At 38.4% G+C, this 114,498-nt stretch overlaps 7 protein-coding genes across 15 annotated transcripts; 2 read left to right on the top strand and 5 right to left on the bottom strand.

Moving 5' to 3' along the window:
* Positions 1-4,027: 4,027 nt before the first annotated feature.
* Positions 4,028-5,556, top strand: tnni1b (troponin I type 1b (skeletal, slow)). The gene is made up of 5 exons (XM_063473528.1): positions 4,028-4,078; positions 4,169-4,300; positions 4,432-4,521; positions 4,697-4,873; positions 5,320-5,556. The coding sequence occupies exons 1-5, from the start codon at positions 4,070-4,072 to the stop codon at positions 5,422-5,424; spliced, it is 513 nt and encodes a 170-aa protein (XP_063329598.1). The 5' UTR covers positions 4,028-4,069; the 3' UTR covers positions 5,425-5,556.
* An 8,597-nt stretch (positions 5,557-14,153) lies between these two features.
* On the top strand, positions 14,154-19,532 carry LOC134626952 (troponin T, cardiac muscle isoforms-like). The gene is made up of 10 exons (XM_063472855.1): positions 14,154-14,190; positions 14,317-14,338; positions 14,434-14,497; positions 14,599-14,715; positions 14,803-14,880; positions 15,059-15,160; positions 15,245-15,354; positions 15,496-15,586; positions 16,871-16,911; positions 19,257-19,532. The coding sequence occupies exons 4-10, from the start codon at positions 14,617-14,619 to the stop codon at positions 19,294-19,296; spliced, it is 561 nt and encodes a 186-aa protein (XP_063328925.1). The 5' UTR covers positions 14,154-14,190; positions 14,317-14,338; positions 14,434-14,497; positions 14,599-14,616; the 3' UTR covers positions 19,297-19,532.
* Positions 19,533-20,449: 917 nt separating this feature from the next.
* On the bottom strand, positions 20,450-32,029 carry pkp1b (plakophilin 1b). Its single transcript, XM_063472854.1, has 13 exons — positions 31,762-32,029; positions 29,764-29,855; positions 28,485-28,900; positions 28,227-28,374; positions 27,469-27,676; positions 26,885-27,053; positions 24,606-24,723; positions 23,909-24,085; positions 22,376-22,546; positions 22,083-22,236; positions 21,679-21,865; positions 21,399-21,483; positions 20,450-21,032 (listed from the first exon to the last, which is right to left on the bottom strand). Exons 1-13 carry the CDS (start codon positions 31,952-31,954, stop codon positions 20,958-20,960), a joined length of 2,193 nt encoding a protein of 730 aa, XP_063328924.1. The 5' UTR covers positions 31,955-32,029; the 3' UTR covers positions 20,450-20,957.
* A 1,377-nt stretch (positions 32,030-33,406) lies between these two features.
* On the bottom strand, positions 33,407-42,257 carry smpd2b (sphingomyelin phosphodiesterase 2b). Its single transcript, XM_063473524.1, has 11 exons — positions 42,019-42,257; positions 39,450-39,563; positions 39,260-39,356; positions 37,915-37,991; positions 37,388-37,481; positions 36,697-36,786; positions 36,523-36,605; positions 36,231-36,363; positions 35,688-35,792; positions 35,428-35,605; positions 33,407-35,029 (listed from the first exon to the last, which is right to left on the bottom strand). Exons 2-11 carry the CDS (start codon positions 39,497-39,499, stop codon positions 34,605-34,607), a joined length of 1,332 nt encoding a protein of 443 aa, XP_063329594.1. The 5' UTR covers positions 39,500-39,563; positions 42,019-42,257; the 3' UTR covers positions 33,407-34,604.
* Positions 42,258-47,533: 5,276 nt separating this feature from the next.
* On the bottom strand, positions 47,534-76,114 carry LOC134627446 (transcriptional enhancer factor TEF-5-like). Of its 9 annotated transcripts, XM_063473515.1 has the most exons (16): positions 75,943-76,114; positions 75,448-75,593; positions 63,263-63,517; positions 55,975-56,039; positions 55,341-55,403; positions 55,144-55,206; positions 53,103-53,114; positions 52,104-52,229; positions 51,952-51,995; positions 51,710-51,766; positions 51,229-51,293; positions 50,996-51,132; positions 50,565-50,738; positions 50,115-50,258; positions 49,867-50,019; positions 47,534-49,699 (listed from the first exon to the last, which is right to left on the bottom strand). In XM_063473515.1, the coding sequence occupies exons 3-16, from the start codon at positions 63,384-63,386 to the stop codon at positions 49,586-49,588; spliced, it is 1,341 nt and encodes a 446-aa protein (XP_063329585.1). In that variant the 5' UTR covers positions 63,387-63,517; positions 75,448-75,593; positions 75,943-76,114; the 3' UTR covers positions 47,534-49,585. The 9 variants fall into 9 exon arrangements, with proteins under 9 accessions (XP_063329585.1, XP_063329586.1, XP_063329588.1 ...); XM_063473516.1 differs by lacking the exon at positions 75,448-75,593; XM_063473518.1 differs by lacking the exon at positions 51,710-51,766 and having other exon boundaries at positions 75,943-76,113.
* Positions 76,115-78,889: 2,775 nt separating this feature from the next.
* Positions 78,890-89,281, bottom strand: LOC134627445 (tubby-related protein 1-like). The gene is made up of 13 exons (XM_063473513.1): positions 89,128-89,281; positions 86,925-87,057; positions 86,731-86,835; positions 86,452-86,580; positions 83,534-83,653; positions 83,258-83,392; positions 83,102-83,184; positions 82,818-82,982; positions 82,536-82,648; positions 82,324-82,432; positions 82,132-82,230; positions 80,975-81,146; positions 78,890-79,929 (listed from the first exon to the last, which is right to left on the bottom strand). Exons 1-13 carry the CDS (start codon positions 89,140-89,142, stop codon positions 79,796-79,798), a joined length of 1,512 nt encoding a protein of 503 aa, XP_063329583.1. The 5' UTR covers positions 89,143-89,281; the 3' UTR covers positions 78,890-79,795.
* A 14,447-nt stretch (positions 89,282-103,728) lies between these two features.
* On the bottom strand, positions 103,729-105,927 carry LOC134626950 (adenosine receptor A1-like). The gene is made up of 2 exons (XM_063472853.1): positions 105,443-105,927; positions 103,729-105,312 (listed from the first exon to the last, which is right to left on the bottom strand). Exons 1-2 carry the CDS (start codon positions 105,769-105,771, stop codon positions 104,682-104,684), a joined length of 960 nt encoding a protein of 319 aa, XP_063328923.1. The 5' UTR covers positions 105,772-105,927; the 3' UTR covers positions 103,729-104,681.
* Between the last annotated feature and the right edge of the window lie 8,571 nt (positions 105,928-114,498).

Genomic DNA, 114,498 nt, shown 5'->3' with positions numbered 1-114,498 from the left:
TGGTGTCTGCTATGGACTGAACTTATTCTCTCAATCCTTCATTCTTTCTTTGCAGATTATTTGTGGATCTAGCCTGGGTGGCAGTTACAGTCCCGTTTCGTAAAACCAGTGTTTTGTTATTTGTTGTTTGGGAGTGCCATTGCCATAGGGATTTGTGCTGTTTTGGAACAATGTTTATGTGGTGGTAACATAAGCGTCAGTACTGAAGCTTTTTAAATCGACTGTTGCATTTTTAACAGCATTATCAATCACACATCCCCCGTCAGTGATTTTAATGGTGCAGCAGTTTGTGTTAAATGGGAAAACACCACAGATCCCCTTAAGCTAGTTTCTGTAGAAAGCAACAGAGTAGCACTCCATCACAATAAGATGCATTTTTCAATTATCAATAGGTCTGTCTTTAAATTTCTCCATATATTGAAGTAATGTTGGTGTACTTGTTATACACTACCATATCACATTAAAAATCCAAGAGCAGAGAAGGGAATATGCTGTCATGTGACCACTCAGTGAAAGGCCACTCAGTTCTATGTCATATCAGACTTTACAGAACAAGTACTGGTACTTTTAAAGCACTACAGTTTATCCACATACACAATAATAAAACCTGAATCATTCGGTTCACATTTTAAAGTTTTTTTTCTTAGAAAAAAAAAAACAAAAAAAAACAAAACAGAAAACACCCAGAGACTAGTGCGATGTACACCACATAATCCCTTTTCATCTGTGTGTATCCTTCCTGGAAACAGTGCTACAAACACTCAGAGGACTGCCGATTCTGCCATATATGCTGTGGAATTAGAATCAGCTGCCATGAGCTAGGAGGGCAACTCAAATCAGATGCAGGGATTGAGTCCTGACTTAGTGAGAGCAAAAATAATTTCCTGAATGGTCTATTTTACATCCTTGCTTCAAAAATAATAAATAAATAATAATAAGACACAGCTTACATTATAACTGAAAGAGTACAAACACAATGTACTCTTGCTATAGTTTTGAAAACTAAATGTTTTCCTAGCTTTCAGTCATCACTGGGTGACAGGCCTGGGCTGTCCCAAGTCCCAGTCTTGCCTTTTAATCTGCCCCTTTATAAAAGCAACACATAAAACAAATACAACCATCTATTTGAGAGTCTTCTGATTACAGAAAACTTTTGGTGTCCCATACTTGACAGAGCTTCAACATAGTTACTTTGTCAAACTTCTCTTTATATATTAAAAAAAAAACTGCATAAATAACTCTGTTTGTGTTCCAGCATTCAGGATGTCCACTGGACAGGTGGGTAGCTATTTGATTGACCTCTGTCAGCAGAAGACTGACTATACTGCAAACTCATGGCAGTCACCCTCTATCCTTTCTAACTGCTGCAGTTCCTGATATTGACAGCATATATGGAAACAATATAGTGCCCCACTTCTGGTCACATGCGACCAACAGGTGGTGCCCGTTATCCAGCAGATCTAGGCTTTTGCAAATTTACAGCCACATGTTTTAGGCTCTGTGGATGGTTATGTCTGGCTGTCTGTGTCTGTGGGAAAACTAGATCAAAGCTGCTGTATCAAATCAGGACTTGTTAGGCTATTATGTACATGACTGACTTTCATGTTTGCTGTACTAAGTGGAGAGTATGTCAGTAACACAAACATCGCCCAGACACAAATAATTTCATGGATTACTTTAAGGACTTACTGTCCTTGTGAGTGTGAACTGAGCACACAAATGTGTGTTCACAAAGACAGCCATATTCATCTGTGTTTTTATTTTGCTTGGAGCACACAAACCCCCAAATACAAAGCATGCACACAATTGCAGACTGAGACCCAGTATCAAAGAGTGGCAGCATCACATGGTGTTGCAATTTGTCTATGTTTAGTTGTGAGGCCGTGGCCAAATGAACACTGGAAACTGCATTCCTGTCTTAAAACCAAGGGCTTAATGTTGTCTGCAGCCATTATCCTAATCAGACCAATGGGGCCCTTCAGTCTCAAAGGGGACATGGCAAGTCTCCAGTATCTCTTTCAATAGCCACAGAAAACCTCAGAAAATCATCTATACTAACAAGACAGACTGTGGGCTGCTTTATAGTTGATTTAACTGAGGTGATGAGGAGGTATACACAAAACTCTGACCAAATGTCAGAAGAAAACAAGAACTGATCCTGCCTAGAATTTTAAATAATTTACTTTTGTAAAAACAGACTAAAGATGAAAAATTTATTCCAAACTGCTGAGGTGAAACATCAGAATGATGTTTATGCCACTTTGCCACACATTAAAGTTCACACATATTATTATGAAGAATAGAAGAGCGGTGATCTGTCAACACAACACAAGCAGCACAGGCACGATTATCTTGAGACCACCCCCTCTTATGGTGTGTGTGTGTTTTTCTATTTAAGTCTTATTGTGGTAGAGAGAAGGGCCAAAAGGGAGCTGGAGATAAATGTTTCACTGTTCTTCTCCCCATCACTTCGTCTTTGTCCGCATCCACAACATCAGCAAAGAAAGGTAAGGGCATAGTCTTCCTGCTACACCGAATACTAGCCAGTGTAGTTTTCCCTGTCCTTTTTCACTTTGTAATATATTAATTTTCAATATATAATTTTATTGCCAATATATAAACTGCTGGTATTTAAGAAAAGATCAAATAATATTTTTCGTGTTTTCCAGATAATACTTTGGTCTGTTTCAGCAAATGGCAAAAAGTAATAATAATAATTTAAAAAAAAAAAGACATCTATTACAGGTTACCTGAACCGAAGGTGACAACTCCTTTTTTTGGTTTAGTTTGATCAGCAAACCATGATAGTTCTTTTTTTGTGCAAGAATTTAAAATTGTTTTTCATAAACCATAAAAGTAACAAATATGTCAAACAATAAATAACCTGAATAGCAGGAAATGTATTGCTCTTTTTAAAGCATTACAACAAAGCACTCCCAGTTGTTGATTTGTTGATCTGCTAACACTGTTCAGTAGCTCAATAGAAATCTGTAATCTGCAACTAGATTCCGTTCACTCTCTTGAGCAGTAAAGGCCTAACTGCTTACTTCAAGACAATAAATTATGAAGGGTGTCTGCTTGTTTTGTCTAATGTGGCTATAAGCTAAATATCTGCATGGCTATAAATTAAAACAACAAAGTACTGTAACACGACATGTTACACCATCGATGGAGAAAAAAAGAATATCATATGTGTCATATAACTTGGTGAACATCAGTTATGCAGTTTAAGTCTGGGATGTTCTAAGATTTACAGAGCCAGTCTATATTTGTGTGTTTATCCCACAAAGCGGTGAGGGTGAAAGTGGGAAATAAATGCTATCAGGAGTGGCTGCCATGTCGAGGGCCTGGCATGCTTTTCCATGTCTGCCATCACTTTCCTTTCAGTGTTATCAGCACTGAGAGGCAACTAGATGATTTTATCCAGGAGGCTCAATGAGCACAAAGTAACAATGTCTGATAAATTTAATAAAAAAATATTGCTAGAAAAAATAAAGTTTTGTCATCCGTTATCAATTTCATGAATAACCGACCTCACTCGTCGTAAAGAATCTGGTATAACAGGCCTTAGAATATCTCTAATGTATACTTTAAGTCTTTTAACACTATACCATTGAGTCACCCATTGTGTCTTTAAGTGGTTCCCACTGTCAAGCACTTCAGAAACAAAAGGTTTTATTTTTGTCTTCCAGGGGGAATTGAATAATCAAGATGCCTGAGAAAGCGTAAGTATATTGAGTTTCTATTATTATTTTAATTGCCGAATGAGAGGATCAGTTACAAACAGTAAATAGAATTTAATCAGTAGAAACATAATATAAACAGGACAGGAGCAGTCAAGAATTACAATGAATTTAATTTCCTGTCATCAATAATAAAGTTGATGTTGGCCTTCTGTTTCTACCAACAGACCAGAGGTAAGACTGAACTAAATATCTTTACACTTACTAATGCTTCAAAGACAGCCACTTCAATCAGCATTACTGCAGACTAATAAAATGTCACAATATGATTAAAGACACTGTGCTTTTTGCAGAGGAAATCTAAAATCTCAGCCTCTCGCAAGCTCATGCTGAAGGTGAGTTGTCTGCAGCATTTGGCACACAATAATATCTCACTCAGAAGGATCGATCAAATAATTAAATTTACTTGGTGTCTTGTGTTTCAGAGCTTGATGGTAGCCAAGGCCAAGGAGGAACTGGAGCAGGAGATTGTAGAAAAAGACGAGCAAAAGGCAAAGTACCTGGAGGAAAAAGCTCCTCCAATACAGACCGGTGGCCTCTCCTTAGCAGAACTACGGGTACCATTTACCATTCATCATCATTTTGCTGCCACCCACAGACTAAAGCTACGTGTGGTTACAGAAATTACACTGTCAAGAACTCAGTTATTAATCTCAGGACATTATGGGGAAATTATCTAACTTTGCAGACATTATGTGAGGAGCTGCATGCCAGAATAGATGTGGTGGACGAGGAGCGATATGATATTGAAGCCAAGGTCTTGCATAACACCAGAGAGGTAAAAAACACAAAACTGTAGCAAAACTCAAAAAAAAAAAAACCCAAAAAAAACCCTCTAATAAATGTATATATCAACATCAAATAGATACATTTATATCTGTATATCACTTCATAATATCTTATTTTGGCTTCAGATAAAAGGTAAGGGGTTTATGCCAAATTATCACCTCTAGATCAAAGACCTGAACATCAAGGTATTGGACTTGCGAGGGAAGTTCAAGAGACCTAACCTGAGAAGGGTGAGGGTCTCTGCTGATGCCATCCTGCGCTCCCTACTGGGCTCTAAACACAAGGTCTCTTTGGATCTGCGAGCTAACCTAAAATCCGTCAAAAAGGAGGACACTGAAAAGGTGAAGTCATGAGAAAGAAAAGCAAAATATACAGACACAGCTACTGACAGGAGATGCTTTGGGCAAAAAAGGAAATTAATGCAGATAGTCATTTACTCCCCTTGTACACAAGATGTTTCCATATGTGCACATCAGGTCTTCAGCTGATGTTCTGGCCAGTATGAGTGGCAAACTGTGACAAAGATTAATCAACTTCTTTTAATGGAGAGGCTTTAAAGTTGTATGTAAACTTTGTCAAGCATGTGAGGGAATTATTCACAAGCCTGTCTTTCCAATTATAGCTGGGATAGGCTCCAGTAACCCACGCCTGCTCCAGGAAAAAAGAATGGATGATTGATTATATGATTTTATGACTGTGCAAAATATCCCGAGCTAAGCTAGAGACAGTGGTTTTGGGGGGGGATTAATAAACCATATCTCTCATATGTATTCTGTGTATGCTGCAGGAGAAGACAGTGGAGGTGAGTGACTGGAGGAAGAATGTGGAGGCCATGTCAGGCATGGAGGGCCGCAAGAAAATGTTTGATGCTGCAAAAGGCCAAAATCAGTAAAACAGCTGGCGAACAAACAGTTGGTTTTCATCTAATCACCATCACTAGCATACCAACGATTTTTGAGCACAAAGCATAAGGGATGCTTGGTGACTTCACATATTCAAGTCGTTTAAATACTCAGTATCTTTCCTCAACACTGAAATAAACACAGCATCTCTATTCTCATCATCCCTGAGTCATCTTGTTTCGAAGAAGTCTTCAGTGATTTCTCTGTTTCTTGTTTATTTGTTTGTGCATACACACTAAGACACAGAAGCATATCCTTTGTAATAAAATAACCTAAATGAAACTTTACTTCAAAAGCACACAGATTCAGTTTTGCACAGCTGCACACGCGGAACAAAATTACCTGCCAAGAGATAAACGTGCAGATCAACAGCACAGCAACTGGAAATCTGCAGGCTAAGGTAGCATACAAAGCGCACATACTTACTGTAAGTTTGGTAAGTGAATCAGCAAAGAATAAACCCTGCGGGAAGAATCAGTCTGCCATGAAGACTCCAGGACAGGAAACTCCAGTTTTAGCTCACTCGAGGATGAGAAACAGAGAAGAATCACAGAGGCAATGGAAAAACACCACTGTCTTAAAAACGCATCTGTCCAACATGACTGGACTTTTTGTGGACGATGAAAACGCCACACGAACCTGGAACTGGAGCAAACACTGGGTTGGGGACCAGTAGTTTAAACAGACCGCTTCATTGCAGTCTGCGCATGCTCCGTATAGCCAAAAAAAAAAAATGAAAACCGCCGCCGTTTATTGAGCAGTGAATTTTGCATATGTGCCTGCATAGGTCAATAGACTAGACACCACGTTGTCATTTGCCGACACTAGCCAAGTGTGCTTGTAAGTTCTGGGACGTGGATGACTGAGAACCTTCACAGACGAAATACCTTTTTCACGGTATTGCAAAATTCCGTTTAGTCATGGACAACTTCTAACTAAAATGCCCACCAAGCAAGTTTTCACAAGTCAGAAGAATATAGTCTCCTTTCAATCTTACTTCTCTCAGAAAGAAGGAATATGTTTCCAAAATGAAAAGCAGAGAAAATTGTTTCCCCCTGCATGCATCAGGAACAGAAGAAAAGGGGGGTTCATGTGGGTTGTAACCCTGAGGTAATAGGCCTACTTAAAACAGCTTAAGTTGTTGTTGACTCAACCTGTGCACAGAACCTTCCACCTGTAACCTCAGTCTTAACCATCATTTTCATGTGAGCTGGTGCGGTGACCAGTGTGTGACAGTCACTATTATTTCTTTATATTTCCGACATATAAAGAAACATAATATGCGGTAGTTGCTGCTGTTGGATTGGATCTAATAAGGGGGTATTTTGCTAATTTGCCCCCCATTAGTTACTGATGACCAAGGATGCTCAAAATAATTCCGACAGATTACAAACTGATGCTCTGGTCCATATCAGCAAATTTTGATTTTACCACACGGTGGCAGTATTTGCTTGTGACTTCACTTCAAACAACAAGAATAATTGTGGGTTCAGTCTTATGATGAATGCATCGATTAAACGTTCAGCTGAAAAAGCTAACAATTAAGTGAAAGTTGCAGTGAAACCGGTGGTGCAGTAAGAAAAACAAAACGTGCTGGAGCTGAGAGTCCGTGTGTCGTGGAATTAAAGGGAATTTTATAAGTGGAATTATGAGGTATAAGCCTAAAGGCTTATCTGTGTTGTTTTAGTCGTGGACTCAGGTGCCAGAAAGGCGGGGTTTTCAGCAATAAAATCAAGAAGAGAAGGTGTGACTTGACGGCTTTTGATCCATTCCGCTTAACAAATATTTAGAAAGTAATATGACGTCTAAAAGGAGGAAAAACAAGTTTAATTTCGAAAACGAATAAAGCCTAACATGGCTTATGAACATCTGTTTTACATACTATACCGAGGCGATTCTATTTTTTTTTCTTTTCCGCCTGTCCCGTTTGGTTCTTTTGCCATCAGAATTATTGTCTAAAGGCAAAGAAAGATGCCCAACGGATTTACTTTACCAAATGGACCATCCCGGCCTTGGTCTATTTGATTCACCTTTGTTTTTATTGTTTATTTTATTTTATTTTCACTTGCTACACACGGGACAGACATGACTGGGGGAAAGAAAAGGGAGAAAGAAAGAGAGGTAGGGAAAGAAAAACAGCGGGGAAGAGGAACGGTGATAAAGGGCAAAAAAACAACAAAACAAACAGACGAAAAATACATATATCAATCACCTGGATCACCTGTTGAGAAAGAAAAAAGAGAAAACAAGAAAAAAAAGAGCAATATAATAAACAACATCATCGCGATGATCTAATGTGAATATAACAGTAAATACTAAATACTGAATATTATTCTGCAGCACGTAGAATCGACAGCGCACAGTGTGCTTTGAGGTAGGAGCCAAAAAGGGTGTAGTTTGTGTCTGTGAGCACCCGTGTGTACACCTGTGAGTATGAGCGCGCTTGTATTCAAAAGGTTCCTTCATGTAATGATCTGCTAGAGGATGTGGGGGGCCATAGCCCCGTCCTCCAGGGCATGAAGCAGGTATGGAGGAGATCCAGGCTCCAGACATCCAGAGGCCCTCAGAACACAAGAGACCAAGGAAGACCAACGGAGGGGCAACCATGCCACTCTCCTGGAAAGAGCTGAGGAGAGCCCCAGATGAGGGGTCACTCAGCAGCCGCGGAGCAGAAGCCAGGGGGGGTTGCAGTGACGTGCCCGTGAGCTCCACCGGCAGCCAGCTGTGCCAGAGTGACCGAGCCCCAGGCCGAGAAGCCGAAGGCACCCCACCCCCTGAAGGGGCCCGAGCGAGCCCCAGGCTCCAGGCCACGACAAGCAGCCACCAGGAGTGAGCCGGTGCGTACCTGGATGCCCATCCCTGGACACCAAGGACCACCAATGCACCGATGTCTGAGGGTGTCTGCCACTGGCAGGGGGAGTGGTGGGGGGGAGATAGGCCTCATACCTTGGAGGGCCTGAGATGTCCCTAGAGAGGTGGCGTCTGATACCCGACCTGACATATAGACACAGACAAACAGGCACACACAGATACAAACATCCATTCCCACCCTCATGCTCTCATATGCAATTACTCAGCACTCACCCAACGTGGAGACAGACATAAATAGACACTGTACACACAATCACACTCCCCAAGCATACTCTATACCCCAGGTCTAGGTACCCTTGCCCCTAGAGGGGGAAACTGCACCCAGACCCAGGTAGTGTTACCCTCTTCCCTGGGGTGGAGAGAAGCAGACCGCCCCGACTCCGCAGCAGCAGGGAGGCCCTACATTCCAGACCCCAATCGGACGGCCAACTCCTCCTCCCAGCCCCCCTGCCCCAACAGGCAACAGAGAACGGGGGTGTGTGAAGACTCCAAACCTCCCTCCGCCTGCTCATATGTAGTGTTGATGCATGTGTGTTCTAAGGTGCGTTTAAAACCCAGGAGGGCATGGAGCTACCTGCCAGAGAGCAGCAGGTAAGCACATAGCCCCTCCTGATAGCCCTCAATGTATACGTGTATTTAAAATTGAGAGGTGGGCAACGGCGCCAGGGGTGAGGTTGTACACCCTGATGGTCTTCTGGATGCCGTGTAGCGTGCCCACCCCCAAGATCCTATATGTATGTGTTATGAGAGTGTGAGTAATGTGAAAGTCTACGTTGTGGGATAAAATTGAGGCACAGGCAGCCAGAAAGGGACAGAGGGGGGGGGGGTGCCTCCCCTGCACCCCACCGAGGCGATTCTAGGTTCAAACCTAGGGGGGCTCAGCTCTCAATCATAATGACAGCAGTGCCTTGCAATTAATATTAATGGAATATGCTGTTTGCATATGTAATTAACCCTTTTCACATTCCCAAACCTCAGTTCAGTTGGATACACATTACAATGTTGGATGAGCGATTGTAGTGTCTAGGAAGGATTCAGAGTGAATAATCACAGATTTCAATCTAATCCACCAGTTTTCTCTCATTTCGCTTCCTTCTTCTTCCTCTTCTGTATATTTAGCCACCCTGATGTTTCTGATTGTGTTTTTAGTTCAGATATTGTCATCATTGTGCCTCTCTTTGGTAGATACTGTAAATGTGTAGTACGTGTGTGCCACATATGTGTTATAGACACAGTTAATGCTAGCATGAACAGATAATTCTTGCTAGCTTGGAAGTTGTGGTGGCTTGAACTAATCCTCTTCCCTACTGTTTGCATTTGGTTGTAGGGGCTGGAGTGGGCAAGTTAATGACTTGGAGGTCTTTGTTTCTTTTACCTTTCATTGTCAGACATAACGCAGGAACACACCGGTTACACAGACACTTCATAAGTCACAGCGTTGTCCCTGCATTATCAGAACAGTTTGAACTTTACAGTTTGAACATCTTCTTTCTGCCACAGGAACGAAAGTCTTATTTAGTCTTTTAATGACAAAGCAACAACGCCTCTGTGTGCGTGCACTATAACATCATGACATCAACAACACATAAAACTTGTTTTCAACCTGATGTAAACATACAAGTTTGGAAAATATAACACTGAAGATAATTCCAGAAAATAATTCTAAAATATGCTATTATTAGTGCTATTAATATAGCTATTTTTAGGGGTGCTCTGATGAAATTTGGGGGTGCTTGAGAACCTATGTACTATACCAATGTTAGAGATCTCTCCATAGAACATATCTTTATTAACATGATAGTGTTGTAACCTGTGGTTTGCATCACATTTGTATTACATGGAAAGCAGAGGAATAGATGCTTTTACTTTGTAAAAAGCAAACTTTCTAAAAAAAAAAATAATGAATGATACAAAAAAAGGTCAACATCCACCTTCGTATTTGTGAGCTTTAGCCTCGTTCTTTATGTGTATGGCAAAATAGTTTTTAAATCAAAGAAAATCAAAATCATTAAAAAAAATAATATTACTGTATTTTAAATTTTCCTGAAGTTTAGGTATAAATATTTAAAACAATATACATATATGACACAACATGTGTTTTTATGGGGAAAAACTTACACGTACAAGCCAAAATTTGAAAATGTGACCAGCTTTTTTTTTGTATGCTTATTTTTTAGTGGACAAATCTTTAACAAACGTTCATCTCAAATGAGACTGAAGCAAGACAGCATGTTATTTATCCTGGTCCACGCAGTGCTTATGGGTACACAGGGTTGCATCATTCAGCCTGTTAGGAAATCACATCGACAATAAATCACCCACCAAACTGATTCTGACTTTGTGAATGAGTAACACAAACACAACAATGTGCATGCACACAAAAATACAAAAAGAGAAAATATAAGCATAAAATTATCTGATCTACGATGTCACTCAGTGTAAATAGTTCACATAAAAAAGCAATAAAGAAAGAAAAAGAAAATTATGATAAAATGCCATAATTCATCGGGCATCAGTTTCATATTAGAAACATGTCAAGAAGTTCACTCGGTGCTGTAAAGGAATAGTTTTTACAATTTCCGGCAAAGAGTAATGTTCTTTTTCAGTGGTCCTATATGAGCTCATAGTGAATGAGCTGTGAAATTATTAATAAATAATGATACATATAGATGAATAGAATATTTGCATAAAATGTAACTGACTGTACTTTTGACAAGACTTGTGACTGACATGTGAGAAAACAGAGCCAACCTGAAAAGAGTTAGGGTGGAGGAGGAACTCCCATTGAACCTTTGCAAAGAAAGTTTTGGCTTCAGCTCTCAAGACTGATCTCCTGATTGTGGGGTCGAATACATTACCGAAAACACCGGGAGTATCAAAAGACTTGGCATGGTCATAAATGATGTTGTTGGTAGCATGTTTTTGCATGTAAGGACTGAGGGCAGAGTTTATGATCAAAGACAATGAACAGAAGCTGGAGTCTGAAAAAGGGTGTGAATTTTATGTGAGTATTGTTTTTGGTATTCTGCTGTGGGAAAAATGCACAGTTACTTCACTGTATAACAAAACTGCAGGCAAACCTCGTAGAAATGTCATACTCATCTTCAGAATCCTAATAGGAAGTGACAGCAAATATCAGGAGAGCTTGAGCCATGCAAGAATGTATTTGTGTGCAGACAGAAATATTTTTATAAGTATTATAGGTAACCTAACTCATGAGAAACTGAAACCTTCAGAGAGCAATAATCCTGTGCAGTTTGGCTGAGGTTTTACAGAGTAAAAATAGTCAAGGCAAGTCCATAGAGAATACATGTTTTCCCATTCTAGTAGATGTTATCTGCCATCTGTTTGCAGGTATGTGCCCACCCATTGTAGACATGGGCAGCTTGCCGCCATGTGATCCACTACTGGGTTTAAAAGCTTATAGCCCACAGTGAAGGACACAGTATACAATTCCCCATTGAGCCACATTGCACGAGCTGGGTAAGTCTGCATGCTCCTGTTCTGTCTTTTTAAACAATCAAAGAAAATCTGTAACTATTTTATACTTTTTTTTTGTTAGATTTTGGATTTCTCTCAGTCTGTAGAAGCCAAATTATTAACTTTGCTTCTATGTATATTTGCATTTACAGGAACTGCATCCTAAACATGTCAGACACAGAGGATGACGCATATGAGTAAGTACTGAATTATTTGACGACAAGATTGACGTTCGCAAAGTTATGCCAGCGCAAATGGAATTAAAAAGTGAAACAAAATAAATTTTGGTCTGTTTTTTTCTTTTTTCAGAGGACAACGTGAGTCATTTTGTCAGTTCACCTAACCCATGCATGGGCTAGATAAGTTTTTGACTGTTTCTGTTTGCACTCTAGTTTACAAGCTGCAGATTCATGCAGCTGCATGTCTGCATGCATTACATAGATCCAGCTACAGTAGAAATGCCTCACCCATGTTTAATTTGCCAAAGTTCATTGCTTTTCGCTGACCTCTGCTCTTTACATTGTGAAAGAGATGAATATATTATTGTTTGTTTATACAAACAATATCTATGACAACAATGCAAGATTTTGCTTTTTTTTCTTTTGTCTGCCACTTTGTTGCTTTCCACTCTTCCATTTAAACATTCATCATTACTTAACACAGTGCATCTGCTAAGCTGCTGGCTTCACTGCACAGCCCACTGTATTTTTGGCATCTTGTTGCCACTGTAGAGACGGCTGCTATTCTGTAGCTTTTCTGCCAGATTGACCTTTGTCCTCTGAGTCAGTCCTCTCAGTCTGAGATGTGAGATAGTTCACCTTTTATAAACATCCCAGTGGATCTGTCCTTTCCAGTCAAATGGTGCAGTGGGTCACCATTGCAGAGACAAAGGATCATACCTCTATTTCTGTCTCCTTTGTGGGGCTGTCCAACCAAGCCCATGTGAAGCTTGGCTGAAACCAAGCAGCACCTGTCTCCCTCTATGGAGAAAACAGTAGCTGTTAGTGAGTAATGTAGGTCAGGCTATGTTCTCAGTAGAAGCCCTTGGGGAAGGTAGCAGCAGGAGCACAATACACACGTTCGGTTTTATTCCTGTTAGAGGACCTCCCGAATGCTGGTTTGACTTACCTTCTTTTCAGGAGGCTGAGTTTCCATTTGTGCCCACAAATGTTTGATGGAATGATTCTCCCTACAGAGGTGCGGTGAGGATAGGGAAAAAAAATCCCCCAAAACAAAACAAAACAAAACAAAACAAAACAAAACAAAAAAGCAGAATTTAAAGTACTCTGAAAACAGGGAAGCTGGTCAAAAAAGCCAAAAAGTAATTTCCCTACTTTATTGATATTTTTTGTCTTTGGTTTAAAAGGAATTTTTAAATACAGGAGAGTGTTATGGCTAAAGCCACTTGTATTGTCTGGAACACTAGTATTTTAATTTTAATATTAACATAATACAGTCAAGCAAAAATAAAAATATAACACAACTATAAGACAAAAGACCATTATAAAAAGAACTTTAACTCTATTAAAAAATGAAGTGGTTTAAAATAATCAGATTTTCTTCTTACATTTTCTGGTAAGGTATTACAAAGCCATGGGACCATTATTGCAAAGTCGTGTCACTTTTAGATTCAAGCCTAGACTTAGGAACAGAAGGGCTCCATCTAAGGAATAAAGTCTGCAAACTAGCTTATAACATTTCTGTTATGTAGCTTGGAGGGGTTATCCAGATGGGCTCTAAATAACAAACTTTTCATCTATGATGGAAAAGAAGGAATTCTAAAAGTCAGGTAAAAGGAAAATAATGTGTAAAAACATTAAATGTTATTATTATTATTTTTTTTTACAATTTTCACTAAAGTGAGTTCCATAGTTGAGAATGCACCTGAACCACGGAAAATACGTTTATTTTCTTTAGGTCTATATTTTAGTTATAAGAGTAAGTAGTTTGTAAGTAAAGTTATAAATTTTAAGTGTTAACTCAAAATGTTGCATTGATAGATAAACATTCTTTGTATGGACAGAGACTCTAGTAGAGACATGAAGTTGTCTTTCAAGATAATCTGAAGCAGCCTGTTCTAAACTGGACAAGAAAAGCTTGTATGACTGCATGGCCCTTTATATCTATCATCTCTTTTGGAGATGTTCCTCTTAACGGACTCATATACTAAGTGCTTTACAAGCCTTAGGGTCATTCCAACGCCATCATCACTGACAGCCACTTAGCAACTAAAGTGACAGTGACTAATGGTTTTGTTGCGTGAAGATTTTGTGTAGGTTGCGTCTCATTATTAGGATTTCTACTTCCATAGCTTTAAGCTTTAAGCTGTGAGCTTTTTGTCCCTTTAATCGGTATTGACATTGCATCTCATCTTTCAGAAGATGCCACAGAGGAAAATGAAGGAGGTATGGAAGGGTTATTTACAAAACACAGGAACTACTGTGTGTCAAAGGATAAGTGTTCTAATATTTCTCAATGCTTTAATTTAATTTACTAAATGCTTTGATTTTTTTTTTATTGTGGATACACAGATGACGCAAAGCCCAAGCAAAGGTAAGAAAAGTTTTAAAATATTTGTATAAGTCAAACACAATACAATTTCCAATAAAATACATACTTAGGTACATTTTTATTCTTGTTTTCCTTAGGCCAAATTTTGTGCCTGGCTTGGCAGCTCCCAAGATCCCAGATGGAGAAAAAGTGGACTTTGACGTAAGTTAATTTTAGGGCCAACTAAAATGAACAAATAATCCAAACACTCGTAAACTTTAGTCCTTTGTTGTTTAAATAAAATATGAGCTTGATGTTTTCAGGACATTCAAAGGAAACGAATGGAAAAAGACCTGACTGAGCTCCAGACTTTGATTGAAGCTCACTTTGAGAAGCGTAAGAAGGAGGAAGAAGAGCTTATTGGCCTCACACAGCGTATTGTATGTTATTTTTTTCTTTTTATAGTTTCAACAACCATTTGATTGTGTTACGTTTCAACTAAAAATGTCCTTCCTTTTCAATATCAGGAGAAACGCAGGTCTGAGAGAGCAGAGCAGATGAAGATCAGAGCAGAGAGAGAAAGAGAACGGCAGAACAAACTAGCAGTAAGTGTAGTTACTATAGAGTAACATTTTCAGAACATAACAGATATTTCCTACATGTTTAAGTTGTCTAAGAAACCACAGTTGTACCTATGAATTGTATTCAATTTGTGCAAATTCAGACACTTCCAGCAGTCAAAATAGTGTGAACAATCAAAGGTACTCTACATCATTTCAACAGGAAGAGAAAGCCAGAAAAGAAGAAGAAGAAGCCAAGAAGAGAGCAGATGACGATGCAAGGAAGAAGATGATTCTGTCCAACCTGACTTTCACTGGATACAGGGTAACAATCTAGTTTACCATTAAAGCATCTAACTATAAAGTCCATATTAAAGTGCATTTCCGCTTGTGCTTGTTTTCTTTCCAGCAAACACAGAGTGGGACAAAAAAACCAACAGAAAGAGAAAAGAAGAGAAAGATCCTGAATGATCGACGCAAAGAATTAAATATTGATCATTTGAAAGAGGACAAACTCAGGTAAAAGGACACTGTAGCATAAATTACTGAAACACTTTACTTTCTCTTGATTTATTCAAAATATCTGTCATGTACATAAAAATCATCTCTATTCATCATCTGATCACTATACAGTAAACTGTCATAACATTTTCTCTACAGAGAAAAGGCTAAGGATCTTTGGGACTGGTTGCGCCAGCTAGAGGCCGAGAAATTTGAACTTCAGCAAAAATGCACAAAGCAGAAGTATGAGGTAAAATGTCAACAGATTCTTGCTGTTGCAGCCACTTGTACCTAAGAAAGATTTCCTCTGAGTGGACAGATTCTAGGATACAGGCCAAGATGAAAACAAAACATGAAAGTGCGGTGCCTGGGAACACCCATTGCAATGAGTCACAACCGTTTTCTTAGATATTATGAGTGGAACTCAGCCAAAGATCCAAAATAGAAGGGATAATATAGTACTCATCTAGCCAAGGTTTCGGTGATTGTGACCCACACCTGTTTTCACACCTTGGCTCGTGGATTAGGCAGAGGAACAATAGGGGGGTCCACAACCCTCTTTGGGACACTCCCAATAAGACTTAAAAATCTGAGATTCTCCACCAATTGCTCTTAGAACTGAAGAAGCTTCTTAGATGAGAGGTGAAACGTCTTCAATAAACTTAAAGAAGTCCAGATGTTTTAATGCTTGTCTATCATTCTGTGTTAGCCCTGCAAGAGATTCCCGGGGTATATCTGCCCTCTAGTAGCTGGGACAGGCTTTAGCCCTCGCCCCATGACGCTGATAAGCGTAAGTGAATAGATGGAGATGACTGGGTCAGAGCAAGTGGTCCAAACAAGGAACAGTGGTGAACCAGTAGCATGGATGGCCAAGGCTCACTGATGCACATAGGGAGAGAAGGCTGACCCTTGTGTTGAGGTCCAACAGATGTGCTACTGTAACTCAAAATGCCAACAAAGTTAATGGTAATTCTTATTGCCCCTACTGGTGCCTTTGCACCACTGAAAGTGCTAAAAATGGGCACATGAGGATCAGAACTGGACCACGGAGCAATGGAAGAATGTGGCCGGGTCGGATGGATCATGTTTCCTTTTACACCTGGCAGCAAGACACCAGTGATACCTGCTTGGAATCCTTGGGTCCTGCTGGATAAACAAGTACAATCCATGGAGGCCCCGCCTTGCAGCTTACAGGGTTTAAAGGATCTGTTTTTAACATCTTGGTGTCAGATACCATAGCACACCTTCAAGGGTCTAGTAGATACCATGCCTCCATGGTTCAGGGCTGTTTTGCCAGCAAAAGGGGGATCCGCAAAACATTAGCTAGGTGGTCATAATGTTATGTCTGACTGGTTTAAATTTAACCTCCACAGTTACTCTTGAAAAAAAATTGTAGTTTGATTTTCTTTCATGTTTTTCTAGTTGCACGGTTTTTATGAAGATGTGATGATTTTTATATAGTAAAGCAAATGCTTTACATGTTGGTTTTTCACAGTATAGATATCAATGAACAGTTAAACTACTGTTTTCTCAGGTCACGGTGCTGAGAAATCGTGTCAGTGATCATCAGAAAATGTAAGTCTATTCTGTTGTGGTTTCTGTTGACATTGAGTAGCAAAGGTAACGTACACAAATTAGGATTTTATTTGGTGCTTTCTAACACATAGCATGGACTAAAGACTGCAAAGCTGGGTAGAAATGTAGAACTACAGCAAAGTAAGAGGAGAAAGTAGTAATGAAACTTATCAATAAAAGGTTTCCACCTCCTCTCATTTCAGCTTCCCCCCTGCTTTCTAACAACAATGGTCTCCATTCTTTTGAAACAGTAGTAGAAGTAACTGTTTGTCTTGGCAACCCCTATAGTAGGGCTAAAATTTCCTGAATACATCCAGTCAAACAGGACTGGGGAAAGTGTATGCTGGCATGTCTGAAGAACATATACACACCCAAACTAAGACCATGCATATTTTTCCAGCTGACGCCATGTAGGCTTTACAATAAATATAGTGAAGGGCTGAATAAAAACTAAAACGTTCTAATACTGGTTTTCATTCAGAATATGCAAACCAGGAACACACCTGAGTCAATAAGAGAAAAACATTAACAGACTGAAATAAATCTGAATTTATAAAAACCTTCATAGGTTATAAAGGTACAGAGGACACGGACTTGTGTAGCAACAACAGATAAACATAGTAGGCAGTTATTGGTTAGCACATCCCATTATACAGCTATTAAAAAGCTTTGAGTCACTCCAGTATCTGAGGGCTGCTTTTGTAGTGTGTTCTCCAACCCGAGTGAGTAGAGTCATGGTAATTCTATATTCAGATCATATGCACAAAAATACGCACACTTTACGCACACAAAAACCTGTCACTAAAGTATTTAAACTCACCATATTCTGAAAATAATTCAAATGATAATGAAAACATAACTCTTGTAAGCTACTGAAATGCACCCAGTGTGGCATCAAGTTTGTAGAAGCCACAGGCACAAACATTTGACATGTGTCTGTAAGTATTTTGACCATTTTTCTTTTTTTTTTTTAGTAATTTTGGAATTTTATCTATGTACATTGAGGTTTAACAAAATATTGCACTGCATTGCAAAAATTACTTTTTCTACAGTCACCCATGTCTAAAGGCTCAAAGGTAATTGAGCAATTTTCTGATAAATGATTTCATGGCTAGATAAGGCCTCTTCCCTTGTTATTCCTTGACATCTTAAACATATAAAAAAGTTTATTCCAAATGTAAAATTTGCATTTGGCATCTATTCACTTTTTTATTTAAAATTAGTTCCAAAGACATGTTCATGCAAGTGAGTGAGGCCATTATTAATCTGAGAGACAGCATCAAAGAGATAGCAAAACCCTTCGGAATGGCCTCATTAACAATCTGGTTCTTAAAAAGAAGGAATGCACTGGCCAGCTCACCAACACTAAAAAGTCTCAATGACCACAGAAGACAACTAAAGAGCATGATGACAGAATTATTTCCATGGTTAAGAGAAAAAATATTTTTCAACATCAGCCCCAGTCAAGAAAACTCTCTAGGAGGTTGTAGTATAATTGTCAAGATATACTTTCAAGAGACAGTGATAAATGGGCATAAAAAGGATTTAAGGTGCAAACCACTGATTACAATCAAGAGCAGGAACAGCAGCCACACAATAGGTATGAGTTCCTAGCTTGGCCGGAAAACATCTAAAAGAGTCTGCACAGTTCTGAAAAAATATTTAGACAGATAAAACCAGTAGTAACTTCTACCAGTATGATGGAGAGGAAAAGTAAGTAGAAGCAGCTCTGTTCTGAAGTATATCACATCGTCTATTAAACACGGTGGAGGCAAAGTTATGGCACAAGTGTGTATGCCTGTTACTGGAACTAGGTCACTAGCTGCAATTGATGTTTTAACTGCTGATAAAGGTAGAAGAATGAATCCTGAAGTGCACAGGGCTACACTCTCTATTCAGATTCAGTGAAATGCTGCAAAACTGATCTTAATGCAATTACTGCTTAACAGTGCAAATGGATATTGACTCGAGTTACTTCAGAAAAAGCAACCCAAGATTTTAGCAAGACAAAGAAATGTGATGTAAAAAGTCAGTGACACGAAGTTCAAATGTTAGAAAAGACACAGGTAAGCCCTAAAACAAAAAATTTACCTAAAATAATTTAAATTTCAAATGCAGCCGCAGTGACTTATTTGCATCAGTAGAATGAAATACATTTCTAAAGATGATTTGAAGGGTCAGCTCACAAGGAATGCAGCCACTCAGCCTTGCATACAGGTTTTCACAGATATACGACCAGTGGGAGTGAATACAAGGTTCAACAAGCACTACAGATGACCACCAAAAAGCTAGTCCGTGTGCTAGCTGATATGATGATTCTCTGCTGACTTTCATTTTATTCTCAGTTCAAAGGGTGGCAGGAGCAAGCGTGGCCTGAGGAAGTAACGTCCGACATCAGCTGGAGAAAAACCAGCAACATCAGCCATCTGTAAACGACTGAGAATAAGAAGCTGGATAATAATATTTTCTTAATACTTGAAAATGCAAGAACAATAAAAAAATAGTACGCTCTTTTAGATGTTGTTAGTGGAATAAAGTGCATGTTAAGTTACTGATAGCAGACGGATCAGATGATGTGGTTTAACTTGTGTTCATCTGACCATGTGTAACACATAACGATTTTTTTTTTAAACTGAATCCAAAAGTTTAGAAAACTGACTGAAAGAAATCAGAGCAACTGAACCTATTCTGGTGTGTAGGATTTTGTGATTGCAAGGAATTTAAATAAACTTGTATCTAACAAAATGGACGTAGCATTTGTATCTGTGGCTCCAGCACTCGTGGGAACTTACAGATGAATACCAACTCTATGATAGTTATAAAAGCCACACCTGCTTTAATGAAGCCAGATTGTAGTTTTTGCCAAACTGGACTTAATAGTTTTATGTGACAGATTCCAGTTAGTTTACTTTTACTTTGCTATCCTGTTTTATTTGTGGCTTTTGACATATGACATCCACATAAGGTTGATGCATTCTCACAGTAATACAAGCTTTTTATTAATGAACACATTCAGACACATAAATCTCCAGTGTACAATGAAGTTATTATTTAAAAAAAGGTCAGCTGTGCCAGAAGTCTAAATCTAAATAATACCCACGGACCCAAAATCCCCTCATGGCTGTTCAGTGGATTATGTGGTCTGAAATGTGGACGACCAAAGTTCAAATCTGGTCAACAGTTATATAATAGAGTGAGTGCAACAACAGCTGCAGTGGCTGGATTAATAAAATAAATCATAGGGGTGGAGTAAACAGAAAGCGAGAGATGAGTTGCTAATCTGCCCTGAAGCATTTCAAACTGCAGCCAAGGGGTGTGACAAGACATGAATGAGATTGGAAACTTCTTCATGCTGAACCAGTGACCGTGAAAAAGGACTCAGAATTACTCAAAATTCTTGGATTCTTGGATTACCTTTGCAGCCAAAAGAATATATTTATTTCAGCTTTATTACCAGTACTGTGTTCAATACAGCTAATTTCAAAATGGCAATCATACATATGAAATAGATGGACATCCCAACAGCAAAAGTTGTATTTACAAATAGAGATACACATCAAATGTCCTACAGCAGCCATGCTAACAGAATATCATTTATTTTTTTATTTGGTCATGTTATGCATTGTCAAAATTTTTACATGTGCATTACATGCTATGACACACATTTTAGTGCAAGATGAAAGCCGAGGCATTGTGTCACTATATATTTATGCAAGCTCATGGTTCCAAAGTGAAGGCTTGGACACAAACTGTATATAAAAACATGACATGACAGCATTAAAAATGAGAAAAGCAAATAAAATTGTGCACTTTCTGCATTTTCGCTCTTATTGTACTAGACTTTCACCCATATTCCAACAAGGAAACAGAATTTTACAGCATATAAAAGATAATGTAGTGATTTGTTCATGGATGCACTATGTAGAGTTTATGGATGAAATGGGAAATGTTGCAACTCTGCTTCTGTGATTTTATGTCCTGTGGGTGTGTAGACACATTGCAGGCGAGTTACTTCACTGAACAACTTTCAGAGGTCTGATAAGCTGTTAATCAACAACTTGAAGTGACCGCTGTACCGCCATGGTGATGTCATTCACAAATAAGGACTTGCTCATCCCTTGCTGCAGGATAAATAGTTAAATATAAATGAGTGTTCTGCATCGGTCAATACACTCGTCTAACAGTAAGTGGTGCATTCAACTCAAACATTAACCTCATTTGCTTTAATGGCAAAGGTAAAAAATGATTTATCTTGACAACGAACATGTGCAAACAAAGTCCCTCAAGTGATTTATCAAACCTGAGCTGCGGGATTCCTCAGTTACATCACTCATGTCTCATTCGTTTTTAAGCTGGCATTTCCTGAGAACACTGTTTAGTCCTTCAATCTTTCTACATGTGATTCTCACAAATACCTGAGGGAGGTGTGGAGTCTAAGGTAAGATAATCGGAGGACACACCCAAACATGACACATCTTGGCACTCACCCGTTTCAGGAAGCTTTGTAAATCTTTGTCTGACCAAAGTTTGCAGAGAAACAGGGCTGATGCTTTGCTGGATTTAGGGAAGTATCTATGAGAGAGGGGAAGGAAGTGTTTAAACTGGATTGAAAGCATGAAATTCACATGTACTTGGCATGTACATTTTACAAAAACAAATTCCAAACAAATCATAGATATTCCTCACAGCTTGAATAAACCTGTTTGTTTATTTATTTAAGTCATATACGAACCATCAACTTCTCTGCAGTTAAACAAAGAATCTTACATGTTTTTGCTGAGATCGTTCAGGGAGCTTATCAGCTTGTTGTTTAATAAGTTCTTGTTCATCTCGGGATCCCTCATAAACAGGCAGGTGGCAGCCTGGCAGGCCATGGCAAGAGTATCATCAGATTCATTACCTCCCGTGGTGCCATTGCTGAGGATAACCAGCAGCTCTGGAAGCCCTTTACGACCTTTAATGATAAGATAAACAAAATCCACTGACTGTTTAACACAAACTAATATTTGTAAAGCTGCAAAGAATTTTTCAGGATGATAAATTTCACGGTAAAGACTATTCTATTGTTTTAAGTCTAGTAAAATTAAGAGTAAAATGCCTTTTGTTTAGATTTAAAATAAAGTACACAATAAAGGCAAATACAAAGATTTTGAATTAAAACCAATTCTTACTGATGGCACTGTGCAGGACAGGGTTCTTTGTCAAGTTGGCTATTAAACCCACTGTGCTCCTCTGCAGGTTGACTTTTTTTGAATTCAAGAGGGGACTGATAACCTGAAGCCCATTCAGTTTCTGTACAATGGTCTGACCAATTGCCCTGGAGACCTGTGAATACAAGAGCCCATATCAGCCTCTGAACTCAGCAAATGACATGACAGCTGTAGATGCAACCAAAATTAAGTTTAAAAGACAAGTGAAAATTTTATCAGTGTTAGATAGCTATTTGTAACATATTTCTCCTTACGAGGCCTTCCTGTGCAGTGAGACTCTGCAATATTCCACAACAGGCTTCCCGTGTTTCTTCTCGCTGGCTAGAGCCAAGCAAAAACAGGTAACTCTCCAGGGTTTTGGAATGAAACAGCCAGCTTGCCCCAGCAGGTTGTGACTCTTCAATAACTGGGAAGTCAAAATGATACTGGACAAGAAAGAGAGCAAGATCTTTATCTATCTCTGGCCTACTAAATTGTCCTCCATAAATGAGTTGAAAAAGCATTTTTTAATCTCTAAATGCAGGTGATTGTTTTTAAGTAGTGGAGACTCACAGTGTGCATAACAATTTTTGCAGGAACATGAAGTAAATCTGGGCAATTCAGAAAAAAGTGATGGTATTGAATGCAATACGGTTGAAACCCATCCTGCGTGCTCTCCTTATTAATGTGCCTATTTGGATTTTTTTTTTTACACCACATTTTATCACAGATGATGTCAATGTACTTTAAGTTAAAGGAAAAATCATGAGTAAAAATGCAAAAAAAAAAGTCATTTCATCACAGGGTCAGTGCACCACACAACAATTCATCCCTCCACGCCCTAAAATCATAGCAACTCTACAAAAAGTTTAATACAATTTTGTTTATTGTTAAAAGATTTATTTTAGAGGTCTGTTTGGGTTATAAGCCAACCGTGAAAGAGAAAGTCAGAGATGTACCAAGGGGACACGCCTTTACGAGATTTGAAGACTATTAAAAGATTTCTCAATCTCTGTTGTGACTATTGGATTAGTCATTCCCGTGCATGTCTAAGAACTGTGGTTTTTTGCTTTTTGAGTAAACATTTTTTTTAATAACTATTGAGATGGTGAGATGGAGCTATAAACCATTTTCTAAGCATCAGTTTCAGATACACTGAAAAAAACATTGATTTTAAGTAATTTTTCAACTTTCCATGTAATTTTGTTGCATGAGTAAAATGTAAAACAATACATTTAATAGAATCTGGTCAAATTAAATTTACTTGATCGGTATGCTAAGTGTATTTCTCTTATTGATTAATTATTTGAATAAATAAACCTTTGCTTTTAGTTCTATTGAGGATGAAAAATTTATGTTCTTTAAGTGCTAATATGCTTTTCAGGTGATGTGACTTTAAAAACTGACACCCAAAATAATGTTTGAAGAAGATTCTGTCTCTTACTTTATTTTGGTTTTTTTTTTACAAGAACATGTCAGTTTTGTTTTGAATCAGCTCTAAAAGTTTTATCAAATGAGCAACAGACTGAAGTATAAGGTTACAACTATCACAGACATTTAGGAGCCAGATCGGAAAGTTTCCCACTGTCACCGTAAGAATTTCAAACACTGGAATTAATAATGACTTCTATAATGTTGGCGCAAGTAATAAATCATTTGTCACCCTTCCAGCAGAGGGGAAAGGCAGGGACAACAGGTTCTGTCTAGACTGACAGGGTACTTGTAGGTACTTTTTAAACTACTTCTGATAGTTCAAAAGTACTGCTTAGGACTTTATCCATTCTAATATGTGCATTTGTCTTTCTCACCTCACGTTCTAGTGATTTGCTCCGAGTGCTGAAACAACCGATGGGACTGATATTGTCCTGGCTGTTGCTGCTGTATATGTTTTTACCCAAAGCATTGATCCTGATGAACAGCTCAGGAGCCTCGGCCTCCAGCTGGAATGTCAGATTGTGCAGGATGCACACACAGTTTTCAACTGCCTGATTTCAACAGGGGAAAACATAGAGATGATAACAGTCAGACATAAGAGTTCATTGAGTTCACTGACATGAAACATGTGCAATGTAAACTAATGAAAAAGATGAATTCAAATGAATTTTTATTGATATAGCACCAAATGAAAACAGTTGCGTCAAGACGCTTTATATTATAACCCTACAATAATAAACATAGAATAATGGAGACAGATTTTCAATAATTATAATAATTACATCATGAGTTATTATGGAAAATTACTGTAAAATGACAGATAGTTCTTTAAGATCATTTGATTACATAACAAAACTTTGTGGCACTAAATGTGAAAGTCAGTTAGAGCAGGTAATTATGCAGAATTAAATGTGATTAGAAAGAATAAGAAACAATTTTTTTAATAAGCACTTTTTGAGAACTTTTTAGGTTCTAAAAAACATATGTACAAGCTGAACACAGCAGTTATCCTGCTTTCGCTATAGTATATTATGCAAAACTTAAATATACAATGCTTTTCACACAGTTTACCTCATCATCTTCTTTTCCTGTTTGCACACACTCTTTGACATAAGCGACCAAACAGTCGATCAGACTCCGACATTTTCTCATTGTCTGTCTGTAGCTTTGCTTAGAACTGCTGAGGTTTCTGTTGAAATTAAAACACAAGATACATGCTAATTAGACACCCCAGAGTAAGAAATATTGTTGGCAAACCCATCTACTTTTTAATATTGGTAAAAATGTGAAAGTACAAGCAAAGTATATAAATACTTTACTCAGTCATTGTATGTACTCCACTGTGTTTATCTGTCAGACTAAAGCAGTTACACAAGGCCTCACAGAAAAGGTCTCAAGAATTCCCTCAAAAGAAATCACATCTAAGAACAATCGAACCTTACCTTAAACGTAAACAATGTTAATCCTGTACAGTCATTATTAAAACAGAAAACAAACAGCTGCAATGTAGAATAATACAGGAAGTCAGGCAGGTGCTTTAGATTGAAGTCATGTTTTTAGCTGATAACCTATCATACTCTACGTTATTAGATTACAATGTATTACCAACAACTACAACAGACCTCTGAAGACAATCCTTCAAAAGCAGCAACCCCAATGAGTCATTGAGCAACCCTGATAAAGAAGCTAGCTTACCTTAAAAAAACCTCATACACATTTTTTAAACACATGTTCAAATTGACTCAAACAGATTTTTGAGTTAATAAACTACCTTGTGTGCATCCATTATAACTTCATTATAATACGAGTTAAATCTCTTAATGTGTTTCTGTAGCTCTACCATGCGCCTGATTGACAGTGTATGACTTAAAGCTTTAGAACAAGTTTTAGTGATTTGCAATATATTGCACTTAGGACATACACTCACTGGCCTCTTTATTAGCTACTCCTTGTTATGGTGGATTGGACCTTCAAAACCGCCTAAATTCTTCTTGGTATAAGTTCAACAAGGTAGAGCAAACATGTCTCAGACATTTTGGTCCATATTGTCATCAAAACATAACAAAGGTGCTGTAAGTTTGCTGGCTGCACATCCATAATGCAAATCTGGTAATCCACCCAAAGGTGCTCTATTGCATTGAGATCTGATGTCAAGGCCAGTTGAGTAATTGCCATTTTCAAGAAACTAGCAAGAGTTCATTTGAGCTTTGTGACATTGTGTGTTACTCTGTTTACAGCAGCCATCAGAAAATGAGTAGACTGTGGTCATAAAAGCATGGACATGGTGAACAACAATACTCAAGAAGGATGTAGTGTTTAAATAATGTTCAGTTGTTACTAAGGGGCCAAAGGCATCCCAAGATGATATCCCACACACCACTACACCCTCAGCAGCCTGAACTGTTCATGCAAGGCAGGCTGGATCCACGTTTTTATGTTGTTTACAGCAAATTCTGACACTACCATTTAAGTGTTGCAGTAGGGATCAAGACAGACCAGAAAACATTTTTTTCCAATGTTCTTTTATCCAATTTCAGTGAGTTTGTCCACACAGTAGCCTCAGTTTCTTATCCGACAGGAGTGGAACCTGGTGTGGACTTCTGCTGTTATAGCCCACGTGCTTTAACATTCGATGTCCTGCGGTTTCAGAGGTGATGTTCTTCAGGCCATGGTTGTATCAAGTGGTTTTTTGAGTTTCTGTTGCTTCACCAGCTGAAAGAAGCCAGGGCATTCGACTCTGTTCTGAGCCATCAAGAAGGCTCACTGGATATTTTCCCTTTCTTGGACCATTCTCTGTAAATCCTAGAGATGGTTGTGTGAGAAAATTCCAGTAGATCAACAGATTATGAAATATTCAGACCAGCCCATCTGCCAACAACCATGCCATACTTGAAGTCATCTTTCCTCTCCAATTCTGATGCTCAGTTTGAGCTTCAGCAGATCCTGTTAATTGTGTCTACAAACCTGAATGCACTTAGTCGCTGCATGTAACTGGCCGATAGGATATTTATGTTAAGTAGTGGAATAGGTGTACTTAAAAAGGTGCCTGGTCAGTGTATAATCTGTAAATCTCACCTCCATAATGATTATTTAAGACCTCTCACATGTGAAGGAAGCCAAATCTTAAACAGTTTTATGCTGCCTTTGGTTTATCACCAACCTTCTCTATCTCATATCATTATAACCCAGTAAAATAAATCAGTAATTAAGGAGAACAATTATAAAAGATTGTTACATAATGCAAACTTTACTGGTTGTTTGATATCTATTCACTGCTCAGAGACACCAAACAGTAAAGCAAAAGCAATGAATTCATTGGTGATGCTCTGCTAGAACATGATTCTTCTTACCTAAGACATCCTGTGGTGTGAAAAAAGATGTCAGGATCTTTACTGTTCCCATTGAGCTGGTTGGGACCTGTTGTGTAAGGAAGAATTACACGCTCCATTAAAACGGGCAGTGCACTCTTCAACAGCTCTGGCTTCAGATGGTCTACAGAAGACAGATTCCACAGAAGACCTGGAAAGATAAGGAAACATGACCGTCAAAACATCAAAATGTCAATCAAATAGTCAATCACTGCCTGTCGCAAAAATATAAAAGAATTCATGCTGATTTTATAGGTTTAGGTTTATATATGTATTTGGCTGTTTTCTCAACTGTTTTACTATTTTATGTGTTATTCAGATGCAATCATAGTGTTAACTGTTCCTTCTTCAACACATTTACAGAATCTTTGTTTAACTTCACCTAAATAAAATCAGTTTGGGTAGTTTCCTCTGAAAAACAGTAAACTTATATAATGTGCCAGAACTTGATGAGTATGTAAACACTGTTATGTAATACTACACACCAGTGGCTCCCTGTCAGACTTGTTTGGTTAGGCGTGTGTCCGTTTGTATAGAGGTGCATATTTCAGTATGATAATATGTACCTGTCAGCTGTTTCTGTAGCTCTAAAGAGTTTGCATTTTTGAGCAGAGCAGCAGCCTGCGTGATGCCACCGCAGCGCTGTATCTCCTCTTTGTTTTTCTCGTTTTTGAAGGACAAGTTACGAAGAGCAGCTGAGACTGTAGAGGTGACTTGCAAACTGGGGCTGCGCAGCAGATTCACCAACGGAGGAATGCCATTAAGCTTTAAGACCTGTGGGAACACATGACTTCAGGATAAGTGCAGCTTGGAATCATTTTTTTGTTAGAAAGAAAAGGATTTATTTCAAGTGATCATTTAGTATTGAATCCATGTGAAGCTTAACATTAAATGACTGCATTATTAAAGAGCATAAAGTACATTTTTAATAATGGTATAACTTAGCAGCTACTCAGCATTTGCTGTAATTGGAAACTGCATTCACTGCCACTACAAATCCAATAAAGCGTCACTGAATAAACTGTGATTGAAATCTGAAGGATTTTAAGTTTAGCTGGTTTGGGTAATATGCCAGTTGCAATTTTTTAGCATATCAAATAAAAGATTATTTGTATAGCACCACATCACAAAAGTCAGCTCAAGGTACTTTTTACTGCAACACAAGTGATTCATATTCAATGTATTTCCTTCACCTTTGTCATTTGCCATGTCTCATAAAAGCAATACTGATCCAGGTTACACTTAGGAGGAAATGATATGTATTCCAGCACCACAGCAAGATAAGATAAAAACATATGAACATATTAAAAATGAGGTAAGCTACCTCCTCTTTAGCTTTGTCGTCAATGAAAGTGTTGTGCTGGATGTAGGAAGCTCCACAGTGCTGATACGTCTCCTCATCGCTGGCTAGATAGTCCACAGCCTCCTTCATAGTAATATCAGCTTTATCAATTTTGGCATTTCCATTGGAGCTATGAAAAAATATTTAGATATTTGTTTTTTTATTAGCAATCTTGTTTAATCATAACATAAACTTTAAATGTGAAATTCAGGAAATGATCAACTGTATTTTCCGCCTCACCCAGAATCCATTTTGCTTTTGAATGCAGGCTCGGTAACGGTCGGCTTTGGGGCTTTAACTGTGTCTATTCGACTGCATATGAACTGATTGTTTGCTTTAGTCTGACCGTTTGCAGCATACTGCGGTGGGGGTACCGTGGTCCTCGTTATAAACTGGCTGGTGGCTCTTTGTGACCTGGCGGCACCAATCTTCATGGTTTGGATTCTCTTTGATGGGCCCGAACGTGATGGTACAGTGCGCTGATGTAATACCAGATTGGGCTCGCTGCGGCTGCTGTTGCTCTGACCGACTCCCATAGGCCCAACAGGGGCATAGTGACTCTTATATTGATAGGCAGAAGATACTGTGTATCTGTTCGCACTGGATCCCTGGGAGATGTTGGCTTTTTGCTGGGTACTGTTTTTCTCATAGCTGAGCTGCAGAGCCACAAAAAAGATACATGTGTTTGCAATCAAATATATTACTGTGTCACAAAGACTTATTTTACCAGCACTGAGACTCGCTTGGAGCAAATCAAACTGTGAAAGAGCATTTTGGTTTGCAACCCTGTGGTGTAATGCCTGGCAGGCTGTTAAATAGATTTTTGTGGGAGGAGCCTCTGGAAGGATCTGAAAACAATTTTTGTGTCTTTACGTTTTATATTTAAACCTTATATTTACAAAGATAGATAGCTACATCTATACATATACATAAAAGAAATAAAATAATAAAATAATGATAAATCAGTACTTCCCAAAAATAGCAATGCAGGTAAGATTTTAGAAGGTTTGGGTGTTGAGCAAAAATTACCCCACAAGACTCATCTCTAAAAATATTCTGACTCTGGAATGATTCCAAAAATACACGTAAAAAAATAAGGAAACAAGATTAAACTTGATGTGTGATTTTGAATCCAACCCTCAAAGGGTTAATGATTGACCATTGTTACAGAATTTTATTCTCAACAAGTCCCACAATGTGTGTCAGTGGAATATTTCATTCACCCACTATCTGATGGTTGATTTAAGAATTCCTTTATTTTTTTAAAATATAAATTAATTTTTGATAATAGTGTCACTAATTAAACAACAAGAACAATAATAATAATACTAATAAAAGAAGATGCTATAATGTAAGTGGTATTTTTTAAATTTAATACTGTCTAAAATAAGGCTCTAATATAAATAATGTCTTTTGGTAGTTTTTTGCCACAATTCCGAAAATGTCAGGAAGCATTCCTAAATGCCACAAAATATTTGTGTTTACAAATAGTGAAAAAAAAAGATATTCATAATCTTACACTTCTAGAGTAGCCATTCTTAAGAAGCATAATTCCATTTGTGCTCTGCGGTGATTTCGGAATTTCTTCAAACACAGAGTCATACGAAGGGCCTGAGGAGAAATGTAGACATTCTTCAGCTGTAAAACAGTACAATAATCACCTGATTTATGATCACTAATTTACGGCATTTGCCTTTAGCAAAAAAAGTTAAACTCATTGTTTCCTGTCGGCATATCTGATGTAGCGTTTATGCATAAATTTATCGTGCTGATAGAAAAAAGAAGGAAATGAAATAAAAGTTAGACAACACTTCAGCCTAGTAGAAAGCAGAGGCCTTAAGTGGAGCATAAATATATCAGCGTCTGTAAGGGTTCTTGTCTTTAAACATGTAATGGTCACACTGGAACTCTCATTTTATGAATCCATATATTAAATTCTGTGAGAAAGTAACACTACACATGTGACATCCACTAACTTTTGGTTTCTTCCTGAAAGAAAGCTTCACCGCGCTCTCTGTTTTAGCTCTATTACGCCTTTCCTCATAACACCCACATAACTGATTGCACTCTGTTTGTTAGTTAGGCTGCTAACTAATGACCTTTGTCAGTAAACAAAGGTCATTTGTTTACTGACCTTTATGTGCACACTCTGCAGACTGTGTTGTGCTGGACTTGCTTTCTGACATTACTCAAATTATTTCTAAAGTGCATCCTATTGTAGCTCTGTAAGGTCAGTTTTGCAGTATTTGCAGTTCATAACAGTCTTACGTTTGTCTTTAAGGCTATACAGGCTTTTATTGTCATTTCTATTGCACTAATACTCTGAATCCTCAGTTTGTGAATTTTATTTAGGTTATGTAGCGTCTCTTATAAAAATCCAATCTTTGTTAAATGTTATATTGTAAATAAATATTATTTCCTCCACACACTTTTTATAGTAAAGGAACATTTGTCATACTTCCTGTGGTATAGCAAAGCTGAGCTATGTCAAAAACAACATCTATAATAACTTAATTAAATAATTTACACCTATCTTTCTTATTTCAAAATGTTTCTTATATTTTAAACACAGGTATGTGATTTGCTTGTGTTGTTTCTTTTTTTTGTAGTAGTAGTAGATATGATTCAAAAGTACACAGTTCAGAGGTGACATTAATATTTCTTTGCAGTTTATGCTGTACATTCAGTTGCACATCTAGTACATTTTTTTTAACAAAAAAGCCTAAATTATGTTTAAATGCCTTCTCAGTACTACTGGGGGAAAAACAGGATGAAAACAAGAATACTGAAGCCTTTAAGCAATTTATCAGTTATTAAAAAAATTTCTATCCTGATGCAAGGGGTCTCCTCTCCTGACCTGACGATGCACCCATGGAACACAAGGGCTCAAAGATCAGATGAATAAGCATGAAAATGCAACAAATCAAATGCTATCTTAATTCAAAGCTGACGTTGAGCTGATGTTGAGTACTCTCCAGCACAATCAAATACTATGCATCAGGTAATCTTTCAGAAAAATATTAGAATCCAGAGACTTGGAGAACCAATAGCAAGGCATTCTAAGACTGATTTTTTGGCAGATAACCATAACAAAAAATCATTTTTTCATTTTGCTTTGATGCATTGTATTATTCAGCTTGAGCCACAGTTTCTCTGTAATTAAAAAGAGAATATTATCAACAAAAACATCAACAAATGATTATCATATTAATATGAAGTTTTGGTTTATGTTGGCTTCATATTCGAACATAAAAAGTTATGAATTTCGTCTTGAGGGACTAAGGAGAGATGGTTTTGTGTTCTGTATAGACCTTAAACGGCGAAACCCGTTTCTTGAATGACTTTCTATACGCTGTAATTAATAATAAGAGTTAGCCTTTGAGTCCTGAAGAAGCCGACAGGGTCAACGTTTTTAACTGCTTTCTTTCACTTTCAGGCTCACAATCTCCAAGATCTCCTTGATACTCCTAAGCGTCCAAAGCTGTATCTGTGCTCTGGGTGTAGTGGCTGATCTTACTTGTTGGAGACAAAGAAGTAGATCCACTCCTGCTGCTGGTGCTGGACTTCGACTTTGTCCGCTTCATACTTTGAACTTGCTCCAGGACACGTTGCTGTGCGCTTCGGTTCTGGTTAACCGACGGCATCGCAAGTGACGTGTCGTCCACATTCCCGATGGAAATGACAGATTTTAACGGGTTTCCTTTCGACATTTTTCTAAATGTCCCGACGGCTCCGCGGGAGATAAGTGAAATTCGACAGCCGCCGAACGTGCAGTCTGAAGAAAGCGCACCTTGCCCTGCCCTGCGCAATAAACCGCGCCCATACGGACACAATAGGACAACAGGACTGCCGTAGCGTGACACTTTTACTTTTTTCTGTTGTTTTAACATATACGTATAAGAAACAGTCTAGCAAAGAACATAACATAGGCACGTTTAAAGTACTGGGAAATAATAACAGTGAAGCAGTCTATTTGTCATCGAATATTTCTACTTTATGTAACTTCATTGTAGTTGCAGTTATGCTGTAATTATTCACCTAGAAATGACTGCCAGGTTTTGTCTTTGTTTAACCAAAACCTATAACAACGAGAGATAATACTAGATTTAAAGCACACATTTCAGCAACATGAACTTGTATACACGTATACACACACACACACTGTTTGAACTGAAAAGGTCAATAGGCACTCACCCAATAGATATCTGCTTAAAAACAATCACAGGAGTAAAAACTGATTGAATAACTGAGTGATTAAATGTTGTGTTGCTTGTGTCATGGAAACAAGACTTTTGTTGCCAACTAAAGTCAAGCAAATAAGGAGAAGGAAAAAGAAAGTGTTAAGTGAGGTTAACCCATGTTTAGACCTGTTCACACGCTCTTTTTTCCTCCTGCAATTTCTACAGCATGCTGCAAAACAAAAAAAAAGTATTAAACAAAACAGTTGACTTTGTTGACTTATATTGTGTGCAATATGTCCCATAACAGGATAATATAACTTGACTAATAATAACGCACAAGAAAAAAGCACAACTGGTAAGGTGCTACTTACTTGTTTGTTAAAATTTACAATACAAGTTCCTTTTGCACAACAGAAGTCTGTAAATAGCCTTTTGAGACTATCATTTACATTACCAGTATCCTTTTCCCATTTTACAAACGCCAGGCTATCACTTTGTTGGAGTGAAAATTTTAAACCAGTTCTGATGAGTTGTATACCTATATATTTATGGAAGGTTATTAATTAGATTTTGGAAAGTGCAACAGAATAACTTCCAAGCATACAGTTTTAATCAAAGTTGCACAGGTGTACAACACCTTACATGTCAGCGCGTCTTAAACATATGCATATGCAGTTGTATATGCCATATTTGTGTTTCGACTTTGAAACTTCTACCTTGTGTGCAGTTAATGTATTATTCATATTTGCAGTGGGGGGGGGGGGGGGGGGGGGGGAGCATTTGAATGCACCACACCCATGTCTGAGCTTGTCTGCTGTGCATACTAAAGGTGTGAGCTGGCATCTAATCTATCATGTTAGTTTGTCGTCTTCTTATGTTCTCACTGGCTTTGTTGTTTTCACAGCCATTGTCTGGTATATTTAATATTGTGAATGCTGCTTTTTTTTTTTTTTTTTTTTTTAAATTCAATGACATACTTAGAGAAAGACCTGTTCTGGCACTGTACTGTACTTTGACTGCTCTCTAGTGGTGAATATGTGAATCTCAGGGAATACAAACTATAGTTTGAAATGTCAGACGCCATCTCGTGACGACTTGTCAGGTCTACATAGAGCCACAGCAGTTCATAAGCATGTGCATAAAGTCTTTATTATTGCTTTCATGATCATGCCCATCACAGTTTCCAGTTGGAATGAACATCAAGTATCTGAAATTCTATAGCCCATAATGAACTTAAGAACTGCGAAGTGCTTCTTCTCCACTGAGGTGACAGTAAACGTTCAAACTCTTGAGTTACAACATGGTATTTTAGCAATGTAACATATTAAGCAATCTCCTAGCAAAACTATAGGGAAGTGGTTTACCAGGTTAATCAACAAAGTGCACTGCACACTAACTGATGTATTCTGTTTTTATTTTCTATGGTATATTGTGCTTTGCAAAAATGTGTCCAAAAGAGGTCAAAGTCAAGAGCAGAACATTTTCAGTATTTTCACTCTATACATATGAGAGGAGTGTAGATTGTCTTTAAGATTAAGACACTATAACAGAGAGCATGACAAATGATACGTGCAGACAGACTTTGTTCCTTTATCTACAGTACAAAGGATCCTGACAAGTGCTGTTGTAGAGGAAAAATATTACTGACTGAAATGTAAACCTTCTACATGTCGAGTGTCTGTGTCTTCTATTGCAATGGAGATCACAGAGCTACTTTCTTCATGTATTTAACACATTAAAGACACGGTCAAACACAACCTGGAACCATAATCTCTGTGCAGTTGATTATTAAACTCAAAAAAGGGAAGAAAAAAATGGTCCCGGTGAATCTACTGGTGGGTGGAATGCAAATCGGACCTGAGGCTAAAAAACACAAATGGTCAGACTTAATGACCTTCAGCATAACAGCACAGAAGCATTACAGTACATTTGTATATTCTAGGTGCATCAAGTGAAATCTAGGTGTAATAAAAGCCTACAGAGCTCTATATAAAAGTATATAATGTCAATGCATATGCCCTGCACTACTTTCAGAGAAGCATTTCACTTATGATTGATTCTGCAATATGAATATAAATCTCCAAATCTAAAATATTCAGGGGAGCAAAGCTCCTCACATGTTCACTATAAAAGTGACTTCAAAGTCGCCTTTTCGACTTTGACATACTTGGCCTCTGCATTACTCCTCTGGCTCAAAGGCACTGGGCTCCTGAACCTCTGGGGGCCTTCCTGAGGGATTATGAAGTTGAGCTAGACAAAAGCCCTTAAGCTTCTCTTGCAGACTACCTATACCCAGCCTCATCTGGTCTTCAGCTCCCTGAAGTGATTTCAGCTCCATTGTGTAAAAGATGTACAACATGGAGGTGGCCAGCAGGATGGCAAAGCACAGCACAGCCAGCAGGTAGAAGGAAGTACGAGGGAAAGGCTGTTCTGCTCCCAGAGCTAAGTAGGGCACCGCGGCGATGACCAGCTCCAGGAACAGCAGAGCCAGCCCCATCACTCCAGTGCGTGCTGCTGTGTAGCGCATCCTCTCAGCACAGTGCAAGCCCACTTTGACTTCAGTGCGGGCCTCAGTCACAATGTCAACCAGTTCAGCCAGTTTCCCTAAGTCCATGAAAGAGAGACAAGAGAAAGAGTGGAGCCTTTATACCAGTACAAAGCTGGAGAGTAAAGCACTGCAGAAAGTGTTGAAGAGTCAAGCTCTATAGTGGACAGGATTATTGTTACAACAGAACATTAAATATTCACTGTGCTCCATGTTATTTAACCCACTGTTCCTGGCACTATTTAACCATGGATGAAATTACAACATGTGGCCTGGAATAGACCTTTTGGAAGAGCAGCCAGAAAAAAAACAAAACACCAGCATATACTTAAAGCTGGCAATACAGCCTGGCTACAGAGCTTCACTAGGGTTTTCCATTGAATAATTTATACCAAAGTAATTGGACAATCAATCACCTTTACATGAGACAACCTGCTGGCATGGAGTGTGCAGATACCTGTAGTAGAGTCCTTATTCTTCAATTTTCTGTCACTTCCTGTTTCAGCCGGAGTGTGCAGCTCCAGCCTCAGTTCAGCAGTGAGAGCTTCATGGTCGGAGTATGGGAAAGGATGGTTGGGAACGGAGCCTTTGGTGGTGGACATGGAATCACAATGGACGTCGGCTTTTGAAGAACCCTGGGAATAACAAGAGGGCAATCATGCTTTAGCGGTTACATGGCTTTATAAAAATCATCAGTGACATGGTGCTTTCACTCACCTTAAATAGTATGTAGTCAATTCGAATCCCCTTCTCAAAGGGTACAAGCTCCTTTTTACTAATAAAAGGGTTGTCTGCTATAAGAGTCATACCATTCTCACATCCCTGCAAGAAAAAAAAAAAACTTACTTAAATTCAATTTACATAAAACCAAAGTGTAACAGAAGGCTGCTTCTACTTTTACAACCCTGGCATTTCTTGAATAATACCATTTTACTTTGCAGCTCAGACCTTAAGATATGAGACCACAATGACACAGTAGCAAAGCTACTTTTGAGCCAATCTGTCGTGTGCAGCTCTAAGAACCACAATGAATAGCCAAGACTTTATGGTCCAACTTCCTTTTGCATCAAAATAAATGTGTTAGAGCCTACATAACTGCATGCATGGCAACTCTATGACTGCCACTGTGCCTCGTATTTCAACTTGAAGTGATGTAAATTTAAATGCACTAAAATCTGCAAGAATCTACATAAATAAAAACAGGTACTTGATTTCATTACTGCACTACCTGTTTGAACACAGATTAATACTTCTACATACATCAAATTTAGCTGTTTCTAAATAAGAGTCTTGCAGTCCAGTGTAAGCCCTCAGTAGTCTGTTCCCAAGGTCCTGAGGGTGCATGTTGAGGTCACCACCAACAATGACCACATCTGCACCAGCAGAGGTGTGGCTAAGAAGCACAGAAAAAAACCCAAAAAAAAAAAAAAAAAAACACCAAACATGTTAGTCATTGTATTCTACAAATTAGATAAATGTTACTTGTAATGTTACTTCAAACATTTTAGTAAATATGTAAACAAATATAAAGAAACAAGCAAAGACACACTACCGAATGAACTGCTGCAGCTCCCAGGCCTGAACCACTCTGTGAGGTAGATAAGAGTCCTTCTCTCGGGAGTACTCTGCATGCAGCTAAAATCAGTACACAAGGACAACAGCACATTGATCAATAATCGAAAATCATGCATAGATAGGGCTGAAAACTGCTGTTATGAAACCTTACATGAGTGACATAGACATTTGCAGTCAGGCTGCCGAGGTTTAGGATAGCCATCCCAACAGCTTTACCACCAAACCAGTCTCCATGGTGAGCCTAATTAATAAGGAAAATAACAACTGTGAATAAACAGTGAAAACGAAGGGTGATATGAGGAGTACAGATAACTTTGCATGAAGCCAATGCAGGGGAAAAAGTTGACACTAATACTGTCGAGCTATCAGGGTTTTGCCAAAAAATTGAATTCTTTGTTACATATACTTAACTACAATCCTAAAAAACCCAGCTATTTTTAGTTTGGTATTTATCTAAAATTTGTTGCTCCTGGTTCTGCTGCATGTTTTATTTATTTCTTAAAGTTGTGCATTCTCACATAGAGTAATAGCAAAAGGAAAACAGCTAAAATTACTGCTAACAAAGAACTATTTTTGAAGTATATAAATACAGTAATTAAAATGAGCTACTCCCCTAATGTCTACTCAAAAAGTCTGTTCACACATTTATACATCAATGACAATTTCACAATATATTTAATACAGTTAAAGCCTTCTAGCATAAACAAGTAATTTTACTATTGTTGACACAGTGTTTTACTTTGGTGAATTTTATAGGTGCATCTCTTACAGAAGATTTTTTATTTGCTGATAAACACGAGTACAAGATACTGTTTTCTCCATCTCTAGCTCTCCAGACTTACCATGTAAGGATAACCATTCAGTGAGTAGCGATAAAGAAATGTGTCGCGGATTCTGTGTTTGGAGAAAATGGCCAGTCCACTGCCTATGACGCCACTGCAACAGAAACATGTGACAAAAAGTTATAAATAATGACTCACATACTTGGTTTCCATGTAGTTCGACATTATCTTACTCCAAGTACAAATCGGTAGTATCTGCAACAGATGTGAGAACTTATCCATTAGAGTTGACATTTTTGTGAGCTACAGAGGGGATTAGAAAGGTAGAACCTTAGCTTAATCACAGTCTTGTTCTTTGGTATGGAGGTCAAGGAAGAATTAAGGAGAAAAAGTTAACCCTTGATAGTTTCAGTGAACTTCTCAAACACATCAATGTCACGCAAGCACATTTTACCGAGATAAAGACATTATGGCCTTTTGAAGATATGACCAATCACGACCTTTAATCTCAGACTGAGATGTTCAAGGTTAAAAATTAGAGAAACTATTTCACAGTGCGCTTTTGTGTGAGATGGCAGAAACATTACCTTCTGAAGTAATGAGAGTGAGGGTGACAAGAAGCAAGTTTCTTTTTCAAGAAGAGATAGTCTTTCTCACTCCACACCTGTAAAAACATTTGCATGTCACTCAGAAAGTTGAATACCACACATTATTATGAGTATTTACCCATGTCTAATTTTAATTTATAACTTAGGGTCAAATTACTTTCATTGCACTGCAGCCTACAATTTGTTAGGGACTGTTTGTAATTTTAAATCAGTCCTTATGAGACTGAAGTGTAGACTTTAACAAAAGTATTGCACGAACTGTTTAAGAATTAGAGTCAATTGTATACACAGTCTCCCATTTCCAGAGGCTCAAAACTGAGTTGGACAATTGACTAAGTAGTTTCATGGCAAGTTGAGGCATGTTCCCTTTTTGATTCACAACAAATGAAGCAGATAAAAAATTTGGAATTGAGTCCAAGCATTGAAATTTAAATCTTGTATGTTTTCATTGGAACTCAAGAGTTTTTAATGCAAGTGAAGGAGGGTGAAACCAAAACAAACCAATGGGTGGGACAGCAAAACATACAGGTGTAGCAAAATCAACAATATGATATCAATTTAAAAAGAAAGAATACACTGGCCAGCTCAGCAGTACCAAAACAAGTCTTGAGGAGGCAGGGGTGTCATTATTAAGGTCCACAATCAAGGTCATGAATAGAAACTAGCTGTACAACGAGCTATTGTTGATTACACAAGATCAGAGAAAGACCAGATTAGACTTTGTCAGAAAATGTCTACAGGAGCCTGCATAATTCTGGAAAAAATTATTTGGACAGATGAACCCAAGATTAACTTGTACCATGATGACTGGAAGTCAAAAGTATGGAGAAGGAAAGGAACAGCTCATGATCCAAAACATAGAACATCTTCTGTCAAACAAGGTGGAGGCAATGCTATGGCATATATGGCTGCCAGTGTTTGATAACGTGACTGCTAAAAGAATTAGCACTCTGAACTCTAAGGTTTATAGGGTTGTATTCTGCTCAGATTCAGACAAAAGCTGTTAAACTGATCACAAAGGATACTGCAAAAGCAAACAAGAGTTTCTGAGGCAAAGAAATTAGATATTCTTCAACAGCCCAGTCAGTCCGAGGCGGTGCCTCTGAAAATGGGAGACTATGTATAAAAACAGGTGTAATTCCTGTACATCAATCACTTATTGAATATTTTATTTTAAATCCATTGTGGCGGTGTACAGATGAGAAATAAAAAAAACAAAAAAACACGTAGTTTCCCAACACATTATGTATGACCTGCAGAGTCACTGTTTTTATCAGAACAGTGAGTCTGCAATCAACCGTTTTGTAAGCTGGCTTCCACCTACCTCTTGCAGTAACACAATATCATGCTGTTCCTTACACAACATTTCACCAATCATGGCATAGCGCTGTGGACAGTATTTGCTTAGATATCGGATCCCCCTGCAAAAATAAAGAGCGTGGAGCATGACTTATTTTTTAAATGGGTGTATCACAGCAATGCATCAAGAATCTCCACAAACCACAGCCACTGACCAGCAGTTCAGAGAAAAGACCCGCACTCTGACAGAGTCCATGTTAGACATGTTGGCGTATCAGTGAAGCTTCAAATCAGGAATGTCGGCTCACGTGAGGTGACTAGGATGGATCCTAAAGTGTCACATAAGAACAGTTGTTAGATATTGCCTGAGCTTCACTGCTGATGTCGTTAGCTGAACATCTGGGTGTGCTAATACACCCTATAAAAACACGGGCAATAAGGAAAAAAAATCTGGATAAGAAGGGGACATGCACACATCCGAACATCACAGAAATAAAGGTTGAAGTGGCAAAAATGAAAATTAATAAAAAACTGCTTGGTAAGCACAAAATGTGAAAACGCAGCACACTGCAGCATGACTGGCAGCTGACACGTTCAGCAAAATTGTTACTGACAACAGTGTAAACAGTTTGAACAGTTCATGTGAAATGCTCAACTGGCTGTTTAATATTACATATTGATAAAATGTGCACATGTGTTTTTGCAGCTGTGTATTATTTATTTTTTTATGTTGTAGATACATATTCTTTCTTCCTGCACTATCATCCATCTGTAGGCTAAAGACAAATTTATAATATAGGGCAAAAGACATGATTAAAAGCTGACCTAGGCAGAACTTACTATGTCACATGTTAGGCAAATTTTGCAGATTTTTTTCTTTTTCTTTTTAAAGGAGACAAAGTTGGAGTACAACTTGCCTGCCGATTGCTGACATAGCTAGAGAGAAAAGGGGGAAGCAGCAATGCAGTGAAAGAATCAAAGGACCAGAAGCATCATTGCTTTAGCACACACAAAACATGATAGTAGAAGCTTATAAACTGCCTGGCCAAAAAAAGTCGCCACCTGGATTTAACTAAGCAAATAGGTAAGAGCCTCCAATTGGACAATTACTGCATGGGCGATTAACTTTCAGCTGGCAACAAGTTATTTAACCCCAACTGGTGCAATGAGTTGCTTCTTATTTCATAAACAACCATGTCGAAAGACATCTTGTGGTCGTGGAAAAGATGTTAGTGTGTTTGAGAAGGGTCAAATCATTTGCATGCATCAAGCAGAGTAAACGTCTAAGAAGATTGCAGAAAATACTAAAATTGGGTGAAGAACTGTCCAACGCATTATTAAAAAGTGGAAGGATAGTGGGAACCTATCATCTTCGAGGAAGAAATGTGGCCGGAAAAAAAATCCTGAATGATCGTAATCGGTGATCACTTACACGTCTGGTGAATTCAAATGGAAGAAAGACAATAGTAGAACTCAGGGCTATGTTTAATAGTGAAAGCAAGAGCATTTTCACACGCACAATGCAGGGGAACTCAAAGGATTGGGACTGAACAGCTGTGCAGCCATAAGAAAACCACTAATTAGTGAGGCAAACCGGAAAATAGGCTTCAATTTGCTAGGAAACATAAAGATTCGGACTCTGGAGCAATGGAAGAAGGTCATGTGGTCTGATGAGTCCAGATTTACCCTGTTCCAGAGCGAGGGGCGTATCAGGGTAAGAAGAGAGGTAGATGAAGTGATGCACTTATCATGCCTAGTGCCTACTGTACAAGCGTACGGGGGCAGTGCTATGATCTGGGGTTGCTGCAGTTGGTCAGGTAAAAAGTATGTGCTTCAAGAATGAGGTCAGCTGAGTACCTTACTATACTGAATGACCAGGTTATTCCATCAATGGGTTTTTTCTTCCCTGATGAAGTGGGCATATTCCAGGATGACAATGCCAGGATTCATCGGGCTCAAATTGTGAAAGAGTGGTTCTGGGAGCATGAGACATCATTTTGACAAAAGGATTTGCCACCACAGAATTCTTACCTTAACCCCACTGAGAATCTTTGGGATGTGCTGGAGAAGGCTTTGCACAGTGGTCAGATTCAATCCAAGATCTTGGTGAAAAATTAATGCAACACTGGATGGAAATAAATCTTCTGACATTGCAGAAGCTTATCAAAACAATGCCACAGGGTGCCTAATCAAAGCTAAACGCGGTCCAACGAAATATTAGACTGTGTGACCTTTTTTTTGGTGGCCAAGCAGTGTAGCATAAATAAAATATACAATGCCCTTGCTTTTTAAAGACTAGCATTAGAAAAAGGGTTGAACAAGGAAGAGGGCAGGGGTTCTACACCAACCACAAAGCAGTAAACTCACAGTAATTACCTATCGTAGCCAGATAACAGCTTAAGTGTTTCTATTAAAACTCAAATGTGCCCAAATCATTCAAAATCGGTTTAATGCAGAATCAGTGAAGAAATGCAGGTTATTCTCGGTGTTATGGCAGGAAAAGCAGAGAATATTCCCGGAACACTCAAGAAGATAAAATTTTAGATACCTCGGTACTTCCACTGCTACACCAGGAATGCTTCATTAGTGGAAATTTGATACTATGTAGTATAAAAGTCAAAGTGTTAATCGCTGGTAGTTAAGCGTGGTTAACTAGTGAGCGTAAATAACTGCTAATAAGTTCCAGATATCCGTTTAGCTAGTCTGTAGAAGTGAAGCTGGGTCTAGTTTCCGTTAACCTGTTGCCGGTTTTTATATTATGATTTATTAATTGGTTTAACTCACCTCGAGAGTCTGTTGACGTCAGCTGAAGTTAACTGGGCCGTTCATGCGGAGATGCGTCGTAAATTTGTACAAAACACTTCCTGCTGCCGTACTAGCTCACTATCACTGTTACCCTAAGTAATAATAATGAAGACAGCACATTGTCGGTCGGTCGGCATCTCACAAAGTGAACAGACTTTAGTGGCATTCAACGGTTTACATTGCTGCGTGGATTTCCTGTCTATGTAAAGTCAGAAGGAAATAAATAACGGTTATGACCTCCGGTTTTATATTTTACCTCAAAATAAAACCGGAACATCAGTATTACTATTTTTAGCGAGAGGAAACATCTCGTTCGTGTGTATTTAAAATAAAATAATTGCTGGTATAAATGCTGTGTTACATGGATTTCATTTTAAATATCCCAAAAATTACATTTTGTAAAAGTACTTTTATTTTGAAAACCATGTTTCCGGACTTAGACTTCCTTGGCCGCGCTCAATTCTGGGACGTGAAGTTCTTTAAGCCAAAAACCATGGAATCAGTTGAAAAAGCGCTCAGATTAAATTAAACCAGTAAAATGAATGTATTTCAACCATTTAAAAACTGCTACAGCAAAAGTGTGTAAGTATTATGACAAAATCAAAATATCTAAGGAGTAAATGCAATGGCACAGCAATAAGTCAGGTAGTAAATAAGTCAAGTGAAACAAAATCTGGAAAAATGGGTGCACTAATGCTCTATAAATACTCGGGCAATAAGGAGAAAATATGGAGAAAGTAAGGGAAATACATACATCCGAATATCACAGAAATAAAGGTTAAAATGACAAAAATTAAAATTAATAAAAACTGCCTGGTAAACACAAAATGTGAAGGCCACAGCAGGCAGCACTCTGCAGCCTGGCAGCTGACACGTTCAGCAAAATTGTTACTGACAACAGTGTAAACAGTCTGAACAGTTCATGTGAAATGCTCAACTGGCTGTTTAATATTACATATTGATAAAATGTGCACATGTGTTTTTGCAGCTGTGTATTATTTATTTTTTTATGTTGTAGATACATATTCTTTCTTCCTGCACTATCATCCATCTGTAGGCTAAAGACAAATTTATAATATAGGGCAAAACACATGATTAAAAGCTGACCTAGGCAGAAGATTCAGCAAAATTGTTACTCACAACAATGTGAACAGTTCATGTGAAATGCTCAATTGCTTGTATAATATTAGATATCAAGTCAAGTCAAAGTCAAAAAGACTTTATTTATCCTCATGGGGCAATTAAGATAGATGATACCTTGCCGACCATACATACAATACACAAACATCACATTGGGGAGACAGGTCAGGCTAGGTAGCACTGGCCGGTCGACCACACGAGCAGCGACCACCGAAACCATGGAAAATGCACAACATGAGGAAAGACGAGGAGAAAAAAAAAAGAACACCCAGACTGAGCTCCAACAGGGAGATCAGTTTGAGAACAGAAATAAAAAACACCTCAGCACATAGCACATGAATCATCACATCTCACAACATAGAAGACTAAGCTTCGAAGGCGTTTGGAAGGGGTGGGGGGTGAGTGTAGGTCTGTGTCAGTGTACATGTGTATGTGTGTGCATGTGTGTGTGTGTTCCGTGTTCAGCCAAGAGAAGGTGTCCCTTCACCCAGTTAGGCAAAAGTCAACAATCTTCGGTCGACGCGGGTGGCCTTGAATGAGGGGGGAAAGAGTCACAACAAACAGTCTTATTATCTAAGGAGAATTTGTTAATCCTGTCAGCTTTTGCCTTGAGCATCCAGCTGGCACCAGGGGGGTGAGATGAGATGAGATGAGATGAAGATGGTAGTTGTTTTGGTTAGTGCGAACAAACTGCTTCCAATTTTACAGTAGGTCTAATGTCCGTCACTGGTCACCAGGTCTCTCAATTCCCATTGTTCTTCTTCAAGATCTTATCCATATAGCAGAGCCATGAGCTTCTCCAAGATTGTATCCATATTGCATTCAAAAAAACACAGTCTTAGTACTCACAGCCCTGCCCATCGTCTATCATGTCGGCCAGCCTTGTGGGATTTTGAACAGCTGTAGCTGCTCCTTGTTCTTCGATAAGCCAGGTCCGAGCCAGCTCCATTCAGCCAGAACTCTGTTATCATGGTTCTGAATTGGTAGATGTCGTTCAATGTCCTCCATCGAGAGTGTCGCCAGACACACGACACAACCGACCATCGAGTATCCGGCAGCAAACGTCTCTGCAGGACAATTGGGCTCTCCCAAGCCCAGGAGGGTGTCAATTCCGTTAAGGGACCAGTTGATCAAATCCATAATTCTTCTTTAGGTGTTTAGAGAACAAGTCTGGGAGACTCTCTTAGGATTAGAGAATAAGCAAGACTATACAAGACATGAGAAGCCAAGCAGGAAAGATAAGGGAGAGGGAGAGGGAGAAAGTGCGACTGCCTCCGTCAAGAGCCAAGAGAATGATAAAATGTGCAAATCTTTTATTGGAGCTGTGTATTATATTTTTTCTATGTTGTAGATACACATTCTTTTTTTTCTGCACTATCATCCATCTGTAGGCAAAAGACAAATTTATATTATAGGGCAAAACACGTGATTAAAAGCTGACCATTGTAGTTAAATGTGTTAACTGTCATAGGCAGCTCCATATTTAATATTCTTTGTCTATTATATTCACTATCCCTACTGTGTAAATGTCCAGTCCATCTCAGCCCTTCTTCTTTAACTTCATCTCCAAATTGCTCAACCTGAACTGTCCCTCTGATGTACTAATTTTTAATCCTGTCCATTGTGGTCACTTCCAATGGAAATATGAGCTGCCTTTCATTCCTCTTCTCTCCAAAGCATGCCTGCATTTCTTCAGGCTCTATTCCACCTGCTCCCACTCTCACTAAAGATCACAGTGTCATACAATGGCTTCATACTTTCTCAGTATGAAGCTGCTTGCTGTCAACTCTTTTCTTAACATAGCTTCAACAACTCTGTGCTTATGTTACAGAGTTCCTTATAGTATTTCTCATCAGCTTTATCTCTCTGCAGATACTACAGTTCTGCATATCACCCTCTGATCTTGAAAGTCAGTACCAGAACACTACTTCTCCATTCATTGGGCCTCCTCTCACTCAGATTGTGTTAAACAATCTGGTTAAAAAGTCCACTGCTCTCTCTTAGACATCTCCTCGTCCACATAGGTCATCTGGACTAACCATCTTTTTGGCTTCAATTCTCTTCATAGCAGCCTTCACTTCCTCCTTACTTACCCTTAGCAATCCCTGATTTCATAACTGTCCACCATCTACCATCATCTCTCATTTTCTTCATTTATCAGTTCCTTAAAGTACTTCTTCCATCTTTGCAGCAAACTCTTTTCACTCATTTGTACATTTCCATGTCTATCTTCAATCACCTTGACCTACTGCACATTATTTCCAGCTAGATCTCTCTGTTTAACCTGTCATTAGTCCTTTTCTCCTTTCTTAGTATCCAGTCTCACATACAACACACTGTAAGCCTTTTCTTTTGTTCTCCAGCTAGCCTTCAGTACTCCTACTGTCTTCATCTCTGACTATATGGAGAGAGGAGAACCTTCCAGATAGACAACCATTTCTACAGCACTCTACCAATCAGACCTGCATGGTAGAGTGGTGAGACAGAAGCCACACCTCAATAAAAGGCACATAACAGCTGGTCTTTGCCAAAAGGTACCTACCTGAAGGACTCTCAGACCATGGGAAACAAATGAGACAAAAATTGAACTCTGAATAACAAGCATCATGCCTGGAGGAAACCAGACAATACTCGTCACCTGGCCAATATCATCCCTACTAGTTATGGATCAAACAATACCAAAGCGCTGTTGTGTGTTTCAAGAACAAAGACCCGAAGCCCTGTATCGGTGCGTGTATCACGTATCACGAAAAATCACCAATACAGCTGCTGTGTCATACAGTGGTGAGGCACCAAATTATGTTTATTGGAAAGTGAAAATTTTGACTCATCTGCATTCACGTTGAGAAGAGAGAAGATTGTCTTTAGTGCAGTTTGTGTGCTTATGTTTTTGGCACATTTATTATCCAGTGAGAAAAGGAACATTTTCTCCAGACTGAGATCATTTTGATCTCCCAGCACCAAATAAGGTAAATGTTTTTCCCTTTCCTTTTTCTACTTTTGCTCAATTGTCATCAGTTATTTGTGTTCCAGTTTTTTTTTTGAAGGACTCATTTAAATTTGTTATTAATTATTTGGTTTATTTATTAATTTGTTTCACATGAATTAACTAATTTTGACCAATTTAACTTTCTCGTCCTTAATAGACATATGTAAACCCTGCCTTCACATACAAGTATACAAGCACTCCCACTATCACAAGCACTTAGATTTTCTAAACTTCACTTTCATTTCATGGTTCTCACTTATAATTCCTTGCAAAAAAAACAACAACAGCATTTGATATAGTGTATTAGTCAATCAATCATATTTGTTTGCTATAATCAATCAATCAATCAATAATAATTGAAATAATTACTTTTATCACACTTTTTGCACAGCATTTTATCATGAACTGGTTAAACAGGACCATTCATCATTCATGTGATGTCTAGATGTCAGAATCAATTAACATAGTTCAGTCTTTCTTTACACGCTTTGTCCAGGTCGTCTGCAATGACTTTTTAAATCCTGCAGATGTTGCTATTGAGCGAGACACCAACAGTGTCACACATGTGTAGACACAATAAGGGCAATATGTAACACACCCCATGAGGTATCATCTACCCATCACTAACCACTACAGTGAAGCATGGTGGTGGCAGTATCATGCTGTGGTGATGTTTTGGGTGGGAAGAACTGGGAGCCTTGTCAGCCTTGAGGGAAAGACTAATGCAGCAATGTTCAGAAACATCTTTGATGATAACCTACTCCAGAGTGCTCTGGACCTTGGACTGGGGTGAAGGTTCATCTTCCAACAGGACAATGGCCCCAAGCACACAGCCAAGATAACAAAGGAGTGGCTTCAGTACTATTCTGTGAATGTCCTTAAGTGGCCTGGCCAGAGCCCAGACTTGAACTCGATTGAGCATCTCTGGAAAGATCTGTTAGTAGCTGTACGTCCCCATACAACCTGATGGAGCTTGAGAAGTTCTGAAAAAAAAAGGGAGAAACTGCCCCAAAATAGGTGTAGCTCAAAAAGACTGAAGGCTGCAATTGTTACTTCAACAAATTTTTGAGCAAAGGCTGTGAATACTTATGTAGATGTTACATTTTTGTATTTTATTTTTAATACATTTGCAAGAATTTCAAGCTAACTTTTGTTAAGGGTATTGCGTGTAAAAGTGAATAATGAATATAATCAATTTTGTAATAAAAATCTAACATGATAAAATGTGGAATAAGTGAAGCATTGAATAGTTTATGGAAGGTTAAAAGACTGAAAAAAGCAACAAATCATAACACACATAACCTTACTGGAAGGCGACAGTGTTAACCACTGCACCCACTGTAAAATGAATCACTATAGACAAAACAAATTTACAAACAGGTTTAATGACTTTTCTGGGGAGGGGGGGAATGGCCCCAAAGGCACCATGCGTCATGTATTGTTAGATACATTTGTTGATTACATAGTCCAACTTCTACTCAAAGTATAAAATTGCAATGCACATTGGTAACAAAGACAATAGTAAACCACCTTAAACCAAAAAACAAACAAAGAAGAAAACTGCCCACACCATTCAGAATATGATACATTAGATATCTCATTATTAATTATCAATATCAGCACAATCACACATTTTTTTTCAGTGAAGCATATGGCAAACACTGAAAGTCAAGACAACTGAATCAAAACAAAATATTAATCTTTATAATGGCAAAAATGTCTGTATAAAAGATAGACTGAGATACCTACTAGAGGAGGAGTGTTATTGTATCTAGCTTGTGAAATATGACATTCAAAGCCAGGTGCAAGTATGCCACCATACAATATTTTAAATTTGAACTTGTCCAGTGAACCTCACAGAGTAGACATTCGTCTAGCAGGACCCATGAGTTGGCAGTAAATTCTATCTCCAATATAAGTCCTACAATACTTTTAACATCTCCATCATGGTGGAAAATGATCATCACCAATACCCCACCCTTCCCTCCTGCCATTTCTTATTCAGCCCTATAAATAACAATCAATGGTCATACTCCACAGCACAGAGACAATAGCTCTCTTTCAAGACAGTTATTCAGATTGATGTAACAATTATTTCATATGTAATGTCAGTAAAAAAAAAATGTCTTAAATATCAAAAAGTGTTTTAATTAATGAATGCAGCTTCTCCACACATTTCAGAGAGGAGTGAAGCAAATGTACCAACTTCACAGCATACAGTCTCTTTTTTAAACAAAAGAAACAGTGGTTAACTTCTCTCTGCTTTAACCATGGTCTCTGTGCTGAGTTTAGCTGATCACAAATATGAAGACCCCCCCTACCCCCCACCCCAAATACTCCTATGTAACACATATTCCTTTAGTATCCACTTACTCACAGTACAGAAACAATTCATTTTATTCAGTAACGCTACATACCTCAAGGCAGAAATAAGCACTGTGTTGCTGCACTCCCCCCTTCTTAATCTTTTAAGTGCAACTGAGCACACGTCTTCAAACAGAGAGAAATAACAGGGCATCTCATAAGTAAGGCAAAGCCCTGGGTTTATGTCAGGAAAGCAAAGGTTCAAGACATCCCTAGTGTCAAAATCAGTTATAGATAGATGCTTGTAAGACCTGATTTTTTTTTTAAATTGTGTAATAATATATGTATAAAAAAAAAGAACCTTAATAACATGGCAACACAATTAACCTTCTCCCTGTACACTTGGACTGTAAAACCTGGGATGTTGTTTTTGTTTTTTTTGTAACATAGGCCTCATCAGAATTAGTTATCCCACTCCTCTGCGTGCCTGAATACAAGAACTGCCCCAAAAGATGTTGATCTGAGGTTTCTTTCCACATTTTCTTTTCAAAATACCTGTATGAATATTTTCTTTTCATTTAAAAACAAGAGGTAGTAAAAATAAGGCAATCCGAAGTGGCAGGCAATCATAATCTTTGGAGAAAAAGGCACTTGGTTTCCTAAACACCTAAACACAACTTGACTCCACTTCCATGGTAATTTTCTCTCTACTTTTTCAATGCTATTTACACTTCTCTTGTTGCTCAGAGGGTGTTCCCTTGGATACTTTAAGAGTCTTTTCAACCCTAAACACGTTCTCATCCCCTCGATAAAACATTTCAGGCTCCATCGATTTTTGCAAAAGTGACCCACTTCATCTAAATCATGTTTAAACACATGGAGAATAACTTGTCCGCAATTCTTCAAAATTTCTTTGCGTGCTGGCATGTTGAGATTCGCTCTTTTTTTTTTTTTTCCTTGGATACTTTTTTAAAGCATATAATGTGTCCATGTTAGTTCGGTCTAGCATTGCTTTGAATGTTTTCATAATTTCTCCTGGATCGTTGAGCTGGTTAAAGAGAGACTGTGTCACACTTTATTGTGTGGCTTTTCCAAAACCTCCCTGAAGAGCTGTTAGTCTTTAACAAGTCTGTAGACGTGATACTGAGCCCCGTGTTCACTCGTGGAAACCTCAAAAACAAATGCTATACAGAGCAAGGTTTCCTGTGTGTCGCGATTCGTCACCACCTGAGGAGAAGAACAGTCCATTTAGAAATAAGCCTATAATGATCAGCTGATTTGTGAATAATTAGAAAATAGCAAATATCAACTGATAAACTGGTCTTAATGGGGACATTAAGCGTAAATGTAAGGTTAAATGTTGAACTAAGCAGCTATAATTCACTGTATTTTACCTGTAGGATAGTGAAGTTTTCAAGAACACTATTCATCATGTATTTTTCAGGTAAGTGTTTCAGTTTGTGGATAAAGTTGATCATGTACTCGCACATAGGAGAGCGGTGGATCCTGTAAACACACTTTCCTCCCTCTAGGCGGGCATACTCTGTCTGCAACACACACAGGCGAGTCAAGAACAGACAACAATGTGCATATAATATTAAACATACTTCTCAGAAAAGACTCAGTTAAAGCACCAGCGTACCTCTACTTTTTCGACAACTTGCTTGCCAAATGAGCAGACTTTGGTTGAAACAGTGATCGTCATGTTCTCAATGCTACTGTATTGACTGCTGACACCATAGAATGAACCTGGACCGTCTGGCATACCACTGCTGTTCAGATCAGCCTGCAGAGTGCACACATGTCATCATGACAAAAGGCCCTCACATGACATCAACTTTAAATTGCAAAAATAAATAAATAAATAAAGATGTGGATGTAAGTTATTCAAAAGAACATTTATTAACTAAAGACAAATGCAGTATAAATTAAGCAACATTCTATGAAATGCATTGCCTCTTATCTTGAAATCATGTAATTTATCACCACATGTAGCGTGGTATTGTAAGAAAAAGAAGCAGTTTGCATAATTTTCAATTGTAGAAAATAGAGGCATGATAATATTAAGTGTCAGATTATAATAACAACATACCCAGAACTTTACAAGGAAGAAAGCATTCTGGGGCCCTTTCTCATAAAGCTCTTTGAGCCCACCCTTCTTCTCAGGGAACTTGTCGTAGATCTGCCGAATGTCCACAGCCTCAAGGAGCGGATCGCTGTAGGAGGGATTGGTTTGTCCAATGTGGACAAACAGGTGTTTGCTGTACTATATTGGACAGAGACAGACCAGATGATAAACGTTGGCTATAGGACTTGATTTAGTACAGGGAGCATGAAAAAACAAACTGAAAAAAACAACTAAAACACAGCCCTCAAACGTCAGCATTTGAGAGAGAGAGTGATGTAAACTATCAGGACAATGAAGATGGGCTCAAATGTATTAATGCCACTACACTTTTAAACAAGTTCTTATTACTCACAAGCTGTTTGGTTGGGATATGGTGCAGACCATATTTAACTCACATTGTCTGGGTCCCTCTGGACCTCCATGAAGGCTGAGTACTCCAGCAGCCTCAGCTTAGAGGAGGCAATGGTCCGATCCTGCCAGACTGGCACTGCAGTAGCGGCTGGAGCAGGAGGTGGCGCCAAGGGCTCATAATCTTCATGTATGCAAACACATATGCATACGTATTAATATATCACACCCATTTTCCTTTTCTGGTTTCCATATAATGATTTATTTTGTTCAAACTTACTTGGTATGGGTTGGTTTACAGAACCTGGTAGGCTCGAGTATGGGGGCTGTGCAAATGGTTTGATACTGAAAAGTAATGAATGAAAGTGAGAAAAAGACTCCAATACCAGATTTTTGTGACACGCGGGTATCTCGGTTATGCAGAATTGTTAGTGTATCAGTGTAAGCATGTGTTGCTGCACCAGCTAGGCGTAAGTCCACCTGCTTCATTGCTTAATAGTGATGCAAAAACAGCATCATTTAATTGTGTTTTTGCTGACAAATTCATAAAAATGCATACATTTTTTTGTGTGTGAACACAAATCATCAAACACTACAAGGATTCATCTACCACATTCCTCTTTTCTTAATAAAATCTGAAGCAGTCTATTGCCTGGTGGTGGTGATGGTGGTTTACATCAGTGCAGAAAACATACAATGCAGTGTAGAAGAGTTAGTACTGCTTTGTGCTCAGAGTTGAACCTTGGCTAGGGGGAACTTACGCATGGCTGGTGCGGCCAAGCCCAGGAGTCCTTCCCGGGTTGAAATCTAGAACCAGCCTGGTGTACAAAAACATTATTCATTAAACATTCCCTGCAATACCCACCTGATATTAAACCTAACCTCATCAGTGATTCATTTACTTATTCATGCTTTTACTTATCTCTATCACCAACGTCTTACTTCAGAAAGAATACCGTGATACCACAAAGTTCCTGTGTGTTCAGTACAGGGGTTTACTTACTCCTGAGAAGGTCCAGGCTGTCCTGGGATTTGAGCAGGCCAGAACTACAGAGTAAAGAAGAAAATAAAAGTCAGTGCCCATTTGAATCACTTCAAACTGCAATGAAAAACATTAATGCCCTTTAATTGCCAAAAACTGAACAGCGGTCTCACTCTGGCTGGTGGATACGGGGCCGGAGGCAGTGGTGGAAGATGTTTATTTATTATACTCGGAGAGACGATCTGTGCAGATGACAGCGCTGCCATGTTCTGCAGGGCTTTGTCCTTAGATGCCTGATCCTGCAGGTTGACAGAGAGAAACAAGAGGAGTCAGCCACAAGGTGGCAGCCTAACCTCGGCATAATCAAATGCAGTATGCTATCCTAATGATAATACAAAACAATGACACTGTTTGTGTATATTTCATAAATGATTAATTAGTCTATTCTAAATAAAGTTAACATTAGTTTAGCTCAACATTAAATCTATTGTAAAGTATAAATACAACATTGTTCTGAAGATGTTTGCTTGAAAGAGCAGCTTTCAGAAGGAAGCAAAGAGAAGTACAGAAAAAAAATCAAGGTCAGTGTGTTATAAGGCTCACCACAGGAAACCAGAATAAAGAGATTCAAGTTGCAAGAGTACACATGGACAATTTAGATTAAAATTTACTATGAGAAACTTGAAACGTAGCATAAAAATGATCCTAATGCAGCCAATTGGTGTCTAAATTACCTGGAGTAATTTTTTGTAAATTATCATTATTTTGAAAGTACACATTGTTTCTCAATTACAAACACGTCAATTCAAATTTTTGAAATGTACTATTTTTCTCTTTTTCTAATGGCAAAAAGCAATTTAGCCACCAAAATGTGACTTTGCAATTTAAAGAAATACGCCTCAGAAGCGAGAACCCAAATCAAAGAACGACACCTTATGCCAAGCAAGCAGGACTCTGACTTTTGGCGGAGGTTGGAGGATATTAAACTATTGTAGCAGGATGTGGAGCAGTACTGTGCTCAAAGCGTGACTGTTTCGAAGCATTGCTTCATTGCGGGATTGCAATGGGTTGGGGCGCCATGCCAGCAGAGGGCCATAGCAAAGGGACAGTGCAGTGTTGCTGCCAAACAAAGGGGAGGAGGGAAGCATATTGCACAAGTCAAATTCACTTACCAAATTCATCGCCTGAATCAAAAAAGAGAGAAACCATTAGTACTGTTCAATTCTCAAAGCTATGTTGAGGTTAATCTATCTTTTTTTGGTGGGCATACGTATAAATCTGAGCGTTCAAATCCAGGTCCATATTTGGCTTTGTTTGTATTGTGAAAATAATGAATAACTAACAATTTCAAGTTGTTGTAAATATGTGGGGAAACACGAAGCCAATTCATTGTTTTATTGAGGAAAGAATGAATTTGATTTTTTTTAAGAGGCTATAAAATCTGAGTACAATTCAAAACATAGGATTTTTTTTTTATTTCGATAACTCAGCAGTTATAAAAACTCAAGGGAATTAAATCTTTATAACTTGTTACTTAATACTTATTGCTGTGCAACATATGAGATGTACAGCGGGTAGACATTTGCAACTGTTACACTTCAGGTGTACACTTCACTTCAAAGAGTGGCTTGGGAAACTTTTTTTTTCTTTTTTTGTTTCTAGAACTTTGAGTTGGATAAACTCAGAGTCCATCATGCCTGCCCTCTACCTCTGGGTGTTAACGTTTCAAAGCCAAGGCAAAAAGTAAAAATGACCTCATCAATCCTTGCACCTATCAAAAATGCACTCATGATGCATTATAAATCCAAACAACCAAACTAAACATATAATCAGTAGTTAATTTACAAGTTAAGTAAATGTTTAATGGGCTTGGTGTAAAGTGTATTAAATCGATTATGATTTTTTTTTTCTTACATGGACACAGAAGGAATGAGACTGAATAGGGTATCTAATGTTTTCGTGTCAAAACAGAAGAAAACAATCTTTATTCTTATAAATTCTAATAAATTATTCCATGTTAACATTTTCAAACAGAAAGTGGGTTCCTTGAACCTTTATGTCTTGTCCAAACAAGACAGTAATTTTAAAAGTGTATTATTTTTTAATTAAAATATTCATGTGAGATAATTGGAAGAACTAATAAAGTGACCTCTGTGAGACCTGTACGGTTATCGGTGAATTTGTAGACAAACAAGGGAGAAACAGGGTGAAGATTTCACCATGAAAAGTCTATGTAATCAGAAAAACACATCTCATTTTAAATGGGGTCTTTGTATTCAACATAACCTAGGAGTTTGTAGACAGCTCAGAAATAAAGTCAAAATTTATGAAAGGTAATGCTTGATGCATCTACTTCTTTTTAATTTAGAATACTAGCCACCGTTGGGTGCACTGCACTGAATATAGGATGTCACCACTGACAAAATGAGACTACACAGTTTTTTTCTTCTGTTTTTTTAAACAAAAAATCCCTGCTATGAATGCCATTTTCCCCCAGATTAGTCTGTGTTAATTCAAGTTTAGGTTTAGGTTAGGATTCAAAAGATCACAGTATCCTTAGTATTAAGTAGTGTCTGGATATAGTTTTTTACTCATATGTGAAAATGCAAAAAACAACAAAAAGCATAAAGAGTTGAAAGAGGATTTACGAAGTTTGAGAAAAGTCAAAAGGAGGCACAAGATTACAATGGAGGATTATTTTTCTATGTTGACTTTTACAAAAGGCATTACAAAGAAGCACACTCTAGGAGCTCAGGATGTCAGAGACAGTTTTAGGGAAAGAAAAAGTCTCAGAAGAGTACAGTGTGATGCAGCAGCATGACTGGCACAAAGGAAAGATACATAGCTGGAGCAACATGCAGATAAATGACCTTTCACTCAAATTTTATAAGCTTGTGCAGCATTCATTTCAAGTAGAGGCTAGAGGATGAGATAGAATAATTCAGAGGATGAGATTGAATGCATTCCTGCAGCTCAAAAATCATAGTAAAAACTCTCTCTGTCAGTGCATTGTATGCATGGCACAGATGCAATATTATGATGATTTCTAAAGCTTAACTGGTAAACAATAATGCGCGTGGCAAGCTTGCATCTACTTATGCAGCCAGAATAAACCTCATGTCAAAGCAAGGACTGATAAATATATTCACAAATTAGCAGGTTAGTGCCAAGCCAAGCATTTACCAGCCCCACAGGCCGCAGTGAAGCGCATACCTTTAGCTTTGACTGGATCTCGCGAGATTTTCTCCGGGCGAGAACCTGCAAGTGGCTAGAAACCTGCACAGAAAAATAGCCAAGAGGAAGAAAGAAGAAAGGAGACAGAGAGAGAAGAGAAGAAAGAGAGAAGCCGTAACCAAAGAGGAAAGAGACGCCCAGTCAGTGTTGCCGGGAGGCAGGCTGGCAGCACCTACCTTTATACCCGCCTGGTATTCACGAACTTTCTTCCTTGCTAACACCTGTATGTGACTAGACACCTAAAGGGGTGTGAAACAGCGTTTGAGCATAAAAATAACATGCATGCAGATCCATGCACACAGGCCACACATCTATGCAAGTGCTGACACACACACACACACACACACACACACACACACACACACACACACACACACACCTTTTACAGGATCATGACACACATTAAGAAATCTACACATAAAATAAGAAAGTGGATTTAAAGGATAAGGCCGTTATTTTTTCATATTAAAGTCTAGACAGTTAATTGAATGAACTAATTAATAAAAATGATAAGTTAAAGGTTTATTTATGAAGACAAAATGTATTTGTTTAATGTTTCAGTTTGATAATTTGTGGTCTATACTAGTTTTGTCCAAAATCAAATCAATCGTTAATAATAATAATAATAATAATAATAATAAAGTAAATTTTAAAACCAGACTTGTCCTCTGAAGAACTCATAATCCACTTTTTTAAGGAAGCCACCAGACTCTATTCAAAAAAAAAAAAGCTGTTTTGATGATGGATTTTTTCTACATCGCCCAGTCAGTAGCTGGACCCAAACATTAAAGTTGTAAAAAACTTGATTACCTGTTTTCTTGTCCGGGTTTTGCCTGTTCTCAGCTTGATGTACCTCGCTATTAATTCATTGCGACCTGTAAAAGAGAGACAAAAAAAATAGTGGGGGCTTATCTTACAGGATGGTAATTGGATTACACTAAGCACAGACAGACAAACAGCAGGTGTCTCCAGAGTCACTTTTAATATGACGACACACAAACTGGCAGACAGATTGAAAAAAAATCATTCAACATTTCCAGATTACTTGCAACATCAAAAATTGGACAGAAGGTGGCACTCTTCTCAAGTCTTGATCTCATGTCAAAAGAAAAGTAGTGTGGCATTTCTCAAAGCTCAGAACATTTGTCAGGAGCCACAGAAACACCTCTGTTTCCTATAGGGAGATTTCTTTAAGCAAATTAGCAAATAGTACATTTATTCGTTTTACCCCTCGGTTTTCACTAGCTTGTTTCACACCTCCTTAAATTCAGCTCACATGGCCCTGAAGCCTAATTACAAAGAGTATTTAAAAACAGAACCGCGTTTTTTTTTTCCATGCCATAACATCTACACTCGACATTCTGCACAAACAGGTTGTGCAGAGAACAGGATTCTATTTCGGGCTTTCACGGTCCTCTATGCACTCAGTGCGGCGCATGTGATTCATCAAGCCATACCTTTTCAACAAACTGCAGCTGTGGTCATGCAAAAATCATCTTTGGAGTATGAGAAGTGCAAAAAGTGTTATTATGTTGTCTCAATGGAAAATCAGTCCATCAGTGCTTTCAGTTATCTTCTCTGCCAAGTCACGCTTATTAGGTTTCTGTGGCTGAAAATCGGGCCAGAGGGAGAGGCTGAACTGCCATATCATTATGAATAATGGCCTTAACTCTGCTAAACTTGCTGACATAAATTTACACCAACAAAATTGGTCAAGATGCGCCTTTATGAACAAACAAAAGACTGTGTGTCTAGATGTTCAACAGCTTTCCAGACACATAATAGCAGCAGAAACAAGTCCTGTTTTTTTCACACACTCTTTAGCACTTGGCCTCCAGAAGGCCATGGTTAGTGCAATTACCATAAAAGTACTGCAGGCCATCTCCAGTAGGCTTGCAGTACTCACCGTACAAGCCAACCAGTCAGCCCGGCAGTCGGCCAGCAGAGCAGAGCTGAACTGTCTGCCGATACTGAGGTAGTCCCTCCCCTTCTGCCCCGGGCCAAGGATGGACACACCCGCTTCAGCGCCTCCGCATTCCTAGCATTCCTCTAAGCCTGTCACATCTGTGCTAGCCAGTCTGATTGGCCTGGGCCCGTGAACACAGCCAGAACTCGGGTGAACACACATATGTTCATATGCACTCCCAGCCCTGGGAGAAGTAGGGGTTAGAGCTGGAATGAAGTCCATCAGGATGGGGTAAGGGGCAAAAGGGCAGCTGAGAAGGGCAGTAACTCTTGCAGGAAACACAAAGCCATAACTGTCTCTGCCAGCAACTGCCACCTGGCAGTAAAGTAGCCCATTTCCCAAAACAACAGCACCGTGTGACCCCGCAGTCAGCAGACAGCCGCACCTGCTGCCGACCATCCCAACAGAGGGTGGCAAAGAAAGAACAATGACATCAACCCCCACCCAACTGTCACTCTCAATCGCTTCAGCTGGGGGAAAAAGCAATGCAGCAACAACAACCCCACAGTTCTGATATGAATATCACCGATATCTCACTGCACATTACTGTGTACTGAAATTAACTTGGTGCTACAGGCTTGACCAAGAAAGATAAGAACTTGAAAGATGTGGATGAGGTGTAACTCGCACACTTTCAGGACTACAAAGAGGTTGAATAAAACTCAACTTTCTGTTATGGTGATGTCAAGATGTTAAGATTTTTGAAACTGCCCGCAGTGATGAGCACAGTAATGGCTCTGAATTGTGTGGTAAATAATAACCTTTCACCTGTTGGACAGTGAAGTTCTTTAGTTGAGGTGCTGAGAACCAAGTCTTCATTTTGTGGACCTTGGAGGTGTAACTTATTTTGTAAAGAGTTTTTCCTTCTTTTTTTCAGATGCACAGCAGTTGATTCATACTGCTAAAGCTTGCAGGGGAAGGCCTGAACAACTAAAGGTAGTACCAGGAATTATGTCAACCATCTGAAATGAAAAGCATGACATCCTTTAAAGATGTTAACTACAGCTCATAAGGAAGTGACTTTGTTTTTTTTTTTCTTTTTTGTTTGTTTGTTTCTTTTATTTTAATTTTATATTGCCAACCTCCTTAAATGGGTACGAACTGCACAAGGCAACATTATAGCCCAGTTGTAACTAGATTACATCTAGACACAAAATAATTCATTCATTAATTACTTAAAAACATCAAAGCAGTAGCAACAGTGTATGCCAGTAGTTGTTTTGTGCTAATTGATACTTCAGCAAGTTCTTCTTTAGAAAGAATACCCAGAAAGACCGGTTAGATTGGTTGATACTTTTTAAGGATACTGCTTCCTTAAAACTGTAAGACATTAAAAAAAAAAAAAAAAAAGCAACAGAGAATTACTGCGTCTTCAATCCGCACCCGTGGTAGCAACATCTGCTCAGATTTGACACGGTCAGGGGGATCAGAGCGGGAGTAGCACGGACTGCAGGGGATCATGACAGGTGCTTACAAAAACACAGACACACTCTTGTACAGTGCTATGCAAAGTCTCATTGTCCTCTATTTTCTCTACATTTGGTCTTTCCATCTCTCTTTCCGCCTTTTGAACTGCTTATGACTTTTTTGTTGATTGCTCAACACCCCCTCAGATCGCTGCAGGCTGCCATTCTTAACCTCTTCATTGACAAGACACGCCTATCTTTTTCTTATACTACATTACTGCTGGAATTTTCCACTTACACACCAAGATAGTGAGCAAAAAGGTACTCTCTCTTCACTCCCCATAACCCCCACCCCCCAGAACCTTTTATACGCCCTTATTATCTTCTCTCCTCCCTTGTCATAACACTGAGGTAATCCAAAATTGCTAACATACTGCTCAGCCATGACTGAAAACATTCCTTACATCTCAGTGAGTAACTGACAGAGAAGCTACATGGCTGCTCAGTCATCATTACAAACCAAAGCTGCCCCCCCCCCCCTTTTCTTTTTCTTAAATATGTCCACATACATGCTGTGTTTTGTCACAGTTGTGCACATGCACTGAACCTGCTGGCAATTCAACATCGGTCCACAAAGGTAGGAACAGACATAAACCCCTGTTTAGCACTCAAATCTTTCTCTACTTTTATTACCCAGAGCGCTCTTTAGTAGTGACAGCTGCAGGTCTAGAAGAGAAAAAGGTGTGTGCTTTGGGTTTGACACACCTGTTGAGGCCAGAAAACGCAGGTGAACAACATGTCAGCACAGCCCCAAGGCCAAACAAGACGGGCAACATTTTTTCCATCTTCTAACGACACTTCCTCTAAATTTACTGTGTGCCGTGAGCCAACCATTTCATTTTATCAAGAATTAAGTTCCTGACTCTTGTCTATGTTTTGTTTTTCGTTAATCTGAAAAGATGCAGACGATAATCTTTACCTGTAACAACTGAGTTCCTTTACTCTGAACAAATGATCTGAAAAAGCAACCAAAAGGTTTGACATTTTGGTAAATATTTACTTACGAATAAGATGAGATGACTGACTCCCCTCACCTGTCTGTTATAAGGTTATTAATATAAGCTTATAAGCTTGCATTGTAGCATTATAGCTTGCATTGAATTTTGTAAACAGGTTGCTTGGTCCTATCCCCAAGTTAAAAAGAAATCCACAAACAAGCAGCTCTAAAACTTGTTAAAGACATTAAGTATATTTAAAAAGTTGGAGCTTTTTAAATATTTTTTTTTTGCTTTTATACGGGCATGAATTAGCTACTTGACTTTGAGACAGTGACCTCTTAGTCTAAAACATAACCAACCTCATTGGTGTTCAATTTTACTGTATTTTAGTGTATTGCATTTTACTTCCTGCATTGAATGCAAGCAGAATCAAGTCAATTAATTAAATAATAGCAACTTAGGGTAATAAAACATTAGTGGCAATGTGTCGTTTTTGAGCAATATTTTTTTCTCTCTCGGACACTGTACTTGGAGAATGACTTTTACGGCGCCCTGCAGCTGCTAAAACACCAGTTTACACAGAAAACCTTAACTCCAAATCAGAACCATTTACTTTTTAATTTAAAGCTTTTAATTTCATGGTTGTGCAAGGGGCAAATTGTGTGTGCCACACCTTCTTTTAAAAATGCCCCTATACATTCTGTTATTAGCATTAATTAATTTCTTTTTACCTCTTACAAACTGCTACAATCACTTCTGTTGCACTACGTATGATCAAAACCAACTTAACAACAATACAATACAATATAGTAAGAAGAGGCTATTTTGAGTAATTTAAAGGTGTACTTTGAACTGGACTCATGTCGGTTGACATTCCTGAGCTGTGACAGATTGTGTATATATATATATATATATATATATATATATATATATATATATATATATATATATATATATATATATATATATATATATATATATATATATATATATATATATATACATATATGTAGAGAGAGAGAGAGAGAGAGAGAGAGAGAGAGAGAGAGAGAGAGAGATTTTTACTTTTTAACATTATGAATCTGATTGTTAGCACATGATTTAATAAAACTTATTGTTGGGATTATTTGAACTTTTTGTCACCCCTGAGCTATGTAAGTGACTGGAAATGGTACTGGGAAGTCTAGACAGGCTTGTGGAGCAGTGAACACATGAGTATAAAGTAGTCTTTTCTTGCTAATGGAAAATTGCAAAGGTTTCCCAGCAAATAAAAATCCTGGAAGAAAAAATGGAATTCCCAATGGGAGGGATGACTTGCCTGCTTTTGGAGGCCATTGGAGTCTGAGACTGCTAGGTAGACAGTCTTACATACAGTGCAATCGTTAACATTCCCCTAACCTCACGTCAGGGCAGCTTTTAGATGTCTGAGGTAATCACCTTGTGAGAAGGCTTCTTCTGGGGGCATTCCTTGGCTCTCCCAGCAGAGCCTCAGATGACTTATTGTAAAAGGAGATGGTGTTTAGTGCTCTTGAAAAAAAAGGGCTTCTAAAAGGGGTCTTGACAGTTTGTTGCTGAGGGGGCAGGTTTGTGCAAAGCCTGCTTCTTTGTTGGTGTTCTCATGACAAATGTATGGAAGGGAAGACACAACACTGCACAGCTAAAGTGGAATAAAACATTACTTGGGTAAATTTGAAAATGCTTCAAAAGTTTATGTGTGCGCAAAAGTCAAAGCATGTTCTAAACTAGCTCTGGCACCTAGTAGAAATATGTCACAATATTTTTCCCATTATATCCCATTATATCATATGTATATGTTTAAGCATGATATTCAAATCTGACAAAATAAAAAGTTGATAGATGTTATTTGATTTACCTCATATAAAATTAAATCACATTGGATAAAACCCAACCAATATTGTTGTCAGCCAGTACTAACCTGTCATAAGTGTATCAGCATAGGTGTATCCTGTGCGCTAGACACCTACATAAAAATTTAGATCTTTGGGATAATTTGTGCCATCACATAGTGAGAGCAAACTGAACTACATTATTTACAGTACATGTATATGTCATTTGTTTGTTAAATCCATGCTAAAATGTTCCTTTTTTTGGGCGGATTAATCTGTGACCCCATTTAATGCCATAAAATGTTAAATTAATCAGCAAAACCATAAAATATTCAATTTAAAATTATCCAAAAGAAAAAACAGTATGTCAGAAATATTTGATAAACAAACTAATTATTAGAAATTCATCTATGCAAACAAAACTTTAAGTAAGTTTTGACTAATCATTTAATCCACCATGCGTTTCATGACTACTTTGTTCCTTAAGGCAGGTTGAGAGTAACAACAGAAGCTGCAGCAGTGGCTGAGTAATCTCAGGTATGTGCTTGTCCTTGAATATCCGAATCTGCTGAACAAATGAGGATAAGATTCCATCTTGGTTGAATCATGCCAAAAGAATCCCATCTGACGTCAAGCAAATAAAAGCCACACAAAAAGCAGCGCTTTAAAAACAAACACCGATGCTTCTAAGATACACAGTCCCTCTGACATTTTGATGGCCATGATTGATGGTTTTTATGGTTGCACTGAAGCTACAATAAGTTTAAACTTTTAGAGCCTTGATGGACATTAATTAAAGGGCAGGAAATTCTTACCAAGCACAAGGCGGCTGAGTTACAATGTTGAAAAAAATATCACTGCAACTTAGCAAAATCAAAAAGAGGGCACAGCAAGTACAAACGTAAAAAAACCCAGCTTGATTTCTCACATTCAACATTTATGGCTCTTCAGCTACATTTCCAAGATAAAATAATAAAATCTCATTAAGAAAACAGTCTCGACATTAGGAATGGGAGAGTACAATCAAAATAATCAAAGACAAGTGTGTTAAATTTCCCACACCTGCATGCGAGTGATTCTACGGAAGGCCTTGCCAACATATCCATCTGGAGCGTTTCAGGACATTAGGGGCTCAACACCTGCAATTTAATGGACACGCTGCAGGAAACAGCGCAACTATTCCGAAACCATATGGATGTTTAAACTCTTCGGCAGAACAGCAGGCCAATGTGATGTTTTTGTTCTGAGTCTCGATTCATGCTGGGCTAATTATTGCTAATTTAACTGAGCCATCCTGGATCAAACGCAACAGTTCTCCTGAAAACCGGCTTTAACCGGTTACCTAAAGGCAAAATTCTCCCAGTGATACCAGTGTGTTTAAGAAAAAAAAAATATATAAGATGTTGTTCAGAGATAAAAAGAAGACAAAGAGGTTGTGTGTCTAACAACATACTGTGGAGAAGGACAGGTTGTGAAATAGTAGGAGGGGAAAAAAATCAAGCCATAAAAACACTCTGAAGAAAAAGACAGGTGTAAATCAATGGGAGAGCAGTCGATTTGCTCTCAGGACAGCAATAACCAGCTCTGAGAGTGCTGGTACGACTGGAAGAACCTGCCCCTGGGTCACAGCACAACAGGTACAGACTTGTTAAAGAGAGCTCTGAGTGGAAAGAAAACATTCTGTAGCAAAGTTTTGAGCGCAAAAAGAAGAAAAGTATTTTTCTCATTTCTTTTCAGGAAAGTATTGCCAGTGTTTGTTTTCTTTTAGCCACAAGTCTCTGTGGAATGAATGTTTTTCTCATTTTCGTGCATTCATTATGGAGTGGATTTCCATGTAATTGTTGTTCTTTTGTTTCTCTGGCAGTTATCCAGTGAACTCACCATACATCTTTCCCTCATCTGACAAGATGATTTTCCTCCTTCCACAGGGAGGGTAGATGGCGAGGGCCTCCTGGAAGCTCTGCTCAATGTCTGGGGACCACACGCCCTCGGCATCCCCGTCCATGGTCTTGTCTTCATTGTCCCCGTCCAGCCCATCTTCTGGGCTACCGTTGGCACTCCACTCGTTGGACGCAATTGTGGCGGCTCCCCCTGGGCCCAACCCTGAGCCCCGGTATCAAAGGATCTGTAGGTGATCTGTTGAATACAGTTGCATAAACATTTTTAAAAGTCCCATACTGATCACAATTTTTATGATCATCACCAGAGCACAACCCAACAAACAGTGTTTTTCACCCAAACAGCAAGTTAAAGGGTCTGAGGAAATGTAGAAACAGTTTATCGTTAGTCCAGCATTATTTGGAAACGCTCATTGAAAAAGTATTGTCTGTTTTGCCAAAGCCATAATTTAACCCTTGTTTGTTGCCAAAAAAGAATATAAAACAAATCAGTGAAGCACAATGTTTCACTTCAGTTCCTATTACTATTATGATTATTATTATTATATATTTTTTCTCCAGTAAAACCTCACCTAGTAGAATTTACAGATGTTGCCATAGTAGAAGTTTGATCTTTTATCAAGATCAAAGGCATTGTTTACACAATGGCATCCATGCTGGTCCCAGCTTTACACTTAAATGTCCAAATTAAGCCAAGGTACAGGCCATGTGACATCATCTGGCAACACACATAAAATGTCCAACATAAAATTGTCTTATTTTTGTGCGGAGGTCGGTTTGTGGAAGTACTGCTTTAACTGGATGGGGGAGTTTCATGAATTTGATGGACACGCTGTGATATGTGCTAAGCAGCAGGCAAATGGGTCAGGAGTGAACAACTGTCTTACATTGTTCTTAGAGTTTATGAAGCAACACTGCTGAGCTTCAAAAAAATAAATTTTGACTTGATGCCTTCTATGAACAGATACCAGATAACCTTGAGGAGATATCTAGTAAAACTCAATCAATTCAGTTATATCTAAGACAACTCAAATTTGACTCAAATCTCAAATTTGTCTTTTTTTCTTAGAAATCCTCACAACTGGAAACATTTGACTTGCTGCAAAGAAGATCTCCTTGAAAAAGGAATGTTGTTCATCTATACAGCCACTACCTTCTTTGACGTTTTTTTTTATTGCAGTCATTAAATTTGCAAGAATAAACAATGCAACCCGTAATCATTATGATAATTTCCTTGATTTTATGTCTCTGAAATGGCCAAATGAATTCAAGATATTCCATAAAACGAAGTTTAAAGACCTCACTAATCAGCGCTGGCCTCAAAGAATTCTTGTGGTCTGGGAACTGTGTTCCAGTGTGGTTGGCTTATGGCTGACTGCAGGCATGGCTCTTAAGTATTTTTCAAGCTGCCTTTTCAGCATTGTATTGTTTCTAAAATGGAAGTCTATGAGGTAACCATTATCCTCCCATGATGCTTATGTTTCTGCTTCAGCATTTCTGCAGATACTGACAAAAATAAAGTATAATGGATAAATACAGACCCAGCCAGTTCTTTTTTTCATTACTGACCATTATTTTACGAGGTTTAGAAATGCAGGATATCATAACAGCATAAAAATCAACCCATAACATTTCTATTCTTAGGTGAAAATATAAATTAGCAACAATAGTGAATAAAGCCCCTGTTTGTAATGGCAGTTTTACAGCCAAGACATTTATAACATCCTCTCTTTATTGCAAGGTAAAGAATCTACAACTTCACAAATGGAAACAACAGTACAACACACTACGAGGAACTTGATGAGACAAGGGAGAATAAACTCCCTTTTAACAAGAAGAAACTTAAATATAAATGTAAAAAAATACTATACATACACTATAATGTATGAAATTCATCATTCATGAGCACAGGAATCTCTCCTAGGCTTTCTTTTTCCATGCTTTTCAACAGTACGTGGAACAACACACACACTTTACAATTACTGTAGCTATAACAAAATGTCTGATGGTGAAAAGCAGAGGCAAAGGATTAGTGATGCTTTCATTCCCTTCCCATCATCATTTAAAAGGAATTACAAAAGATCAAAGGTGAATAGAGTATGGCAATACTGTTCCTGCAGTGAAATTCTACCACAAGCAACATGCAACATTAATTTTATGGATGACACTGAACCAAAGCGAGAGTTTGAGAAATATCCACAAGTCAAGCTGCTAATTTTAGCTGAGAGGGTCCTGGTTACGGTGGACCCTTTGAGACAGGGTCACAGTGTTAAAACTCAACACTGAAACTGAGCACTCATCAACAGCTCAAATGATCTCAGTCCTCACGAATCACTGGGCTGGACTGCTCCCAGTGACTGCTAGAGTTGGGGTTAGTTTAATTATAATCTATCTAGCCAATTTGTGGGGGGAAAAAATTGTGATACTTTACCGATAAATAAGAATCAAAAATGTGTGCAAGTAAACAATTAGAAAGCCCTGCACTGACTTGTGTAAAACCATTTCATAAACTATGAATTGCCATTTAATTACTTATGTAGAAAAGAAAAAAATCTGGTTTTAACTTTTAAAAAGTGATGATTTCTTACATTTTGCACTGTTGAAGAAACAAAACAAGAAGTGGCAAACAAACCAACAATAAAAAAAAGTTTGGGCCTACAATGTAATGTGGGCAGATAAATTAAGACATTGGGAAATGCTCGTTATGGTTTCCAACAGTCAAATATGATGATTTCAAGTGCAATGTTTTATTTCACCAACATCTCAAAACCCTAAAATAATCAATCTACTATAATACATGGCATATTCTAGCATCACATCTTTACATTTTAGAAGCTAAAACCATAAAATGTTTTAGCTTCTAAAACCACCACAAGAGTTTCGCCAGTGTGGTTTTTACTTTGTTGTCACACTGTCCGCATTGGAACAAATTAAAAACTAAACCAGCACAAAAGGTCCACTTCTATAAACAATAATGTAATCTTCAATACACGTCTATCTCATTCTCAAGTATAGCATATGGTGGTCATATAGCTTGGTGCGAAGATGTCTTTCAAAGTATGTCATTAATGAGTGTGCAGGTGCTGCGGGGTAACGGCCTCAGTAAAGCCGAGACCGTAATCATAGGCTGATGGCACAGTTAGGGAGGCGTGGAGGGAGAGGTGGCTGCTCTGTTGTTTATCTCCAATTATAGCAGAGAAAACACTGCGAACCTCCTCTGCACTGTGAGCAGTGAAGAGCCGCAAACAGCGCTCAATGTAACAGCAGATCCGACGACCTCAATGGAGCTCCAAGTGCTCACAAGAGCGTGTTCAAGTGAGGTGCTGCAAAAGAGAGGCTCTTCACTAAGAGAGGGGCCTGAATTCCAGACATGTCCTTATTAAGAAAGGGCTGCGAGTGCTCACTGTTTCTCCTCCTGCCTCCCTTGTGTCAACCCAGCGCCCTCCCCTCCCTCCCCTCCAACGAGCACTCAGAACGTCTTTACCCAAATAAGGACAGGAGACCAGGGGATGCATGTATGGGAGGAGGAGTGGGTGGTGGGTGGGTGGTTTGGATGGTAGGTTTGAGAGCAGAGGGGGAAAAGGGGTGTGTATGGGGGGGGGGACTAGGGGGGACTTTGGAGGGGGGAAGGGGGGTCCAATTTAGGCGTCCACTTTGGAGTCTGGAAAACAGTGGGATTGTTCCAGCTGGAATGCAACATCAGCAGTGAACACGCTCCCACTTTGTGACGCTCAGAGCTCAGACTAGAGGGAGGGCATTGTCTGTGGAGCAATTTTTCAATACATCTCCGAGTGGAGTCACAGGATTTAAGTCAGGACAATGGCCCCGACATCATGATAAAAGTTGGACGGACAGTTTTATGGACTCAAACGCAACAGCTAGTTTCATACTTGTAGAGAGCTCCAATTAAATGAGTCAGGATGAGGAGGTTTGGGATTTAGTTGTCCAACATGATTTACTCCCAAAATACCAGTAAAGCAGTTGTAATTAACATACTGATTAAATTAGAAGATCTCTCACCAATGCACTGTAATGTCCCTTCGAGCCAGTTTGGGTGAGAAACTCCACAGCATAGAAACAACTTGCAATGATTAAAATACAAACAGTCCTCAGTGTTAATAGAAAAAATAAATCAGTTGACTGATGTTGAGTGGCATTAACTGAATGAGCATGTTCAATGAGCAATAAGTACTTGTGAAGCAAAGGTGACAGAAAATCCTCAGTTCCTCATTCTCTACTCGAATAATTTACAGTTCTTTTTCCTGTTACATGAGATTTAAAAAGGAATATCCTTAATGTTATGGGCTTGAAATTAAACACAAAGTAAAGTTAATGACATCATTCTGGTTTTGCACACCAAAACACAGCCTTAACTGAAATGGCACTCCCAACAGCAGCAGCCTCCTCTAGCAGGAGAACGCACCTTGCAGTGTGGCAGGAGCAGCTCAAGGAAAGCAATAAAGTGCTCATGCCTTTTACCAGGCCTCTAAATTCCCAGATCCCAATCCAGTAAGCATCTGCATGTTGCACAAGCCTGATCAATGGAGGTACCACTTGCACCCCACATGTCCTAAAGGATCACCTACTTCTGTCCTAATACCAGTAACTGCAGGACTATCATCAAAAGGTCCTATGCCGATAATAGGTCAGAGCTATTTGGGTGGTAAGCTCGCCATTTTAATATCATGGCCTAATATAACATTTTACTTAAGAATTAATCAATTGTGTTGTGTGAGACAAAAATGAGACGGTGGTCACTTTCATGAGTAAACCATAGTATGAAATATAAATCTTATAAGGGTGATTTCTGTTTCTTTTCCATTCAGCTTAGACAATTGTGACACACTTTGGCTCATTTTAATTTGCTGACATTTCATAGCACAATTGAGAAACTGTTATAGAACTGATACTGATAATAACCAGCAGCTCCCATGTACAAAACTGTGTGTAAGACTTTTAGAGCTTTTGCCAGATGGAAACACTTTTTTTTAATGTGTCCTGGTTGGATGACACACTGCTCTCACATTTTACATAAAAATCAGGGACACACCTCCCCTCCCTCTGTCTGGGAGTCAGGCCATGGGACTCTGAGACCAACATGCTACAGAATTCCAATGTGCAGCAGGAATGTAAATAACACTGCAAAGCTATGTGGCTCGCACAGTCATTGAAACAGCACCATTCATGCACCAGAATCCCTCTACCCATTTTCCCAGTCCTGAACCCAGTGATCACATTACATTCTGTTTTCAGCAATCGGCTTATCTCTGCTCCGGCTCCATCTACGAACTGACCGGAGTTTGTTGGCACTGCTTTGAGTTTACCTTCTTCTGAGACAGGGCTGTGTGTGGTAAAATGTACCAATGAATTCCAGAAATTCTACTGAGTCACTCTCAGCTGGCTTGCTTGAGGAAAGTTGTCAACATAGCCTTAATCAGGAAAGGGAATCCATAAGTCACACAGAATGGAGGAAATCACTTACAAACACCTACAGGCCGGAAAACAGATTCTGTTTCTTTCAGTAAAAGCGAAATAGGTGTCTTGGCATTCAGCAGTTGGTAGGATAACATTTAGTCAAACAGAAAAGGCAGAGCTGACACATTTTTATATGTTGTCTGTTATTCCTCAATTTTATCTTCCACTGAACATGATATCATCTTGGGTCTCTCAAATGGACCAACCAGATGGGTTTCTACTTACGCAGCGGAATTCAAAGACTACAGTGAGGCAAGACCTTGAGTCAAACTTTCTCTGTCATGTCTGATTTTTATGGCCTGACGGCAACATCTCCTCTTGAGTCCAGCGGTGGGAAAAGAACATCTGTCGAACCTCGAAGACGTTTAAGACCAGACAGGATGGATCATAGTAATACATTTTAGCAGAGACTAAACATCCCACCGTGAGAGCCATGTGAGCCCACTGAGCTAGGACAGCAGTGTAAGTACCACAAGGGCACAGTATGTGTCCAATAGCTTACAAGTGTAAAGTTAAGTTTTAAGCTTCTGCTGTATAGCAATAAGGGAAACTATTATTTCAACGCCCAGGTTGCATGTGTCACAAAAAGGCCTCCCAAAAAACAAAACCACAACTTAAAAAAATGAAGCCAACAGCTTCAGTTCTTCTAACGGCCACTTGAGGCTGGCTCCTAAAGATCATCAGACTCCATAGACCCCTATGCTAACATTCAGTCATGGAAATTACTTGTTTATAGCCATATACAAAAAAAAATATTTTGGTCTGACTAGCCAACCCTTCTTCACAGCAGTACAGGAGCCAAATCTTTCTTTTTCCTTTGTTTTCTGCTAAAGTTAGGGATGTGACAGAGGGCTATATGCATCTTTTCTAAACAGCCTAGAGCATTGTGGGTCAGCCTAAGAGTCCTGGGCCCACAAACTTCAACAATGGACCCATCCTGACAGCCCATGATAAGTATTTTACTAGGTTTTATTTTCTATTTTCAAAATAATTATTTCAATAAAAATGAAACTAAATGCCCCCCGACCAATTACAAGTGCCCATTTCACAATGACAGTACTTGTTAAATCCGAGGGAGCATGTCATGGTTTAGCAGAGCAGGAAGAAATTTTCCCTCAACTTTCTGCTGTCGATGTGACGTGCATAATGTTTGACTCCATTTGAATCCGTTTTGGTTCCATTGAACCTGCACGGCTTCTCTGTTTATGAGTTATTTGCACACTCCGTGAAAAAAAAATTGTCATGAGAACTGCTGACAAATTCATCACTTTTAATTAATACATTTGTTTTCCTTGCAGTTTCTGGCTCTGTAGAACGCCAGTAACAAGGCTTAGATGGAGAATGAAGTCAACGCAGCAAATACATTTTCTGTTGAAAATTGAAAAAAGAAAAAAAAAACGTTATAAAAATAAATTCTTAATTTCTTTACTGCTTTTTATTAAGCCGTAAAGATCAGACAGGATGGATCATAGTAATACACTAGAAGCTTTAATAATAAAACCATCAACTACTCTGATTACTCCTACTCTGAATTTAAGGTAGAAAACACAACCTTGTAAATGTAACTCATTTAAAATTTTAAAAACACCTGAAGTAAATATAACATGAATTCTGTGATCTCTAATACGTTGGTACAGAAATCATTCGTTGCCATTGTGGTATTTAAGCCTTTAACAGCAACTATTAAAAAGTTGAACCTGGTCCACAGGACTGAAACAGTAGAAGACACAGTTGGAGCCAAGGTTATAAACAAGATATTTGACACAGCCATTAGGTATATTTGCAATATATCTTTACAGGTGTTTTCCTTTTATTTTTTATTTTTTGAAACAAGAAATTCTATATGCCTTATCAAAATGAAAGTGTATGTAATGCAACACGCGCATTTGCTTTAGGATTTTGTTTCAGTGCGTCAGCCATAATTTTTTATAGAATCAAGTTATTTATAAACCTCACTAGCTGAATACCAGGATGCAAAAACCTATTTTGGCTGTAATGTTAATACATCTGATTTATTTGGCCACTTGGGGTAGTGCATATCGTTTGTATTATTATTGTTTTTTTGGGGGGTTTTTTTCAGATAAAGCACAAACAAAGCACCATGAAAGGATCAGCTTCCTTCATCTGTTCACATCTCTGTACACCCCATGACTCAGTTCTACTGACTCATGTCCCAAAGCAGATTGTTAACAGATTTCCTTCAAATCTGTCTCTTCCACTGTTGATCCATCAAGCCTGTTGTGTTTGCATGTCTCTCTGTCATTGCTCACAGTCGGATTGTATATTCTTCCATCTGTACACTACAAGATTTGTTCCTGTCGTTATAAATGAAGTCTTTGTTTAGTTGCTGTAAGAGTTGGGACACTTGTTGGCAAAGAACAGGCCCCTACTGGCAGACATAAGCCCCCCCGCTTAGCTGGGAGTAAAACACACCTCCACTGAACTTAAAGTCTCGTGTATACACAGTTACAAATCACAGACCCAAACTCCTCCACATTAGAGAAGCACACATCTTGTTAAGGTTGAAGGGTGCTCACAGCTGTAGGGTCAGTGCTCTCGTTCAAAGTGAGACCCCCACCACACACACCAACAGTCTCACAAACACACACATTTAACAGGGGAAACAACAGGTCTTGGCGGCAGAAGGAGCAGCTGCTCTCTAAGGTCAGATTACAGATAAAGAAAACATTTTAGGTTCCGGGCCAGGAAAGCTGCTCTCTGACAAGAGCTAGAAACATGGCCTTATTCCTCCTGACACAGAACACACATATGCACATGTTTAACTGCAGCACTGCTCCTTCATTTAGGAGATAAATCTAAGGTGATGAGCTGGCACAAGTGTCAGGCTGTGTGCTCTCTGCATTTGCTGAAGGCACCACTGCCTTTTTAAGACTCATGAAAGCACGAGCCCCATCTTCCAAAAAAAAGGAAAAAAAAAAAAATCAGAGTCACCACCTTCCCCTCTCCCTTCTGTGTCTGTGTTTGGCCCTAATAAATTCTCTCCAGCTCCTCCAATAACTTCCTCCTACTTCCTATCTGGCAAGGCACTCAGGAAACAATCAGAGCTGAGAGTGAGAGGAGGGCTGGACGGCCAACAGCTCACACGGCAAGAGACAGAAAGAAAGGCAGAGGGAAAAGTTAAGACAAACACATGAACACACACGTACCATATGCACACTCTGTCAAGTCAGACATTTGCAGTTTGATACCAGCTGCCTGCCCGAGGAAAAAAATAAGGCTCAGAATAGCGTCTTGCACGCAGAAAAGAAAGCGATCTGAGCTGGAAGAGTCTGGCACACATTCCTCGATTATTTACACCATGAAAATGAAGAGAAATGACTATTATTTATTGCTTTCTTTTAATCATTTCACATAGCATGGAAACCGACTAACATGCTGTAAGAAGGCAAAAAGAGGTGGCTGGTTTCCTAAATGAGTCACAGAGTCTCAGGCGGATAAATGAGTATCACACGTCAAGGCACAGCATGAACATAAGGCCTGATTCATTCATTTGTTGTTCTATTTTAACACTGGATGCTGCTGGCTATTTGGTCTACCTTGAACTGTGACACGTTCAGAGATTTAAGCCTAATCCAGCTGAAAAGGGAAAGACTGACACAAAGCAGGGCCAGAAAGCCAGAGAGCTTTTTTTTTTTTTTTCTTTACAGCCTGAATCAGCATTTTAATCGGAAATTTTCTGGGGAACGTAGCAGAGAAGCCATTCTAGCCTGAATTGGTCATTTTGTGGTGAGAGGAGCGGTTTAAAGCCATAATCTGTGAAACCTTTAAGACATGCATAACTTTGCAGCAGAATGCACCAGCCAATAATTCATGCAACCGTATAAATCGTGGCACAAGGCATTTAAAAGCAGCCACGGCTGTGATCAGAGCTGTATACGAGCTGTATCACGAGGAAAAAAAAACTCCAATCTTACATAAAAAGCACACCCAAAGGTTAAACTTGTTCTTCTGTTGAAGACAAAAGTCTAATCAGCCTAAAAACGACTACACCTGTGATGTTTTATATTAGGAGCAACTAAAATGAACTGTGCTGCAGAGGGAGATCATCCCCCAACCCAAAACACTGAGCAGAGGGATTAAAGGAGTTTCACATGAGTGCCCTTGGGTCACTGGAGCTCCAGTGCGACACAGGCCACACACACACACACACACACACACACACACACACACACACACACACACAGACACTTTATGAAGCAGTGCAGGAGTAAGCCTCCTGTTATTTATAATGGAGGCTGGAGCGGAGACAGACATTGTCACAAATAACATTTCTTTCTGAGTTCTTCTTCTTTCGAGTAAAGAAATGTGGAACATTGCTAACAATTGGTTGCCAGAGGAAGAACAACTAAAACCTTTAGCAACTTGGGGACAACTGACACAAAGAGTATTCTGTTCTCCGCCACTCCCCAGCTCCTCCCCTCAGTGGTCTGAAGAGGAGGCCAGAAAGCTTATCTGTTAAAACCTCATGGTTTGGAGGATATGTAAACATGTGCAGTGAATTAATGTGAATAAAATGTTGATAAATTGCATTACTGAGGACTTTCAAAGTGAATTCTATTTTGAAAGATTTTTACACTTTCTTTTTTGGCTCTGACTCCAACAAGTAGCTCAGTCCAGCCGTTACTAGCTGACAGTGTCAAACTGCATATTGTAATCCAGATCATCATTAATGCCTTTCTGCTGAGAGCTGCAGGCTTTTCTCTTTGTGTCCTCACCGCACAGACATAAGTGGTATTTGTTCAGGTCTGGGTTGACAGAGGCAAAAGTGTCCACCATTTGGACGAGAACTTCTGGAACTGGTGCTAAAAAGCAACCAATGTCTGCACAAATGGGCAAAAGCTCATTAGCTGGTCTTCTGTGGGTTTGACACAAACGGGTGAAGCTGCTACTGACAAACGGTCAACAGACCTGCATCCAAAGTAAACTCTCTGCAGTGCAAACACGGGATGCACTTCACCACTGGAATTAGCCCAACACCACAAATAATTTGAAATACCTATAGTAGCTAAAGTTTCTGATTAAGCATATTAAAAAAAAAAATCAAAAACATAAGGGGATTGATTTGTTTCACCCTATTGAAGAGAACACATGCTCATTAACTCTTCCCTCTAATAAACAGCCTGAAGGAACACAGCTGGGGATGAAAAAAGGAGAGAAAACAGCCACTTTTAGGGGATACTACCACAAGTAATCTAATTGACCTCCGTGACATGGTAAAGCTATAAAACCTTCCCCTAATTTAACTCCTACACAAGTACAAAGTGTAAATGCTGAATCCACAATGGCTAAGAAATATAAAGTATGTTCAAGGAAAAAAAAAAGACCACATTGTACAGTGGGAGGCCTGATGTATTCAGGCTGCATGAAAACAATGAAAGAGAATCTGACGGAACAGCAGAATGCTTAATCCTCTCCAGATTTACCCATCAGCATCAAAATCTATTATTAGGCATCTTGGCGTGTCTCATTTACCAAGGGCACATTGTTTGGTTGTTCATGTTGGTGTTTCATTTCAGAACATTTCCACATGTAGGTCTTAAGCAGGCCCCAAACTGGAGATCTGGCTTCTCAACCATGACCTAACATGACAGCAAGAAAAGAGACACCCTATTTGATAGCCGATTATCCTTCTGCTTTAAAAGGCTTTAGAGCGGACTTAAAGGGCTACACCAAATCAATGTCATACTTTAATTTACAACTGTGTTTATGAAAGACAATGATGTGAAAGAAGAAAAAAAGAGAAAGGCTTTCCTTCTGTCTTGAATTTTAGGAAATGTTGCAGGGGAAACAGTAACAGACGTTAACAGGTTATTCTGCTAACAGCGACCAACCTGACAGACCGCATTCTGCCGTTGAGTCAAACGTGTTGACTGTCAGTGATTTAACTGTGCAGTTCATATGACCGCGCAAACTTAGGATAAAGGAGGTGCCAAAGTTTGGCTCTGTCAAAACGGACACATACTATTTTCGCCTAGGTCTCTACTAACCACACACAGTTGTATAGCAGGTGTAGCCTGAGGTGGCACTCATATAATTATACAATTAGCTTGCTACGTATCCATGCATCTCAAATCCTCACCTATGAATTATGTACTTAGAAGGACTTTGCAGTGTATCATCACATGCCACGTTTGAAAAAGTCAAGAACTACATAGATAGATAGATAGATAGATAGATAGATAGATAGATAGATAGATAGACAGATAGTTACTTTCTATAACAACTTTTATTCTGTGGTTTACACTGCAGAGTCTTGTACACCTCAATGTGCATGTACATAAATTAATTTAGATTTTTCTTTAAGGTGTAATTCCAGATGTAAGTGAAAAAAAGCTTTGGTTTTCTAATCTAAAACTTTGATTCAATACAAACCATTTTAAAATCATTCATATTAATTTTTGAGTGTTTTGATGAAGAAAATGCTTGATTTAAATTTAGTCTTAAAAATGTATTAACATACTGCAATGTTGTTCACAGTCTGCCCGGCAAGAGCTAAAGCGAAAGCAGACGTAGCTGAGCTGACACACACACACACACTTTTATATGAGATAATCTTGGTTTGTTTAGGCGTTATCAAGAAAACTACTCTGTATTTGTAATTCCATGTAGGAAGCATCAACAAGACCTCCAGAATTTATTTAACCTCGCTTCCTAATCAAGAAGCTGTCTTACTTTAGTGATGCAGAGGTCCAAATCACGCTGATGTTGTGTATTCCTCTAAAACGTTTTCGTCCAAATCGTCTCTCTCCGTGCTTGTCTGTAAAACTGTTGGATTCTCCTTGAGGAGCAAGGCTGGAAGAGTTGGATCCAGGTATGAACTGTCCGAGACAGAAAACAAACATGTTTTTCCCATTTCCTTCTGTCAAACGAGAAAACCTTTTTCTTTTCTTTTTTTCTCTTTTAGGGTAAAAGTATGTGCCAATGAGCGGGCTACCGGTGGAAATATGATTGCACATAGGCTGTCAAAGATATCCATGCACACTGGGAAAGTCAAACACAATAGAGTATCAAACTGCAAATGTTTTCTTCCCTCCCAACGCAGGGAGCTCCGCGGAAAAATGTAAAAAATGACAATGATCTGAAAACTTCACCGAGACAAGCGGCATGAAAAAACTCCCCAGAAAAAAGGCTGTGGACAGAAAGAGGGAACATTTGTGGAAGACTTACCTTTTTATTCTGGCAGTCAGCTTATTCTCCTCAGTGGGGGAAACTGGTCAATTCAGTAACTTTGTTATATTTTGGCGCGCTGTTGTTTTCCTTAATATTTCTCAGAGGTTTGACAGTATAAGTGGAATGTTAAGTATGACTTTGGTATGAAATCAACGCACTACACTGGAAAACGAAGGGGGAGGGAAAAAAGACTTTCAAGGAGGAGCCATTGGTGCGCGTCAATCAACAAGCTGTTGGAGGGGGGGTAGTGACTTCACCGCAGGCCCCGCCCACAAAATCCCTGAACGCTGATTGGAACCTCTTGTCCGAAAAACCAGTCTGGCAGTACATACACACGCAGAAATATGTCAAAGGTAGGAAATATATAAAGGCATTTACATAAATGACTCCGTGGCTTTATATAAAAACACTGGAACAGTCTTTAAATGAATCTTTTTTAAAAACATTATTATTATTATGTTTAATTACTGTAGAATATTTAATGTTTCAAAACCTTAATGCATTTTTTTTTAAATTTTCTAAATAATAATATATAGGGTTTAAAATGGAAAACTGTGCAATTAGTTACATGTGGAAATATTATTCTATCCAAAATATTAGTGATAAAAAGATAAGATAATATGGTATAGTATATAAATATAAACAGAACAGAGAAGATCACAACAAATTACACCACTACTAATCACTACTGAATAAATGGGATATAGATGTTGGAGGTATTTTCACCTGCTGGCTTATCCCCAACGTGCCACCACAAGCAATGGATATGCATATCTGATTTGGCACAGATTTCACATTGGATGCCCCTTCTGGCACATGAATGATTACCTGGGCTTGTGACCCCCTGAGGCTGGGTTTATGTCTCCTCTCATTCTAAAAGCAGGGATCTTTTGCATGTAAGGCGAATATGTTCACCACTAAACGATGGAGTCACCTTCATGTTGCCTCGGAACTTCATTTTAGTCTTAATTTTACAGTAAAACAGAGAAAAAGAAAATGTTAAGGTCCCCTACACACTCAATAGAAAAATGATGCCATCTCAATGTCACACAGAACAAACAGCACACATTCAATGGTTTACTCTGTGCGTCTGGTTATGTTGATATTTAATTTTCTTCAAATCTAAAGAACAGAAACCTCAGCTTGATGTTTGGTACTTAATAATGGGAAAATACTACAAATATACAAATAATGTATTATGAAAAGCTTTAGTTAGAAATAGATAACAGACTCAGCTTCATTGTCATTCAACCATTTGACATCTTCCTCTTTCTTCTTATAATTTTCTTAGATCTTAGTATATGCAGCATGCTACTAAATAACAGGTAAAAGTGGAGACATGACTAGAAAAAATACTACTATATTAAAAAAAAGTACTAAAATATTGTCTAATATTATTTATAATATGTCATCCAGTCTAAGGTTTTGATTATTCTCAACAGTTTAAATGCAAATCCTTCTCCTAGACAACTTTCATGTGAGGAACACAGTTTTCTTTTCCCCCCTAGAATTTTGTTACTTTAATTTTCCCCTAACAGACGTTGACATTAATGCAGCCAAACCTGCATAACCCACAGAAAGTCATTTAAAACTCCAATTTAAAGTCTAAATGAGGCAGTAAGTCAATTTTGAGTCTGAATTATCCTGTAAAATAAATAAGTAAAACAATTTCATTAGGTAAATTAAAGGGTTAAGTCCAGATGTAAAGGGTGTAGATAGCTTCTAGAGTTTACTTACAAAATAGAAGACAGTTTCAATACAAGTGGGGTATTTCCCATAAACGAGAATGAGAATCAGAAGGAGCATTACAACTGCTTAAATGTTATTGACAGAGAGACACAAAAATGAAAGCTGGACCTTTACTTGTAATGGAATATTTTATATTATATTAATATTATATCATATAGTATTGTCTTGGCATTTATTGTATAATTACCTCCAGTATATAGCCAATTAGTGAGTGTAATCTGTAACAGTCTTTGTTGTAGTTTTACTTTCACATTGTAGTCTAACTATACAAATAATAATACATTTGTCATGCAGTTATACAAATATATGCTGTAAATGCTCATATTACACTAAATTCCTGTTTTCAGAAATAGAAACTATGAATATTGCTCTCCCTCGTATTATCGCTTATTTACTGGAAAGAGGGTTTAACTAGTAACCATGTGTGTATCACTGTAAATCTTATAAGCTTACACTCACACCTTTCCATCCAGCAACAGCTCCTTCTGTTGGTCAATAACATGGTTGCAACATTTTTAGATTATGAACGTTTATACACCACACACATATAAGACAGTAGTGTACATTTTCACACATTGTGTCTAAGAGTACAAATGTATCAGCATGACTACAATAATGTTGGCAGTTGTTTAACTATTACTCATATTACAGGAAAAAAAAAACAATGGGGTAGGAAGAACTCACCTTACAGCATCTCTCCAGAGGAGCTGCCAGTTTTAGGCTTCATTTAATTTGCGAGTCTGGACAACTGCCTGAGCAGGTTCAGGCAGAATACACACCTCTCACTTACTCTGGAGGCCCTCGGTTCAAACAGGTTTTTCCATGCTGAGTGAAGCTCCTCTCAATGTGCAGGCAACTGAAGAAAATCGTGGGTGTTTGTAAAACTTGCAACTGGAAACTGGAATGTGACTGATTATCTGCCAAGCGCTCTCTCACATGAGAAGATAGAACTATAAAACATATTTTATAAATATCTGTTCTAACAGATTTTTTTTTAAAAAACACCATAAAAACACCATTTGCAGGTTTGTAAGAAGGATTGGGGTAACCTGCACATCACGCAGGAGTATTTCTTGGAGTTGTCATTCTAAGAGTGGTACTGACCATCTGCAAACAGTCAGTACCACTCTAAATTTACTATATTATTGTGAATCAGGGTGACAAGAAAAGATAAAAAATGACAACAACAAAAACATGACAAAAACATACATTTATACAAGCTGACTTCAAAGCGATTTAGTTAACAAGGAAATTTAATTCATTTGAATTATTCCCATAAGCCTGCAGCAAAGGCAATGTTTATGAATATAAAGAAATTAAAAAAGACAACATACAAAAACCTACAGGAGTTCACATTAGAGCCAGTTATCTAGAAACATATATATTTGGAGAAACGTAACGTACATGCCTAGAAAAAAGATTTTCACACCTACGTGTATATTATGTATATCATGTATACAGATACACAAAACGATTTCACAGTCACTAAATCAAATTGAATAAACTTAAAATCAAAGTGTGTCTTTTGTGCAGATGATTACTATCACAAAGTATAATTTTGATTTTGCCCTAAAGAGAAATATTTTTATTGTAATTTGGTGTTTCTGCAGTCACATTTGACACAAAAAATTGGCGCTATACAGCAACACAATACGTCAAAACACAACAAAGCAAAAAAATTAATTCACGGTTTAACATCCTTTAATGATGTTAGTAGTCTTCAAACACCTTCATAAATGAGGTGTACAATTATCTCCCTGAAACATAACTCTCCAGTCCCAATGGTGTGTCTTTCTGTAGTTCCCAGAAGTTCAGATGATTGCAGTGAAATACTGAGAATGAAAAACAGAGGATTCTTCTGCACCATGTCATGCAAGATCAGACGATAACATGACAACGATTTTGTTTCTTACACCTGGGGGCACTCACACGGATAACAGCAGCACAACAGCAGGTATTGTCACATTTGAGGAACCATTGCTGTTATCGACACCTATCACAGGAAGTGTAGGCGAGTCCAAAGACGCTGGGTTGATCTGATGTGAATGTGGGTTTATTGTATGCTGGTTTAAGTGTGAGTCCACAACTGAAGATTTGTGTGTTATTCACAAGCGATTTTGCCATCAAAGCTGGAAAGTGCGATGGCAAAGGCCTGCACAGCGCACAGCGGGTAGTTGTAATCCAGTGTGAAAATGTCATCAGCTATTCGTCCAAACTGCATCACAATGTAGTCCACTGGAAAAAGCAAAAGAATTCATTAATGGAGTAATTATCTTAATAAATAAATAGGTAGGTGGTTCGGTAGGTAGGTACGTAAGTAGGCAGGCAGGGAGTTAATAAGATGGATCATGGCAGTGTATGTACTTAGAAGTAATAAAATATATAAAATATTCAAGCTGAATTCCCATATTCGTTTATTCTGCATAAACTGTTGGGTCAGTCTAAAGACTGTAAAACAAGTTCAGTATATAAACTTCAAAATTGACTTGGGATTTTAAAACAAACAAACAAACAAACAAACAAACAAAACATTTGGCATAATAGATAAGAAATTTCAAATATGAAAAACTGCAGTTCTAAATTTCAGAAGAAAGCCTTTTTTAAAATTGTATCTAAGGGTTGTACAAGCAGAAGTAAAATAATCACTGACCAATGTCTGTCTCTATGAGACATAATTTAACTGGCCACTTTATTAGGTACACTTTGCTAGTACCAGGTTAGGCCTGCTGTTGGCTTCAAAACTGCCTAATTCCTTGTGGGGCAGCACAGCAATGCAGTGGTTAACAATATTGACCCCGGTGCACACCTTAACATGTTCTCGCCATGCGTGCATGGGTTCAATCCAGTTCCTCCAGCACCTTCCCACAATCCAAACACATGCATGGGGTTAGGCTAACTAAGATTTTATTTGAGAGATTTTATTTCATATTAACATAACATAATGCAGCTGGCTGCACATCCATGATGCAAATCTCATGTTCCACCACATCCCGAAGGAGATCTGGGGACTGTGCAGGCAATTTCAGTACACTGAACTCACTGTATTCTTCAGGGAATAATTTCTCAGATGATTTGAACTTTATGGCATGGCACATTATTCTGCTGGATGCAGGATATACTGTGGTTATTGGGAGATGGACATTGTCAGCAGTAATACCCAGATACTCATTTAGGTTGTGTAGATCTTTGTGTTGTTTTACGTATTGCCAGTAACCTGCTTTTCATTTCTTTGCCCAACTATTTAACATATAGTAGTTGTGGACAAGCTAAAGCCACTCACGATCTTTGTTGTGGACTATCTGGAAGTTCTTGATGGAGGCTTGGGTGACCCTGCCGTTGAAGTTTAGCACATGAGATGCCGTCTCTTCGTTCCACACAGGCGTCTTGTTGTGAAGCTCGATCAGATTTTCCATCCTTCTATTTTGGAATCTTATCAGCAAGCCATCACATTCCTGCAAAGAATTAACAAAACATAAGTGGTAATCATCAACATCAAATAGTTCATTCCCACTGGCCTTGTGTTACTCTTAATGCTATAGACAAGGCTTAACAAGTCATTTGTGAATATTCAAATTTATTGTTTTTGCTTGAAAGCAGAAAAATAGTAAAGCACATTATTATTCTAATGATTAAGATGACAAATTACAGTTATTTATGTGCATTCTTTAGAAACAAAACTAATCTTAGTTGTTGGGTGTTACGCTTGACTGCACAAGAGTGCAGAGTTAGAACACGCAGTAAGCTCTCTCTTGTCTGTCTCATTCCTCTTCTCTCCGCAGCACACCTCCACCTCTCCAAACTCTCTTCTATCTGCTCCCTCACTACAAATCACAATGTCCTCTGTAAATATCATAGTCCACAGACACCTTGAATCCATCTGCACTACCCTCACATAATTTTCTACCACTTCTGCCTTACTCATGCAATGTCAGAGTTCTTCTCTTGGCACCTTATCATATCTAGATCAATAAAAACGCAGTAAAACTCCTGACCTTCTCTTCACTTCTCGATCAACACTCCCAAAGCAAATATTGCATCTGTTGTGCTCTTTCATAATATAAAACCATATTTGCTGCTCAGTTATTATCACCTCCCTACTTAATCTAGCTTGAACAGCTCTTTCCCATATCCTCGTGGTATGGTTCATCAGCTTTATTCCTTCAGTAGTTACTGCAGCTTTGCACATCACCATAATTCTTAAAAATCAGTACCAGTACACTTCTCCATTCCTCAGGCCTCCACTCACTCTCCAGGATTGTGTGACTAAAGATTGGGTGACTATAATATCAGATTTCAGCAAGGAGTGAATTTACTTTTCATTTCAAAAACAAAACAAAAACTATGACTAGTCAATTCATATTGAATTTTCGTATAGGCCTTTATCTTTTGCCCTCATTGACCTGGTGTTTTATATGATTGTATTTACAATGAATTTACATTTCTTGGTCGGAGGGGTACTCGCTCGTTGTCTTTGCTCATTCCTGGAATGATGACAGTCATCCTTCTGGGTCCTTTTATTCCTAAGACATTGGTTTCCTGTTGTCAGAAATAACCAAAACAAAATCAAATACAGTTCTTATTATTCATACAATGTACTGTAGTTAAACGTTCTGCAGTAAAATGACTTACGTAGATGATGCCTGCTAACTCTTGCCGAGCATTAGACATGTCTGGAAGAGCTTTTTCTGGATTCAGAGCGTTGTCAAACACAGTGAACTTAGTCCCCATTAAATTTGACCTAGGTAATGTATAAAACACATACAGTTAAAATGCACCTAATTAATACTTTATATGTGACAGTTTGTTTACCTGCTTTGCAATTTAAACAAAAATCCTTTTACCTCAGCTTTCCCACAAAATTCTCGCCTCCTCTTGATAAATCTGTGGCATCGATGGAGATGAGATAATTTGAAGTTGTACTTTTCTTTCTCTTCCGTCCAGCCAGTAGAAACGTCTACAAAGAAAGAAAGAAAAGCGGGGGGGACAGGACACAGACAAATGACAACTGTCCATGATAGCAGTAATTAAAATTAATAAATGAAAGGAAAACTACTGAACGTGCTGTTGTACTGTGTTTACAATTTTGGTCTGCATTTTGCAACTTTTTAAAACATGATACTGACCTTTTTGTCATTGTCTAGATGAAGGTAATACAAAGGGTAGAGGCTCTTATCCATCCCTCTCTGATCCCGAGTCACTCTGCATTTGACAGTCACACCCTGCGGAGCTGGCTCCATCACAAACTTCTCCAAGTTGTCAAATTCAATTTCAGGTGACGGAGAGCGCTCCTGATAAAGAAGAATAGATAAGAACATTTCAAAACACGGTCCACTCTGAATGAAAGTTAAAGTGTAATATGACATTAAGTGACTAAAATGTTGTGGTTGATTTGTTTGAAGTCAGATACTTTTTTCTTCTTTCCTTTGCCCTTCTTCTTCTTTGTTTTTTCTTCTTTTTCTGATTCAGAATCATCACTTTCGTCTGCCTTTGCTGAAAAAAACAACAGAGCTGTTATACGCTTGTCTGTGAATACAACAGAGGAAAGCTTTAGTAATAAACTTGCCTTTTTTCTTTGTCTTCTTGTCTTTGTCCTTATCTGCTGATGTTTGAAACATCGATGCAGAGCCGGAGTTGGATTTTTTCTTTGATCTGGTTGACTTTGTTTCTTCTTCACTGTCATCACTTTGCGATTTGGCCGCTGTTCAGTAAACAAGTGTAAAGTGTTTCAATTTTTGTCATTTTAACATCAAGCATCAAGCTGGATGCTATGTGGTAAAGCATTTGGTAAAGTAAACAAAGACAGAGTTTTACAGTTCGTCAGTTTAAAAAATGCAATCACCTTTCTTTTTGCTTTTTGAGTTTTTGTCTTCATTTATCTGGAACATTGAAGCTGGTTCCTTCTTCTTGTCTTTTTCCTTTGACTTGCATTTTTTTTCTTTTCCATCAGAATCTTTGTCATCTAAGGAAAAAAAGTATATAGTTTAATAAAAATGTTGTCTATTCTTAAATGTGATAACCTGAAGAATTGGAAGCACACACTGAGAAATGTAACAAAATGTAAATTCCCTTGTAGAGTGTAGAGCGTAATCTTAGTGAACACTATGGTGTGAGTTCCAAAAAATGCAAACTGTTATCAATTAAGTCAACAAAGATTTATGTGTGAGACAGATGTGTAGCAACAGAACTAACTTGGAGCATGCCATCTTGACTCTTTGTGGATTCAGTTTAAAATCTGCTCTTGCTGCTTCTTCCAGCTGTGTTGCCAGATTCGGACAGCATGCGAATGTGAGAGTGACTAGGGCTCAGCTTGGATCCACCCAAATTTAGATGTTAAGTTTCCATTATAGTAGTACCTTTTATTAATTTTCAGAGTTAAGGAAAAGCTGATGAAGCAAACTGGGATGCAGACGACATATTTTAGCCCTCAGTTTGTTTACCTTTATAGGATCCAAGCTGCTAAAACAAGGAGTGTATAACTGGGAGGACATCAAAGTGAAGTGAAGGATTTGAACAAATTCCTTGCGCAAATCTATGAAGCAAATTTCTCAGAACCTCGATTACACTCGTAACACTCTCAGTGCTTCCTCTTAAAACGTTTTCCACAATGACGAATTTGTCCCAACATGCCCTCCCGTTTAGACTTACTGACTAATGACTGCTAAAAGTTGTTAGTCCTCCCTGAATGTTTTTGGCAGTGTTGAACTTTGGGGATTAAAAAAACATGGTTAAACATCCGCTAAGGTATGCACTGCTACACTGGTAAAAACCTTTCTAACTCCCTGCCAAGTAAATTACAGAGTAACATTAGCATTCACTTAAGAGTTAAGTTTACAGTTACCTAATATTTACTCTCTTTTAACTGTCTCCTATATCTTGAGGATAATATCTGGCTGTTTTTTTTAATCTCCACTATTTTCACAAGTTCACTGTTCCTGTTGTTTGTGACTGAGCAAGAGTGCACAGTGAGTTTTAGAGCTGTCAAGGAAAGCTGACAACAGGACAACCAGAACAAAACTATTAAAGCTGCAAGCAGAAAAAACAAAATGAGGTGAAAGGTGACAAAATGCTTTGGAGAGCATTTTGAGATTGATCACATAAGTAATTATGTGACCAATCTTCTATTATAAATACTGTATCTCATGCAGAGATTTGTTTAAATTGAGGCAATAGTTCATCTCTGCAATCAAAGAATGAGTCATGCTAAAACCAGCTCACTGCAAAATTCTTGACAAACAGGTGAGTTAGAGCGCTTTGAGAATAATTATAGCAACATCATTTCCAAATATCTTGTGCTCAGATTTACGGGAAATGAAGGGAACAGAAGCAAAGACTGGTGGGAGAAGGTTATAAGCGCCCAGAGTAAAGTATTCATGTTTACACCTTAACATGTTCACAGTGTCAACATGCTCAGGGGCTTCATTCTGTATCATGTTTACCATCTTAGTTTAGCATGTTCACATTTATTAACAGCAAAAAAGACAAAGTACAGGTAGAATATAGTTAAGTATAGTTAGGAGGCATCATGTCAAAAGTCCAGACATTTTATAAAGCACTACAATGAATAGCTAAAGATTTAGTATTGAAACATATAGAGTATGTCTGTGTAGATTCTCAGTCAATCAGGTCATGGTAATCTTGAATGACTGAAAAGACGGAAACTGGACATCTTTTCAGATTGTATGTTTTTCCTCTCACCTTCTGTAAGAGGCTTCTTCAGTTCTGAAATAACTGAGGAAGCCTACAAGAACAAAAACCTCACATTCTATCATACAACACCAACTATCAGCTCCAACGTAATCTTGTGATCCCTTCCCAGATGTTTCAAGCCCCACTTACACCTTGCCTCAAGAAACCACAAAAGCTCTCATGATGATGGGGTGAGACAATGTGGTGCAAGGTTTCACACCTTGACCCCAATGATGGCAATGACTCACGCCTTTTTTCACATCTTGGCTCATGTGATGACTCACATGATTAACAGTGGGTCAGCGACCATTAGGATTACCTCCAAGAGGACGGCCATCACTGGGGGTTAAATACCTGGGAGTTTTTTGAGAACTGAAGTGTCTTGAAGAGGTAAAACATCGCAATGAACTGAAAAGATGTCAAGCTGCCTTCTGTTCAAGCACTCAATACTACTGCAACAAGTGAAATTTTATATGGTGATGCCACAACATAAAACCACAAAAATGTCAAACTTAAGGTTCACTTGGACACATTATCTGGGAATCCACAGTAGATTAAGTAGTTTGTTCAATCTGGATAAAAGTTGTGGACAGACCTACTGAATGACTCACACTGCTAAAGCCATGCTGTTAGCAGGACTAAAAAGATCCACATTCTAGCAACACCTGAAAGTGATCATGGCATGGAATAAAGAAAATATCTCTTAGAAATCATGGCTTCAGATCAAAATTTCAGTTCTGTTTGGATTATTTCACTGATTCAGTTTTCCGATTAATTATTCTGTTTATTTATTTAGAATGTTTTATTCACTTACTTCAAAAACATGCTGGTGTGTAACATCATGCTGCAATAATTAATTACATTTTCCACAGTTAATTACTTAGAGGAAAACCACTTACTTCATTATTATGTGACAACACGGCCAAGTAAGTGTTTCCACTAAATGGCTCACACGCCATTACACAATAACATCATCTAATCCTCTTAATTACAATCTGGTCATATAACTTCTGTTTAGAGCACACCATTAACGCTCTTCAGACAACAGCTTTCTTCTCCTCATCGTCATACCTTTAGTTTTAGTTTTCTTCTCTCGGGTGGAACTTGCAGATGGAGAGCTATCCTTGGTTGTTTTTTTCTTAGTTTTCTTTTTTGGAGTATCTTCACCGTCCTCTTCATCGTCATCATCTGAGTCTGAATCTATAGTAATGGAAATCAGTGCACTCAATCTACATTGAAATTACATGGCGTATTTTTGTGGGAGTTACTTAAAGTGTCATTGTATAGGAAACACACCCCAGCTTTAAACATTCTAGTGAAAACTCAATATTACAGTCATTGCTGACTTACCTTTTTTCTTTTTTGGAGCACTTTTAGCTTTCTTTTTAGTCTCTCTCTCCTTTTCTGGTTCCTCTTTGTCTTTTTCTAGCTTCTTTTTCTTCACTTTCTTCCCATCTATAATGTTGATAAGGAAAAAGATATGTAACTGCCTTGGTTAGACTACAATAGAGATGAGATAGTGAAAGTTGTTTTTATCTCCTCACTCTGAATGGCAGAACTGTCCTCTTTGGCTACATCTTCATTCTTCTTTGTCTTCGCTTTCTTGGGCTTGGTCTCAATTCCATTCAGCTTGGCTTCTGTTGTGCCATTGGCCTCTTCTTTCTTCTTTTTTGGTTTCTATAGATTTTCTTTAAGCACACAAAAAAGATTATTGGCAATACTCATAGAGCCCTTAGTACAACTGAGCTAAATTAAAATGGTAAGACATAAAATGCAGTGAAAGATTTAGTCAAACTAGCGAGACTGTTATAAGTAACAACTCACCATCACAAATTCAGATGTGAGGAAAGCAGTGGGAAGAAAGACAATAAAAAGATGAACAGAAGTGGTATCATTATTTTTTTCTATTCTAAATGATTCAAATGAAATGAAAGTTGTTTATTTTGCACTGGTAGCCCCTGTCAAATCTGCCTGATAAGTTTAGCTTTTGATTTGTAAATGAGCATAAAGACTGTTTAAAGGAAGTTAATGGAGAAACAGGGCATGAGGTAATAATGATGTGATGCATGTAAGTCTGTCTTGTCTAGAACTGAATAATCTGTTTCTATTCTTGATGAGACAGTTTCATAACAAACACAAGAAAAGGAGAAACAAACAGGTTTTGCAACAATTTTATGTAACCTGCCAAGGCCTTCAAGCCCTGGAGAAAACACCAACTGCACTGCTTTGTGATGAAGTCACGCCTGCTGCGATTCCCTGATGAAAACCTGAGAGCTAAAATGGGATCGTAAATTACGAGAAAGTATTTTATACTCAATTCTGATTGAGTATAAAAGTACATTTGTTTGTGCATCTTAAATGCAGTTATTTATAACTCTTCTTTTTTGGCTTTTCCTTCTTTATCATCCATAACACAAACGTCTTCCTAAAGTGTATACAAGTTTAAGGCAAGTCAAAAGGGGGCTCTTCTCCCTGTAATATAATCCTTTCTGCAATATCTATTTTTATTAAAAAAAAAAATAGCTTTAATATTTTTTCAGTAAAATACACACAGCCTACATCAGTGATATTAAATAAAAAGGGTTTTATTTTACCAAACATCTCATACATTTATTGAGTCTAAGGACTAAACTTTTGTGCTAAGTGACAGGAACAATATGTCACCATCTCAAGTCACATACAACGAGGTCAGTGTGATCGCTACCACCGGAGACGGGAAAAGTAATCCTATTAAATGCAGGCCTATTTGTGTCCACAGGAAATCCGCATCTCAGAGTTATGGCAGCAGATTTGACATTTGCCGTATTGTGATGAATTGTTGTTTTAAAGTTATCAAATGTCACTGGACACATTAGCCACATTACCACATTTGTTTATTATATATGTCTATTGGTATAGCACTTATGATTATTGATGCTCATTTTGTAAGTTTAGACTTACAAAATGAGCAACAGTCACAAGTGTAGTTAATTTTGGTCAGTTGTACAACTACACAATATGCAACTGTATTGTTCTCAAATACACTGTTACTGAGTCAAATTAACAAATTTTACTGATGGTGCAAGATTTGCCACAAAATCCAGGACAATACATAAATAAATAAATATGGAAATAAAAGTTAAAGTAAAGTAAGAATTAAGAAAATGCTTTTGCAGTTGCATTTGGTTCAGACATCCACCATAGCAGCATTCCAGTTGGTTTGAATGTCTGGATTACTGACTGATTTCAATCCCTGAAGTATGCTTACGAATATGTGTCATCTCCACAATAGCCATAAAGTTAAGTGATAAAAGATATGAAGAACACCCATTTGGTAGGTCCATCCAAAGATGATATTCCCTTTTAAAGTTAGGTATGAACATTGGTTCTTTTGAATAATTCATGTTTTGTATACTTCCCATCCTGACACAGAGCAGTTATCTGACATGTGGGTCAAGGATTATTCCCTTCATAATGATTTTCCAAACTGCCTTAGATGTATTGGAGCTTAAAGATTTAAAATAACATTAGCTGTTTACATCAAACAGAAATATGAGAAATTCACCTGTACGACTTTAAACTTTGCAGTACATCGATAAATAACATCATGTGAAGTGTTAAGTTACTCTTATAAAAGTAACTTGTGTGGTCCACTTCCCAAATATTGTCACATTTCATCCCTGAGAAGCTTAAAGTCCAGAGAAAAGTAATTTTATTTAAAATATTTTTTTAAAGAAAATCTACAAAACCCTAAGTTCAACCTTTTACCTTCTCTGCAGACATGACGTGGCCTCCAAATTCAGCTCTCCCACCGCTTCTTTTTATGGCTTAGAAAATAAAAAAGCAGACCTCTCAGGGGAGATGATGACAGAGAGAGAAAACCCTGTGCTCACTGCATCTCCATCAGCAGAAAGTTGTTAATAGGATTTATGTGTAAAGCCATCTGCTCTGCAGCAACACGTCAATGGGAGAAACCAAGAAAGGCTCGGGAGGAGGGAGAAGAGTTGTTTGTCACGTGTTTCAATCATTCAGAAAACTACATGAAAATTTTCTTTTTTAAGGTTTTCATGCCAGTGGCAGCTTCATAACAGCTTCAGGGCAAGGTACCCCCAGTGTACTGTGTGTTACACCTACAGTCAGCAGTATCTTGGCTTGCAATGTTGCAATCTGGATCGCAACCTGGAGCGGTCTTCCAACACGGACACTGCCTACAAAGAGGGTCTGAGCTGGCTTTACTTTCTGCAAAGGCTCAGATCCTTCAATGTATGCAGCAGGCTGCTCTATATGTTTTATCAGTCTGTTGTTGCGAGCACCATCTTCTTTGCTGTGGCATGCTGGGGTGCAGGCATCAAAGCAAACAGACTGAGCAAACGCTCAGGCCGAGTCTGTTGTTGGCATAAAGCTCGTCACCCTGGAGGAGATGATTAGTGACAGTATGCTGGCAAGACTGCTGGCAGTCATGGACAATGAATCCCACCCCCTCCATAACACACTGGACAATCTGAAGAGCAGTTTCAGCAACAGGCTTCTTCAACATCGCTATCTGAGGGAACATTACAGTAGGTCGTTCCTTCCCGCTGCTATCAGACTCTTTTATTCATCCACTTGGGTCAGATCCACACATGTGGAACACAATTAATCACACATCAATGCACCCTGTCACTTTTGTACACCACTACATATTTGCACACATACTTGTCATTTTATATTTATATGTATATTCATATTTATGCCTATGTCTCTATATTTATCTATCTTAATATTTATCTGTCATAACTCGGTTTCTACTGTTTGTTGTATATTTGCTGCTATGACAACTCAGTTACCCTCTGGGATTAATAAAGTTTCTCTGATTCGGATTTCGGAACCAATTACTTCTAAATATGTGAAATGTCAACAAAGCTGACAGTTAGTGATGTTTTTATTTATTTATTTATTTTTTGATGAGTTAATTGTTGATCCCAATAAAAATCCAAAAGTCCGAGACCCAAAGATCAGGAAGAATAAGGAAGCTTGAGAAGCATTAAGAAGAATCATTCAGTCCATGACAGTTTTACAAAAACAATTAATAAAGCAGTAAAGAAAAAATTTATAAAGCAGTCAAACTCTTACCCTTGCTATAGCCTGCAAATGCAATGGTGGATATATTAGATTAACAGGTCACTGGGCCTAAGTAGGCCCACCCGATAGCAGCACATAAAGCTTTCCCTTCTTACTTATTGGTTTAGCGCTACTTGGCCTGTATCATTGGAAACTGAGTGTGGTAGCGCAGTAATAACCATTCATCGTCCATAAACCTGATGGACGGCATGAGGAGAAAAGGAAAAAAAAGATGAAAAATGCTTGCATGGTAAGCACTATGAAAAGCTCTAAAGTGCCGCATGGAATGTTTACATACTGTACTTGCCATCCGTCCAGGCCTCTTTCATGATGTGTTTGTGGCGAGGCATAAATTGCAAGATATCCAGCAAAAATCGTGTGATTTTAAACCTACTTGTACATATATATCAGTATTACCACCAAAATGTACTCATTTATAGACATACAATTCTTTAATAGGTGTGTGGTTCTTAGGCAGCGGTGTCTCATCTACTCACAAGCCTCCATATACACAGTGAAGCCCACAGAGTAGTCACGTGATACAAGTTGTAAGAGGATTTTCATCAAGCAACAGGTCCCCCCATGAACTTGCAGACAAACATGATGCCATGACTGTTCAACTGGGATTACTCTAATCAGCTATTCACCATCTGTGCACATTTTTTTGATTTTTAGCATCAACTCTGTGGAGAAACACGGAAGATGGAAATTCAAAGAGATTCAGAACAAACAAAAATGTGCAGTCTTAATTCAGGTAGGTGTAACCGTACTGTCACACTGCTTTACAAAAAGACTACTGAATCTAGAGATCTGGTTATAACCACAAGCCCTGTGGTTTCCTTCCTGCTTTCATTTAAAAATAGAGATTAAAAATTAGTGTCACTATCAAAAACAAAGTGTCATTTCCTCAGCTGACCACCAGATGCTGCTGTACCCCAAGAGACAGAAAACAATGCATGAAGCAGCTGGGAGACACCAGAGGGAACATGGAGAAACTGTAATTTGATTCATCTCGACATATTTTAAAAACGACGGCTTGAATCACAAGCTGTCACATTCACAGTTAAAAAGGAGGTTTTCTTCATCATCGTGTCCCATGCGGCTGTAGCCTGAGCGCTCACAGAGGGAATGGGAGGAAATAAATCAAAGCAGAAGTGAACAATAACAAGTAATAGGAAACAAAGATGGGAAAGCACTGTGTTTTGTAGTTTTATATGAGCCAGACTCTTTGTTTTTCTGCATCACTGTGCAGCTCACACTGTCCAGACTGCTGACTGCTGAAAACGGTCTGGACTAATGGCCTTGCTGGCATTTCTGCAAATGCTTGACAGTAACATGGCAGCTGGCAGGCGGCCTAAGGAGGGCGAGTGACCTTAAGGGAGCAGCAGAGAAGCCATCACGATCTTAAAGAGACAGAAACCATGGTGTGTTTCTCACCATACAGTGTGTCTCCAGCCCATTTTATTTTTATTTTTATCACCACACGGAAGATAGTAAACATCGTCAAAACAATGAGAAGCAGTGTCACAGAGTATACCAGAGCGGCTGTAAAAGCAGCTCTTACTATACCAACAACTGTAACAACAAGCCTGAATGAAATGAAAACACATTAATCTTTGTTATGGTGAAATGGAGGCCATTCAAAGCAGTTGTGCAAACACTAAGCCAAGAAGATATATGTTGAAATACATATAGCTAGACCTTCTATTGGCAGCGACCTGAGGAGGGGGCATGATCGTGGTATTTTAGTTCACCCATGGGTTTAGTGCTGAAACAGCATGCTGGTAAGGACGTGAACCTGGTGGCACTCTAAAACCGAGTAAATCAACTCAGAGAAGGCCCATATTGCAGGAAGCACAAACAATGAAGACGAAACAGGGAAATCTGGTTTACATGAGTATATCCCCAAAGGGAAGACTGTTTGAGGAAGGTGGAAGGATAGCAAAGAAGACAATGGCAGGAGGTCTTTTTCATTCATTATAAATGGAAATATGTTATTCAGGAACAAAAATAGCAGTTAGGATTGTACAAAGATCAAACCTTTCAAGCATACAAGCACAATTCACATACAGACATAGCACAATAACTGCATTCATTTTAAGCTCTTTATGGTATCATATTTATATTCTGATTTACTGAGATTTACTGAGCTCTACTTGCTTAATTCTTCTTCTACTCCTCGCATGTGGGAAAGTCCTCATCATTTCGTCACCTAAAAGTCAAGGAAAATCTCAACGAAACATTTAAACTGCTTCAGTGAATGTATACTTGCTGACATTTACTGTTACAATAGTACCCCATCTAAGCACTAATTTTAAGAACTGAGGCTGACAAGTTAAATCATTTCAAAAATGTTGCTTTTCTGTTTAGATTTTTATTCATAATGTTCAGAAATAATTTTAAAAAATGCATGGATTCCAGACAAATAACGATACATAGACTCATTGTTTTAGCTGTACACCATGATCACCCCACTGAAGGCCCATTTGATGCCAGGAAAAAACCCTGTAAACAGAGTTGTTAGTGGAAATCTTGACATATTGCTAATGCAAGAGAAAAAGCTAAACAATCCAAAACCTCTTTTAGGATTTGTAGTGAGTGTAGAGGACTTCAGATGGCTGGGTACAAATCCATGGATACCGTACTGTGTTCAGCTATAATACATGCCACTTGAGTCCAGCATGGACAAACAGACACACCTAAATGAACAAACCTCTTCATTTATGCCACTGATATATTGATTTCAGTAAAGGGTGAAACAATAAATTATCTTTCTATTTGCATAATTGAGCTTTTCCAAGGGTTAAATTGATGGGAAGATTAAAAAACATGCTGAAAACCAAAGTTTGCTAAGGCACAAACATAAAAAATTGCCAAATCAATGAAGGAACAAATTAGGAACACTGGCTCTCTCAGAAGCCTCGCTAGTAGCTCATTCTTGTTTATAAAATCCTCTGAGCTGGATAATAGCAGGTCAATTAAAGGCTGTATAACATAGAGTGTATTAACTGAAACTACCTAGCCATAACACTCTTGAAAAAGGTTAAAGGTTGACTTAGATTGTAGGTGACTAGGTGATGACAAATGTAAACAAGGGTAGGATCCCAGTGAAGAGAGTCCTTACACATTGGCACCAACTAAACCCGTAAAAATGTACAATAACCACAAAGATACACATATATGCATAGGTGAGTGTGCTTCTCATATGTGATACTTGTACATAGCTGTGTGAAGGGTCATAGTGTTTCTTGAGTATAGATAGCAAAAGTAATACAATGTTGCAATGTAGCAGGGAAGGATTCAGAATCTAGAAATTTGACACAAACTCAAGGTGTGGTCAAAAAGCAAAAAATCAGTTTATTTTTTATTTAAATTTTATAGCACAGTACTGCCAACTACTCAAAAAAGTATTAGAATAACAACTAAAAACCCTTGAGACCCAGAGCTTACTCTTAGACTATGAGAAAATCACTACTCAGGCTAAATTACTGCATCAGTAAAAACATAAACCTAATTTTTTTTGCACTTCCTGTCACTGAGTTCATTATTCTTTAACGCCATTCTGTGTAAAAGTTGCATAAAAAGCACAGTTGGAGTGCTATAAATTCTTGAGAAGGCAGCAAACGTGGAGGGTTAGACGAGAATCCCGGGGCCACTCGGAGCAGAAAAGAAAAAAGAAAAAGGCAGAGCAGCCAGGATCTTGTGCGAACTGTAACACAAGGAGTGCTGAGCCTCGTGAGAGCTTGACACACATCTGAAAAGTAGGACAAAGTATCCAGGAAAGAGTGCTGTAGCTTGCATTTCCTATTCTCTGGGTGTCTGTGATAGAGACCAGGCTTGCTTGAGCGATTCAAACCACCGTGGATCTCTAACAGATGTACTGCTGCCTTAAGGATTGAGCTGGCATGAGCTGACATTACCCTGAGAGCAGAGTAAAAGTCCTGAGAGCGGTCACTGCCCTGAGCCCCCAAGAGAGTGCGGGTGGTGGGAGAGAGTGCAAAAAGACAGCGCTCTCCTCACAGATTTGTCCTCGCTGTTCTTCTGAAACAGGCAGTGCTCTTTTGAAATGGTGCCAGCGGAGGCTGGCCCAAATCTTTGCAGCTGAAACTTTTACAAGCTCGTGAGCAGAACGGGAAAGACACAGAGTAAGATCTGTGCAAGGAGTTTGCAGCTCCTACCTCTTCCTCAGCCTGTTGAGATATAAAAATAGCAAAGAGCCACGCTTTCTTTCTTTGACAATGTATATAGTCTTCAAGATTATCAACAGAAATGTTCTGGATCGAAGACTGCATTGGAAGAGAAAGGCTTCAAAGTATGTGTAAGAAATTAATAAAAGAAAAATGAAGACTCAGTGACGTCACTCAGGAAGCTGTCTTGGATGTTGCCTGAGGAAAGATGCATTGTCTGTGGCATTCTTGGCAGGGACACCCTCGAACATTAAACCTCTACGCTCTATTCAAGACTGGAATATGCGATTATCAAAGTGATTTTCATTTCTCGGTGAAGCTCCGTGTGCAACATTATTTTGAATCTGTTTATTTTCACAGATTGGCCCGCACTGTTGCCTTTATTTTTGCTTCATAGCTCGATGACACAGTTTGTTACTTCAGGATGTATTGTGGTAAACACCCGAGGCCACTCATTTAGTTCGCTATGTTGACAGTAAACAGGGCCTTCCACTCTCAGCTACAACAAAACTAAACCAAAATCTGAAAGGCGAACTCTGCCTTTGCTGCTTTCCTCAAAATCTGAATAAAGACACAGGCAGGTGCAGAACAACTAAAGACGTCCTGAGCGACGATGAAAATGGGAACTGTGAGGCATGTACTACCTGGGAATGATGCCAACTGCTGACAAAAGCCTTTAATGCTCAGCTCCAAGAGAAGCCTTTAACTCATTTGCTCTGAAATGCTTCAGGAATACTGAAGTCTTTCCCAACTGTAGATAAATCTGTCAAACCTTTTGGCTTTGTTACAACACAGCATGTAAGTACTCACTTCTGATTTCTTTGCCCAAGCTTACATCTATGTCTTTTTCTCTGCATTTCTTATCCCCTCCTAGCTGCAAACCCTACAGTAAAGTGAGATGTCTATTTGATGACGCATAATCTTTGCTTCATATGGTTTTTCCCATTTAGTGCGGGGAGCTTCAATTCTAAGCCACATGAAGTTTGTATATATTGTGGAACCATGTAAGCAAAATTTAGTGACTATGTGATTTGTTTGCCTAGCTCCCTTTCTCCTACTGTCTCTCTCTCTTGGCAATAAGGCAAAAGTGGGCAGGGAGAGAGGAGGGCATGGCCCAAAAACTGCTCTCAAGCCCCAGCCCCTGTTCGAGTGGGGTTGCTTGCTGGTACACTACTCAGCCTTTCCCTCGTCTTGCAAGCAAAAGAGAGGGATGTGGAAATGTATTCTTGACTCTTTTCTAAGCCGCCTTTATTTTTCGTCTGCACCACCGCCTTATTGTTTGTTGGTGAACGCTATCCTGATCTTGACAAAAAAACAAAAACAAACCCTCAGGTATTTCTCATTTTTGATTATCTTTCTGTTTAGGCCTTGATGTTCCTCTTTGTATTTAAGCCTCCCTTTATTCATGTCTGCACTTTTACACTCCCTTTACTGTCACCTTCCACACTGTACACGTGTCTAATTCGCTTGCACCGAACACAAAGCCTACATCTTAACCGCTACTGAGAAGGGATTTTGTTTCACATACTATTTGTTCTGCTAAATGCATTGCAAGAAAAGCTTTTATATAAAGTTACTGATGTGAGAAGTCTGTTTACGTAGCGCTATTTGATAAAAATGCCACCAAGTAAAAATAAATTTTAATACTGACATTACTGCCTCTTAAAGCACAAACCTGCAGCAGAAATAAAAATTCTGGCATATTTTACAGCAAGTCGTAGCCTAAAGACATTGTAACTGCAGTAGTTTGAACAAACTTTGCCCTTGGAAAAAAAAGTGATTATTACCTCCACGTTTCAAACAGGAAATTCTCTGTAATAAAAAGGCAGTTGGTGCTTTTTTCTAAGCACTTTGGTGTTTGTGTTGCAGGACTGCTGCATAGGTGCACAAATTCTGCAACATCAAAAAATCCTCCCGCTGCACTGTATCTGCTGTTAAACATCTATTACTGTGAAAATGAAAAAGCATCCTATGGTTTCAATCATACAGTAAAACTAGATTATTAATGTAGTTTTCTCAAATACTGCTGTTTGACAGGCCTGTTTGAAAACCAGTATGAACCAGATCCATCTGTTGCAAGCACTGTACAATACATGAAGGGGCTTGTATTTAGGATTACAGCACTATGTTTCACATCAAGCCTCTCTGGTTTATTACTGTTTGTTTTCAATCATAAAAGCTATTGAAAGCAGCGTTAATAGTTTAAGTTAGTAAATCTACAGGAAAATTCATTTTTTAGACAAATTACACTCTTGCATGAATTAGACTTGCGCGAACTGACTTTGTAAACATTTTGGCATATGCTGTGCTGCTTTGTTTGCATACAGTCGAGTCAGCTCTTAAGTTTGTGTTGAGTGTGTGATAACAACAGATTATTGCATACTGTACAGAAAGGCTGAATGAAGAAAAAAAGAAGTGGGAGGAACGCAGGGAGGATGGGCAGAAAGGGAGAGAGAGAGAGAACGAGAAAGAAAATGAACTTATTCCCTCCTCCCCCCAAGTTCTCCTCAAATGAACTTGCTTTGCTGCTTGATGACATGTTGTTTGGAAAGCCATATCCTCTGCTATTTGTGTTTCTCTCCTCCCCGTAATTGGAGTTACTTTGTAGTTACCAGGATCAAAGTCTCTCTTTTGGTGTTGCTTTTTTATCAAGTCGTGCCACATACACACTTTCAGCTCTAAAGGAAAAATAATTTTGTGCTATAAACAGCACTTCTCACTCTTTTGACATCAGCCGTTTTACACAGTCTTGAAATCAACAAAGTTACGAGCAAAAGCCACGAGAGATGGTTCACCACTATATTAGCAATTTTGTTAATATCTGTTGAATATTAAGTCAGTAAGAGGACAGATCTACATATAACAGTAGTTTCCTACTATTGCTACTAAAAGCTCTACTTTAAAAACACAGCCATGTGATCATTTACACTTGCAAACACTCACTGTACTGATACTAAGCAGCCAATGTTGACAAAAATATGACATTAAAGAGTATTTGCTAAGATTGTTTTTTAACCCAGGTCTCATGAGAATGTCACTGTATGTATATATAAAGATTCATATGTGAAGCTGTTCTTAACTGAGAAGTACGTATAGCATAACAGGAACATGGCCTGCAGTTATAGACCGAGGAAAACTTCCCAGCCTGTAACAAAATATGAACCACAGACAGAAGTCTTCGAACCTCATCGCAGTAGTAAAATACCACGAAATAAACAAACCCACTCTTGCACTTTACTTCACATTAGATGAAAATATTTTAAAAGTGCAAGTTGTCAGCATTAGCCTTTTAGCAGTGATGTAAAATGTTATTTTAGTTTAGTCCATGGTTAATGCACAATTTTCCTCAGTGGAAGTGTTTAGAATTACTAAAATAACATTATAGTGCTTAAAGTTTTCAATAGTATCTTAAAATATCTTTACACTGCACTTTCATTGGAAAAAAAAACTGCTGCAATTCAGATACCATTGAGCTGAATCTATTAAAGAGGAAGCCGATATGTAACCACTGATAACAAACAGAAACAGCTCATATGCAAAATAATTTTTAAACACAGAATTTACTGCATTTACTGCAAATCGGCACAGCAACTCTGAACTATAGAGCAACTGAAGCCCACACCAAATGTCCTTCAGATCTGGGCATATTTTATTTGTTATAGGGTCAGAGATTCAAAAACTAAAACCAGTCTAACGATATTCTAGCATGCTGTTGGGAGTTAGCCCTGTTCGAATCAGAAGCAGATATTTAATGGTGGTCCAGTGGGTCTACCTTGTCACCACAAGAACGAACACCAGCGTGTGGGATTAGACCCAGAGACACAATTGAACATCTCCACCTGGAGCAGAAACTCATTCCCACTCATGCATGGTGCCCTTTTCTGGCTGAGAACCATGGTTTCAAACTTGAACATGCTAATTTCTCATCCCAAGGCAGTGTAAGCTGAAGCCTAAAAAAACCACATGATCTGCAAAATGTAGAGATGGGATCCTGACCCCACCAGACCTAACACCCTCCACCTCTTTGCTGTGCCATGAAATTCTATTACTGAAAATTAACAGAATGCAAGTAAATAACACTGAATCCTCTTTCTAAAAGGATTGCTAAATCCTTTTAGCAAGTACTTCTTGTAAGAAATTTTAAAAAGTCAGCTATTTGATTTTCAGTTGACATGAAATATGTTTTAATATAAAGACATACTGCCCACAAGATGTATACACACTCTTTTTACTTTAGCCTAAACAGGATCAGGATGGACTCACACAAAAAAATAAATACCTGTTCAACATATGGACAAAGTATGCTTATGGAACAATGGACCTTTCTTTAGTAGTATACACCTAGCTCACATAGCCGGCAATGCACTGAGCATCTGGCAGCAGGCTACACCACCATACCTTACTGTGTGGCATCACAACCCTTGTCTGACATGGCATTCTCTGATTGCTTGGCTGCCAACACTCTCCTCCCCCCTCAGTTATGGGCTCTGCCATGCTGCATCCACGACATCACCCACTTTTGTCTCATTGAGATTCAGCTTGGAAGGCAGACAATGCCCATTTCTTGGCACAAAACATTGGAAGGAGCAGCATAGGAGAACCCAGATCAGTCCCCGACACTCATACCCCGTATTCCGCAAATCATCACGGACCAGCGCCAGTTTGAAATGGGTATTTTTTATGCATTATTATTGCCTAAATACTCAGTTGTTTGATATCTGAGCATTTGACAACACAGATTTCGTTAAGAAGTCGTAAGTTTGCTGCTGTGAAATGAGTTTCTCTGGGCATATATACATACCCGAGGCAAAAGAGAATAACTGTGTCAGTGATATACTGATTGGAATGCTAATTGTTCTGAGTATCAGATAAAAGTTATGGATGAACAACAGAGCAGCCATTTTCCCTTGATCTGCAGCTTGTGAATAAGACTATTTCAAAGCGTCACTTCCGGTTGTAAAAAGCGAAATTCTTCTAAGAAACATATGAGTCTAAACGTTCACATATCATGTTACATTATGCAGGTGGGGTGCTAGTTTATCATGATGACTGAATGGAAGAAATGGTGCAAGTTATATTATTACTGTAAACAGGTGTTAAACCTAGCAATAAATTATTAGTGAATCGTATAGTGATAGTTGGTCACAATACAAATTTGATTTGTTCTTGCTTTCTCTCCATCCCCTCTGCATTGGCCAGCCAGTTAGAAGAATCTGGTACCATTAAGCATCTGATTAATTCATCATCTCAGTTAATGCCACTCACTCTCTCAAGCCCCAGTGAGCATGCCCTGTCACCACAGCCACACAGACTGCCAAAACATTTCAATCACTGTTGACATTAATTGGGCCAAAGAGGAATTCAGAATGTTGATGAGCAGCCAAGCGGCTTTTCAGCGACCACTGTTCACATGCAAATTTATGCAAAATGTTCCAGCCTTTGCACGGTCTGGTCATCTACCACAACACTGCCTGGGCTGAGCTGTTTCGACCAAAGCATGGTTCTGTCTGGACTTGGACAGCTCCACCCAGCTTGTGTCCCAGACTCCAGCTGGCACAGTAAACAAACTTCTTTCTCAGTGGTTTGAAATTGGCTGTCACACTGAGCAAAAAGGGCAATTTTGAGAAGTCAAACCTTCCGTTTCTCTATAAAGACCCCCAGCCCCCCACCCCCACACCAACAACAACAACCACCACCACCAAAAAAAGCCCAAAAAACACAAAACATTATGCAGGTGAGGTGCTAGTAAACCAATTCCTTTGCATTACTCTTTGTATTTTCCACAACATTGTTTGGAGAGGTCTATGTTTTCTATAGACAAGAATTGCAAGGAGGAGACAGTTAACAGGTTGCTCCACAGATGTTGAGGATGGGTGCCAAACAGCTCCCTAAAATGGCTGAGGTACAGCCATTTTTCTTCCTTTGCTATGCATTACTTTCTGGTTGTAGAGAAGGAGGGAAGCAAACTATAACAAAGACATGATTATAAAGAACTTTGTTTTTCTAGTTGTCTTGAACTATGGACAAATTATTAGAAACTTTTGTCTTACTTTATGTGCTATTTTTTTTAATTAACTTTAATTTTACAGGGTAACGTGTCCGTCACATTTCAGTCTTTAACACTTGTCAAATATATTTCATATGTCAAGAGCCAGTAGTCAGATACAGGATATCAGTTACACAAACACAGCAGCTCTATAATGAACTAGGCCTTGATTTTAGAACTTAGGTTACAGTGGAATGTGGAAATGAAACTAGAAAGTAATTCTTGGTAAATCTACTACCATACTACATCATTCTGCGGTATCAGTGTATTTAATCGATGTGTAGTCAGTCAAAAAATGAAGAAACAACAGTAAAATATTTCAGCAATTATTTTTCCGAGGTGAATACTGAGATCTAAAAACGTGTTTTTTCTCTTTGTCTCACAGTTTGACTGACACATTTTCTACTGCTACGTGAAAAACTATCTGTCCTTAAGGTTGAGGTAGTAGATTGAATAGTTGTGGGGTTTATGTCCTCCTTTTGAGATAACTATACAATCTACTGTCTTTCCTAAGGAAACAGGTTAATCTGCGGAGATGCCAAATCCTATATGCACGAGAAGCTCCCTGGATAAAGGAACGCATCACTTATGAAAATACAAATAATCTACCCACACCTGTTTAAAGACAACTGCAGTCCAAAGAAAGACTGTCATTTAATTATGTAATCGAACAGTAGAACCTGTCTACCCTTTCTAATTGGTGTATACTGACCAAAGCCTTGTTATTAAGGCTTTTCATTTGGGTTTGAAGTTGAGCCTAGCAAGGTGAGGTAGTAGGTTGTATAGTTTGTGGGATGGACTCAATCCTATTCAGGTGATAACTATACAGCCTATTACCTTCCTTGAGAGGTACAATAAGTGCTTGGAATGACATTTCCTCACTGACCTAAGTGATGAAGGAGCCACTCTGATGCCATCTTGTGGCAAAAAGACTATTATAGCTCCACAAATGATCTTAACTTTGGGACCTGTATTGTATTGTAACCTGCATTGTATACATCTGATATAGTAATAACAGATTTACAGAATAAAAAACAGGCATATTTTCACTTTTTAAATGAGCTGCAATATAGTTCAATGACAAAATGTATAGCTTAAAGAACGCATTTCATTGAGCAAATGTTAGCCATCTAATTTCCAGTATGACTTCAGATTTGTAAAACAATTTCTTTGACAGAATATGTAAATCCACAAGTATTTAATATCCAGTGTCACATTAGGGAATTTGTATTACGTTGATATTAATACTGTCAGAAAGATCACAGTAAATGTTTTACATGAACAGACTACTAAATGATATATTAGGTTTCAAAATTTTGCATTTTGCAACTTAGTGGCAGAACTATGCAACATTAGGTTAGCAGACGGGTAAACTGAAAAAAAAGAATTCTTGATAATATCGCAACTAACCACAAAGTAACCAAAGATACAAGACCATAAAAAAGAAGAACTCGAAGCTCTGTTTCCCATGTCTGCCTTCTAAGCTATAATTTTTTTCAGGTTCTTTAAAATATGTTTGCAAAGATATAAGGAAAGTTTGTATAGAATAGATCTGTATTATAGACTCAAAGAGAAGAATACTGCCAAGAATATTGATACTGCCAGTTGAGTCTGATGAGTTTTAATGTACAGTAATTTACACAGTGATACATATAAAATAATCGTACTGATTGTCTGAAGTTGTTTTCATTACATTTATTATCCAAAATCAGTATTCAGGGTCTGCATCTGAGGGCTAAGGGGAAGGTAGTCTGAGTTATGTATGTATGCACCCCTCTTTTTTTAATCCCTGTCTTTACTGGCTTGTATTTTTTATAGAAACATGTAAATGTCAATCCCTGCCTAAAAGAAACATTTCTAAATAAACATATCTGAAAACAATATCCAAAATCAGTTACTATAATAAAATTTATAATAAAATTAAAAGGTTGTAGGTTGAATTTTTTCCTTAAACTTAGCATAATCATTTCTTTATTAAGTCCTGATGGTTGAACTACATATATATATATATGTGTAGTTTTTGCAGTTTTCTCTACACCGCTAAAACATTAAATTCAAGGGGTTTCACAAAAATGACGCATCAGTGGCTTAAGAATTTTATAAATTTTCCCCCATTTTCATTTCATTTTAATGAATTGAATATTTTACTGCCAAGCAGTGTCATTATAAAGGTCTAGAATAAAGAGCTATCCTCTGAAATACAGTTTCTACAACAAGGTACAAACCACTGGGTACACTCAGGAAAAAGAAGACTAGATTAAACCTTGTCAGAAAACATCTAAAAGAGCCTGAACTGCTCTGGAAAAATTCTTGGGAAAGATAAAAATAAGATTAACTTGTACCAAAAAGATGTATGGCAGAATAGAGAAACAGCTCATGATCCAAAGATGTCAAATGTGGTGGAGTAAATTTTTTGGCATGGGAATGTATGGCTGCCAGTGAAACTGGGCCACTAGTGTTTACTGAAGATGTGAGTGCTGACAGACATAACATGATGAATTGCACACTCTAAAAAAGCTATACTCTGCACAGCAAATTGCTGCAAAACTGATTGGACAGCGCTTCACAGTGCAAATGGATAATTACTCAAAGCATACTGCAAATGCAACCCAGGAGTTTCTTAAGGCAAAGAAATGTGATTCTTCAATTCTGAAGTCAGTGGCTTGATCTCAATCCAATAAAGTAAGCTTTTCAATTAATGAAGATAAAACTGAACGTATGAAGATTACATTCACTAGCTAAAGAGTGTCTCAGAGAAGGAAATACAGCATTTATTGATGGGTTCTAAATTTCCAAGTAACAAAATATACACCACTGTAGTGGTGTACAGGGAAGAAAAAAAACTGCAAAAACAGCATCTTTGTCCAACAAATCATGAATTTAAATGTATCTTTATTTTTTTTTTTATAGGTCTCACCAAACCAACAAAATGTCAAGGTTCTCAGTCACAATTTTCATCCATTATCAGTTATAATGAATGGGGAATTATTTGTTTTTTTTTTTTGTTTTTTGTTTTTTAGTTTAATAAAAGTCAGAACTACAGCATCAGTTACCCCTACGCAATTCCATTTTATTTAACTTTAACTTTAACTACCACTTTAAAGAACAGTGAATATAATTTCTGAACAGAATACACTGTTTGTTGATATTAATGGAGAGTCTTCATATCAACATATGACGAACTAGAACTTGAACAGAAACAGAGAAAGAGTGACATGAAACTTAACTTTAAAAACAAGAGGAAGTTGGTCTTTTTTTCTGCAACAGTTTACACAATATAGACAGAAACACATGCTTTACATCAGTACACACTAGGGCTATCTCTAAAACAACTATCTGCATGCCATACCCTCAGCAGTAAGCTACAGCAAATATTTAAAGCTATGGCTAGATAGTGAAACTGCTATATTAAAATTTTTTTTAGTCCCCTTGTTGGCCTTAATGAAGTGAACTGAAGCGGCATCATTACTAGTTTAAATGACATGGACTCCAAGGATGTAAGCTGAGATGGATTAGATTTCCACATTTAACCCTCTCCAGGCAGGTGTTGCCGATTTGCAACAGTTAAAAACTAACAACCTGATTACCCCACATACATATTTTATGAGTTTTTTTTACTCAGAAGTATCACTGCAGGACTTGGTTGTGCATTAGCAACAAAAACTTAATTTGAGCCTGAGAGGGTTAAAAGAAACTAATATTTAGTGTGCCCAGTGACAGACTGGCAACCTGTCCAGGGGGTACTCCCACCCCTTTCCCTATAACAGCTGGGATCTTGTGACCCTGAATTGGATAAGAGAATAGATGGATGGATGAAAATTTAAAACTGAATACCTAGCAAACATATGAGTATCTAAATAATATAATATTTGATTCTAGGCCTGACACACACCAAGGTAATTATCAAGTCACTGGTTTTAATACATACATTTCAAAAGCCAATCAAATTTGATCCCTAATAAAATAGAATTAAACAAGGAAGTCAGCCTTCATTCATTTTTGGCCAGACTATCATTGTTACTGCTGGACTTGTCTGTTGTCTGGCTTATCTGTGATTCCTGCTTTTCTGTTCCACATGAAATGCACTCTTTCCAGATCTTTAGATATGCTCTTTTGATTTTTTGTATTTTGAATGCATAGACAACTGGGTTGACAGCTGAGTTAGCATGAGAGAGCACAATCCCAACATTAAAAGCTTGTTTTGGTACCTCACTATTTCCAAAGTACTGAATACAGTTCATTATGTGGAGAGGGAGCCAGCACAGGCCAAACAAGGCCAGTACCAGAAACAGAGATCCCGCCAGCTGTTTCTCTTTCCTTAAGTAGTTGTAAGAATTTCGGGCATGGCTCCCTGGTTTGTCTCGAAGGTTTCTTCTGATTGTGCAAAAGACACAGATGTATAAAACAGTCATTACCAACAGAGGCATCAATGTGCAGAGAAAAAAGTTGAAATAAACCAGGTATGACATTGGGATGACATCTATAAACTTGCAAGTTGTATAATTTAAAGTTTCATTCTTGTGCCATCCAAACATAGGAGTAAAGCTGAGAGGAATTGCAGCAAGCCAACATGCTGCTACCACACAACAAGAGAGTCTGTGTGTTACAGTCCTTTTGTACCTATAAGTAAAAAAAATTACTATTAGTTTCACACTAATTGTAATTATTTTTAATTACATAAAGTTTTCATAAAGTTATTAGTATGGTGAATGCTTATAAATTAAAGATGTGGTTATCCAGGCCATCCTACCTGATAGGGATACACACCCGAAGGAAACGATCTACAGCAATAGCTGCAAGGCACAGAACTGAAACAAGAGTCAGCAGGATGATCACACAGCTGATGAAGAGACAGGTCTTGAATGAAGTCTTCACTCGTCCATCCACCACTACAGCCAATGGTATTGCCACACAACCTACCAGAAAATCAGCCACAGCCAGCGAGACAATAAGGCAGAAGGTTGTCTGCTGAATGTTTCTACTGATCCAAAGGGCCAAAATTACCAGCATGTTACCCAGACAGCAAGTAACGGCAATGAGCACTTCCACCACGGTATAAATAGTGTCTTCCTCCTTCATTATGCGTCCAGTCTGGTTAATGTGTGCAGGTTAATGGTGCAGCTGCATTGTGTGCAAAAAGACTATTTATCACCACATCTCCTTCCGGTGAAACATTTGAGGAAGTTTTTTTTTCTTAACTTTTCATGAGGCTTGTTTTTTTCTTGATGTTTGACCACACACTAAGGTTTTGCATGATTTTCATGATGCATGTTTTAACGAATGTCTGGTTGCACTTTAATATTTTTCTGGCCTAACAATAAAGAAAAAGAAACCAAACTGTAGGCATGTTGCATTATGTGGTTTAGAAAAACAGTTTAAAAAAAGAACCCTCATAGTCTTCCTGCTGAGAGGAAATGAGATATATCCTGATAACAACTTGGCCAGATTATACTAAAAACATTTGCTAATCATTATTATAAGTTTACAGAAGCAGCTTTATGTTATATTAGATAAATTACAGGTTTAGCAAAATATAGCAACATAAATATTTTGTCACTCTGTTAGGGATTCCTTGTTTTGAAAATATCATTCTAGAGCCTGAATGGGTAAGGTGACCAACCCTTAATCAGACCATAAATAAGGTTAGCCATATATGTGATTTTACAACAACTCTCCCCTAAGCTGACAGGAGAGTTGCTGACTGGTATTGGCCAATATGCTTAAAAATGGCATAATGTGAAGTATCAGTACTAATTTTTAACAGTGAAACAGATCTGTACTAAAAACAATTTATTTAAATTACAAAAATGCAGTATAAGAAACTATGTATACTGTGAGCATGCATGGTGACAGTTATAAAAAAAAACAAAAAACAACAGGTCCATTCCCAGCTTGTTTTGGGAAGTGAGTGATTCTCTCTCTGCTGCAAGTATGTGGTTATAATATAACACATAAAGCCACAGCACTGTAAAGTGCAGAAGGGGTTCTTTACTTTACTCTAAACTGCCATAACCAGTGTACCAGTCATCTAAATGTACCATGTTCATTGCACCAGTTATTAGGGTCATGCAATATCATACTGTCCATGAAAATACCAATATAAATGTTATGTAACATGCAAGTTCCATGTTGCTATAGCAACACCATGCCTTTGTGCTCCCTAGTAAGTGTGCACGGCGAGACGAGCCTCGTCGTCAGGGCTTGTCTGAAAGTAACAGCCACAAGGGAGTCTCCAATAATGATGTGATACTTAAAAAGTGAGCTACTTCAACAACCCTCAGTTTTATTATGTGACGATATCATGCAGCCAGTTGAATCTATTTGCAAAACTAAAGCATTAAGCATTAATGTTATACTTCTATTTAAAATGTCCAGGGAAAGCACTAGACCTAGGCTACCTTTGACTCATACCATTTCACCTATACTGATGTGTCTTTACTATTGCACTATAATGCTGCTGCTAGCACATTGTTTCAATAAACACTACAGTAGCTAATTAAGAAATAAGGATGGAAAACGTCCTTCATTTACTTGCCTACAGGCTGCGAGCATTGATAAAACATTGTTTAGTTTAACATGAGCATGCCAGAGAGGTTTAGACTAAATAAAAGTGATCATGATTTCACCACATTGGAAAGACTAAATAGTTCCACAGTTTAATAATAAATGTTTAATTTTTTTTAAAGCAAAGATTTTCAGGAGCTTATCATCTATGATGCATTATATCATTAAAGATTTAATGAATCCAGAGAACTCGGAAGGCCTTAAAATCATATTGAATGGCAATCATCGACTTGTGAAGCACTGCATTAGCAACAAAAAGGATTCTGGAGAAATCAATGCACATGCTCTGAAACAATTCTGAACACATTTCCATCATTGTTCATTTAACATAAATAATAATTCAAGTATTTAATGGCTGAGCACAAAACTGTCAGGATCTGTGTGCAGCAGGCAGGAAAGTAGGCCCCAAATGCAGACTCGTGGAAGCGAAACTTAAGCTAAAAAACCACAGCTTTATTTCTGGCATAGGTCAAAACAAAACCTGAACTGGGGCAGCTAGAAACTGAGTTAGAACACAAGCCAGAGTGAGGGTGTGAACAAACAATGCGACAACGAACAGGAACACACGCAGACACTTCAAAATACTACTCTACTCAATTTATTAACATATTTAAATTCAAGTTTAATATTTAATATTACAGTTTGCCTTTTCTTAGAAGCTAAAATACTGCTTGACTGTCACTAACATTGTTTGTAATGCACTGAAGAACCAGCATATCAACCCTGAGTGATCAGTTGATCCGGGTCAAACTATACCTCAACTTTAAAAATATAAAAACAAAGCCCGCCCCAAGAAAACAATATTGTACATTCAAGGTAGGGTATAAAGCAGATTCTAGACCCATAGGTTGTCTCTTGTGTTCTGCATTAATTAGTATTTTTCAGAGTAGGAAATAAGTACAACTAGCATCTTGCTAATGCTATTAGCATAACATTAGCTATCTTACTTTCAAAATCAGACTTTTCTTGTATTTTCCAAATATCCAAAATACATAAAATATAAATTGGCATTCTGGTCTAGATATAAATATATAAAGTGCCACAATATTTGCGAACAGTTAAGTTAGTGTCACATGGAAACGTCAGGAGACGGATTAAACAAACGATATTGCTAATAGTTGCATGAAAGATTTAGGAGTCAAAACAAACATAACCTACAGACTATCTAATATTTAACAATAAAATGTAAACTCTTAAACTGTTTCATAAATAACAACTAACTTACCAGTTTGTGTTATCGTGGAACAACAATCCAGAAAGCAAGCTGAAATTTCTTTGAAATCAGTAACCAGGTTAATCGTCTATTAATACTATTGTCATTGGTCTGTACCAGTCCTTCAAGTCTCCCATCCACCCCCCCCACAAAAAATAGTGAGTGTATAAACAGGTTCTGTAATGTATTCACCCTTTACAGGTTTCACTCAGGTGCAGATGTGTATCTTTGCCTGAGCACAAAGGGGATGAACAGTGCTCTGAGGAGTGTGGAACAGAAGCGACCTATGTTTTTTTTTTTTGTTTTTGTTTTTTGCCAGCCTTTACATAGAGCCTAAGATGTACAATCAAACTAAGAGGTGAATAAATTATTGTTCCTCCCTTTGAAACAACAGTGGCCACAGTGATAACTGGTAACATAAGTGGTAACTACAGGACTATTAACCTCTGACCAATTATTTGGAACATCTGTTCATTTTTGTGGCCATTTTTCTAGTTCAGGGTCATGGGGGATTGAAGTCTATCCCAGCTATAAGGCATGGAACATCCTGGGTAGGTCACCAGTCTGTCAAAGGGCTAAATGGGAACACACTATGAGTTGCAAACAGTGTTAGGGAGTAACAGAAGACATGTACCGGCGTTACCTATTTAAAATACAAAATATGAGTAACTCTATTCCGTTACAGTTACCGTTTAAAAGGGGGTATTCAGAATACAGTTACTTTGCTGAAATAAAAGGATTACACAGCAGTCTTTTCCTGTTTCATATGTTAGGCTATGCCCTCTCTATTTCTGGTAATTCCACGCCGGTGGAAACCCAAACAAAACACGCATTAAGAGGCTCTAATGCCTGGGTCTTAATCTCGCGGCCCACATAATGACGTGAAGAAATATTTTTTTAAATTATTGTTATTGTTCAAAAAATTATTTAATATGAAGACAATAGGCAGAGTGTTACAGGCATATCCCTAAAGAATGTAGCCTCATGGGCAGTGTAGTCCAGTTGTAAGTAAGCTATTCAGACTTGACTGTACACTGTGTTTGTGTTTTTCTCCAAAACAATAAGTTCCGTTGGAGCAGCCTTTCAACGTCTCTCTCTGTCTCTCGCTAGTAAAGTTCACCCAGACAACAAAGTAAAGCTAGTTTTCAGCTGCGAGCCCAACACAGAACCCGACGTATTAGCCAGAGGTCCCTTTACTACGCTTCGGAGCCATGGACCTGTTTTATATACGCGTGGAATAGTTTTCTATACCAGATCACTGCAAAAAGTGCAGCCTTTCCTAATGTCCACCCTACTGTTACTCATTTTATATTAAGATTTAAAAATCTAGTTGGTATTGGTATGGCGAGTATCCTTCAATAATAGTAATAAATCCCATCAATAGTACATTCATGTAGTTGTAAAAAGCATGATAATATATTAAGTAATCCAGAGTATTCAGAATACGTTACTCTCATTGAGTAATGTAACGGAATACGTTACAAAATACATTTTGGGGCATGTATTCTGTAATCTGTAGTGGAATACATTTGAAAAGTAACCGTCCCAACACTGGTTGCAAACTCATAATCTCTGTACTAGTGTTGTGTTGGTCGCAAACGAAACGGTTCTTAGAGGCCGGCTCTTTGAGGGAACGAAGGGAGTGTTTTTCTTTCTTTCTCTCACCCTCTCACTTTTTTTTGCTTCACGAGCCTTGTGTTTGCTGAGCAGAGGGGGGAGGGGTGGTAGTTACACTCACAGTAACACAGGAACAGAGCAGGAGTTAAGAGAAAGAGAGCTAGGTGCAACAACAAGAGATAACATTGTCACATTAGAAAGATATAGTAAAGAAAATGAGTGACACTAAGAAAAGAAGCAAAATCTGGAACCATTTAAATTTTATTGACAATACAAAGGCAGAGTGTAGAGTCTGCAAGAAAAGGATATCATATAGAGCCGGCTCCACAAACAACCTGCACTGGCACCTGAAAACTGTCCACCCATCAGTGCAATGGGAAGATAAAACACAGTCTGTTGAGTGTGATATTAATGAAGGTGCCAGTGTATCTACTGCAACTGTGGCAGCTGCTGCTGCATCTACAGCATCATACGGTATTCCACCACAACCACTTAAACCAACCCAGAGCTCTATTACACAGTTTTTGCAGACGTCTGTGACCTCAGCAAGACAGAACTCAATTGATAAGGACCAGCCAAAAGTGATCGCACTTGATTTCCAACTATTTTCAGTTGTGAATGATAAAGGATTCAGAAAGTTTATTCATGCACTGAATCCTATGTATGTAATTCCAAGCAGGAAAACACTCTCCTGAAAAAATCCCATCCCATCCCAGGCCTATATGAGAGAGAACGGGCATCTTCTTTTTGTTTTGCATATTTTAAATTCATTGTGTTGTGGTTTGCAGTGTTTTGTGTTGTTTCACTTTAAATTTGTTTAAAAGGAAAAAGATGAAAATTTAAATAGTTAAAAGTTGAATTGTAAATAGTTGGTTTTTGTATTTTATAATTTATTTTTTTACATTTTATGTGGAGTGAATAAATAAATTTATTTATATAATAAATGTATATATATATAAATATATATTTATATAATAAACATACAGTGGCTTGCAAAAGTATTCGGCCCCCTTGAACTTTCCCACATTTTGTCACATTACAGCCACAAACATGAATCAATTTTATTGGAATTCCACTTTCACGTGGAATTCCAATAAAATTGATTCATGTTTGTGGCTGTAATGTGACAAAATGTGGAAAAGCTCAAGGGGGCCGAATACTTTTGCAAGCCACTGTATGTAAATAAAAAACATCTTTTTACATTAGTAATTTATTTTGTGCATAATTTTATATTATTGTTGATAATAAATTAATTAAAGCAACAAAACAACCTGAAGAGCCGGTTGGGAGCCGAAAGAGCCGGCTCTTTTTAGTGAGCCGAGCCAGAAGAGCTGGTTCTCTAAAAAGAGCCAGAATTCCAATCACTACTCAGTACAAAAAAGGCTGGACTGGTAATCTGGCATATATTGTCCATTTTCATTACTGACACTGGATTGCACAATCAAATCTCTTAAGGCAACTGACCGTTGACGTACCTTGCCTGTGCATTCATGCACCCTGTAGAACAGAGTTTAGTGTGGAACAAGTGGTTGGGAAAGATGGGCAAACATAATTTTAAAAAAGTGGCGCTAAAAAGCTAAAAAATAAAGAAAAATAAAAACAGATGCAGCAAACTGTATCAAATTAGTAACGATAGTTATCAGGGCTGCTGTGAACAGTAGTATTAGCCACAACTGGTAATGAGCGCTTGCAGTCACAAGAGGCTGCTGTTGCTGGCACTTGCTTTGGAGCAGTGTAGGAGGAGGGACAGCAGTTCTAACAACAGAGTGAAGAGATGGAGAAAGGTTGTAAGAAAATAAATGGAAGAACATAATTAGGAAGGGAGAGATTCAAGGATACAAGTAAAATGATTGGCTACTTTGACCTGTTTATTTTGTTTCACTTTTCTTTTCTTTTCTTTTCTTTTCTTCCCCCAAAATGCAATTCAATTTTCATTTACAACTTACAACAATGGTAGTCTCAAGTGCTGCAGACGTTACTATCTACAGCATAATCCAACTTAGTGGTGTGTGTTTCACCTGAAAACTCATTAGTTGATGTATGGTTTGGAGACAGTGCCACTAACAGAAAGACAGGAGGCAGAGCTGCAGGTGGGAGTGTTAAAGGTTTTCATTGAGAGTGACCAGAATGGACAGGATTTAAAATCACAGGGAGAGCTGGAAAATTGTTAAGACTGATGAATTAATACAGACAAAATTGAGACACCAGCTAAATGATTATGTCAGAGTGAAATAAATTCTACATTGCTTGATGAGGATGTTGAGAATAATTTTGTTGATTGATACCGGTAATAGAAGTGTTACTGTCATGTAATCCCTGTGGCACATGTGGAAGCGGATCCCTGCAAGGCCATAATCAAATTTATTTTTTCTGTTTATAGGTAATGATGGTTTGTGCATAACGCAGGTTGTGGAGCAATCAGGTGGCTGATTTTATTGTACAGCCTGTGACAGATTGGGACAAAAATATTTTGTGTAAAGAAATTTAACAAGTCTTCACTATGTTTGATAAATGTATCGCCACTACAGAGAAATTTTTAGTATGCTCAATATGGGCTCTGCACTTTTATGTGCGTGACAGAATAACTGCCTTACTTACTGTGGTGCAATTCACAGTTTAAAGGGGCTCTTTTTTATTTTCATAGTACCTCATGTGAGACAGCATAAATAATAGGGCAACATACTAATCAATCTTTTGGTGTGAGGTAGACTTGTAGTCAAGACCGCCTAAACCAAGACCAAGACAATACCAAGACCAGAGGGTATCGAGACCAAGACAAGACCAAGACCAAGACAGACCGAGTCAAGACTAAGACAAAGATAAGATAAGATGGCCTTTATTAGTCCCACAGGTGGGAAATTTGTTTTGTTACAGCAAAAGTGCAAAGTTATGTAGCAGAAATTAGAAAACACTGGAATGCAATCAAATCAAATCAAATAAAATAAAATACTATGTACAATAGAATAAAATAAAATAGAATAGAATAATATATACAATAGAATAAAATAGAAATACAAATACTATATACAACTGAGTAGGAAAATACAAAAACACAACTTCGTCAGAAGAAGAATTGCACATATAGCAGTCTTATTGCACATGTGTGGGTTTGTGTGTTTGATCAGCTGCAAAAGTCTTTATTGTAGAGTCTGACAGCAGTGGGGAGGAAAGACCTGCGAAATCTCTCCGTCCCACACCGTGGGTGCCGCAGTCTCCCACTGAAGGAGCTGCTCAGTGCCTTCACAGTCTCATGCATGGGGTGGGAGATGTTGTCCATCAGGGATGACAGCTTAGCCACCATTCTCCAGTCACTCACCACCTCCACTGGGTCCAGAGGGCATCCTAGAACAGAGCTGGCCCTTCGGATCAGCCTGTTCAATCTCTTCCTGTCCCCAGCAGAGATGCTGCCTCCCCAGCAGACCACACCATAAAAAATGGCTGAGGCCACCACAGAGTCATAGAAGGTCTTCAGGAGTGGGCCCTCCACTCCAAACGACCTGAGTCTCCGCAGCAGGTACAGCCTGCTCTGCCCTTTCCTGTAGAGGGCGTCTGAGTTATGAGTCCAGTCCAGTTTGTTGTTCAGATGAACACCAAGGTACCTGTAGCTGTCCACAGCCTCGATGTCCACACCTTGGATGTTCAGTGGTTGCAGTGGAGGATGTTTGTGCCTGCGGAAGTCTACCACCAGCTCCTTGGTTTTACTGGCATTGATCTGGAGGTAGTTCAGCTGGCACCAGTCCACAAAGTCCTGAGTCAGTCCTCTGTACTCCTTGTCGTCCCCATCAGTGATGAGGCCGACTATAGCAGAGTCATCAGAGAACTTCTGCAGGAAGCACTGGGTGGAGTTGTGGGAGAAGTCTGCAGTGTAGATGGTGAAGAGGAACGGAGCCAGAACCGTTCCCTGTGGGGCCCCCGTACTGCAGACGACCCTGTCCGACACACAGCCCTGAGTCCTCACATACTGTGGTCGGTCAGTGAGGTAGTCCAAAATCCAGGTAGTGAGGTGATGGTCCACTCCAGAGTTCTCCAGCTTGTCCTTCAGAACCGAGGGAAGAATGGTGTTAAAGGCACTGGAGAAATCAAAGAACATGATTCTCACAATGCTCCCAGCGGTCTCCAGGTGAGCGAGGGAACGATGTAGGAGATGAATGATGGCATCATCCGCTCCAATGCCAGGCTGGTAGGCAAACTGAAGTGGGTCCAGTGATGAGCTCACAAGGCGCCGAAGCTGAGCCAGGACCAGCCGCTCCAGGGTCTTCATCAGGTGGGATGTCAGAGCCACCGGCCTGTAGCTGTTGAGGTCCTTGGGGCGTGAAGTCTTTGGCACTGGAACAACACAGGAAGTTTTCCAGAGCTGTGGGACTCTTCCCAGCCTCAGGCTCAGGTTGAAGAGGTGCTCCATCACCCCACAC

The sequence above is a fragment of the Pelmatolapia mariae genome, linkage group LG5 (genome assembly GCF_036321145.2).
Source record: "Pelmatolapia mariae isolate MD_Pm_ZW linkage group LG5, Pm_UMD_F_2, whole genome shotgun sequence".
NCBI classification, from domain to species: domain Eukaryota; kingdom Metazoa; phylum Chordata; class Actinopteri; order Cichliformes; family Cichlidae; genus Pelmatolapia; species Pelmatolapia mariae.
This window is presented reverse-complemented; position numbering and strand designations above follow the sequence as displayed.

Excerpts from the sequence above, each read along its gene's own strand:
- pkp1b (XM_063472854.1), bottom strand. The coding sequence starts at position 31,954 with ATGTCGAAAGGAAACCCGTTAAAATCTGTCATTTCCATCGGGAATGTG. Across the intron at positions 28,901-29,763 it reads AGAATGGCTACTCTAGAAGT|CTCAGCTATGAGAAAAACAG; the intron begins GTAAGATTATGA and ends GTGGCTCTGCAG. Across the intron at positions 21,484-21,678 it reads AACGATCTCAGCAAAAACAT|ATACTTCCCTAAATCCAGCA; the intron begins GTAAGATTCTTT and ends CCTCTCTCATAG.
- LOC134627446 (XM_063473515.1), bottom strand. The coding sequence starts at position 63,386 with ATGGACGGGGATGCCGAGGGCGTGTGGTCCCCAGACATTGAGCAGAGC. Across the intron at positions 55,404-55,974 it reads AAACCCGGACAAGAAAACAG|GTGTCTAGTCACATACAGGT; the intron begins GTAATCAAGTTT and ends ACACCCCTTTAG. Across the intron at positions 50,739-50,995 it reads TCCAGAGGGACCCAGACAAT|TACAGCAAACACCTGTTTGT; the intron begins GTGAGTTAAATA and ends TGTCCAATATAG.
- LOC134626952 (XM_063472855.1), top strand. The coding sequence starts at position 14,617 with ATGGAAAAAGACCTGACTGAGCTCCAGACTTTGATTGAAGCTCACTTT. Across the intron at positions 15,161-15,244 it reads TGACTTTCACTGGATACAGG|CAAACACAGAGTGGGACAAA; the intron begins GTAACAATCTAG and ends TTTTCTTTCCAG. Across the intron at positions 15,355-15,495 it reads TTGAAAGAGGACAAACTCAG|AGAAAAGGCTAAGGATCTTT; the intron begins GTAAAAGGACAC and ends TTTTCTCTACAG.
- LOC134627445 (XM_063473513.1), bottom strand. Across the intron at positions 83,393-83,533 it reads CTCAAAAAGCAAAAAGAAAG|CGGCCAAATCGCAAAGTGAT; the intron begins GTGATTGCATTT and ends TTTACTGAACAG. Across the intron at positions 82,983-83,101 it reads GCAAAGGAAAGAAGAAAAAA|GAGCGCTCTCCGTCACCTGA; the intron begins GTATCTGACTTC and ends CTTCTTTATCAG.
- LOC134626950 (XM_063472853.1), bottom strand. The coding sequence starts at position 105,771 with ATGAAGGAGGAAGACACTATTTATACCGTGGTGGAAGTGCTCATTGCC. Across the intron at positions 105,313-105,442 it reads CGGGTGTGTATCCCTATCAG|GTACAAAAGGACTGTAACAC; the intron begins GTAGGATGGCCT and ends TTTTACTTATAG.
- smpd2b (XM_063473524.1), bottom strand. The coding sequence starts at position 39,499 with ATGTCTAACATGGACTCTGTCAGAGTGCGGGTCTTTTCTCTGAACTGC. Across the intron at positions 37,992-39,259 it reads ATATTGTGTTACTGCAAGAG|GTGTGGAGTGAGAAAGACTA; the intron begins GTAGGTGGAAGC and ends ATGTTTTTACAG. Across the intron at positions 37,482-37,914 it reads CACTCTCATTACTTCAGAAG|TGGCGTCATAGGCAGTGGAC; the intron begins GTAATGTTTCTG and ends TTTCTGTTGCAG.
- tnni1b (XM_063473528.1), top strand. Across the intron at positions 4,522-4,696 it reads TCTTGCATAACACCAGAGAG|ATCAAAGACCTGAACATCAA; the intron begins GTAAAAAACACA and ends TATCACCTCTAG. Across the intron at positions 4,874-5,319 it reads AAAAGGAGGACACTGAAAAG|GAGAAGACAGTGGAGGTGAG; the intron begins GTGAAGTCATGA and ends TGTATGCTGCAG.